The sequence below is a fragment of the Homalodisca vitripennis genome, chromosome 2, assembly GCF_021130785.1.
Source record: "Homalodisca vitripennis isolate AUS2020 chromosome 2, UT_GWSS_2.1, whole genome shotgun sequence".
NCBI classification, from domain to species: Eukaryota; Metazoa; Arthropoda; class Insecta; order Hemiptera; family Cicadellidae; genus Homalodisca; species Homalodisca vitripennis.
Window position 1 is genome coordinate 98,079,171 of NC_060208.1, and position 144,179 is coordinate 98,223,349.

Consider the following 144,179-nt stretch of genomic DNA (forward strand, 5'->3'; position numbering starts at 1 on the left):
TTTTGGTGTTTAATGATAAGCCAGAGATGCAGTGCCTGTCAAGAGCCTATTCATGTTTGTGGATGATACAAACTTCTTAACATGACACTCTAACGAAGAAAGACTAGAAATCCATACCTTTGTAGAAATTGGCACAATCTTTAACATACTATACTACCAGTTACTGTTAAACTCTGATAAGACAGGGTATCTATATATCAAAACCCAAAATAAGGCAAACTCTACTGCAGTTCTTAAAGCAATTATTGAGGAAGACAGACTGAAATTTCCGATACCACCGATTTTCTGGGAATGAAAATGAATTGTTGATTCACATGATCAGATTAAATTGAAAAAAATCTACCCTTTCGGCTTTTTGAAGAGGACTAGCAATTTTAACTATGTGAACCTATTAAAGTTGGTATACTTTAGTTAAAACCAAATCACATATTGCTTATTCATTAGCCCTTTGTGGTGGTGGTGGAGAGGGGGAGGGCTTAAGAACCACCTTGAAACCATTACAACATAAAAAAATGCCATTAGGGCAATTATTGTCTACCCTTGTGAAAGCATTGCTGAGATCTGTTTGTGAAACTAAGTATATTGACAATACCATGCCTTTATATGTATGAACTTTTCATGTATATCATAAACCAGAATTTGACACACACCACAGCCAAAGAACTCATGGATTTAACACTAGGCACAAATCTCAATATTCTAGGTACAATAGGATAGCTTTGTTTGAAAAACAACCTTTGTATGTAGGTCTTGTTTTTATGTTGTACTGCCAAAGTTTGTCAATTCGAACAAATCCTTAAAGACAAAAAAGTATTATTTGGTTTGAAATTTAGGGCTGAAACCAGGAATTATAATTAGTTGATAGGAAAAATCAGCAGGCCTACCTTAAAAACTATCTTCTAGGGTCCACTGATTGAAAAGGACACATAAAAGTACACATAACTTAAGGGGGGGTCGGGAGGTCAAATGGGTCAAAAATTACTTTTTTGTGTTTTTATTGAATATTATTCTGCTTTTCATAGCGGTTAATTCAAGACCAATTTCATGAAAATCGGTCAAGTAGTTCTTGAATAAAAAAATTTTTTTTCTAAAGGCTGTACTTCAAATTTTTGGCGAGAGTTTCAGCATTGAGGAGACAATATTTTATATTGTACTATAACTCTTTATGCAAAATAGAGCTGTATTACTATTACGTTTTTTGCTATTGGTACAGTTGTTTGTCACCTGTTTTTTCTTTCATTACCTTGTTTGTTATTGTTTTCTTCTGTTTATAACCAAAAATAACATTTCAAATGTCACAGCTTATTTTCTGAAGTTCCTGGTGTTTTCTGTGTGTTAGAAGTTTTATTTCAAAGGTATTGCAATGCCTAGATTTTGTAACAAAGTCTTTAAAAAACGTAAGCAAGTAGGGAAGAATAAAGTGGTGTTTGTAGATAGTGACTGTGTGAGAAGCCTAGAATTTAGGCCTAGTACACAAAGCCCAGAAACCTAGGACTAGAGCACCAAGCCCAATTCCTCCAGAGCCTCAAAAAAAGAGTTTGTCTAGTAAGAAAATTAGTTCTTGTCTTGCAGATTACAATAAGTACTAAGGTAACTGTGGCACTAATGACATTGTAAATTTGCAAATTCTTCAAAACCTGTTTGAACAGAACCAAAGTGAATCGCTCAATAAAATGATTTGGGCTCGTATTCCCAAGCGAACTTTTGTCATGCTATCAACTCTAGAATTAGGGGTATATGATGCTATTGCTGTCTTCAACAAAGGCAATATAGTCAGATGCGAAGTGTTTGCTAAATTAGGGATTGTACCTGGGGTAAACTGTGTGTATGTGCTTCAAGACATGGACATGCTACGCATCAAAAAAGCGAATAAAGCCGTCGATGAAATAGAAAAAAAAAGTGTCGAAGACAGACTACACTGGCAAAAAAGAGGCTAGAAGACGACTATGAAGCAGAGGAAGCAGACTATCCCTCATATGGTGCAGGAATGCATTTATAAAGCAAGTTTAGTTGCTAAGCTAATGGATGTTCCAAATAAATGGCTTTTTCCGAAAATGAATTTTTTCGGTAAATAAGGAACATTATCTCCAAAACTATAAATGATAGATCAATAATTTTTTTTATCTTGGAGAGGGCATTATTCTACACATTTTAACACATGGATTAAAAAAAATTTCAATCAGAAAATTTTTTATTGCGACTAATATATAAAAATTACTGGTAATTTTTAGAGTATTTTTTTAAAAATTGCCCAAAAAATATTTTTTTACAAAAATCTTGTGTTAAAATGTGTATATTGTTGTGCTTTATCAAGAAAAAAAGTTCTAAGTGCTATCATTTATAGTTTTTTGGTAAATGTTCCTTAAAGTTTGAGAATTTAACATGGGCTTAAATGGAGCTCCCGACCCCCCTTAACAGACAACTAGAATGTTTTATACTGGTTGAGATTGCAGTGCAATCGAAAATGTACAATTATGTCTTTTATGTGTTCTTTCAATCAGTGAACCCTAGAAGATTGTTTTAAAAGTAAGTCTGCTGATTTTTCTCAAAATCATATACAATTGATTTTTGTCTGAGACGGTGTGAAGGTAGTGCATGACCTGCTGTCCTGGTGGATGACAAACTCTTAGAGGAATCTGACTCCATTAAATTCCTAGGGATGTACCTAGATCGAGGTTTGACCTGGGACAATCATGTTGAGAGTGTTTGTTCCAGAGTAACTTCAGGTTTGTATGCTTTGCGAAATCTGGCAAAACACTGTTCTCACAACATCCTGAGAATGGCTTATTTTGGCCTTGTTTATCCGCACCTTGCATATGGAGTAAGACTTGGGCAGCTGTGCAAATGACAAACTGGAAAGAGTGTTTCGCCTTCAAAAGAAAGCTGTACGAATCATTCAAAACTAAATGAGTTGTGCAGGGATGCCTTCAGGGAGCTTGGTATACTGAATTTGCCCTGCCTCTACATCTTCGAGGTGCTGTTCTGTAAATCAAAGGGCACATTGGTTCAGGGAAGGAACATTCACCAGTATGAGACAAGAGACAGGGATAACTCAACCCCATCGAACAGTGGCGTCTCATAATTTACCATCACAGGCTGGTGTTAGGTTGATCAATAGACTCCCTGAGGACCTTAAAACATTGGCAGATACCAAACAATTTAAATCTTGCCTTAAATGCCTATTGGTGTCAGGTGCTTTTTACACGATGGGTGAGTTCATGGAAAGCCGCCTAAATCGAAGCACGTTTTAACAGGATCTGATATAAGCATTGCATGTTTGTCTGGTTGAGGAACTTTTTGTATGTATAAATGTGTGTGAATCATGTAGATAGGCTAATGATGGTTGCTATACAATATTGTGTATTGTTCAAAGGCAGTAAAGACTGATTTGATTCCTAAAGGATTATTTGCTGCAGCATGTTCCAAAACTCCCACTGGAAGATCACAAAATCCAAAACTGGCTACATCACTGATCTTCCTCAAAGATTACAAGAAAAATGGTAATATAGTTATCAATTGTAACTGGGGATGAATTTGTGTGAAGCATATCGATTGTGAAACATAAAGGTAGTTAATAAATGAAGGGACACAAATTCCCTAGCTTAACTGCATGCCAGTGTAAACCACTGATTGAAATTGCAGGTGGCAGATCTCTACAAAATCAATATTGAAAAACTTGTGTCAGTATAAAAACATTTAGCTCAATAAATTATTTACGATACTTAATTGACATAATAAATCCATTTTTTTATTTTAATACTTTTGTAAACACCTTTTACTTTCTGAATAATCCTCACAACTTTTGCCCACAGTTGGATTTTGCACAAATTTTCAAAATATTCCTCACATTACTCCAATTAAGGTAGACAGCCTATGCTTTCCACTCATTCATTAAGTAATTTTCCTCTATGGTTCTTAATACAAGCTTTAAAATAGACCTATTACACAACCATTAAGACTCATTATATCATAGTTTGTCACAAAGAAATTGTTAGAAGACACTTTTAACCCTTTGTACACTATATAAGCGGGTTGCCAGGAGTATACTGATCCTCTTATACGAGTAATACTATAATAGTTATTAAGCGTACTAAGGATTAATAGAATAGTTTATCATGATATTACGTACAATACAATTTTAGGACACATGGTATTATTTTTGTATTATTTCTTATATAATGACAAATTTAATCCCAAACAATAAACGTTTTATAATCCAATCTAAATTGTATACTTATTTATTTGTAACGTCCCCCCCCCCCACCCCCCCCCCCCCCCACCCCCCCCCCCCCCCACCCCCCCCCCCCCCCACCCCCCCCCCCCCCCACCCCCCCCCCCCCCCACCCCCCCATTAAAACTCCTACAATCATTAAAAAAAGTCACATGTACAGTTATATTCTCCACTGATTATACTTAATTTCAAAACAGTTTTGAACTTGCATGTGTCAGTTAAGGACTTTAAAGAAGGTGTGCAGGGCATTAAAGATGACCTTTGAGAAATTAATTTAATTGTGAAATTACCTTTTTTTGAAAAAAAAAAGAAGTTCCGTGTGGGGCATTATTATGTTTTTTTTTCTCAGTGTATAGAATTGGTTGGAATGGGAGAAAAGGTAAATGTTTTTATAAAAAGGGGATTTCCAGTACAGTATGTAAATTGAAAAGGAAAGTGATGGACAATGTCTTTGCAAAATTCTCTATTAGGAATGATACATACGTATAATGCGTAGGGCTCTCTTCTACAATTTAAAGATACAGGAATTCTTCAAATGAAGACAGAATTTCGCTAGTGTCCTTATACTTTTGACAGACACGTTATAATCCTATTTTACAAATCTGCAAAGTATAACCCTGTCTATCAAGACGTTTCTGGCAAAGCACAATATTCCTGTACTTGGCTATACGCCCCTCTTGTTTGCTTTAAAACCCTATTATGTATAGTTTCCTAAATATAGGAAACAAAGGCAGTCCTGTTAGGAAAAAGTTGAGTCTAAGTAGTGACAGAAACATATGGAAATTATATTCAACAACCACCTTCATCACTGTGTTCCACATTGGAAAATTCACATAGAGTGGTATAGGGTAATATTATTACGGTAGTAATAAAAGGTAGTATAGCTAATCAATTCAAATTTCTAAAGCATCAGTCTGTTTTTCATCCACACAGCATATTTTAACTTTTTACTTACACAAACGTTTACGATACAAAATTGATAATGAGTTACATTAATTAATTATTCTGTTTGTTTATTGTTTATATATGCCGTGACTAAAATAATAATAATTATTTGAATTATTAGTTTTTAACTACATAGTTTCAATTCTAAACTTAGACCAAGTTTTAGTTTATTTACCAGGTTTATTTCCTGATAAATGCCTTTGTGGTTGTAATGTGCATGGATTGAGAGTGCTTGGATGTACTAAAATACTATGGATTACACTTAGTACTTGACATTTCAAAATTCACTTGTCTTCTTAATGCTGAGTTCTGTCCTTATCTTTACTAACAACACATTTAATTTAATCAAATCATTGGTTTTTATAGTGACATATATTTAGATACAAATTCTCAATTTATGTCTCCAAGTAACAAAATTTAGATTATAATATTTCTTGTCACATGTTTTGGCGTCCTTTAGGTACCAGATTTGGAAAAATAAGTACAAACTAAACCTTTACAAGCATATTTATTATTCTATTACCATGTAACTAATGGTGATGTATTTTTAGTATTAAGAGAAGACACATTCAGTTTTGGTAACAATAATTTAAAAACTTGTTGATTAACACACTCTTAAACGTGTACGAATACTGTTGATGAATCAGGAGAAGAGACCAGGCTTGACTCAAGGACGGGTATTACTTGTGGCATTTAAGTATAGCAAGCACAAGCTGTGACTTGCCTCTATAATTTCAGATTTGAAAACTAATGTTACAAATTTAAAATAAAAGCAATAAATTGTATTGACAAATTCCAGGTCTCATATCAAGACTGAGTGGCAGTAGTAATTAATTCGCTTAAAGGTTTACTTTACAGCCGATAAACAGTTAAGTTACATACACCAAGGTAAGTAATAGCTTTGATTCTATTAGTTACAGAAGAGATAATTCATCGTATGCAAATAGGCAAGAAAATATGAGCGCTCAGACTGCACTCTGTGGAGTGAGAGGCTCAGGAAGCTCAAGCAGTAAATATTTGATCAGTAACAATCAAAGTTAGGCAGCGCAGCCCTAGCGTCGGATCTCACTACTAAGTGAAATAATCCCTCGGACCTCAGCACACCTCGCCCGTATATGAATGATTTATCTCCTGTGTAAACTAATAAAATCAATGGTAGTAGCTTCACAGTGTCTTAAGAAATCGAAATTATGTTGTTTGGATTTCAGCAATGTTCGGCAACCCCCAACGCTACAAGGCTGCTCCTGCAGCAACACGAGACAAGACATGCAAATGCAGGTTAGATTACAATTTTAATTCAGAAAGTTCAGAAGACAAAAATTTAGTAATTACATTTCTTGGTTGAAGTGAGTTTATTATTGATGACACTGTAAAAGTTGTAAGCCATGGAGAGTATTAATAAAAAACTCTTTATAAATATTATATATATTTATTACGATTGAAAACAGTTTTCATAGACGAGTGATTACTTATTTTAATAATTTATTTGTTGCTTTCTACTTTTTCTAAACCCTGTTTTCCATTACTCTTCATGGAACACATTTATAATATTATATTATTTTTATAAATATATTATATAAATATTTATAATAAAATAAAATGTGAACAAGATCTTATGAAGGGGTTAAAGATAGGAAACCCATAATGTTTCATGATTACAGTTTTAAATAGTCCCTCCGGCGCAGTTTGAGAAATAGATATATTTTGTGACTGAAATACAGATATGGAATATTTTAGAAATACAGAAATCCAACTACATTAAATTTATATAAAACATTTTTGTTTGTTTAAAGTTTGTTCTTGATGATGGATGGTTTGGAATGATAACAAGATTTTTGTCGTTTGCCTTTGTTAAATGCCGCAAAAAAATATATATCACTACGTCTCCAGGGTTGAAAACTACCCTTTTCCTAAGATGTCAAAACTCTTTAAGCGAATTTAAGCGATACAAGTATAAACCATCAGAAGTTATACGCCAAAAGAAACGAAACACGTACCAGTAAATTCAGATTGTAGTATTGAGTCCAAACAATGTCAATACACAGATCAATTACAGGACATTTGCATGTCGTACGCGCACAGACAATAAATATTGGCACTTTCTGTGGTATCGCAGTGCATAATCTGAATTAGAGTAAAAATTGGATTAAACTGTGAGTTAATTAAACACCCTTACCTCCGTAAAATCTAAACACAACTGGTAAGGTGCTGTGATTAGCAAAATGTGTCTTACTTGTGCAACTCACTAAATGAGACTTGCAATTATTTAATAATTTGTAATGTAATGTTTGGTCAAGACAGTAACTCAATGTTTGTAATAGGATGTCTGTTGGCACTACTGTTCCTGGTGCCATTCCTGGCTCGTAGCTACAGCATGGTGACTGTCAGCTGTTGCACTTTTGTCTATGTCGTGTTGGTAGTACCACTCGCCACTGGGTACATCACCACTGGCTACCTAATAGCCCTCGCAAAGAGGTCTGTCGTTGGCTAATAAGTAAGGGTACTTTAGTTAGTTGATGTTATCATTTTGTAGGAGTGTTTTAAAATGAATTAACAGTTTCTTTATGTGCTGCACATTTTGTACTTTGAATTTATGTACATAAATTACAAACTTGAATTTATGTACATTTTATTTGAGCACAAACTGTTTTAATGCTAATGTTGAAAAATATCATATTATTTATATACAACATTTTTCATTAAGTAGGGCACATCCATTTGTATTTGTATAAACATCAAAACTTGAGAATATCAGCAATCGTGCAACGCTAACACGATGGAATATTTTGTATACAGTAGACAAAAAAAGACATGTATTTTTGTTTATATGGTTTTTTAATAATATGATTTAGTTAGAATAAATATTGATTTTTATTATGTACTGAAAACAATTTTGAGAATTTCGTCATGGCAAGACATGTTAATGAACTAATTTTTGAAAGCAAATGTAATATTATTACGATTTAAAACCTGATACAGATAATGTTAGCAATTTACTAACTGTGTGTACCACAGCACGGCGGCGTAGTTAAATGGAACTACGATTTTGCACCATGTTAGGACACAATAATATTTAATGAATAGTACTGAAGAGTATCAATACCTACTTATATTAAGGTGAGATACCAAACTGTACTGCAAATTATTATTATACTAAAAGGATTAATATTATGAGGGGGAGAGACAATCTAACAAGATGTGCACACAAAGTGTCTTTACTGCAACTATACGAAAATAAGTAGGCGAGTATGCTCTCATATTGTTTCATACAATTGCAACCTCTTTAAGGATATAAACAATTAACTTGAATTATAGCGTGTCTATAAAATACCGATTTTTGAAGTTTGTATGGATCAGTTCTTGCTAAAAAAACCTTATATAAATCTTCCATTAACATTATAATAAATATTTAGCTTTTGGATTTCAAGGTTCTCTGCTGTTGTCAATTAGATTCTAACATTTCATCCGTATAGCGATAAACGTTTTCAGGACGGCCAACCTTCTTCTTGGAAAGCAAACACTGCAACTTGACGAGAAACCAAAAGAAGCGGTCTCACTCTTAAGAGATTCAATGTAATATGAATGAAACACAAGCATATAATCTTCAAGAGACGTAGCTTGAAACAAACAAAGCTAAGTGTTAGTTGATTCTAGTGTTAGATGGTTTAACGTAAAGAATTTTGTACATCAAATATTTTGTGAGGGGTTAACTGAAGTAATCTTAAATTTTAGCTACCATTAACTTTGTCATAGCTATAGGCTAGTGCTTTATATTCAGTCTGCATTCATTATTCATTTGTTCTTTATAATATTAGTTAACCCACAAATGAAAGTGAAAATCCTCAGAAATTACTACCCAAAAGGAATGACAACTCTTTAGAAAATTACTCGCATTTAACATAGTTCGTAAAAGTAAGAGTGTTTATTATAACAATGATTTTGATCCAAATAAAAAAAAATATTATGAGATGCATTCAAGAATGAGTGCAACTATCTAAGTGCTGTATGGAGTCCCTGTTTCAGAGTAGTGCTCTTGGTAGTTGTGGACGAGTGTAGTGTGATGCGTTCGCTAGCGAGACACTCGCGCGCTCTCTTCTCCTGGGTCCACTCAGTCTACCTGCATCTAGAGAACATTCACACCACTACTAACCAGGTAAGAAGTTCCGAACACTCAATGAAGCTTAACTTCGTAAATCTGCCATTGTATACGTGAGTTCTGTATTATTCCATAAAAAAATCTGAGTTGTTTGTAATAGCTTAATATCATTATTAAAAAAGCAATGTCTATTCAGTTTATAAATCTAACTTATGACTTACCAAAATGTGAATCTCTTAATTTTCAAAGAAATTATAAAAGTTATTTTTTTATTATTTTCGCCCTTTGTTAGCATTGATGTAACATTAGCATTGAAGAAATTGTCAGAAAGTAACAAAAGTCTAACCATCTAATCCAACAAAGTAACATCACATGTATACCGTATGCCACACAATAAAATATCAACTGATTATAGGCACTCAGTTTGTGTACGAATTTGTTTATTGTGCGATTTTATCGTTGTCATCATCATTACCCGTAAGACCAATATAATATTATATTAACTTTGGCCTTTGACGCCAAAATCAGTAGTGCTCCTTGGACTAACAGGAACATAATATGATCCAAGTTTCAGTGTCTAGGACCTTTCTATTAAGAGTTACCGTACGGACGGACAGGCATTTACACAATTATTACTTATTTTGTCAAATACATTTTGTTTATTTTGTAATCTTAAGAATGTTAAAATAAGAATTGATTTGACCTAATTTCAGTTGTTTATTACTGGCTTAGGGTAAGGTAAGGCAATTTCGCAGTAAAACCTAAAAAGTTGGCTTTTATTACAAAAAATTATTTATTTAAAAACTACAAAACGTGTGTAATACAAAAAAACACATATTAGTTTAAAATTTCCTTTAGTTTTAAATTTATTGCATTATATATGTATATATAAAAGCTGTTTTTCTTAAGTCTTTCAAGGTAAGGTAACTTTGCATTAGTACAGGTAATTCCGCAATAGTGGGTAGGTAATTTCGCAACTTTGTACAAATAGGCATACCTGATGTTAATCCGTGTCCTCACTTCCATAAAATGGCTCACAAGCGTCACACATATAAATGAGCTCCTTTGTAGGATTTTTCTGGCACTTTTCGTGATAGGGGAACTTACAAAATGAACACTGTAACCACTGAGCACCATTCTTCTTCTTCACGTCCTCCGAGAACAGTTTTAGAGCATAAACCACACTTCCAATCATCATCAGGCTTGGCAGGCCTATCTTTAGGAGTGCCAGGTTTTGGTTGATCCATTTTATCTCTTTCGGGTGGGTTTAGACACTTCGCAGAAGAGTCTCGTGGCTCTTTTTGGGGGGGTTTTTCTTTCTTTTTATGGCGCCCTTCGTAGCCATATCTCCAACTTCAGATGTTGTTTGTTTTTGGCGCGTGAGGAACTTCTACACCATGCAGTTGTTCTTCAGAGGGGTCCTTTGGAGAAAGGGTAGACAGTGTTTGTCCCAAGATCACAAGGTAGGGCCTGACTTCCTAACACGAGTAGCAGGTGAAGATGGACCATAGCGATCAGTGAGCCTGCTTGGTGCCAATGCTTCTGCAGGAAGAACGTAGGGGGGTTATAAGGACAAGCCCCAGCTTTCTTGAATGAGTGTATGATATTCAGAGGAGTGAAACTTTCCAGAAATGCAGGAGTAAAGAGCTCGTTGGAAATGGGAACGACTGGGCATGTTGTTTGGGTTCAGTAAATGTGATTGTTCAACAATTTAGCCCAGACACTTTTCAGAGACTTGTAAACTCCTACATCAAGGGGTTGAAATAAATGACTCGTGTGTGCAGGGAAAGTCATAAGGTAGATTCATTCTGCTTTGCAAGTTCTATGACTTCAGGCCCAACATGCGAGCCCCATGAGAGTCCATCAGTAAGACAACAGGCCTTGCTGGACAGATAGCACCAATGAAGAATTTGAACCATTCTAGGAAAAGTTCTGAAATTTTATCCAACCTTTGGGGATAGCCTAATAAATGAGTTAGGAAGACTGTTTTCTTTGAGTTGGGTCACTCCATCTTATCCCTTTAAAAATCACCATTGGTGGGATGAAACTTCCATCAGCGCAAACACAACACAATACTGTTTGAAGCTGTCCCCGCTCTGCGTATGTGTTCTTTTTATAAACATATTTTTTCCCAACTTGACACACCATTTTATTCGGTTTTTACAACATATGTGAGTCCTGTTTCATCTACATTCCAGATCCTATTTGGGCTGGTTTTTTATTCCCATTTGAGACAAAAGTTTGTCTAATTTTTGTAAATAATCTTGCGCCATCACTGGATTTGCCATGCTTGCTCTGTACCCTTGATAAGTTTTCGGGTGTCCGAAGACACAGATTATAGCGTTCTTTAAATTTTGACCACCACCATTTGCTGCCTCGTCTTTTTCTCTGTGTTAAAAAAGTGTGATCTGCCTATTTTTGTCTGAAAGGTCATAAGCCAGTTTTCTCATTTGAAGCCCTGTAAGGCCAAAACCCAATTCCTGCATTTCAACAATAAAGTTAAAAACACGCAACTCAAATATCTGAGGGCAAGGCGAATGGTTTGCCCATTTTGAGAACATGAGCATGATCTAAATCGTCATTTTTGACTAAAAAAGTCTTTTAATGTATTATAGGAACCCCAGAGTCCTTGCTTGCTTTGTACAGGGTTACTTCATCTGCCTTCACTTTCTTCGCCGCACTTACTAGATCATATTTTTATAATTTCTATAAGTCTTACGTTTGCTTAGCTCTTTGTCTTTTAGGTTTAACCATTTTTAATCAAGAGTAAAGTGAAATAATATGAATAATGATGTTCACGAAACACAGTATTAATCAGGTTAGGTAATTTCGCAGTGAAAAATAAAGAGTAAGAGAAAGGTGTAAGGTAATTTCGCAATAGCCTACATTTGATTTTTTAAATATGCATAATATATAACATTACTTATGCGTCTGTATATCGATTTTTATCAGGCAAAATAGCAAACAAACTTTCTTAGGAAAAAATAAAATTACCTATTACAGTAACAGGAACGTGTAAAATTATAAGTGATTTTGCTAACAAAAACATCCTAGATTCTAAGGTTATAGCTTATTTATTTTTAAAAGGTTAGAAATAATTATCAAACTACTATTAAATGAAACTGTGTTTTCATGAACAACATGTACCACACCAGAACTTCTACTCTACCACACACACGTATTATATAAACTAAATCCACCAAACAACTATATACTTCGTAAAAACAGCACACAACGCTCTAAAGGAATTGTCAGACATAACCTTTAACTTTGTTTACAACACGAACTAGAAAGCAGAACCGGCGAAACATGTGTTTCTTCAAAAGTAGACATCTTTCGCTACCTAGAGGCAAATGCATGAACTAATAACTTTACAGGCAAGTCTGTAATAAAGAGGAACAGAAATTAATGCGAAGTTACCTATACTGCGAATTAACCTTACCTTACCCTATCTTAGTTAGTTTTTAACTGCAAAAACAATATATTTGTGATGGATGTTTATGTTTAGCACAAAACCAATGTTTTAGGAGTAAAAATTAATTAAGTTAAATGTACATAATTTATCTTGCAAATAACTTTTTGTATTAGAAGAATAGGCTATAGGCATAAACATAATGTAAACTATTAGGATTAAAAATTGTATGTAACTGATATAACATGTTTAGGTGTATCAGTGATAATGTATAAACAGAAAATTGTGAATAACTGAGTTTGAATAGCACTAAAGTGTAAATTAAAATGTACATTGTAATTTTTAGTGTTTGTTTAATTGTCATTACGTTGTAAACAGCATATCGCAGTATCCACACAACACTATACAGCATCATCACATGTACTATTTAAGAGCAATAGATGGACTATGCCTATATAACTGTCATTACAGCAGCTGAAGCCAAGTCCGACATCTTGTCATAGGCAAGTAAAGCAAAAATACGCTCAGAATAGTGTAAAATGTCAATGCTGCTGTTAAAAATAACTCATGATCTAGTCTACTTAGAATAAAGATAACGTTTTGAAACTTTCCATACATAAAGCTGATAAGTCAAGGAAAATAATGGTACAGTCCGAAATATTAATATATCAGTTTCAATACTTTTATATAAGTTTTTAAAACGTGTCATGAAAAAGTTAGTCAGCTGCTATTTTTTTGCTTTTTTTGAATAGGTGAGTTTAAAAACAGTAGAATTTGTAGTCAGAAAGTACAAATAATTAAGGGTTCAACTGTCTGAACAGTATATTTTTGAAGTGAAAACTTCTTTAGGCGCGTTGAGCGTTTTTGGTAGAGGGTAAAATCCTCGGTTCGCGTCACCGACATGCTAATGATACTAACCTGCATGAAAAAGTCAGTCTCGCTGTGTTTTTTAACCGTAGACTTGGCCGCGGACTACTAACCTGCATGAAAAAGTCAGTCTCGCTGTGTTTAAAAACTGTCCCGGCGGAGTATGAAAACAGACTGCGAAAATCAGTGACCTTTACGGCTTCCTCTCGCGATTTAAAAGTGAAGTCAATGTCGTACAATTCTGTAAGATGCGTAAAATTAAAGCTCTTAATATTGGCAATCTATTGGTTACATTTTTAAATATTAAAAAAATTTCGAAATAATTTTGATTATTGTTTACATTTTACATAGCGTTTACAATGACAAGAAAAAAGTAGTAAGCGAGGATTTTTTTTATTTTTTTGGTCAGACAAAATTTGTCAGCGAGAAAGTTGTGTGAAAATAGATGAATATTTTTTTTTTGTAATTTATCATTTTTTTTATTGGAAGTTTAGTTTAGCCTGTAGTAGCGTATGAAGTGATGAGTGAACGTTTTCTGCCGGAACTGTAGTTGGCGCATTGGCTCACTGATACCGTATTAACTCAATAAATTAGTTTATTGTGCAATAAAAATACCTTTACGAAAGAACCAAGTTAATTTAACTAATTTATTAGTTTTAAAAATATTGTGGGTTTAATTGTTATTGCAATTATATACTTTATCCGTAGCAATAACTGTATTATTTACAACGGTGATAAACTCACTGTTGTTCACTCGGTGTTTACTCACTTGTATTCTATGTTTAACTAACTATTAATATTGAGCAATTACAACATATTTTTATACAGATAAATGAATAATGAAAACAACGAATATATTTTTAAACATTTTTAATACTTGTACGAATATTTGTATTTAAAATTTAGCATTATTCATTTTAATTATGTTTTTAATATTTAACCTCTTCATCACGAAATGAGTATTATTACGGTATAAGATTTATCTTACTAGCGTGGTAAAATAGATTTCTAGTTATTTGATAATATTTTTTCGTGGATTTTAAAATTGGAAAATTAAAAACGCGTCACATTTACAATTACAGATGTACTGCTACTATAACGTATTGTTAATTACTCTCAACTTATTAGTTCCGTTTTCACTTCTATCGGCAGTCCCACGACTGCTGCTGTTTTTTTTTTTATTTAGCTACCATAGTTTGGTCAGTATTTTAGATTACATGAAAGAGTTTTAACTCGCAAGTCGGGCGCTACTCGCTATACCGGTACGCTACATTCCTCTTGAGAGCCTCACATCGCGGGCTTTGAAGATATGATTATTATTATTTCCAATCAAAGTAACATATTAGATCATATTTATACTGTAATAAGCTAAATGATGTAAAGATCAACAATTTCTGGGATCTGTAAAAAAGCTAACAAGCTATATAAATAGGAAACTTTGACATATAAAACTTATTTAAATTCAATTTTACAAAACTTTTGTGTGGAATTAGTTTTTTTGGAGGTTACTATCAGCACACTTAACATATTCACAATACATTTCCAAGGTACTTTGAATGCATGATAAAGCCAAGGAATCTTAATTTTCTTTTTGATAAATGTTATGATGAACAATTTTTTCATTTAGAGTTGAAAAATATTTTGTCTTCTGGAGAAAATCGGAATTTTTTCATAATAACCTGGGTACAAAGCCGGTTTTATGTAGTTAGCTCGAATGCTCCTGGAATTCAAAATGTCAAATGATGTGTCAAATGTTCGAAGAAATTCAATTGTTCATGAATGATTTGGTTAATTATTTTAAGTACAAAATCTTCAGTGTGTCTAAATAAAATATTTTGGCCTGAAATAAGGGTTGTCGAACACTATTTTTTCAAAAATCATCCTAAGATGTACTAACTAAAAGCATGTTTTAGAATTGGTAATACTACACTTAAATTGTTTAAGTTCCAAAATATACGATTTCAGTTCAAATAATTATGAAATTTAATTTTTTTTATTGCTATGCATACTCTACATGTGGTCTAAAAGCACTCTGTAAGATTTACTCAATCAAATAACCTAGTTTTTTAATTTGTAAATTTTTATTGAACAGGTTTATTTTGTTCGCTTGATTAATATTAGCATGTAGGTAATATAGTAACGCTGTAATATTTATGATCTGTATGTAATTAAAATACAATTTTTAACTAATACATTTAAAACTTAACTTCGTGATAGTTAAAGTGGCATTGCTTTGATTAATAATGAGATGTAGGTATAGTTAAATAACCCTTGGCCATGGTAGTTAATTCCTTCTATTTTCCCTCTGTTCATACAACCGTACGCAACGGTGTAGGCATGATCCACAATGAGGAAATATAATAAACAGTATACATTTAAGTACACGACAGAGTGCGATCAATCAGCAGAGTATGCACGTAGACAGCACCTGCTGAGAGCGATGGAGGCTAGTCTCACGCTCGCCCCTAGAATGACTTATCTCTGGCCGCCGCCATCTTGTCGTAGGCGCACGATTTTCTTGGCTCACGTCGCGTTTACCTATACTCCGTCAATTGGTATTATGTAGTCTATGCAACATTCGCAAAGGAGGTTGATATTCTTCTCTTGGGGAGATGGAATAGAAGGTATTCCCACAATCTCTGAGTCCTAATCCTCTGACAATTCCTCATTTAGTGCTCTCCTTCTTGTGCTCCATTATACTTACAACTATATAAACAAAAAGTAAGCCATACATAAACTATTACTCAACTTGCAAAGCAAAAACAGAACACAATGCACTAAACTAGTTTAGTATCAAACATAATTTTATAATATAAAATTGTAATGTACACACTATCCCTTTGAATTATCGACACACTGTCTAAAAGATTAGATTGACTTTACTAAGATTAGACGGAACTCCACGGCTCTCAGGCCAGTATTAATGTCAAGAGCCACAGTTAGGAAGGGACTGAGAACAAGAAAGTGGTTTGGTCATGGTTCTCCAATTCTAGCATTTTTGCACATACTGCATTCATCAAATTTATGACATGTTAGTAATCCAGGGTTAAAAAAGCATGAATTTACATCTCCAACTGGCCTTATAGTAACCTCTATACTGGTAACTGTTATAAAAAGTATATGTTTTATGCAAAGGTATACATACTTGTTATATTTTTTTGCCAAAGTATGTAGTGTTGGAATATTTAACTGGAAAAATATTAGCACTAGATTGCGTAAAAACTATATCATATTATACTAACATACAAGACAGTGCTTAATGGACCAAAATGCAAAAGTTTTTTTCATAGATCAATATAGAATAGGTTTTTAATTGATTTGGAACATGTAGATGTTACATTATTTTATCAAGGTTAAACCCTCTTTATAATGATTATATACATCATAGAAACACAGCGAATGATGATTATGACACAGCGAATAAATATGAGTAACTTGCCATTACATAGTAAACCTAGAGGAGCTTGAAATGAGTCACTGGCCAGTAGTAAGGTTACCATATTTATTTGATAACTATAGAAAAATTATTATTTCCACAGGTGGTATTTAACATGGCAGCTGAAAAGGTTATCTGTCCGGAAGAAAGGTTTGCCAGTCTATACGTTCTGTTGTTTTACACAGTACTGGCCTACCTACAACAAAGTTTACAGGTAAGTACCTGCAGATTCAGTACCACAACTAAACATTGCAAGAAGAATCTGGTTTGATTAGTTAAAAAACATAATTTGTAAAAGATTTAAAATTGTAATACTATAATCTTATCAGTAGTGGCACATATAGACAATTATTTCAGAGGTCAAGCTCACTCATCAATGGGTTTTGTGAGTATTCAGTTATTATAAGAGGGGTTTAAGGTTTCTTCCCCATAAACTGTCTACTTTCACAACTCCATAAAACTATTCTAAAGAGCTATTTGAATGTGCCCGTGCATTTCAAAGAATGTCTGTATACATTTTTGAGCACTCTCATTGTGTCAGTAACTGTCAGTTGCTCAGGTGTATGATAAGCAACTACTCTGCACAATATGGTATGTAATTTAACACTTTAGTACTAACTTGTAATTTAGCAATATCTGAAAACATTTGTTAATGCAATGAGGGCTGGGTGCAATTAATTGTAATTGGCGTGCTTCTTACTCTAATCAATCAAGGTCAGAAACAAAAGCTTAAGTATATGATTTTTTAAGAAAAATACATTCTAAGAGCAGTAACCCTTCTACAATATGGTGATTTTTGAAATATGACATAAAACTTAAATTTAACATTTGTTGATATTCCTACTAGTACAAATTATTTCATTACATGGTTAGTAATTTTTAAGATGCACTGTATGGAATGTTATGAATAAAATTATATACAATAGTGTGTAATGTTTTCTAATATAGATTTTAATAACCTTTAAAAATAACCCTGCAAATCATACAAAATAAAACTGATTCATAAGCAGTTATATAGTAAACAATTGGAGGATAATATTATTTGTCTTTATAAATTGTAGGTGGACGGGGGGCTAGAGGCTCTCTTGTTTCTGGGGATCAAGTCTTTGACATAATGAAATCTGAACACTTGCTTTTATTATTCTAAGCCAAATACCTAGTTTCCACAATAATATCCAGAATAAAATAAATCTACAATAACAGCTACCAAATTAGGGGGATGGCACAAACTGTGCAGATTCCAGTTTGCACATTTGTGGTTAATATGAATAATCCTAGAATATTTATTTAATTGTTGTGTGTAAACATTCTATTGTATATTATTACAGAGATAAGAACAAGGGTCATAGAAATACATTGTTAAAATTCAGTAGCTCGGCATTGTCTGTAGATCTGTCTGAAGATCCAAATTTATCTCAACAAACAAGAAATCTGGAGCAAAAATAAATTAATTTTGCTCTCAGTCTCCAAAACTAAACCTCAGGATGGCTCTTGAGAGCGGGTGGAGTATTTCCCTATAAGGGCAATGTCTTACTGATATGTATGCAAACGCTCTTTAATTTCTCGTGTAAAGTTTATAGATATTAGTTTTAAACTATGATTTACAAAAAAGTGTAAGATTTTGTTCTGAATAGCCAGTAAAGCTACAGAAAAAAAAAAAAAAAGCTTCAGGATGGTTGTTTATTATACCTTTAAAATGAGACATTCTCCATAATCCTATAACTAAAAATAAGGCCATAAAAGCACATGAGGTTTAACATTGTTCTAATGTGGCTAAAATAAAAATAGCCACCACTACAGCTACTCTTAAACAGACATCCACATCAGAGAAAAACAAAACTGGACTATTCTGGGCCGCAAAATAAACCTGCAATGTCTCACATGTCCCTTCAAAGTCTATTAGTATAGATGCTTCTCACGAGATCTAAAAATTCTTGCACCACTTCTTACTTGCTAAAACATTAGAGTGCCTCATTCTATCAAATTAGATTGCAGTGTGGAGCTGATGCAACTTCAGTTTTGAACCCGATAAGTTATTATCAAAGATTGTGATGTTCTCAACAAAGCTGTCATTTAAACCAGAATATAGCAGAGAAGACAGTTGGGGTGCGACGAATAGTGGTGGAGAGTTACCTTATTAATTCATGTCTGGCAAAAAGTCTCATTATGGTGGCTTTAATTTTGTTAGAAAATGTATCTTAGGGTTTCTGATGTTCTTCTCTTTTTGTTTAATTCCCTTAAGCATAAGTAAGCATTACTAAAATCTATTATAGTTTCCATGACAGAATACGTTATGTCAATACCGGTACTTTGTTTTATATTATATAGTTTTTTTGCTTTTAACTTGTCACTGTTGCAAAATCTCAATATTTATTTTGAATCTGTTTTTAACATCTAATAGTAAGTAATTAGTATGCACATATTTTAAGAAGCATTTGTTGGAATTAGTTTATAAATTTAATTAAATCTAGCTGTTTTGATACTTTTTTGACATTTAGTAGTTTACCTAGTCGGCCTTATTAAAAATACAGCATTGATTTTATGATGAACAATAATATAGTAGTTATAATATTACAACTACCTAACTGTTATTTACTTTGCTTTCATTATTTTCCATAACTCTTTCACACACTCTAGGTTTTTTTTACATTAAATGTACAAATCCTATCATAAAGCATTCAAACGCAGCAGTGTTTACTTAAATTATGCATAGGGGTATATTGGGAGGGTGGTTTTTTTTTTTGGGGGGGGGGTTGATGCAACATTACATAACTATTAAACCTCAACAATGAATTGCTTAAATTCTTTCACAAAATTTGTCTGTTTCCTCCCACAGATTTTAAAATTAGTATTATATTCTCCCCAAAAGAAAGCAAACGGGACAAAGCCTAAATCCCCCATCTAAATACCTCCTTAAATGGTAATGCAGTTTGTTTTAATCTGTTTTTAAACAAGTAGGAATTTTGACATTTGAGCTAAACATGACAGTGCTTGATAAAAACTTTATTTGGAGAAACTGTTTCCCCCACTCACGTGTTGCAGTAAATATAAAACTTTAGGAAACATTGTGTGTAAATATTATTTCTATCACAAATCCAAATATGTAAGTTGGTAAAAGGGAATAACTCAGCTGTCCTACATGGTAGGAACAGGATGTGTTATGTTGTATGTCTGTTGACATAAATACAGTCAGGCGTGGAATGACTGGCACAACTAGCAACCAGACATCAACTCATCTGTCAGTTCTGCATGTGAATTACTACAGATGAGTGTAAAGTACTGAGTGGATTGTCTTGCTACATTGTGGATGCACTTAGATTTTAGTTGCAATGTCTAAACAGTAGACAGAGAAATACTGGTTTAATTATAAAAATGCACATTCCAAGAAGAAAAAATAAGCAGTTCAAAACAATGTTATACAGTTGTGGAATGCTAGTTTTGTGTCAATAAATCAGGATTCACTTATGAGTATAAAATTGTCTGTATTATATCATATTATATTACAATATTTATAATAATATAAATCGTGGGAAGGGGTTTGGTGTCAGCCGCTTCATAATTGTTGAGGGGGTTAGTGTTACCATTACGAGTTTGTTACAACAGGAGTAAGGGAGTCAGAAAAGCCCACATTTAACGTTATGTAATTAAGGGATGGCCTCTAAGACTCTTAATAGCCATATATAGTTTAATCTCTTTTAAACTTATAATTAAAAAAATAAAAGTATATAATTTTTTAAACTTAAATAAATGTATACTCTTTTGATGAGTTTAAACATGTAAAAATCCTGATCCAGTTGACATAAGAAACCTGGGTACAAACAAGCACAACTTCTATTTCTAATGTATGAGAACTGATAGCACAAACATGGAGTTTTACATCTGGAATACTCCTAAAAGTGTTTAGGTATTAGTTTTATCATTTCTTCAAAAATGTTTTATTACCATTTATGATTTGAGTAAGAAATTGGAAATTTTCCCAAGAAGAGAGATAATAGGTAGTATAAAAAGGTTTAATCTCACCTATGTACCAGATTTATTAGCAGTTTAAAAATATCAAGTTAAAAACTGAGTCTTTAAATCCACTATTCTAATAATATAAATTAGAATCCACTTTCTAAATAGTAAATTACTTTTCTTTCAGCAGTCATATTTAATGATTATTTCATTTTTTGAAAGAACTGAAATTGTGACATTCTTAACACTGTTGTCTGTAATCAGTGTACTATGCTTTGAGGAACTAAATGGAAATGTTTTAGAGAAGCTAATACAGATCGATCAACAGCTGAGGGTAAGGTATGTGTTTTGCATCTCTACGTCAGCTTCTTTACTCAAGTTACCCCATTTGGAGATTGCTGCACTAATGACCCTCAATCTTCAGCCTCCTCTACATTTTGATTCATGTCTGCATTATTCTCAGCCTTATTCCATCATGTATACAATATTTGAGTCTTTCTAATTACCTTCTACCTTTAAGGCTTATCAAGTACTATTTCCTATAAATCTCATTCTTTCTATTCTTAAATGTGCTGATAGCCAAAGGCTATCTGCGAAGTTAGGGGTAAGAAGCCCTCTATAACACTTAACTTGGGGACCAATGGTACTGATGGCCAGGTAGGCAGGCTACTTGCAAGGACAGGTTTGATCAGCGGCAGGGCCGGCCCTAGCTAATTTTATAGTGTAAGCAAACAGTAGTTTTGGCGCCCCCCCCCCCCCCCCCCGATAAACCGTCATACACTACACCGTAGAACGGTAAATGTCACATACCTTGTACCTAAATAGTAAACAAAGGGGAACAAATTAGGAGAAAAAAAAATAGCTGACAAACCAGAGTTTATGTTTATTTACCAGTGTTCATTTACAAATACAGTGACACATTGTAGACTACAATTACGATACATTACATTATTAAGTTTAAGTTATGTGATGTATGATGGAAAACACAAAATCTTCTACAATCAATATTGTGTGTACAAGTCATTGTTAAACGTCAGGTTGTATTACAGACAAATTCAAATTAAAAAATAATAGCCTAATAATTACAATTAAGATACTCAATGTTGCAATTTAAAAGGAATTCGTCTGGCTTTTAATTTTGAAAACTCTTGCAGTAGAATGTCCGTTTCCATTTCATTTAGGGCATCATTTTCAATCGCCAAGGTTGCTAGACCACTTAAGTGTTCTTGGGTCAAATTTGATCGTAGGTAAGTTTTTATCAGTTTTAATTTGGAAAAACTTCTTTCGCCACTGGCCACGGATACTGGCAGCGTTAACAAGATTCTCAATGCTACAAAAATATTTGGAAAAGTATCCACATAACCACGTTTGGTTATAAAAGACAACGCTCCAGCTGGGTGACTTGTAGGGGGCAGCATTGGTCCAAAGATTTGAAGCTCATCAAACAGCTCATCTCCGTTAATGTCATATTCTTTTGGTTTGTCATCTCCATCACCACCGCTCAAAACTGTTTCAAGGTGTTTGCAGGCTTTCTTTAAACTCTGATTCACTCCATGCTTTTCCTAAGCTAGCAATATCATAGAGAAATTTAAAACCTTCACTATGGTTTTCCATCAGTTCAAATCTCTCCTTTAACGAGGATATTGTTCTATCAAGCACAGCAAAGAAGAAATTTTACGGTTTAAACAAATCTTTACCAGAACTTGCAGCTTCATCTTCACTCTCCCGTAAGAAAAATTGTTTTTTAACTCTTCTTGGTCTAACTGTTTTTTCTTGTTCAAAGTCACCTGCAACATCAATTTTTTCTGCAAGTTCCTTTGCATCAGTAATGACGCTGTTTAGTCCTTCTTCAGATCTCATAGTTTCCAATAATGATTTTACACTCTTAAGAAGATCTATTGAACTTTGAAGATCATTTGTGACCTTTTGCAACAGTTTACTAACCATGTTTGTTTTATACAGGATCTCATGCCAAAGTTACAATACAAACACAGAAACTTGAAGCTTTGCAGTTTTTTTACTAGTCCTACGGCAGTATGTCTACCAAATGCATCAAGGTTCTTGTCTTGAGAAGCTTCATATAATGCATCATATACTTCTTCAATATGGTACCTCAAGGGTAATAATGCCTCAATTCTACTTTCCCACCTAGTGTTGCAGAGTGGTTTGACTGTTAGACTCGAAACGTTTTTCAGCAAAATACTCCATCTTTGAGTAGAACTAGAAAAAAAGTTATATATTTCTTGTATGGTGCTGAAACAGTCTACTGCACTATTGCAAGACAGAGCTGCATCGTTAATTACCAAGTTCAGGGAGTGGTTTCCACATGGAACATAAAATGCTCTAGGATTTAGATCAAGGATCCTTCTTCTGAACTCCAACATGCTTTCCCTTCATTGCCGAACCATTATCATAGCCCTGACCCCTCATGTTTTTTAAAGGAATTCCTCGTTCCTTTAGTTCTTTCAATAATGCTTCTGTGAGACCTTCTTCACCTGATGAATCTTTAATAGGAATGAAACCTAAAAATGTTTCTTTAATTACCACATCTTCATTTTCAGTAATCTTCACAAATCTTATCACAAACGTCATTTGCTCAGTATGGCTAACGTCAGGAGTGCAGTCTAATATTATCGAATAATATGTGGCTTGCTGTAGGTCTTGCAAGATTTTATCTTGGATCTTGGCTGACAAGAACAGAATGAACTCGCTCTGGATATTTTTGCTCAAATAATGAACGTGTGTTTCTTTTGATTTGATCCTTCTCACATGTTCAGCCATAAAAACATCAAACTTTGCTATGTGTGTTCTACAATTTTAAAGTTTTCCGTTGTTACGTTCAAAAAGAAACATCCTTTTTCCCTCGAAAGGCCAACCCCTGTGTCCCCAAAAACTGTACTATACACAGTAATCGTTTCTGGACTTGGTGCCAATGTTCAGTTTCAGCATGGATAAGTCTTTCATGTTCTTCATCAATAGTTTTGTTTAATCGTAAACGTACAGAGAGCTCACGCCCAAAACGTACAGTTTTTAACATGAGCAGAGGATTTCTCGTGACTGGTCAAAGTCTTGTGTAGGTTTTGCCAGTCAGAATAACCCTTGGTCACTAGCAAGAAGAGAATTCGTGTTTCCAAACAGTTTGCAAGGAAAACAGAATGCTGCATTTTTCGATATTGAGTATAGTACACAATTTCAGTGAACTTGTTCTCCGTTGCACAGCTTCCTTGTGAAATGATTTTGAAGAAAATCTCCTACCTTTACTGTCCGCAGGAAAACTCTTTGTCAGTGACTTGCTGAGGCCCTCGTTCAACAAGCACTTTCCGTACCTCGTCATTTATTTTGGGTGGCCACTTCCCACAATCATTTGAAATCACAGGTAATGTGTTTGTATCCTTGTTCGGTTCCTGGAAGACAAAACAAAACATTATAGTTGGCATCGTGGTGTAATCGCAAGAGATGTTATGATGTGTGATAACTCTGTTAAATTACCCTTTTCAGGATTTCAATATTTAATGCAATATTTATATCTATATTTTATTATAGTCTATAATAAATAGGCCTTCCTATTTAGGTTAACTAAAATATAGTAAAACATTTTTAAAACATCTTTTACACCTATCTATGTTATGGTGGTATAAAATAAAAATTGGTTTAAATAAAAGTCAAATAAGGGCTTAAACATTTGTGTGTTTTTTGTTTGCGGCCACCATATTGAAACGGTAGGCCTAATCATATCATATTCATGATTAATAAATCCAACTAAGTTGGGCCGAGGTTATTGCTGGACCTATTTATCCTAAAAATGCTAAGTAAGTTAAATAAGTCAACTTACAATTTCAATGACTTGTTGACTATGCGTAACAACAGACGTAGATAGATGAAGATGACGATGACATCACTGTATCAACTAATAAATCATCATCCACAACTTTGGTGGCGGCTACAGAATTGTCACAATCAATATTTGATGGTGGAAATGGTGTTTTCTGTAGCTAGATAACTATGGAATTGACTGGTTGACGGTCCAGGCAGAACCTCAGATTCAGTTATTGGTAAATTATTGTCAACATCTATGATCTAATTCAGTTGTCTCTACGCTTATTGATGCACTCGCACATAATGGTGGATTTGTTAAAAACCTTTGCAGTGCTTTACACTGCTTTTCATTCTTCTTTAGATTGCTGCAACTTTCTTTTGCGGTTAAATGCTCCAGATGTTTTTTTCTTGCTCGACATTTCGTGTTAATTAAAAACGGCATTAATTTTACAACTTACTACAGTACAACGCACATCAATGTAATTATATAAAATAGTAAGACAGACAGCTGTCACGGCGAGGGTGCTTGCGAAGCGGCGCTAACAGTGACCGTAATGTAACTGCGAGACTCAGACTGCGAACAGAAATAGACCATAATGAGTCATGCGGACGGTTTCCATGTCACTCGCGTAAGGGGTGGGGCGTGTGTATCGGGTAGCGGTGCATTAGTCAGTGCAGGGCGCACGTGCACAGCGCCCCCACGGCGCCCCTCTCCTCGCGGCGCCACCCGCGGCCGCGTAGTTCGCGTATATCACGGGCCGCCCCCTGATCAGCGGTCACCTATCCAAGAAGCAGCTACACTCGATGTTGTTTGATTCCCACTGTACCCGTTAAACTGTGCCATTGGCAACTGTTTTGGGCCTTTGTACAATAAAATTAATTAGTACAGTGATTTCTATGCTGATAGTGGAAACTATACAATACAGTCTCATATTTGTATATTAGTAACAGAAAAAGGCAACTATCGTAATACTAAGAGCTTGTGTTACAGAAACGCCAGTGGAGTCAAGTCCTACATGAAACGACAGCTGCTGACTTTCTCCGTTTAACGACAGCCTTCGTAGTGGCTAGGATGGGCAAGGCAATTGTCATGGGCTTGGTGTTGCTCACCTTCACTGTGCAATTCAACGACATAGAACCGCCTCTCAGCTACGTGTTGCTGACCCTCTCCTTCTTCCTGCTCTCACAGTTCCCGGGTGAGTGCTGTCAGAAGCAACTTTTATTGTCATAAACAGATTGGGAACAAAAATTTGGACTGTAATGAAAAATAAGTAAAGAGTTTAAACCCCTTTTAAACATAGTTTTCAAATTTTCCATGTTATAAAAACCATCAAATTTTTACTAAATTTGTAGTGATTTTTAAGAAAAATACAGACATTTAAATGATTTTTCAACATTATTATTTTCCATAAACCAAACAATGATTATATAATAAATACTATTCTCTGTGCAAAAAAAATATTTGAATGACTCACAATTAAACCATATTTTTCTCTCTCAAAACAATATTTTTTTGTTTTACATAAATTTGGAAAGTAAAACTAAGTTGAAGTCCAGTTGTATAAAAACATGTTTATTTACAAGTTAGTTTTTAGAAGTTTGCCACAGATATCCAAAATTGACTGAAAAATGAGAATAATAATAACAGCACTAACTGAATTTTTCTATCTCTGAACAGTTGCTTTTTTAATCATTTTGAAAAATCATTTTTTAAATGTAAACACATGAAACAATAATGTAAACATACTTTTGGATTGGTCAAAACAATATTGAGGACTACTGAATGTCAGTCATTACAAATTAACTGCATAATTTCTTATTTGCTCACATTGTAGATCTTTACTTGAATTCACTAAAAAGACAAACTATGGCATAAAAACACTTAAAATAACATCAGAGAGCTAGTAGCAATCAGATGCCAGTCATGACAGGATGCTATTGCTAAAAGCAAGTTGTAAAACTACACAATTTCTTACAATGTTGTAGATTAAATAATTATTGAGTTCAAAGACATTTAACAATGTAAAAACTGTTATTAGTTAGGTTCAGGGCCAAAAATTGGCTGAATAAAAATGAATTGTTTTAACTTGTTATAACCTTAAACTCAAACTACTGATATATTGTTAGTTGGTCTTTTATGTTCTCAATAATCTAAAAATCTCTTTGTTAAGATTATTTGAGAGGAAATGATGCTATTTTGTAGGTTTTAATGAGAATAAAACATTAATATGAGAAAAATTAAAGTTGGAGATTTCTAAAAATAGTTAATATTTTAAAACATTTTAACACAGGAAATTAAGCCATGAAGAGATTAAAAATACTGTTTAGAATCAGTTAATGGAATCATTTCTACATTGCCAACTAAACAGAAAAAGCCCCTAGAATTATCATTCAAAATAACTATTTATTTTTGGAACACCAAAATAACTGTCAAACTTGCAGAGATTATGGAAAATACAACTAATAATCCTAAATTCAGCTCTGAGACCTTGAAAACTTCAGATGACATATCCAAAATAAGCACCACCCACAGATTAAAAAAAAAATGAAATTCACGTCACGTTCTGCTTGTGGAACACAAAAAACTGATTGAATGTTTTATTTTTCCCAACTTACAGCTCAAACTTGGGACCAAATCATCATATGTTCCTGCACGTTAAAATCTTGACTTTTAAATGCTTTAACTTAAGTAACTTCATAATACCATCTTGGTTAGCTGTGATCTCAGTAGGAATCTTTTGCTGAGGTATTGTCCAAGCCAGTTATGTGATAAACGTTGAATAAGTCTTGATGAATATGATGAAAAATTGTATAGAAGTAAAAAAGTAGTGTATTGTTTTTAAAAGTAAAAATAGAGTTTCTGTAATTCATTCTGTCTTTTTCATAGCATGACTTAATTGAAGATTGTGCCACATCTTGCCATAGCCAAGATTTTGTTATTGATTATAAGGATGGAAAAATGTGTGTTATGCATGAGATGCATTTTTGACTGAGGAACACATGTTTTTGTTGTTATTTCTTCTGTTTACTGTATAATATTGACATCACATAATATTTGTGATGTCAAATATTATATTTGACATCAAAAATATTATATTTCTAGTTGTTGTATATTGAGAATGTAATTTTGTGACAGTAATGGGATTAACCTTTTTAATGTCTAGGCATTCCTTGTATATCAGTTCAGTCTCACATTTTTAAAAGAACAAATCTGAATTTATAAATTACAGTAGCCATAAATAAAAAATCGTGTGTATGAAATAGGTTTTACTGATAAAATATTCTGACTTTGTTTTAAAGTTTATTTCTTTTTCAAGAACTGTCTTCTATAATTTTTCAATTTTGGAATATATAAAATAAAGTATCCATTGTCTTTCTTAGTGCTATCATTCAATTATCTTGAATTTTCAATTACTATTTATATAATAACAAGTTTTAAAAATCAGCACAAAATTTAATCATTCTTCTTTCATTTATTACAGGAGAATGATATGAAAAATGTTATTTTGAAAGGTGTACATTTATAAACAATAAATGTTTGGTGAATTTGTATATGTTTAATGCAATTGATGAGGATGGCAGGATTGTATTCATATACAAAAGACGAAAAAGTCAGTAGAACCATAAAAATGAATCAATGTCTAATCACTGCTCTAGCCTTATGACACTATTTTTGACATATTGCTCCTTTTAGTCAGCAGCAAGTAAGGTTCTCAGTTTATCTCATAGCAAAACATTTAAAACTTAAGAATTGGAATCACATTCTGAAATTATGATCCCATTAGTAACATCAACCGTTGGTCTGTATGATAGGAACACCAGGGGTGGACTCTGCTCTGGTGGGAGTAGTCAGGGGTCTGGATTTGTACGAATTGGAGGGGTTGGAGGAGTGGTGGGTCCCCACAGTGACGAGGGGTGCAGCAGTCACCATGTCCACAGCACTAGTAGCCCTGCTGATATTCCGATCACATTTCATTTTGGCCGCTCTGTTGGGGTAATTTGACTGCTTTGTATAACTGATAATTGAACAATACTCAGCATGTAGCTGAAGTCTGTTCATAGTATAATTTTTGTTGTATAAAAATTTATCTTATTCTTATACTGATGTCTGATGGAACTGATGTGGTGATGTAGTGACTGGTTGTTTAATTTGGTTAAAACTTTATTATTCTGTAATATTAATATGGCTTTTTTTGTTTAAACTCAAGATTGGAAGATTGGTAAACTTCTTAACAATCAATTTTTACTACTGAGCATGAGTTCATTTTATTTAAAAGGTTTAAATTATTAGCCTACAAACTAACCTCTACTAGCTATTTTGCAACACAAGTATTTTGTGAAAATAATAAACTTTTCAATTAAAACTGAAAGAAAGTTAAAAGTGTTTGTGAAATAAAATTACAACAGTTAACAGCTGAGTTTGACATTTGAATTTTGGTGATTTGGGTCTAGGCTGAACTGAGGTCATTTGTTGACAACAGTTTTCTACCTGCAAAGCAACTGTTTTGATTGTGGCCAAGTAGAGCTTATCAGCAATGGCCTGTATGACTTGATAGCTCAGTTGGTTAGAGAGATAGCCATTACTTCTGAGGTTCCTGGTTCAATCCTCACCATTGGCAATATATTTTTGCTTGTGAAGAAAATAACTTTTAATTTAATAAAACACATTTATGTGTATTGAATTATTGTTATCTGTACTTCGAGAAAGAAAACTTGTTTGTAAATACTTTTCTTGATAATATACTGTAGATTTAACTCCAATAGCCTACACTCTCTTAATGATATACTGTTTTTATCTCATAACAGAACTGTCAGTTTCACTTTAGTTTTTATAATATGTTTGGTCTCAATGACAGGGTCTTTGCCAAAGTAAGAGGGTATCAGCCATGGCCAGCCTATTAAAAAAATTGAAAAAAATAAATTTGAGGTGGTTTTTTTTGGCACTAATGAAGTTGGAATATGTAAAGAAAATGATTTATTTGATTACAAGAGTTATAAGGATGAGATTCTACCCAAAAAAGAAACCTACAAATTCATTTCTGCAGGCAATACAGGAGGCAGAAAGTTACTCAAACTTGACTATAGACATGACTGTAGACAATGATGAAGAAATATTTTTATTTAATCCTGAAAATGATGAAAATAGTATTTTTTCTGGAATTACATCCCAACTGGAATTTGAAAAAAAGAAAGCTGAAACTTCATTGCGCTTGGCTGAGGAGGAGTCGGAAGAAATGTGCCGGAAATATAATGAAGATATACAGAATCTTAAAGATGAAAATTTGCAGCTAAAAAATGAAATAAAAAAAAGAGATAATGAACTGAAGAGACTTAGATTGACACAACACAAGGAGTATAAAGAAAATGAAATTTGCTATTTGTCACCTCGAGTGCTCGTCTCAACAGGGGTTTCAAACTGACAGCAGTGATGAGATTTTTACAATTGATACTGACGCTCATAAAGAACTTTTACACAAAATGACACTATATGAAAATATCTTGTGAAAAGGAAGCTGCAATCATGAAGTTAAAAGACACCATTGATGAACTAAATGACACACCTAGACAGAGAACTGTGTTTACCCCAGTTACTCACAAAAGACACCCTAGTAGAAATAAAGCTCATTCTGAAGAGCACTTTTCCATCCAAACAGAAAACATATTTTCACTTTTAAAAGAAGATGAAATGTCTGGGGATGGTTTCAATATTCATTCTCCTGAGGACTTTCCTAATCTGGGAAATACAGTAGAAAAACATAGAGTAACCAGAAGTAATTCTTATCAAATTTCACCTGTAACTGTTGATTACGGAAACAAAACTAAAAGATCAGCTAACCAACTTAATGGAAAAGTACATTATGAGGATAATGTTAAACCAATACATGGGTCTTCTAAATTGTTACAACCTCAACTGATAATCTTGGCAGACAGTCATGGGAAAAATCTCAGTAACCTAGTGCAACAAAGAACTCACGTAAATGTTTGTTCATATGTAAGACCTGGGGCAAGATTCAATAGTGTTATAGAGGAGGTCAAAGAGATTTCTAAAAATTTGACCAGCAGAGATCATCTCTTAGTGATCGCAGGAACGAATAACATTGAGACCACTGGTGTTGCACGATTTTTGGATGATGTAAATAACTTGATTAAAAACACGGAAAACATCAATCTGCTCCTGGCTACAATACCCATGCGACATGATGTTCCTCATTTGGATTTGAAAATTTCTAGAATAAACTCTGAGCTAGAGAACCTGGCAGAAAAATATAAAAATTCCCTTAAATTGCTCCCATTGCATTAAATTTTATTACCACGCCATTTATTTACATTACATGGCTTACATATGAATAAAAAAGGCAAAAACAAGGTTGCAAAAATGATAGTTGAAATGTTGACAAGAAAGACCAAAGAGGTCAACCCAGCACTCCAAACTGTGTCCATGGTAGCTGAGACAACACTCGACACACCCGACAAGACAAAGGGCCATTCAACTGTAATGAAAACAGGTGAAATTAATGTTATTAATGCAGACATGGGAGATATTATTGAACACTTTAAAAAACAACTCATCCACAGCTTTTGCCCATTCAATTTCTGCTGCTGATTTTGAGGATCCTAGGCACATGACAGCTGGTGTGGTGGTGGTATTTAGAAAAAAGTTCGGTAGGCCCAAAACCACAGATTATGTAAATAACAGTTTGACCTGTTAGAAGTGGATAAACGGTGCGACGATCTATAGTTTGGTAACCAAACCAAGGTATTTTGGAAAACCTACCACGGACAGTTATGACGAATCTTTTGAGCAACTGAAGGAAGACTTCAAAAATAAAGGTTTAAAGACACTAATATGTTCTCCAATAGGCTGTGTGCGTGACCTAATAGATCTGGAACATTTTGCCAAAAATATTGTTGAATTTCATCTGTGCACAGGAGCTACAATCGGTATAATTTCAACAGACCAGAAATCTAACAGAGAACTTAGAAAAGGCCTCTCACATGTGGTATTCCTCGATAAACTTCAAGAGGAAATCCTGGTAGCACAAAATGTGCAAAGGCAGTGTCAGAGTCAGCATTTGTCCAAGGACTTAACCGAGGGAAACCACCAACATTCACAAAATGGCACTAAGGATGAGACTGAGAAACAAACTGTGGTGAAATCATCTGACGGGACACCATTTGAAATGCTACCAACTCTTTCAACAGGAACAAACAACAGTGAGACGCAAGTTCAACCCATCAGCCAGTGTAGTGATATTACGAGATGGTCAGTCGTGTGTCATGTGATACAGGGGAATCACAGCTGAAGCCAACCTCTGTAAACAACTCTTTTTTAGTCATAAGTACAGAAAAAATAATGCTAGCTTAGTTTTCAACTAAAAATTTTAAAATACTGCATCAAAATATTAGACATCTTCCTTCTGCTCTTGAATCATTGGAAATCACACTAGAAAATCTTAATCCAGACTTAGTAGTTCTCACCGAACATAAAGTGAGCTCAAGTCTAATAGGCCACATAAATATTCAAAATTATGATATAAAATCTTATTACACTAGAGGAAACTTCCAAGGAGGAGGTGTAATGATTCTTACAAAGAAAAATCTTTTAAAATTTAAGTCAGTAAATCTTAAAATAGTTTCAGAGCAAATGGAAGACAAAATTTTTGAAGTTTGTATGGTGGAATATGTAGAAAAGAATAGAAAAATGCTGTTGTTGGGATTTTATAGATCACCAATTACTTCAAATGAGTGTATTTTTGTTAACAAACTAAATTTAATCTTGGAAGCTCTATGTTCTAAATATAAAGATATAATGATTATTGGAGATTTTAATATAGATATGACTAAGAATACATGTACTAGTAGGGAAGTAAGTAATATACTAACTACCTACGGGCTTTTATTATCTTGTTGACTTTCCAACCCGTGTAACAGAACAATCAGCAACTGTTATTGATAATGCTTTTACTAACATTGATATTTCATTGATAAAGATAGTTGGTATTAATACACAACTATCCGATCATGATGCTCAATTAATCGAAATCAATATAGGTGCCCATGAGAACAAAAAAGAAAACAGATTTATTTTTCAATATTCTAGACATTTTTCAGAAGAAAATATTTCAAATTTTCTGATAGCTCTGAGTAATGAATCATGGCTTAATGTATATACATCTGATGTGTGTAATAAATTTGGAATGTTTAACAACATTTTCCTATATCACTTTAATATTTGTTTCCCCAAATTACTAGTTAGGAAAAATGTCAACCAAAAATCTTGGATTACAGATGACCTGAAATTGTATAATGCTGAGTTGATCACTCAAAGTAATTTGGCACGACTATAAAAAAATAAAAATATACAGAATAGCATCAAACAGAAAAACATTGAATTTAAAAGAAAACTATTATAAAACAAAAAAGCATTGTACGACCACAAAATTCTAAATTCAAAAAATGTGATAGGTGATACCTGGAAAATTATTAATAGAGAGGTTGGAAATAAAAACAAAACAAATGAAAACATTACAGTAAGTAATGAAGGAGAGCTTTACACTAATCCTGATAAAATAAGTGAACTTTTTCTTAATCATTTTACAAAAAATGAAAATTTACAAAAGAGCTTGTGCTCTCAAAACACCTCTGAGGAAGACCATAGTAATAGTAAGCTGTTCCGGTGCAAGGAAATTTATTACAAGACCCTAAATATAATCATTTCAAGTCTGAAAAACAAATACAGCTGTGGATATGACGATGTACCAATAGCCATTATTAAAAAAGCTAAGACATTTCTGTTAAAACCACTATTGCACCTATTAAACTCCTCATTAATTACAGGGACATTTCCAGAACAATTAAAAATAGCTAAAATTATACAAATTCACAAAAAAAACTGTAAAAATGAGATGGATAATTATCGTCCAATTGCCTTACTGCCAGCATTTTCAAAAATTTATGAACGCGCCATGTCAGACCAATTACTTGATTACCTTGAAAAAAATCAGTTGCTGGATTCTTTTCAACATGGCTTCAGAAAAGGCAAGTCAGTCAAAACAGCAGCATTGGAATTCATAGAATCAGTAACAGATTCCATTCCGAAAAAGCTCTTGGGATATTTTTGGATCTTAGCAAGGCATTTGACAGCATTTCACATGAAATACTGCTAAAACGTCTTCATAATTTGGGAGTAAAAAATTTTGCGTATAATTGGTTTGAATCCTATCTGCTAAATAGGAAACAATTTGTTCAAATTACACATTTAAATAAAAAGAACTTCAAAAGTATACATAATTCAACAGTCAGGACTACTAAAATTTGGTGTGCCCCAGGGCTCAATCTTGGGTCCAATTCTTTTCATCTGTTACCTTAAAGGTGTACCACAACTAGAGGGAAACAGTCAAGTGGTTCAATGCAGATGATGCTAATTTAAAAATATCGGCCAGCTCCAAAGAAGAAATTGAAATTTTATCTAGTTTAAATATTTTCACCATGAATAGTTACTTTAAAAAGAACAATCTTCATATTAACCCAAATAAAACTAATTTTATCACTCTCTCTACTCAACAAGGAAAATCATATAACCCAATAATAAAATTAGATGACCAAACCATATCACAGGTCAGTAGCTCAAAATTTTTAGGTTTGGTAATAGACCAACACCTAAGTTGGACAAATCATGTAACAATGTTATTGCCAAGAATATCATCTGGTTTGTATGCCCTTCGAAAAATGTCCTTGATATGCAGCTCAAAAACATTGAAAATAATTTATTTTGCATACATACATTCAATAATTTCATTTGGCATAAGCCTTTATGGTAGGACTACAAATAAAAATATGGACTCTATTTTAAAGACTCAAAAACAGGCCGTAAGAATCATTTTAAGATTGGGTCATAGTAATTCAGTTAAACAGCATTTTTCTACATTAGGAATACTAACTGTGTATAGTATTTACGTTTTTGAAACTGTCTTAAGCATAAAAGAAACCTTTCATAACCATTTAAAACTAGGACACCATCATCAATATTCAACAAGAAACAAAAACAAGTTGTGCTTAGAAAAAACATAATTTGCAATTTTATTGCAAAAAACCCTCATACATGGGTGCAAAGTTTTATAATAATCTGCCTTCTAGTATTCAATCAGAGCCACATTTAAATAAATTTAAAGTCCTTCTGAAGCAGTATTTAATAAAAAGAGCCCTATATAGCCTGGAAGAGTTTTTTGAGCCGTGTATAATACTTGCTTAACTTTCTTTAACTTAATTAGTCACATTTAATATAGTTACATTAGCATTAAAAAAAAAACAACTTTGCTATTTTGATACACTTAACATATAAATAAATAAGACAATATTCACTAAATAAAAAGCTAACTAACAATTTAAAAATTAATTATCTACAGTTAATACATTACTACCATAGATTAAGACTACTTTTATATTAGATAACTAGCACTATATTTTGTATTATTCTATAAATCTGTACAATATGTGACACAATAATTTTGACACTATTCTATGTACAATACCTGTACTGTCTTATGAATAAAGAAGTTTTGAATTGAATTGAATACAGAAAAACATCAACTTACTGCAAATCTAAGTTTTAGAAAATATAACAATAAAACAGTTTTTAACTAGACAAAATGACTTAATTGGTTGTAATTGACTTAAGAATTATGTAAATCCCACAGGGGCAAAATATTTAAGTTACATGGAATATCTTTCTTCTTTTTCTTGAATTAAATAACTATTTCATTAAATTGAGGGTTTAAAACTGCAGTAAGAATGCAGATGGTATGTAATTTTAATAATATAAAAATTAATTAATTGAACTGCCACTGATTCCAGATACACAAATGTGCTAGTGCCGTGGTGGCTGCTGCAAGAGAGGTGTTGGGAGCCACTACAGACGCAGCGGATGGCTACTGCACACTTTCCACTCCCCACTCTACGTCAGCTACGTGACCGTATTTGTGCAGTATGCTTGGATGATATGCGCCTGCTCTCTGCGCGTGTCACACCATGTCATCACGTGCTGCATGCATATTGCCTTCGCAAGTGTGTCCAATCTTTCCATCAGTGTCCTTTGTGTAAACACCCATTATGACAAAATATAATTTTTTGTAAATATTTTTACTTTATTATTCCACAGACTAATTTTGGGATATTTACATGGATACTTTATCATATAATGTGAGAAATGAAATCTATAAAAAATCTACAAGGCATGGTAATTGTCTTGATATACCTTTTACAAGATTGGAAAAAAGGTTGTCATAGTATTAGACTATATAATGAGTTACCACTCTCTACCATAGATTTATCCTTTAATCTCTTTAAATGTAAATTACATAGCTGGCTGGCTGCTTATTTATCCCTTCTATATTTTCGATCAATGAATTTTTAACATGCCAATTTCAGAAATAAATGTTTTGTAAGTCTTAAATATGTAACCATTGTAATTTCCTTATTGCACATAAATGTCTTCAGTATTAAATTTTCTACAAGTTTCTCTGTAAACATTTATGTTTTTATTACCTATTTAACAAATTAATTGTACGTTAAACATAAAAAAATTGTTTTTCGAATGCTCTTTTTGGTTTTACATAGTACATCTTAAACAATAAGAGAGATACAGTTATGGAACAAACTTTATTCAATTTATCATATCAAAAACCATTAGAACAAATTGCATTTGTCTTTAGATCCCTCTTCCAAAACTCCCAGCAAATGATCATTTAACCTCGGGTACTAAATTGTGAGTGAAATCTTTTGTTGGCCGTTACTCAGTAACAAAGCATTTCCGGACCTATGTTTATATGAAATTTTTCATTATTTTTTATAGTACAATAAGCTCAGAGTGCCGGAGACACTACCCGAATCATCTTGTACGAGATATATCTTGTATTTGTACAAGGTGTAAATTAAGTCCTGATCATATTCCAAACAGATTGAGATATCGATTGAGATATCGATGTACAACCTTCACCATACTTATTAGAATAATTTTTTTAGATATTTTTTGGGGTAAAAAATATTTTACCCCCCTTTTCAAAGAGGTAACTTTTAATTTTCAAAATGCAACTCCTAATCTTGTGACAAGTTATTGTAAAGGTCTATTCGATCCTAGCAAAAGTTATGGGCAAATAACACCTTACATTGTAATGCCACCTAGTAAAAGACATCAAAACCAAACCATGCAAGAAACTAAGAACAAAACTATGCACACCAGAAACATTAGTAATATTTTTTCTGTTATTTGCCCCTACATCTTACTAATAATGGCGTAGAGGTGTTTTCTTAGTGTCATTGTGTTTCTATTAAATAGATCTTTAAAATTATGTCACAAGATAGGGATTGCAGTTTGAAAATTTAAAGTTATCCCCATGTGTCCCCCTTTGAAAAGGGGGGGAATTTTCATTCAAAAATCCAAAAAAGTATATATATATATATATACCGGGTGAGTTTTTTAAAGTGATCCACTAGCTAACTTTTTAATACACGACTTAGCACCACACTTTAAATTTGGAACTTGCTCAATTTTAAGTTTCACTCAGGAATACACTTTCACATTTTTTGAAGATAGCCGCCATTTTCCAATATGGTACATTTTAATCAGGGTACAAAGAGTGCATGTGCAACGACTAATAGTGACACTTCTAATAGCTTAGTAACTTGTACAGTTACTAAGCTATTAGAACTGGTCCTTTGTTTTGGTATTGCTATTACAATAATATTTTTTTATATAATTTTTAAATGTGTACAATAAAATATGTATTCTTTAAATGTGTTTGTTTAGCTGCGATCTATCTACATCGCTGCTTCTGAAATCTTTTTTTATCTCAAATCTTTTTTTTATCTCAAATCTTTTTTTACTAAACATTTAGTCGAAAAGTTAAATGAATATCAAAGCAAAACGATTAATGCTCAGCGTAAAATATGTCTAATATCAAAACACATACAAACTACACACATAACAAAACACTAACAACACATAAAACTAACATTGATTAAACGTGCTTTAAGAGTTCATGCCACTGATGATGAAAACTTTCAGTCCACGTAGCTCCTGAACCATTTAGAGATATTGAGAAACTATCAAGAGCAAAAATGTCTTATTTTTTAGAGTATAATCTAAAAACAACATAAAATACTGGTGTTCCTTAACAGATTTTAAAGTTTGCCACCATATTGGAAAATGGCGGCCATCTTCAAAAAATTTGAAAGTGTATTCCTGAGTGCAACTTAAAATTGAGCAAGTTCCAAATTTAAAGTGTGGTGCTAAGTCATGTAATCGTGTAATTAAAAAGTTAGCTATTGGATCACTTTAAAAAACTCACCCGGTATATATTATATAAGTGCCGTGGCACTTAAAAGTTTAAATTATTTGAAAAGCATTATTATCCATTTGTTCTAATTTATTTAATGTAGATTTATAAATGCTAAGAATTCTTTTCAAGTACAGTAAGCCCTCTTAACCGACTACCTATGGACTGAAGCTTCTCCAGCTAAGGGAAGAGTCGGTTAAAACAAAAATCACCATTACACAAATTGCTAAAGTATAACATATATTGCAATGACTCTAAAGTTACTTATAGCTTATTAATGTTTGTTTCATAGTACCTACAACTCATTTATATTTCACTTTGATCATTGCTTGAATTAATTGTACAAAATGCAATGCACTAGTAACATTGAAACAAAAATGGATTGTAACAAACTATAATTATTCTGCAAGTAATACTGTACAAAGTTTTACTGCAAAAGAGATAAATTAGACCTGAGACAGTAAGAATATTAATATTTTTTGTCCCGGAGAGGCGACTGTTAAGCTGACAGGCAGTTATGAAAGTGGCTATGTAAGAGCAGTACATTAAAAAATTTGTTTATTCTATACTTTTATTTTTTTTAAACATAGTAGTTTCCTTGTAAAATAAGCACTTGTATAATAGGCACTTGGAAAACTGTTTGAAATTCCACTTGCCTTCTGCTCTCACATCCAGGAATTTATGGTAATTTTCACTGAATTTGTTCTCACTAAGACAATGTTTCAGATGCGGAAAAGGGTAAAAATAGCTAAAAGCAGGTGATACATAACATCCTAGTTGAATGAGACAAGGAAGTAGTGTGAGGCCTTGCATTGTTGTGGAAGAACAAGATTCCCTTTGTATATTTGTAACCACATCCAGCTGATCAATATTTCACAGTAGACTTCATTTTTTATAGTCGTAAAGTTTTGAACTTAAGTGAATAAGACTAAAATTCTTATGGTTGTTTATGGACATGCATAAAGCCCACCATAAAACATTACATCTGTCCCAGACAGCAGCCATTATTTTTGGCTTCATAGGAAAGGTTGTGTGCCTTCATTCCATAGAATCTGACTTGAATTTAGGGGTATTATTGGATACCATTTTTTTATCTATTATAATAATGTGACGACACATGTCATTTCTCTTCTTTGTCGTAAAAATTAAAAAGATCAACTAACTGTCCAATCTCTTTCAGTTGTTGTTTGGGTACCTGTTGAAAGATTTTCTAATTCTAACACTTGAGAGAATTCCTTGGTAAGAGTGAGTATTGTGAATTCCCTGACCTCATAGTTTTGTTTCATTGTACTTATAAAATTTTCAAGTGTCACAGATGGTTGACCTTATGTTCTTCGTCATTAATATTTCCACAGCCACGTTGCATTCTCTGAACCATTTTGGCACTGAATGAGATCTTGAGGCCAAGACATGAACTTCTTTTAGTTGAAGTAAAAGCAATTTCGGAACAAACTTTGCAGACACATTTCAAAACCAAACCATCAGTCAAAATCTGTGAACTAAGCCAACACTGGTAGCTAAATAATCATTGTCTTCAGTCACTAATTCTAGCACTTTTTCTATGTTTTCATCACATTGACTTGTAGTGGGCCTTCCTCACAGCTAATCCCTTTAGACAATTTCAACCCACTCATAAACTTACATATTACTCATACAGTCATCCTTAAAAGCACGTGATAACTTTTGATAAGTCTTTTTACAAGTGTTTGATAAAACTGGATTCAAATACTCAGATTGATTATTTCTGACAAATCAAAATGCAATGAAACAATATGTGTGGAAAAAAAAAACTGATACCATCATGCAGCTAAACAATGCAGGTTCACTGACATTATTAATAAATCAGGTAGAGTACAAAGTTGTACTCTGTCCTTTTTCATTGTCCTGTAATACTTATCAGGATACTTTGTCAATGGACCCTGTAAACATCTTTTGTGTGTCATATTTGAGTAAAAAATTATTCTTTGGTTATTTTGTTTAGTAACATTTATAATGTACATTAAAAATGTCTGTGGCTCTTTTTGATTTTAAAAATTGTTGTTTTGTAAAAGGTTTCTTTACTTTGCACCATCAAATTCTATTTGTCACAGACTTCCTCATATTAATTATATAAAATGCATATTGTTATTTTATTCTACAGAACTTACTGTTTTCAAATTTGTTCATCTGAGATAAATTCTTGTTTAAAGTTTGTTACTGAAGATGGAAGATTTGAAAGGATAAGAGGATTTTTAACACTTACTTATGTTATATATTACAAAATGTATAACACTATGTTTTGAGGATTTAAATCTACCCTCTTTGTCAAGTATAAGAAATTTAATGCATAATAAAGTACTTAAAACCTTTAACATGCAGCAATGGACTGTGACAATAAGAATAAAAAAAAACAACTAAAAACCTAAAAAGATTTTAACAATTAAAAAAACCCTAACCAACAAAATATGTACACATGCCGTGACACTGAGGTCTGGGACTAAAATATAGGGCCGTGGATGGCTGCTTTAACCTTCCCCCTTCTGGTCTCATTGTTTCAGATGATACGCCGCCGCCGAAATACCACAGGACATGACAACATTGATTTTTTTGTTAGTGATCCACTATCGTTTGTGCAGGTGTGACATATTTGTGCTTTTGACTTATGTGTGTTGACAACGCCTGGGTTCATTACCTTGCCAAGTATAACTTTTTATTTCTTAGTGGCAGTCCATTGCCGCACATTGGAGGTTTTAAGTACTTTTTAGATTTCTTATGCCTGACAAAGAGGGTACATTTAAATCCTTGAAACATTTAAACATATAGTGATATACATTTTGTAACATATAGCGATAGATTACGAGGGCTGTTCAGAAATAACAAGTTTTAACATGGCGTGGCAATGGATGTTCCTATACTCAGTACACAACCAGCCGTCGTAGATTGTGCATTGTGCCTATCATACTTCGTATACAGTGGAGTGTTGAAATGAGCGCTGCAATTGAAAATCCTGCTAGTTGTGAATTGCAATTTGTAATAAGGTTATTGTTAGCAAAAAATCACAAACCAATTGACATTTATCACCAGATTTGTAATGTGTACGGTCAAGGAATAATAAGTGAAAGCCGAGTGGTGCATTGATTTTAAACATGGCGAACTGGTCTTCGTAATGAGCACTGCAGTAGTAGGTCTAGTGTTGTGAGGGATGAATTGGTGGCAAAAATCAGCAATATGTGATTATTGTAATTGCACAATTACGGAACTCACATTTATGCCAAATTTCACGGAGTTTAATCCATTGAAATTGTGATTGGTAAACTTAGTTACCAATAATGTTCTGTCAGGTGGCATCTGAAGATCCTAATGGAAGACCATAAAAACAGAAGACTTGCTGCAGCACTGACATCTTTGGTAGACTACGACAAAAGTGGAAACCAAGTCATCGATTGTATCATAACCGGCGACAAGACTTGGGTAAAGCAAGTCAACTGTAAAACAAAATGGCAGTTGATGGAATGGGGACACACGCATTCGCTCATGAAACCAAAGAAGTGTCTGCAAATGCTGTCAGCAAGAAAAACCATGGCCACTGAGTTTTAGGGCAATCAGAAAAGGGATGCACCACACAAAAACAAAATTCGGATTAAACTCAGCAAGAAAATGTTGTTTCTCAAAACATGGCCAATCGTACCAAAGAGTTCTTAAATGGTTTTGGCCCTGAGCGCCTACCACCAGTTACTAGCGATGAACACATTGCTCGCTACACGATTTGACACTTACGCCAAACTGCATGTGGAAAGCCGTGGTTGAACTCACAGGTGGCAGATTTCCACAGAGAGAGTGTTGAAAAGCTTGCACCATGTTATGATAAATGTCTTAATTTAAATGGTGATTATGTTGAAAAATACCCTAAGAATTTACCTTCATAATGTAAATAGTAAAAATTATTATTTTCACTTTGTTAATGTTTTATTTCAAAATATTTGTTACTCTCTAGACACACTCGAAGTAAGTTTGGTTATACTCTGTTATCTGAAACCAAAGTTAAATTTTTCTTTGTTTGAAGGTTATTTTTGACAATGGAAGGATTGTGAAGGAAACAGGATTTTTTCAGACATTTGCCATCGTTCAGTGAAACAAGAAATCAGTAACACTACGTTTCGAGATCTGCAATCTGATCTCTTCTTCAGGTATAACTAACCTAATAAATAATTACAAACTAGGTTAAAATAAACAAATCATACCAAAGCGTTGTGGCACGCCTAAGTCAGGAATCACAACCACCATGTTGTTTGTCAACTTCACTAACTCTAAAAACATGCACTTAATAAAAAACTGTACACAACACTAATCATTAAAACTGAACTACAGAATACAGGTCACAATACGTCTGAATTCGTCTACAAACCACTATGACTGACCAGAGGGCACTAGCCAATGGCAATCATCATGAGAGGCAAAAACAAGATGGCGGAAATAAGAAGGAAGGAGGACAGGAATGGACCCTTTTTTATTATTGGTTTATGCTAGATGAACTTCTTAAAACCATATTGTGACTCCGCATTCGTTTATTACAAATATCTGACCCGTTTGATACTTTTGGTTTTCTTTTTAGTTCATTTTTTAGAATTGGCAACCAAAGCGGCCTAATCTCGACTGATTGGTTGGTCTGCCAATTTAATGTATATCGCCTCAATTAATTTTCTTTTGAAGAAATGTGGTTCCCGATGTATTATGTTGGCTTCACCCCAATTCATATGATGGTCTTCGGACCAACAATGGTGTGCAATTTTTGACTTTTCTGTGAGACCCTTTCTTGTGTTTTCTTTGTGCTCTTTGATCCTTACGTTTAGTAGTCTTTTTGTCTCGCCTATGTATTCCCTATTGCAACTACATTTTATACTGTAAACACAGTTTTTGGAATCCTGTGTGCCATTTTTTAGTTTTGTTTTTACGAGACATTGTCTAAGAGTATTGTGTGTTTTAAACGCGGTTCTAATGTTGTACTTTCTACCTACTCTTCTAATTTTCTCAGATAATCTCGGCACATAAGGGATTGACATAAACGCAAACTTATCACAATTCTGTTTTTCTGACTCAGGAATGATTCTTCTGGTTCATTTGTACTTATTTATTACTAATTGAGGGTACTATATGAAGGTTAAATTTTTGCTATGCACTTAAAGTACTGAAACAGGAAATTATGCAAACTACGAAAAACTGTCTTTATGATGGTATGAACAAGATTAGAAATCATTTCTTGTTTCTGAATGATCTCTGCTTCTGATGAACATAAAACCTCGCTTGAGATTGTACTCATGTTACAGATCTCAAGTCTAGAGGGTTTGATTACAAATAACTACAAGTGTTAATAGATATAAACTAATCTAACTTCCAAAGCAAAAATTAAGTTTTAGTGACAAATAACAGATCTAACCAAACATTTGGTTGCTTTGTTATATTTTTCAAGGTCACACTACAAAAGAGAATGATAGAGAATGTAGTAATAAAAGACACTCTTGTAATTTAAAACATTTTATTTTTATCTAAATGAATAGACAATATGTACAAAACAAGGGTGGATACTGGAGAGCTATTTACATGGCAGTAGGAGTTAGTGTAACTGTGCGCCATACGACCTCACGTCACGACATCCATACTAAGCGTTTCTCAACACCTGGCCAACTGTATGCCAGTCTTTGTAGAATTGACTTTAAAAGTAAACAATTAATACTAATTAATGAGTTAAAACACTAATTAACTGTTAGTAAATTATTCCGTTAGGCCTACGTGTAACAAATAGGATGAGCTCTTTTGTGGTAAAACATTTGTTTAAGAAAAAATCATAGGAAATAATCAAATCCCAGGATTTACTGGATGAATATAAAAATTAGGTACTAAATAATAAGCTCTGCTAACATTTGGACCATTTGTTTTTATCATACTGCAGACAAATTTTTTCAATAGACTGGCTTGGTCTTTATAATAACTGTTTTCAGTTCCCTATTAAGAGGTCACTCACTATATAAAGTGATCTCTGGGATAATTCAAGTTTTTCAGTGTACTAATTCAAAATTGTTTTTAGTTGTTTCAGTAAACAACAATACAAGAAGTCATACGGAAGTTTTCCATTTACAAACACCGAAAAACTATGCAGTATAATAAAAAAAATCAGCCCATGACTCAAAGCAAGTCTTCACTGGTGTTTTATTGGATATTTAGTTTTGCTTTGCCTTGCTTGTTAAACACGATTTTGAACTGAAGACACCCTATTTGCTTCTAGTGATGAAAACTACTATTATATCTACAAAGAGTGGCAAAATGATGCGCCTACAAATACTAAGCGATCAAGAAAAGATTTGATACAACACAATTTGACAAGTACTTAAGTTATAAAACTACTGCTCTGTAAAACAGAAAAGAAATCAAAGTTTGGACCCTTAACAATTAATTATACATTCAATGACAATGGACTGGTAAATTTAAAAAATTTCAATTTTATAAATAAAAATATAAGGCAAAGCTGCCGACTCCCACCACTAACTTTGAACACTATTACTACACGGCTAAAAAAATAAAATGTTTTTATACAATAAAATTTTTATTCTCTGTAAAATTAACTTTACATACTCAAATCCATCTTCATAATTTACAGTGTGCAGGGGAATCATTCTTCTAGATGTGTACTTGGGATTAACTGAAAATATGTGTTGACTTCAATGCAATATGAATCTTCACATTGAGTATATATACTTCTTGTCTTATCAGACATTATTACAGAGATTGTTACAAATGTTATTAATTTTTAAACAATAATGAGATTACAATTTAGAACAGATTCAGGACTTGCAGATTTAACCATTGGTTAGTTACAGTACATGAGTAATGTACATAAGAGTGGTTGCAAGAAATTTGCAAAAGAACTTAACAGTTTTTAACAGATTTTTGCAAAATAATACACTGTACTGTAAAAAAAAAAAAAACTGGCAATATAGGGATGTAAGAAAATATTATCAATAAATATTCTATCTGTCTTGTGTAACACAATAAAACATGTTACTTATTATCCCTCACATCAAGATTCAAACCCCACTGCAATACTATTACTGGTACAAATAAAGTTATTTTCAATAATTACATTGACAGACACTCATTACGATAACGGATACAGTTAACATACTGCAGATGAATCCTTAGAATGATATAATGGATAACTCGCTAGGAGTGTATCTACATAGATAACGATAATTGGTACCGTACATTTTTGTAATTAAACAATTATACGTCATCTATAACATTTTTAAGAAAAGAATGTCTCTTGTAAAATGGCATATTAATTTAAAAACCACAACAATATAAGAATGGTAGAAAGTAATGTGAAAAAAGGGTGACTCTAATTGAATATATTTTAATTTTCTTTATCTTATATACCCATATTATTACCTAACAAATGATAAATTTGTAAATAGTTCATTTACATTTTATTACATAACAAATGTGTTATTTTATTAAAATTTAAAATAAAATTATTATTAAAAAGTATATCTTGAGATTGAATAAAAAGAAACTTAATTTTGTACAGAATAAGTTTATGTAAAACATTACAGTTTCAGTTTTTAAAATACAATATATTAAACTACAATCTGAAATATTTCTCACAGTTTCCTCTTAAAATTTATAATCATCTTGGTAGTAAATAAATATGAAATATTATAAGACAATGAATCCTCGTTTTGTATTGTTTAACACTTAATATGGTGAAGTTAAAAAGTTATGGTGAATAATTTAAAATACATGTATACTATCACACTTCACCAGATTAAGAGACAACTTTATAATTACTCCTTTTCAATGTTCTACACTATAAGTAATTTCTATAATTATTATAATTAAAATGTCTCAGGAAACAAAACTAGTGAAAAATGTTACGTTACAGAATGTAAATAAAAAAATGTATATAAATGTTTAAAAAGCAAAATAATTGACTAAAAAAGATATTCATTGAATACTTCACTAGTTATCATTCTGAGAATACAAGAAAAACGTTCAAAGGGTAACTTTTTACACTCGACGGTTATACATCTCATACGATTATAAGACCATGAAAGACATTGAAAATTTCCAAATGAATTCTTTCTAACTTCCGTAAGCAACACTAACACTCCTGCTATATTTACACTCCACAAAAGCATAATTATTAAAAAATATAAATCTTTGCATCTTATTAGTAAATACAATAACCAACTGCTACTCAACTTCAATAGATACCCTATCAATAAAATTAATCTTTTTATATAAGTTTCATTATATTTATATGATAAACAATACTATAATTAACTTAACCTAAACTAAGAGAAGCAACATCGTAACAGACAACATATCATATGTTAATGTACAATGTAATGTAGGCAAATGTACACGGATGCGTTACAACATAAATGCATGAGTATTAGCACTAGCAACATTGTGTCGGTTTAACGGAAACGCCATTGCGCGCATTCTAGATTAGAAAGTTTAGACAAAGCACAGTAAATGAAAATTACACAACTAAAAACTGAGAAGAGAATAATTTGTTTTTACTGAAAGTAAAAAGTACCTAATATAAGATTTCTGTCATCATGAAATTGAAAATATAAAATTTAACAAAAAGTATTGTATTAGTTACTAAAACATGTAGATAAATTAAAAATATTTTAAAATGCTTAACAATAATTTAGACACAAATTCACAGCACTATTCAAACCAACAGAGTGATAACTGATAACAGGTAAAACAGATCAAAATAAGTGTTAAAATATTCAATGATCATATGAAGATGGAATTATGACAACTTCCACGAAAACAAAACTATTAAATTGAAATGTTTAGAAAATGTATTAAAATTCACAAATGAAAATAAACATTTTATTAATAAAAAGTTAAAATGTAGAAATTGGAGACTCATTCCTTGTACATTATGTAATTGAAGATTAAAACATTCAAAAACACAATGTTACAGATTTGGAATTTTATTGAGGTATGAAACATCAATTTCTTGTATAGTTCAGAAAAGAATTATAATATTATAGGAACAATATTTATTGGTTAAAATTAGCTTAAATTACTAAATAAAATTACTACACACATTTTAGAATATAAGATATGTGCGCCGTAATAAAAACCAGTCAAAGAGTCCCCAAAATCTACTGTTGTGCATTCCAAGTTCAAACAATTATTACAGCAAGACGTATAGTAGGCAAATAAAAATTCTGAAATAGCAACCAAAAGAAATCTAATTGATGTAAATCAGTTTCAAAATGGATTTCTAAATACAGGTAAGCAATAACCTGAGTTTTTGTATCACCCAAAATAATCTCATCACTTAGGCGACAATTTTATTTTCTCTACAAATTTTTAGTTAAAGAAGTTTCATACTTCTTTTATTGTGGTCATAGGATCAGTCTTAATATTTTTTATTAATATGAATAAAACCAAAAAGTAACATTTTCCAATAACGCATTTATACTTCATTGGTTTAACTACAAAATATAATTTTGCCTTGCCGTTACTTAACTATCAACAAAATTATGTGTCAAGGAAAATAACTCAAGGACATATTCTGTTATACTTAGAGAACTTAAAAAAAAGTAAAATGAGTACTTAAAGATATCTGATTGGTTCTAGACTGCTCTAGCTATAAACTATCCAATATTGCTAGGTTTAAATAATTTTGTTGGTACTACAATGAGCTGTGCAGCACACAAAGCAACAGGAACATCTTGAAATATGGTCGCAGACCGTGGTCACAAAATTCAGGTGATACAAAAACTCGGATCAGACAAATGGAGACAAAATGGTTGTTGCTGCTGTTTACAGGAGCAGGCACTTCCGCCGCTGTTTGATTGGCAGCACAGGACAAAGAACGGCACGAATTGCCTCGTCAAAAACTGTCTTGAGACCCTTCTGTGTGAGAGCGCTGCATTCCAGATACTTTACAGCTCCTATCTCCTTCGCCATGGCCAGCCCCTGTAGCACACACTTGCATCAATTCTGTGTATAATTTCAGTGACATGTATTTCACTTAAAATAATCATGAATATGCTAGTAATTGTAACCTGTACATTTCAACCAATGTAAGACAAGAGTACTAGTGTGGATTCTGGCATTCCTCCACACACACTCCCAAGCTCACATTGAAATGTGTGTACTTGTCTTACTGGTTTACAATTCATAGCTAACAAAATTGTTGTAATATAACAATAAAATATACCAGCAACAATAAAATATTGTTAATACTGACTAAATCTTACGACTTATAACAAAATAATGTACTACGGAACTGTACATTTCAAAATGGCCTACAAGAAAGTCCACAGTGGCATATATCTATAACCCAAAATAACCATTTTTCCCTTTTGAAGTTTACATTTTTATTACCATTTCCGAAGCTATTTAGTCAATAATGTATCCATATCGATGTATTAAGATACATACAGATTAGATCAATTTACTCTATAAGCAAATAATTTGGATCAATATTTTTGTAAATAGGTATTATGTTTAAAATACAGCAGGTTTTGGTTGGATGTGCTCTGCTTGGTCGAGCGGGCACCATACTACACTTCATTGCGAAATGTAATAATGAAATCCAAGGTTAACACATCTTTAGCTAAAATAACGTAAAACTGATTAGTAGAGTTACTACCTTAGTATACTATTAGATCCTCAAATTTAGCAATTGTTTGGGATGAAGCTACCATGTTAAACAAAACATCAGTAGAACAATGCACAAACTGTGAAACATAAATTTACCTATGGGTGGATGTACAGTTTTGTTCCCTTTGACTTTTGTCAAATCTTGCCAGTGCAAGATTTAATCTGGTACGGGAGGAACGCGTGCTAATGAGATCATACATATAGCCATCATATATGAATAAATAAATATGAATAAACTTTGAGAGTTTCTTTGTGTACTCATGAAACGGGCATTTTGCAGAATTTTTGCTCGAAATTGGTAATGGAAATTACCACAAGTCAATGGTAGGATAAATTTTGACAATGAAAACCTCTGTGTTCTGGTAAAATACATGTTCTGGCTAGACAAAATATATCCAGAAATCAATAACATAAGCTGTAAGACTATAGCTTGGTTCAGGGAGAGATCAATTCTGTCACCTAGAAACAAGCAAGTAGACGAAGTAAAACAGTACTTTGATTCTTTTACAGATTTATTCATAGATGCAACACCTACTACTTTGTAGACACTGTGCTAGATCATGCTGAGGCAGTTCATTTTCCTACAGAATTCCTGACTGCCTTGCAGCCCTTTGGAATACCTCCGTGTAAATTAGTGTTGAAAGTAGGGTGTTCCATCATTTTACTATGAAACCTAAATTGTGTTATGGTAAATGATTGCTGATAAAATCTTTAAAAACTACATAATAGAATGCACAATACTAACTGGATGTGGAACTGGAGAAGTTGTTTGATTCCTCGGATTATTTTAATTCCTACAGACTTACCTTTCCAATTTAAGCGGCTATAATTTCATGTGAAATTGTCTTTTTCAATGACCATTAATAAGTCACATGGTCAAAAATTCAATGTTGCAAGATTCGATTTAAACATTGTGTTTTTCACATGGACATATTATGTTACCCTTTCACGGGCAACTTTCAAGAATAACATATTTGTGTTGTCCAACAAAAAAACTGCTGTAAATATTTTGTAGTATTACTGCAGTATGGGTAACAACTACTGCAATTATTTTACCAAATTAACATTATTGCCTTTAATATGGCAAAGGGATGTTTTCATTCTAATGATCTGGTGCTAAACGAGAGCAAAATTCAACAGCTTATTTTCAATTCATGACAATACCTTTTTAGTTGACATTCAGAATCAGACAGATAAAGTAAAAAAAGTACTTATGCCTTACTCTAGACAACACACTATCCTAAAAGACTCATCTAGACACTCTGCCAAAAACTTAGCTCTTTTTAACGTAGCAAGAAGAATTAAATAAATTGACAATGCAGATGTTACTAGAGCAGCCTTTTAGAGCCCCACCTTAGGTATGGACTAATAGTCTAGGGAGTGACAATCCTCAGAAGATTCCTGATGATAGAAAAGATAACTGTTAGCGCTCTTGAAGAACTAAGGCCTCAAGACAGCTGCAGCAGAGCCTTCAGGGAACTAAGAATACTAACAGTGATAGGTCTCTATATACTCCAAACAATTAAACATTCTGTTACAACAGGACAGACTTGAACTGGAGACCACCACTGTTACAACACAAGAAATTTACACCACATTAATCTCAAAGCATAATAACATCATCTCAAACTATCATAAAAGCGAGGAGCCTACTTCAATGTCTTTCCAAACTCCCTGAAGAAAACTCTAGCAGAACATTTGAAGAAAACCCCTTACATTTTGACTTCTTTAGCGGCCCTCCTATACCACTCAGGAACTCCTGGACTTGAGAGCACAATTTCCATAAATTAATAAATAAGAACCAAGTATTATTATACAGTGACTACACCGTTCCTGTATATAAAAATTAAAAAAATGATGTTTACGAATTAAGTCTATTGTCTATGTAAACCAATTTTTTGGAATTAAACATAAACAAATACAACGTATGTTCAAATTCTAATGAAGGAACATTTTTTTTAAATATTGTTCTTAACTTTGTACATGTTGTTTCAAAAATTATAAAAAGAGGATATTTTACAATTTTTCTGCAATATGTAGTTTTAATTTACAAATCTCGTGAAATGATTAGATTTAGTTGGCATAAAACTAGAAACTGATTGAAAGCATCACTAACTTTGTGATGTTTAAGGGTGTATCAATTTTAAAAATAACTTCTCCAATGCTCAAGATAAGGATCACAGTGGTTGGGTTAGCCTGGTTATTGAACACTTGTTGACAAAAATCAATAACAAAACTGCCATTTTACAATCACTGAGAATTCTTCATTTTTCAAAATGTTTCTACCAAATTTCACAAAGTTTGAGTTCATTAAATTTGTTGCGGAAATGCTTTGCTACCACAAACTTTGAGCCAAGTAAGTTCTGAAAATCTCTACAAAAGGACACAAAAACAGGCTGTATTGTTGAATTTCCTTGAATACTATGATAAACATGTGAAATTCTAGATCATATTGTAAATGATGATGAAACATGGGTGAAGTTTGGTAACTGTAAGACAAAAGGGAGTCTGTGGCATGGGGACACACGCTTTCTTACAAAAATAAACCAAGAAAATGTCTCCAAAAAAGATCATGGCAACTGGTTTTTGAGACAGGAATTCAATTAGAATCATACATTCTAATTGAATTCCTTGTATGAGACACAAAAATAAATGCAGAAAAGTATTGTGAATCACTGCAGAAACTGAATTGGCGATAAAAAACAAATGTCACATAATAATGAGCTCAAAACTTTTGTTTCTTTACAACAATGCAACTCCACACACAGCCAATTGTACTTGACAGCTCTAGGGATGAGTTAAGTCATCATTCTCGATACAACCCAAATATTGTGACAAGTGACTACCATCTCCCTCCAGCGATGAAGACCTGGCTTGCAATTTCGATAGTGACGCAAAACTTCATGCCGCCGTTAACCAGCATTTAAGATCTCAACATTGTGGATTTTTCAAAGTACTTCTGTAATGTTATACTAAGTGCTTCAATTTGAATGGGAATTATAGTGAGAAATAGTCAAAGAGTGTAGCTTTCAAATGTACTGTATATAATTTATTTCTTTCGCTTTAATTTTTAATATCTAATGATCTTGTTACTTTCTGGACAGCGCCTACATAAGTTCTATTACAACATAGTTCACATAAATATAATAGTTAGTAAGCTGAGAATCTCTTGCCAACACGACGTTAAATGTTTTAATCAATCAATTATAAATTTGATCTTCTCATTTTGTTTTGCAAACTAGTAACTCAGCGTGCACATGGTTAATCTTTTTAATGTAAAAATTATCATTTATTTAATATTAATAAAATTCCACAGGTTAATTAGTTGAGAAGTTGGATTTAGGAGGACTCATTCTTCATCTTGCTTTTGTAATTAAAACTACTAGGTTTGTTTTCACTATTATTGGCCATCATTAAACCAAGCTTAGGGATGGAAAAAATTATGAACTAGGGCAGTAATTATTATTAAAAGTAGTGGTGATATTATTTAATATTTTGGAAGCGTGTGATACATGACTGTAAGATTAGAAGGTTACATTGGTAAGTTAGAAATATTCATCAGAACACAGTGTCAATCAATAAATATGTTATTGTGGTACTATAAATATTTTGTGTAAGTCTTAATATTAATTTACTACTCTTAAAACACTTTATAAATTCTAAATGCTTTGAATGCCAACAATCTGTAAACACAAACTGTAGGATTGCACCGTAACAGTAAACGATAGATGCCGTTACCTGAGGATATGTGATCGGTGACAACTTCTTTTCCTTCAGTTTCTCTATGGTCTCCTTGTCCTCTCTGAGATCGAGCTTGGTGCCCACCAGGATGATGGGGGTGCTGGGGCAGTGGTGTCTCACTTCGGGGTACCACTACAACAGAGTTTTGTCATCAACAATCATGCACTTACAGAAGATACAACAAATAGAATGTATTATTCCTATACTGAGAAAACAGATACATGAGAGTGTAGTGTCTCTCTCACAATACGAGATGTGGCTAGGTATATGGAATTTTACTACTGTAGTGGATGACAACACAGAGCTGAAAGTGGAGGCTTCGTTATTCTCCTAAGTCTGCCATTACAGCCAGTTGAAAATTGTTCATGTCAAGAACAGAAGAAAAGAGAAAATATGTCAATAAGAAACTGTCAGGGAATTTACAACAGGATAATTTTTTAATATTGCAACATTTTTACAGATAAGATTTATCATCACATTCACAGAATGTTGAGTGCCTAGGTCAACATAGTAAATCCACAATTCATACTATGGGACAACAATGCAGACTTCAATGTATCTGTGACATGTCCATAAAAACACATAATAACATTGGATGACGTGGTAAAATTATTTTGAAATGTTACTTTATTATAGAGCTGAGTATTGAGTGAGTACAGAATGAGAGAATGAGTAAAAAGTTTTTTTTAAACATTTAGAGGATTCTTTACCAGGACAATACCTCAAAGTTTCATGCTGAGCTGTTATTGTCCTAACACAACATTATTATTATGTAAAGAAATGCCCCCAATCTGTTCTCATTTGCTTCACTACCTTGTAACATCGTGGTTTTTTTTCAAATAATAGCAGTTCTGACATGAACATTTTGTCTGTTTAAAGAATAAAGGTTTCCCAGGAGGGTTTATTTCTGACTGGTTTATACTTTCCAGTTGAACCTACACTGGGTACAGCAAAATCAATGTGTCACTTAAGGGACATGTTAAACTTCACATGCGGCAGTGTACATATTGAAGAGAATGGATAGTGTAAAACTAAATACACTAATATATATATAACTTATTAATATATAAATATAACTTTTTTAGACTCAATCAATTTTCTATAGCCATTTTTTCATCTGCTAACCTGCTACTAGTTGTCATATTACATACCCTCAAGATTTACATCATATTACGCACAATACTATACTATTATTTCATAGAGCCATGCTGATTTGATCTCCCCTGGGCCAAGCAGCACAATGATGTGCCTTTGCATTATTATAAATAAACTAACACTAAATTAATTTTTTAATAAACATAACAAGCCAGTTCTCATATATATTAAATCACGATTTTCTTTCTTTTATTTTAAATTATAAATTTTATGTTAAAAATTCTAGCACATTCTATTTAATGCTGTTAAAGATATCAAGTTCTTCATTCTAAGTTATTATGGCAGACGACCAAATGAAGCCTGCACACAGCAGGCTTTATTCCTTATTAATTATATAAGTTATATCTTAGCTAGATAACTAGTCCAACTAATGTTTTCAAAATAATTCTGTTTAGTGCATTACTATTGTAATTTTTAAGCGTATTTCATTTATTTGAAACAAACAAACTTAATCATAGCTCAATGAGCACAATTTTTTCTAGTAATTATGAAAATATAGCTAGGTCTTTCAAAGATAATAACAATATTTAATTTTTAAAGAAATCCTTTCATATGAAACACAACAATGAAGTCTACAGTATGAATTTAATTAATTGTACTATAACAGTGTATAATAGAGTAAAACGTTTAGTGACAATTGGACCATGACTTGACCCCTTTGCTGAAATCAGGCAAAAAATTGTGTCTAGTATTTGTTATTGGACCCCATTAGCTGGGTCAAAAAAGTAGAAGATTCCGGTTAAGAGGACCGGTTCGATTCAATTGTAAGTCACTGTCTGATTCCATATTTTTTTATATTTTAATACTTGCATCGTAAATTTTAATTATTTTCCTGGTAATTTGAGAGTCTGGAAAATTTTAGATATTAAAGTAGGAAGTTTATAAACAGGATAAGGATTAAATGATGTTGATCGATGTTCAAATGTGACTGTTACGTTTCAGGAAACTTTCGGAGAATTTTTAATATTTGGAGTTTTAACTTTTAAATTGACCTCTCTGAATTTTGACCATTTGAGTAATGTTATAGTTTTGATATATTTTTATATTTGTCGCAATTTTTACAAGTATTTAAATTTCAAGCAATTTTAATTATATATTCAATCTTTTTAAAATTAAATAGTAATAACAGCTCTTGATTACTAGTTTATTTGTAAAGAAGATTGAGAAGTATATTGTGAAGAATTTTTAGTTAAAATTCTATTGCAAGAGGAAAATTTTATTTTGAAAGATGGCCTGACTCTTTATTTACCTTTTTTATTTTTATTTCTTTCTTTCTTTCTTTTTTTTCATGTGAATGAATTTAATTATTAATTTCAAAGCAAGAAGATTTGAAAAACTACAAATAAAATTGTGAAAAACTTTAGAACATTCAATAAAGCCATGTGTTTGAAAAGAGTTTATAATTTTATTTCAATTCCATCCATTGGAACTAAATTAAATACTCTTGAATTCAATTTAAATACTGTGTATCATAATTAATTAAAAATACAGTGCGACAGCCCTGTAAAATGGAATTTTACTCTACTTTATCAATTAACATTATAACGTTTGTGGTACAGCATGACTGTGAGTAAGCATGTCATATAATTGTTATAGTGGGATATAGTTTTGATTCAAAGCAGTTTAGAATAATATTTAGCACCCAATTCATTATTATTTAGTGCGGTTTTTATCAGTTTGTGTCCATATAAAAAACACTACTTTTTTCTAAAACATCTTTATAGCTCAGTAAACATTTACATCCTTCTCAAATTTGTTTCACCATTAATTGTTTGTTATTTTATGATTTTCTTAGTTGATTATTGAGGTAATTTATTATTATTTTCTAATTTTAGATTTTTTAAAAATTTTTTTGTTTTGAAATTGTTGTTGACAAATGCATTTTTGGGCCAAATCGTCTACGCACTTACCAAAGCTTTAACGCTAAAAACTGAATAATTTAACATGCTTATATTTATTTTAACTACTAGTTAATCATTCTATAGAATTGCCCCACAAGTATATGTAACACAATTTCTCTTTACCAGCTTAACAAATATAACCTAATAAGACAATAGTTCTTTCTATTGTTAAACAAATTAAAAATTCAGGAACATACAACAAAAGTAAAGAAAAATTCATACATGATGGATGTCTGAGTAGAAAATTTCCATCACAGAAAGAAGTAGAACGTAGGAGAGCTGTCTGTGTCCAAAAGTGATTTATCGTTCTGTAAACTGTCGATTTTGTCAAATGAGGCAAGAAACACGGGCACTCTCTGAGAGCAGAGATACTTTCTCCACACTTTTCTCTATTTGTGTTCTAATTGTACAGAACTAAATTTAACCCTTAATCTGGTGGTCATTAGTTTTGTATTAAAAATACTTAGGTGTTTCCTAAACGAGTTATATACACTTCTACAGATTTCAACCAATATAAGACTTGTTTAACATCTTGTTTGTAGACTTCTAAGGAATATAAGTTATTTAGAATTTTAAAACAATTACTGAAAATTTTCAAAATGCTTGATATCATTATATGAACAATTGTCGTATTATGTGTGCAATATTTTTTGTCATGATTCCAGCATAATTACATGTATAAGAAAAACTTTGGACAGTGATAAAAAATGTTTATAAGAATGCAATATCTTTGATTGAAGTTTATTTGAAGAATTAATTTGTTTCATAAAAATCAAATATTTACTTGAGTAAATAGTATTTTAATACAATTTGACATAATATGCATGTCTGGCCTGCAAAACATTTAAATACATTAAATGTTTCAAAGTTTTGCTTTATGTTGTATGTGTGAGATTTCACAGATCAATAAACCACCATTTACACCAAATTGTCAACTACTAAAGCAAATAAAGCTCTATTATCAAACAATTAATAAAAATAAATGTAATTGAAAGGAAATAATCTTAATTTATAAAATAATGTAAGTTATACTTTAATGTTTCACACCAACCTTTGCTCTGACGTTTTCAAATGAAGCTGGATTTACAAGCGAAAAGCAAATTAAAAACACGTCCTGGAAAAAACACACATAAAATTAGATGAATTAACATTTTAAAAAGGCAAGAGAGTAAAGAATATTATTTCAAAGGAAAGGCACAAAACATTTTTAAATAAATTTAAATGCCCTTTACAATAAAATTAGTAGAAAACATTTTCGGCAAGTTCCAAAAAGGAAAACCTTATCTCCCCAAAAAATGGTACGTACAGGAAATAAAAACTGGAAAAGGCTAACTTTCCACGTGAAAAACTGTTTAAGTGCCAACGTTTGGTTTTCAGGACGTTGAGTACACTATCTCTTAAGTGTCAACATCCTGTTTTCTGGACGTTATGCAAACTACGCTTTAACCCTAGAAGTGGCGATGCTAAACTTCCACAGTGGCAAGCTCTTTTTGGCCACTTTGAAGAGTATTTTTTAAAAATTCACCAAAAATATATTTTTTACTCTAGCCTAGTCATGTTGCATACTGAATTCTTCGGAAAGAGTTGAATTTTCATATTATGACAAAATAAAATGATTTCTTGAAACCTGAATTGGACTTATCATGTGAAAAAACCAAAAAATTTTGATTGACCAAACTAAAATTGTAACTTTGACAATTTGTAAAAAATAACAAACACATAGTTACAGAAAATCCATTATATACAAAGGGTAGAAACAATAATTACCTACAAATAACAAAGGAAAAAGTTTGAAAATTATAAAAAAATAAATTTAAAAAAATTAAAAGATTTTGCAAAATAGCAAAAAAGTTATTTTGTTGAAACTGGTAAAAAAACAACCTAAATGCTGTAGAATTTGTGCATACTATACTTTACTTTGAAGAGAAAGAGTTTTTTTTACAGATCTACCAGATCAGTTTTATTACAGTAAATTATTATTTTTAGTTTTTTGTTTGTGATCAAACTTGAAAATGAAATTTGGTACCAGGAAACAGTGAATAAACAAACTAACACAAGATCGTAAAAACAATGCCAAATTTATTAAAAACCAAAAAGATAGACAATGTTATAATAATAAAGAAAATATATAGCTATATGTACAAGCCAAGAGAAACGAAACAGTCACGTAGGCCTACTCAGCTAGTTTTGCCACAGACCGCGGGAGAAAACTTAGGATTATTTCAGTTAGTACCATTGATTATTTCATTGTGATGTTGATGATACTATATGAAATGTATTTGAAATTTAGTGGTGAACGCAACTGTGCAAACTAGGCGTAAAAATAATTATCGGTTGCCTAGCAATAAGCGGCAATGTGAAGCGACTTCTAAGACGTCGCTTGCCACGTCACGGCGGCGTAAATAGAACGTCTCAGACGTCGCTTGCCACTTAGAGGGTTAAGTGCAAACTGCTGGTTCTCTGGACGTGTGAAAAATAAATTACAGAAAATCAACTGTTACGATATTTGTATTCAGTTTTCGTTAGCTGAGAGTCTAATACACTATAATTTCAATGGTGTATTCGATATATGACACCACTGCCATCAGTACAACGAAGAAGTAAAAAAAAATGCTTTCGTGGTCTATGACAATTCTATATAAAATGTTTAGGAGCGAAAATGAAAGGCAGGCAAAAAAAGAGGTAACAGAATTTTTATCACAAATAAGCCTAACATTATTAGGGAGTATAATGATTTTATGGGAGGGGTGGGATGGGAGCAACCAATCACTTTATCAATATTTTAATGACAGAAGAACTAGTAAGTTACATACTACAGTATATAAACTTAACATGGATAAACCTTTGACTAGACTTGAATTCTCAATTCAATTAGTAGAACAACTGTCATTGAATTGATTAAATCTGCAAAAAGCTTCTAGGCCTAATCTGCCAGATTTGCTAGTTGGGACCCGCAACGCACTTTAGGAAACGATAGAAATTCTGATAATAGTAAATATTTTGAAAAAATACTGATGGCAGAGAAACTGTTGCATGCGCAGTGCATAGAGCACCAAAAGTGGAGGGAAAAGATAGAAATCTACTTACTTGTGTGTTACCTGTAAAAAAAGTTTACACACTAAGTGAAATCTCTTCACATTTGTTAAGTGCGGCTAAAACAAATAAAAAAAAACATTTTTCTATGGGTCTTATGTACTTTTAATATTATATAAACTATTAGCATAGTGTTTTGTTACATTTTAATTTTATAAATCAGCTGTGATGTGTGTAAATGAACATTTGAGCTTACATCTGATGTTACCTGGTGATAGTGAAAATTGGAAGAATGTTCAAAAGTTGCTGTAACTTATGCAAATACTATAACATTTATCCTGGTTGTAGATAATTATTATGTGATTTTTTTAAACACATATTTTATTAAACAGTCATGATTTATGTTTTATACTAAGAATAGTTTACTATGAACAAATTGAAAAAGAAATTATAGTTATTGCTCCATAAATAATAAAAATATAATTTTTTAAGTAAAACCTTGCAAAAACGGTAAAATTAGCATAACACTTTTGGGCAGCACATCCTTGGCAAACTGTCTTTTATAGCATAGTATTTCTGAAAAAATGGTGGCATTCAGGGAGTTTAATTTTTTTTTAATTCTGGCAATAAAAGGGTTAAATGAACAGTTTCAACAAAACCAGTCACCCTTTAAAACTAATGACTAATATCCTACCACCCTGTTCTGAATAGTTTTTGATTCTCAAAGAAGAATTAATGACCTAGAAACAACAAAACATTTTTTAATTGGATGTCATAACCACTTGATAAGGCACATAGAAGACCTTAATGAAACTAAATTAATTGTTACAAGAAACTTATTTATCTGAACCACCACATTATTCTCTGTAATTAGCTATTGTTTTCTGTACATGTATGATAGAGTAGCCAGAAATAGATTTTATTGGTGCTGACTTTTTTCACCATCACCTTTCAATTGGACTACACACAATAGTTTATATTAGGGAATATATTTAAATACTCAACAGCAACTAGGAGTTGTCAATTTTATAAAGGCATTATATATAACTTCTGCACCTATTACAAAGTTAAGTAGGAAAATAGGGAATATTTCACACTTCAGATTGGTATTACAGATGTGTATTTTACAGGTTAATTGTTATTACATACACAGTAATTTTTTCATGAAATGGATTTCAGCCAAATTTAGATACTTAAATTTCATAAACATATTGAGCAGAATAGCTGTTGTATTTCATGTTTTATAAATATTATTGCACATTTATTTAGTTGTAAATTAACATGACTATTCATGAATTTATGCTGTGGGCAAACACACTTAAATTTTTGTTGACTACTATAGTACAATGAAATTGCTTATTTAAGATGTAAAACGAATTTTCTCTGAATAGAAAACAAACTGAAAAGATTAAAACATTAATGAAAAAATAAATTACAAACTTATATGGCTATCAGTGGAAACAACTGTGAAACTACAGCTTCATAAGTATAAATTATTGTAACTATATTGCGATAGTTGCTTTGTTTTCAATGTTGTTGTAAACTTCATCAAATTCTATTTTAATTTATAGAATTTTTATATGTATTTATCATCTATGACACCTAAAGAAATAAATGTTATACCTTGCATTATGAGCCTTAGACATATCAAACAAATAAATTATAAAATACTAATTTATGACATAACTGATCATCTTAACAGTGAAAACTAACACGAAACTTTTATTTACTCTTTGTGTACAGTAATGACTGTCATCCTGGGCAGTCTGGTATTTGCACATTCAAACATGCAGTCGTTAGCCAAGGTAAATGAACAAAATTTTGCTCAATTACATTAGTGTTTGGAATTATACTTTACAGAGCGGTTTACAAAATTACACAACAAAAATATGACTAAGAACTTCATAACGAGACCAATACTGAGTTTTTTTGGACTATTTGTCAAGAAAAGCTTCACAAATGTATATATTGTAATTCAATAAAAATGTTTGTTTTCCATATTATTCCAAAATGTTATACTCCAAAACAGTACATTCGTAGCTATCTTGTATACCAATTTGGTTTTAATCGGATCGTAAGTTTCTGATTTATGAATTTTCAAAGTTGCTGTTTGATTGAAAAGCACCTAAACCAGTGCCTTTTTCGTTGTTATCGGACATAAAAATGGGACGTTATTGATTATAAATAATTTCCTATATACGTGTAAAAGCAGAAATAAACAAGTAAAATTTTAATTAACTCCCATTACTGTAGCTTTACTGGTTGGTTTGTGGTTAACTTTCAAACTAGGGTATAACTTTTTGATCTGATAATAGTTAGTGACTGTGTATACAATTTTAGCTACCTTAGACACTAAGCTTGCAGTTCATCTATATTTACTCTGTGGCAATACCATGTGAACACCGAACATGTAGAGTTAGGACTTATATACACTAAATTTAAATGAATTTAATGTTTTATTCAGTACCGTATTTACAAGTTTTTTTAACAGCATGATATGTGAAAAATCAAATACAAAAGAATGGTACACATTGCAAAACTTTGTAAGATTTACTTTTTACACAAAACAATGAATTTACAAGTTGTGGGAATAGTTCTACATCCTAGGAAAGTGTATGCTTCCTTTGGGTATGAGGAGTCATAATTTGATAAAATATTATTTTCTTTTATTTAGTGTGCACACACACACACACACACACGCGCGCGCGCGCACACACACATATGTATACGCTTTCAGGATAACATTACCAGAAAAAACTAAAGGCTCATAAAAACTCATTCTATTCTTCAGAAATTTTTACTAATAAATTAGCCATTCACATAGAAATAGGCAGATGCACAGAAGTGTACTCACTGTCTGTGGGTATGAGAGAGGACGTAGCCTGTCGTAGTCCTCCTGCCCCGCTGTATCCCAGAGCCCTAAGTTGATCGGTTTCCCATCCACCATCACGTTGGCAGAGTAGTTGTCGAACCTACAACAAAGGTATTTCAATACAGGCTGTTTTATATAACCTAAGTGTTTAGATTTTGAGAGAAATCTTTTAGTAATCTACTTTATTTTATATTGTGGTTTGTGAATAAATAATGAAAAGCTTTCATTTTTATCATTTTACATACAAAATTATCCAGATATCTACAACTATTATTACAAGACAGAAAACCTACTCAGAATGGTATAAATGAGGATCAGTAAAAAAACCAGACTTTTCTTTTTAAGATTCCATAAAAGGTGAGTGGCACAACATCTTTAATTATATTGGGTGGAGATGTCAATGTAAAAGGAAAGGGATGGTCTGGCACACCAGACAAGACAGGCTGTTTGTTGCATTATGTCTAAGCAAAATGTGCATGCGTCTTTGAGCAATGCATTATTATAACATTTTAGTTGTGAAAAAACTGCTAAAATTTGGTGCAGAATAACTGAACCATTTACTGAAATGTTTTCAAGGACCCAAGTCTAAAACTGGCAAAACATATTTTTTGAAGACTGATAATCAGTGGTAAACGAGAGCCATGCATGTCAACCAAGGAAGGCCAAGACTTGTCTTTCTGCAGAGAAAGGTCTTACTACAGTCTTCTGAGACTGCAGAGGCGTGCTACTCACTGATTTCCTGCATGCTCCATACTACTACCAACTGCTTGATGACATGAAATGGCCTATCAGCAAAAGGGGTAAGATAGTCTATTCAAAACTTCTATTCCATGACAATGCTCAGTTATATAAAACTACATTGACTGAAAAAATTGGACCAAATTCATTGAGAGACACTTGAATGTGCACCCTACATTCCCGATCTGACATCATGTGACTTTCACAGCCATAGAAGATTTTTGAGGTCTGCACTGCAACGATGATGAAGAAATGTTTGTACCCAATTGGTTACTAATGCAACCACCTTCATTCATTGATGATGGCATCTCAGGTATATAATTTATCTTTTAACAGTTAAGTTTTCTTAACTCAGCAAAAAAATCCATTTAATCTTAATTCTTAGGTTTATGCGGCCGGTATAATGACTAATATTAAGGTTTTCTAATCTTGAAATATTTTGATCTCACTGTGGAAAGCCAAGTACAGTTAACAAATGTTGGACCAAAACTATTGTTATGTTGTTTCGGTCCAACATTTATAGTTAACTGAGGATGGCTTACCACAGAAAGACTGAAATATCTTAATATTTGCTTTGTGTTAACAATTTGGTTTGAAAAGGAAAACCTTAATGATAATAAAAATATGAATATTTATCATTTTAACATTGAAAAATGTTACTTTTCGGTCCCTGGGGGACTAAAAATTTATAACTATAAAACACACATGAAAGCAGTCGACTTCCATTAATTATTTTTTGATTTAACTAGGCAAATTAAAAAAGCATATTAAACATAGATAATTGTATTCAGATAGTGTGAATTTTAAAGGTATCCTTTTAGAAGTACATTTTTGATGATGACATATTCCACTGAAGCACTTTAATTTCAAATTTAATGGTTATTTTTAAATTTGTATTTCTTCCAAAATAAGTTTAAAGTAATATTTAGGAGATTTTATATAATTTCCCCAAAATATGAATGTCTCATAAAATATCTGTACACTCCTAATCTCATGTCATTTCGAATTGTACATCAGTCCTTATAGCAATTTGTATATTTACTCAAAGAGCATCAGTGAATGACCATACCTAGCTTTATAAATAAAGTGCGGAAAACTATATTGCCTGCTTTCCAGTCCAATCCTCACATTTCAAAAGAATTAATGGTATTCATAAACAATTATTGTATGTATATGAAAAAGGATCTTGATTCTGAATGTAGAGACATGTTACAGAATGTGGGGACAATTTTTACAGGACAGGAAAATCATTAATTTTATCAAGAGAAGAATAAAAAAAATCATATACATAGAATTTCCTGTCCTGGGACCTTATCTCTAACTCACAGTTGTGAAGGAATCAAGATCTTATAAAATTTAAACTTACAAAGTTGAAAAAATAGCACAAATTTGGTTTCATACAAATAAACTGTTATCAAACACTAACAAAATGAATCAAATTATTTAAATCTTACTGTCTTATAATAATGACTTATTTTCAGTCAAACTTTTACGAATTCAGTTTACAAAATTAATCTGAACCTTCCATGTAAATGAAGTACACCTCAAACTATTAAGGGTTTTAGTATTTACGGAATGCTATATAAAATTAAAACCTCTGATTCAAACTGAATGATTAAAAAATGTTTTATTTTAGTTTTTTCCAGTGTTATTCAACATCAAGTATAAATTATGTGGGCATCCCACTTATGGTGTCTCAGGAATTCTTGGAAAACAGAAAAAGGCAGACTCAGGTTTTATTTTGAAAGTCAACATTGATGTACATTTGTTACATTTTAACCTAGTATTGAGGTTGTTGATATGGTTCCTAAATTTAAAAAAATCTAAAATTATGGTTGTTTCATTTAAAAGTTTGTAAGTTATAAATAAACTTAGTATTTTGTTTTGTTTGAACAGAGTTTTACAGTGTTCCATAGTGGCTACTCTTGCTATAATTTGTACCAAAATTAATAAATGAATAAAATAAATGAATGAATATTGCTTGTGTTTGCTCTGTTGTACAGTATAACGTACAAAAGGTACAAACACTTGATACACCACAGCACAAACACTTCAAAGGGGTTGGCACTTCTATGCAGTGAACTGCAAAAAGAGATACGCTAAAAGGATTAAGTGTGCTTAAATGAATAGGGTAGGACCATTTAAGCAATGCTAAAATGTCCTGGAAAAATTTGCACAATTTTCTGAAAAACTATAAAAAATATCTTATCAATCTTTTTCTTGGGTAGTTTTATATATACGTTTGCATAATTTTAATATTTTAATTTTTAGAATTATGTTTTTCTTATTTTACCTATATTTTCTACAAATACTAAATTTGCTCGTTCTTTCATACATTATACCTTTCCCCCCAGGTGAAATATTGTAAACACCTTATGTATAATTTAAAAAAGACTTAGTTAAACACGTAGTAAAAATTTTAAGCCTCTATCTCATTGTAGTTTTTTGAATACGCTGTTTTATAAATAATTGGTCTTTGGTACTTAGACAATATACTTTATTTGTACAATTAAATTCATAGAGTATTACAAAAGCGTCAATAAAAACAAAGTGTCATAATATAGTAATTACATGATCTTGTTAGGTAAGTTACAGTTAATCATAATGCTGGTTTAAATAATATCAATAATATGAATAAGACAGGACCGAGAACAGACCCTTAAGGAACTGCTCTTGAGGTCATTAGCGGGCTAGAACTTACTAAGCGAGTTACACCCTTGTCTCTGTATTTTAAATCAACCATCTGCTGTCTGTTTTGTCATATAAATGCTGAACCATCCCAAAGAAGTACCTGATATACCTAAAGCCTCAAATTTTATTAGAAGTTGTTCATGGTTAAGACATTTAAAGCCTTACTGAAGTCGAGTAAAATGGATGTGGTTGTATTCCCTTCTTCAAAATGGTCTAAAATATACTGTACTAGGTTCACTATAGCAGTTATTGGGAACTTACTTTTTATCGTGTATATACCTTACCACTTAGGATGCTTATAACATGCAACATATTTTAAAATAAAATTAATACAACACATTTTAAATATTATAGTGAGACTGGTATTCCAAATAAATAATGGTTATAGCATATTACTAATTTAAATAAGGTTTAAAAGTGAAAAGGTGTCAAAATATTGCATGAGATAACAGTGAAAAGATACAGAGAGGCAACACACACAAACACTACACACACACAACTGCAAATTCTGGGTCATTAATCCATCCCATGATTGTGACCGTCCCACATCAATGTATTTTGTGCTATAAGTGAATTTCAACTATATAAATTGTTTTGTTCATGGAGAAACTGTTAATTGGTTGTTTGCAGAATATGTTAGGAAGATTTCTGATCACTTAGTTAGATGCAGGAGAACAAGATGTGTCTTTCTACTTTTAGCAAGATGGCATATAAACTCATATTTCACAAAAATGTGGAAAACAAGACTAGTCACATGGTCCCAACTTGACATCTCCAATTCTCTTCTCTCTGTGGTTTCCCTAATCAAAATAATATTCTAGACTTCAAAAATGGAATCTATTTTGCTTTTCAGGAGATTTTCTCAAACAATTGTTGAGAGAAATTGATTTCCGACTGAGTGCTTGCCAAATCACCAATAACAGTTACATCACACCAAAATGACACCTCTGTTAGTTCTGTAAGTTATCTCAATTTATTTCTTTATGTTTTATAGTATATTAAATTCTTGTTTTGACTCACTCTGTATAATAAATAGTAATAAAACACTAGTACTCACACTGTGGGTATATATTCTCCAGGAAAAGCGTTCGTCGTGTAACTGATGAGGAGACATGTTTTACCCACGGCACTGTAACAAAAAGAATAAACTTTAGATCCAGGACAAAACACTTTTTACATGTACCTTGTGTTATAGTATCACAGATTTTATCTTGTTTTAGCTTCAAAGTATGGAAGATTACACATTGCAGTTTTTAAGTTTACATGGCCTATGAGGTTTTTTAATTCTTCAGTTCACTCCTAGTCAAAACACTGCTATTGTTTTCTTGGCCTTAGAGCTTCTTCAGTCAAGAGCTTTAAGATTGTAGTATGTTTTATTAAGAATAGTTACTAAATACTCCTCATAATTTATTTTCTGTGTACTACAATATTCTGAAACACTCCTTTATAACTAATGCACATTCTTTTTAGAAACATTATTTTGTAAGGAAAAAATATTGTTTTTATATAAATAAAAATCCATTGTTTCCATTTTAATCTCATTAGAGCGTAAAGTCGTTAATAGACAATTTTTGTACTACTTGTCAACTTATTACAACTAAATAAGAATGGACAGTGACACAATGCACCACAAATCTTCTCAGAGTTACAATACATTTAATCTTTCCCTCATCACACATAATGTTATGTTTAATTGTCTATAAATTATAAAAATGGTATATATGTGAGAGCTATTAAATAATAAAACTTTGTTTTCAAGGAAAACAGCTTTTAAGTAAAAATAATGATTTTATTACAGTACATTAAAAAAATATCCAAATATGAAAAATGTTTAATAAATAGTTATAAATTAGATTTACGTAGTGAATTCATTTGGATGGTTTGAGTAGTGGTTTCAATTGAATTTTCACACAAAATTTATTAAAAATGTAATAATACTTTGATTTAATTCAAATTAATCAGTAAATCAGTTTATAGTTATTAATTCAAATGAAGTCTTCTTTATGACTTTTGAATTGACATTACAGATAGATTTGCAATTTTTTGCTTTTTGTTGCATATACAGGGAATATTGTATACAGAAATATTAGAATTGCTATTAGTTAGATAAAAAAAATTCAAGAATAAGCAAAATATGGTGAAAATCTAATTGTTTAATGAACTATTGAGAAAGGCTCTGTTATTATGTTTAAACAATTTTAAAGTAAGTGGGAAAACTGTAATATATTTTGTACATATATTTTTAGATGCTAGGAATTAAACTTTTGGTAGTACCTAATTTTAACACAAATTTATCATCTAATTTATACTTAATATTTACTCAAATATTTTATTATTTTACTTTACACCTATTTTTATAAGGTAACCAAAGCTGTTAAGTGTTGTTAATTGCTGGTATTTAGTGCAACTACGTAGTATTAAATAAACTTGAATCAACCCTTTACTTTTCATTAATAATATTACAAGTTAGTACAATTCTCTATCTAAATTAACCCAATTTTGAGGACATGCACAAAAACACACACACAGGTGTGTTGTGTGTATGTACAGAGGTTTAAACAAAACAATATTTGTTTAATGAATTGGCAAAGTGTACTGTATTGTTAACACTTATTGCTATAGACAACATTGTGGATATGGTATTAAAATACACCAACATAGTCAGAAGAAATATAGATTTGATGTACATATTTTTAAATGAAAATCATATTTGGTATTACAAGATTAACAACTTACAGGACAACATTACAGGACATTTATTGTAATTAAGCATTCATTTCATTTCATTTTCATAAAACTGAAGTTTCATGCAATGCAGCAATATTGCATTTCCAATCCTTCACTGTCCCCTTTCTCAGACACTAACACACCTTACAAGTACAATTGTAGGTCAAATAAATAGTGTGAAATTCCCCATTATTTCATTTTTCCTAAACTTTAGAAGAGTTTTGGAAATGCTATAGTGGACATTATTAGGGCACTGTGGTTTTAATTGTATTTCTACCAAACATTTAAATTAAATCTTTTAAAATTTAATATAATTTTACTAAGATGTGATTTATATAATTCTCAACCATTTTATTTAAAACAATTGAACTGGTCTTCAATTGAAATATTTAATCAAAACTGTAAGACCTTTAAATATACAGCGTTATAAACCCCTGAAACCTGAGCGATGGTTTTACTAAAGCCTACTTGACATTTAGTAGAGATTAAAAAATCTAAAATATTGTTAAAAAACAAATGGTCTTTAAAAAATATTCATAAATTAGTAGTCTTGCATAACATTTTTGACTGAAATCACACTATTTCGTCTATTTGAAATTTAACCAAAATCTAGAATTTTATAACTATTAAACCAGATTTCTTTGAGTAACTGAGATGTGCCATTTTTATTTTAAACATACACATGTTTTTTAATTAGAAAACATTTCATCAACAATTATTTTGGACATTTTTAGTATATCTGCCTGCATACTTGGAAGGCTTAAATTCTAGTAGTAGGCTAAAAATACACATAACTATAAGGAAATATTACTGATGTTCTATCCAAAAACAAAATTACTACTCTCTACCTTCCATTCTGAAATTTTGCAAAAAAACTAGGCCACAGCACAACCATCGATATAAACTCATGAAGAAAGATAATTGTATCTGGATGTGGTTTAACAGTGAGTCAATACATAGCAAACTGGAACTACAATACCCACTACATTGTAACACAGGGAGGGATGCTGGATGGTAGAATCTTCAGTATATGTATTGTGCTACAAATCCATCTGCAAATATTATTATGGATTTCCCCTAACTGGATGGCGGCATTGTGATTAACAATTCAACTACATGACTAATCAGGATAAATATATATTTTTCAGTCCATTCCAATTGGTCCCAATTAATGTTGTGTTTAACAATTTTAAACTATCGATTATTAAAAATGTATAAATTAATTGAAATTGTGATTATTACAAAATGTGTAATACAAAATAATATTTAAAGAGGAGGCTACTAGGTTCCAGAAAAAATTGTAATTAACTCAGAACAAAATATATTATACTACATCATATTATTATTTCCTACACTTTAAGTTATAACAATACAGAATTTCCCTGAACTACCTGGCAGGTTGCAGTATTTTCCCTTAGGTTGAGGCAAACATATTTATTTACTTATGATCATGGGTCTTCAGTGCCTATTTTAACATTATTTGTGTTTTTTACTTAAATATTCAAAGTTCATAAACGCTTCAAATTACAGAAGTGTTTACCTCAAGGAAGTAAATTGGTGCAAAAATGCAAAAAATACAAACAAATATGTTTTAAAAATAGCAATTGATTAAACTGTTCCAAATATAACTATCTCTAAAACGGTTAATTAAAACAAAATTAATACATACACAAAATAAAACAACATAGTTTAATACAAATCTTTGATATATACATTGTTAAATAAAATGTTAACCCTATAAATAACACCACAATGCCTGTGCAGGGAGTTCAGGGACGCCCTGCATAGGTATTCCCAAACCTTGACCGAATTTACTTGATTTAATAAATAAAGTACGAGCCTTTGCTAAACTGGGCGCTAACAAAGTGGGTGACTACTACACGAATAATAAATTGAGGCTTCTTGAGTTCTGGTACACGATTTATTAAAAGAAAAATGAATAATGCTCCCAAATTGGCGTTTACACTAACATTATCAAAGTCGAAGGTAGCTGGGAGATTTTCACGTCGCGTCGCGTCGGAGGAAAGAAGGAATCGACCGCTAAATAGATCACACGCCTTCAGGTCCTAATCCACTTTACACAGCACACTGGAGCGAGCACCTTGCGTTTATGCGTTTTGCAAGAGTTTCCATAAATCAAATATTTTGTAAATCGATTTTGCAAAATAGGCATATAAAACATATTTTCTTAGGATGTATAAACATGATTTATAACGTTAAAACTCATATATAGGTTTACTTAATAAGATATAAGTAGAAACATTAAGTGCTATTACTTAAAACTAGAACTGTTAAAGATTTCCAAGTTTTCGACTCTAGCTAATTATGTCAAGAAAGAATGAGAATAATTACGCGATCACAATGTGGAATAACAACAACCGATGCTGGCGGCAACAATACGAGCCTCCATTTTATACTCAGGCTAATTATGTCTGTTGAAGAATGAATGAACACAAGTACGCGATCACAATGTGGAATAACAGCTACCACTACTGGCGGGAACAATACAAACCTCCATTTTATACTCTGACTGATTATAACTGTCAATTTTTCTCAATATTTTAAAATAAAGGCCAAAGGTCGTATGTTACAACAATCTAGATAAAGTTCCGTTCCGTCATCTTCTTTCTTATAGTTTTCATATTAACATAAGATCATATTGTCATGCAGAACGTCACTGTTCCTTATTGGTCTGTTTATCTTATCTCCAGCGAGTGTGATAATTCGGAAGGACCGTTAGCCCTTTATGGCAAGTGACAAAATCCCTTTTCAAGCGAAAAGTAGTTAATCAATTATTCACATAAACAGTAGTAATTTACACACTATTGAGTAACGCGTATCTCACTCACAGACACGCTAAAGTTTCCGGGACATTTCGGGAAAGACCGAGTTTTTTAATATGGTATTATAAATAACTTCCCTTTCATAATTAACTATGTAATAATGTATAATCGTAATAAATAATCACCTAGTTCAACAATCGTGAATTATCATTAGTGATAATATAATCAAAGGCTGTACATTACGGATTTAAATAGCATCAGTTTATGTATTTCGAACCAGAAAACCTGTTCCCCTTCAATCGAGGTTGATGGTGTAGACGCCAGTCTCGGCGGTTTGCCGGGCCGTGAAGAACGCGCGAGGGCGTGTGCGTGCGTGCGTCAGTAGGCACTCACCAGATAAGGCAAGTAGATAACCTACGTGGGTACAGACAGACACCCAGGCGTTAGAGATTGCCCACCTAGTAAGCTAGGTTTAGTTACGATACGCCACCGACCATTTTACTGCCTTGTGTATTTCTTTTTGAACATAAAATAAACTTACAAGCACAATCATTACTACTACATTACCTCCAGAAACTATTTAGGAGTTTCGTATTATTATTATTTGTCATATTTGTTGATGTATTCATTGTAATGTTATATACAAAGTAAAATAATTCTATAATTCATATATTCCCACTAACAAAAACACGTCTACAATATTGTTAATAAATCTTCAGGATCTGTCCCGTTGATTTGTAGGTTACGGCTCGAGATAGGGGTATTACATTTATTTTCATATATTGCTAATGTAACGCCGCATAAATTTAAACCAGACTTAAATAATTCCAAATTACAAAAACCCAAATACATGGAAACCTTTTTTAATTGGTAGTTTGTTAAATTCACATTAAATACTAATTTTGTAACATTATTATGATTCTGCAATAGTCTCGCTCTGCCTTTCTCTCCCCACAAAAATCTGAATATAATTTGTTTTAGTATCACTTAAAATTGAATTAAAAAAAAATTATTAAGTGGCTTTCAAAACGATTCAACAGATCTCCAATTCAAATTTATATATTATATAAAAATCTTTAGTGCCTCTCTGTGTGTTAGTGTTACTAATCACGTAAAAGCTACTGGACCGATTGTACTCATATTTGACATGAACATTCTTAGGGTCCCTGTTAACATATACAGGTAGGCCTATTCCTATTTAAAATGTTTCTCCGGGCTACGCTCCACTGGTCTTGAAAACTCCTCTTAACATTATCCATTACATTTTAGGACTTGACTTAATCAGCAGATAGTAAACCTGTTTTAAATACCTGTAAAAATCAAGAATAATAAGTATAATAATTCTTACACATTTAAACATTGTTGTCATCTGTTTATGTTAGTTACACTTTACAAATGTCATGTTACGTCCAGAAGCTTTTCATTGACAGGGTTCGTTTTTATTGGGATTTTTAATCAACTGCAGTAAAATGCCATATTTATACTGTTAAAACATAAGGATGTTAGCTGAAACGCTAAGCACTTCGACTTTAGCCTTTAGGTAGACAGCATTTCTCCACACTGCCCTAAATTATACTATTGCCACTTACTGAAAATTAATTGAGCTATTCAAGAAAATATAAACGAATATTTGAGAGAAATTCGAGAGATCTCAGAGGTACTCATAAAAAACAGTTTCACTCTCCAATTTCAGGGGCACATCTTCAAACTTAAATCTAAAGTGGAACAAGAAATGGGAATATCTTTCAATGATACTACTTATCTCAGAATAGTTTGGTGCCATTTCCAAAGAATTTGTTCATGGTGTCCTTGTTTATAAAAATGGAATTATGTGCGAAGCCGCGAATATACTTCCAATATCCTAGGCATAATGAAGTTTATATAATTTGCATCTTTAAAAACATTCGCTCAAGGAAAACGTATTTAACACATTTCCTTTGTAATACATTTTAAATGGAAAAATCGGTGTGAGCTGTTCACTTCAAACATTCACAGCAATTTATAGGCACTATATATCATTGATACACTTGGCATTTATTAAAAAATCATTAATATACTTTTACCAGGAACAGTTTTATTCACAATCAATTGTTTAAATAAATCGTGGTTTAACTGTATACTTCAAGTATTGTGTTTTCTCTGCAAATCACGTCGGTTCTTTTTGAAAAGAAATACAACAAGACTAAGATACATTTTGTTTGCTTTTATAATATATTTATTTCTGAGTAGGTACTTGCACAGTTCAAAGCCTCTATGTAATTATATATTTATTATTCTGATTCAGAGTTTGAAATGTGAAATATTTAAAAATGTAGTTTTAATCATAAAACTAACTTTCCTGTCTGTTAATAATTTTGTTGTCTTTTAGTATTCATTTATGAGTAGAATAATCTACGATAATACTCTAGTTCATTAAGTAAAATAATAACCTAAAACGATTAATGATACAACATTTTTGAATCAATAATCGATTATTATATAGTAATCGCTGTAAAAACGAAAAGAATACGATGGTGTTTTAGAATGTTTTAATTCTTTACTACAAAGCATGTAGAACCTTCCAAATGACTTACGCACTTAAAAATCATACGCATGTAATGAATAAACGGGTCTAATGATTAAAGCCTCCAACTGTGCAGGCCTAATAATAGGCGTAATAAATCTCTATTACGCGTGACACAACTAAAATGTACAGTCCTAACAAAAACGGCAGTGATGTAAAAGGAGTTGTCCACGCTGAAAACACAGTATAAAGTTTCATCTCCTAGTTCAACAAATCACTGATAACATTTATCGGACAGCTGACCGCTACGTGACGTCACCACTACTGGGAACTGTGACGGTACAGCGGCAATGGACTGTATCGTGACCTCGGAACTGGGGCATTCACTCACCAGAGGCGTATTTAGGGGGACCCTTCCCCACTTTGCCAGAGACAAAATAAAATAGTTTGGCAAGGATATACAGTTACTAAAACGTTAATAACCATCCATTCACGTTTCAAACAGAATGAAAACAAATTCACAGAATTATGAATAAAACTAGATTTACATAGCTTCCTGATACTTTATTCAACTACAAGATACGGATGAAACCTTTATCGGTTTTCGAATTAAGATTTGTATTAACAAAGCAGTCATAATTTATGACCAAACTGGTTGAACCTCTTTCCTTGTTATTGTAAATGCAGTAATCAAGTATCGCATAAACCTACAAGAATAATGCCACTGTTAACTTGAATCTCACAAAAAAGAAGACTACGTTTCGAGGATGGAAATCTATCCTCTTCTTCGGGTGTCGAAATCTCCTACGACATAAGGTCTTTAGGTCTTAAATCTTAACCTCATATATAATACTCCAAGGCGACTTTTGTAAACAAAAATCCTCTGTTATTTATGAACCGAATTTAACTATTAAGTGTAAAAAAGTTTTCCTTGGTCCGTAGTTTTGCATAGTGATTTTAAATTTTCTTGATTTTAGTTCTAAAGGGTACACGCCTTTTGATATATGTATCAAATCTTGTTCTTTATATTAAAATTATTTTTTTTTGTTATGTTTTGTTAGAATTTTCTTGTACGTTGTTCAATTGTTCAAAGAAAGGGAATTGTTTCATCCAAAGTTAATTACATAATTCTCCACTATATTAGAGCATATTAATCTATATGTCCTAGTTAAGAGCTGTAGGACTGGTTGCCGGTTGGTAGTATACGAAACCTAAATATCGTTACAACGCCTGCATGATTTTTATTGCGACAGAAGCAAATACATCAAACGTTACAATTTGTCAACAGCTAACGAAATTCTTGTTGTATTTAAATCTGATGAATGTTTGTCCAAGATCAAATTATTGTCGACCAGGGAACTACTTTTAGTATTCTATTTTTGTTATCATATAACGATGGCACGTGTACGAAATTCTGTTACCCTTTCGAATCATCTATCAACGATAACACACTTTATATCCAAGTGATTTAATACATTTAAATCCAGTATATGTTCATGGTTAATACATCTAGCGTTCGTATATGAGCTCAAAAAACCTCCAGAACCTGAATTTGTGTTTTTTCTCGGAGAGAACCCTCACTCATAAAAATTTTAGTATACGAATAAGGACGGTTACAAAGTGGCGGTAATGCTCATGATAAAGTTACTGCCTTACAAATTTAAATGGGAAAATTTGTTTATTCAAATCTACTTTTCCACGTTTTGGTCTACTTTCACCTAACCCCAAGAGAAAAGATCGAATTCCCAAGCCTGATAAGTCGATGCCTTCTCCCCCCTCCCCAATGAAATCCTCGCTACGCCACTGTCGCCCGTTGTCAGATCAGTCTGGCCTTCAAAAGAACAGATGGTTTTGACGACTCAAATACCATCCACTATTTATCTCGTTGTGGGCTTAGCTAAAACTGTGTTTGATTAATTCACGGGCCACCTGTGCATCTGCCGAGAACAGTGGCGTATCCGTTATTTAAATATTGCAGACGGACCGGCCGAACTTTTAATAAAGTTTATTTAATAAAACAAAACAGAAAAATAGCAGTGTCCGGATCATGTACATCTTATAAACATTTTAGAATTTAAACTCATATCCATATTAATGAATTAAACAGTGGATTTATACAGATTATCGTTAACACATTCAGCGCCAGGGCATATGAAACAATCCATTTAGCACGGGCCATTAGGTTTTTCCATATATTAACAGTCAGGGCCATGTGTATCAAAAATGATACACGCCCCATGTTACCAAGTGGGCCGCGTGTATCATTTCTGATACATACGTCAGTTTTCTAGTTTGAGCCATATGTATAAAAACTGAGTTCTTCTACAATGCTTTTAACACTATAGACTGAATCTCATGGCCCCAGGCCTACCACAGAACCCGGCCAGTTTTCGGCCCAGGACGTCAGATTACTGTTTAGATCACAGGTTTCTAATGAAGTACATACACTCTAATTTCTAAACATGTTTTATTATACAAATGTCTATATACGACTGGTAAAATATAAAATGGGTACCTATAAAATAAAATATCATTAATTGAGTTGCTAAAATAAAAACTGTAAGTTTTCGTGAATTAGAACACTAGTGTTTGTTGTTGAAACACGTACGGCACATGTAGGGATTTCCTTCGCAAGTGTCACATACCGTGTAAAGATAAAGATTCGTTTGGTCAACCATCAAATTGATTATTTCATCGTCAAGAAAATACAAAAAATAATCAACTGGATTTTTATTTATTAATTGTGCACTAAATTCTGGATTTATTCCTGCCTGCCCCAGTAAAAGCGAATGTTTTTGCCTTCCTTGCCAATCTTCCAATTTGATGTCCCTTTCTGTTTCCAAAAACTGTCAATTTATATTCATGCTCCCTTGCAGTCCTCTTCCTTTTTCTTCTCCTTTATTTTTTCCCTTTCCTTCTGTTTGAGACTCTTGATAATTTTTTCTTCTTCGTCATCGTCCATCTTAATCAAAATCATCATCACCATTATTATCTTCATCTTTTTCACAATAATTCTCTTCTTTATTTTTTTCTTCCTCGCTAGTGTCACCCCGTTTTGTCTATTTCATCTTTGTCTTGTTCAGTTTCGTTCTCAGTAACTTTCCTGTTATTATTTTTTTTATGTCATGTAAATTTTCTTTTTTATTGTTGTGGTCAACTTTGTTTCTTCTTATTTCTTGCTTGATTTTTTCTTTTTTTTCAGTTGCCCCTTTTAACAACTTTATTTTTCGGTAGTTTTTATTTTTTAGTAGTTTTTCATATTCAATATCTTCACTACTCACATGCTCTCTGGCTGTAATTGAAGGTCCTGCTACATTGTCTTGATCACCTTGTCTTTCAAATCGTTTTTTTCAAATAGTCGACTGAATCGTGGTTTTTGAGTGTTTTTTTTTTTTTTTTTTTTTTTTTTTTTTTTTTTTTTTTTTTTTTTTTTTATATATAAGGGGCGAAAAACGCAGCGGTTATCATCGCCCTCAAGAGAAAATTGGCACCTACTCGTATTTTGGTGGTGTCAATTAGGCGAACATAGATTACATTCTGTAAGAAAAAATATAAATAGGAATCAAGGCAAGTAGGTGAGTAAATAATTTAAAATAACCTTAGAACTAGATAACAATACATGTAACAAGGGAAAGACTGTAGAGAGGTCTTAACCCATATAGGAGCTAAAAATATAAATAGAACATAAATAAGGACAAGGTACATAATATTAATTAAATAAACTGTAAAAACTTAACAAATTTTACTGCCACCAAGGTAGCTGTAAAGGGGCTAATTTGGCAGCTGTCATAAATAGAAATTAAATAATAAAATTAATAAATATTAACAACAGTTAATAATCGAAATAGATAAACTTAACACGATACTATATTTTGTTTATCAGCGTTTATCCATTGAATAAGCATGTTTTTATTTTATTATTATAATGCATCCAATATTTTACTTCTTTACTACATAGTGATTTTTTTTTCTTTGTTTTGTTACAGGTCGGAAAGTTCCACCTAACGTTTGGAACTCCGTCCGGAGCTCCAAAGGATCCTGAGCTGTGCCATCATCATTGATGGACAGTTGAGATGACTTGGATGAATGACGTGTTAAGGTTCTTAACAGGCGCTTTTGACCTGTTATCGACTTTACTTTGAATATTCTTCTTAAGCTTTTCTGACAATTTCTTTCTCTCTTCTAAACTTAAGGCAGGTTTCAAATTTTGCTGAACTTTATCTCTGCATGTAAGACCCTCCTGGTAAAGGTTAACATAAGACTGTACATTAGGTTTAGATGAGGTCTGAAATTCTCGGGGAGATTCACTGGGCAGGACCACAGACTGTTCCCCAGCACCTGCGGCGAGGTGCTGAACCAGAGCAGCCACCTGCCCAGCCAATGCACGCACCATACCCACCAAGACTGTACATGAGGAACACTGTGCGGTCTGAACAGGGACAGATACAGCTTCAGAGTAGGAAACTCCTTTTTTTGGAGTTGGGGCGACCCTCCTCCTGTACTCTTTACGCGCCTCGTTAAACGAAAGCTTTTCTATAGTCATGATTTTTAATATTTCTTTTTCTTCTTTAAAAATATTACAATCTCTTGAATATGCCGGATGTTTTCCCTTGCAATTTATGCATCGCGTCTCATTTTTGCACCCCTCCTCTTGGTGTCCTTCATCACCACAGCGGGAACACGTCTCCGGGTTCGAAACACACTTTACTTGAGTGCCCGAACCTCTGGCAGCGGGAAAACACCGCTGGGGGTTTTTAAAATACGGCCGCACAGACAGAGACAAATATCCGGCTTTGATGGTTTCTGGTGGATGGGGTTTTTGCAAATGTTATAATGAGACCCGGGGTAGGAACCTTTACCCCGTTTTCGGTCCGAACAATCCTGACCACATCTGTCACCATCTCACACTGCAGCTCAACCTGTATTTCCTCTTCACTGCAGTCCATAAGGTCTCGACAGAAAACGACTCCCTTGGAAGAGTTCAGAGAGGCATGAGGCTGGACAGTAATCGCTACCTGGTTTAAAAAAACTCGTCATTTTAAGGAACTTCTTGGATTGGATGCAATTTGCAGCCTCCACCAGGATAGTTTCCATTCCTCAGCTTCCTTGTAGATTTAGGTTGCCCTCCACAGGCTACTAAAGATTTGTGGATAAGGAACGGGCTCACCTTAGTCAAGGTTTTTCCATCTTCCTTATGACTTAGCAAAAGAAATAAAGGGAAGTAGGAATGTTTTTCTCATCGTCGGTTTGTTTATGTTCCATTTTTCTTTGCTTGTTTTGATCAAGCTCACAGTCTGAGTCAGACAACTGCCGTTTTTCTTCTCCAGATCACTTTGATCTCTTGCTACTACACTTTGCCCTAGTTTTGGGGTGGTTTCGGTTTCCATAGGTATTTTAACCAGCGCATCGTGTGTAAGGGTGCAGGCCGAGATACACCGGGAACGGGCACGCCCTCGATAAAACTGGGTCCCGTGGGAGCCCAGGTTAATCTACCCCAGATCCCCCGGGGCCCGGTGTTGACTCGTTTAAACCAGGCTGGGTATGCTCGCACGGCCTGTGGCTCGCACGTTGCAGCAGGAGCTCCGACACTCCTGCTCAATACACACTTCCTGACCAAGGACATCGAAGTGGCTGGCTTCTGAACCAATACATGACTTACGCCCTCGGCAGAGACAAGCTCACATCAGCTCTCACCGACACCAGATAGGGCACCTAGTGCCGGCTTAAGCACTCCCAGCGAGCCATGTACTGGAACGGTTCGAACAGAGCGGGTACTAATAAGACCCTGGAGAGGGATTGGGTAGGAATGAAGGAAATGGTTAGGTGGGTGTGGGCAGTTTAACGTCATACCCAGGACGGGGTTTTTTTGAGTGTCACTATAATCACTGTCCACACTTAGATGATATTCCGGATCAAATTCAAGTATAATAATACAAAAATTATCAAGAGTGCAAAAATGATACACATGGCCCTACCAACAAAATTTAGTTGATTGTCACACAGTCTGGGCCACGTGTATCATTTTTGCACAGACATGAAAAATTAACGTACTGCCAATACTGTTCGTCTGATTTCAAAAAGAATTATAGTACTGTGTTTCTAAAAGCACTATTGATCTTAAATCGCACTTGCCCCTTGACGGTAAAAATGAAAATTTTAACTCGGCCCCTGCCTAAACAGCTTTGTGTATCATAAATGATACACATGGCCCACAACGTTAGTGCTGGTGTGTATCATTTATGATACACATGGCGCTGAATGTGTTAACAATTATTTCATTTCTTGAGATTTATATCATAACCTAATAACCACATATGTGGTTCTGACCGAATTGTTATGACTGGTAGGGAGTAAACTATAAGCAAGAATTGTTATGACTGGTAGGGAGTAAACTATAAGCATTTATTTTCCTTTTCTAAAACAGTATTTGATGACTGTGAGTTGTTAAAACTGAAAATGCACGATAATAAAATGTACAAAGCTATTCTATATTAATACAATAATTTATTGTTTTTTACGGTGATCCAAAAGAAAGCTCTATCATTGTAGAAGTGTCTTCTGTAGATTTGAAATATATCCAAGTATCGTGGTCTACTCCACGGGATTCCAATATTCCAATGCTAATCTTACGGTTATTCCAGTTCTTACGGCTCAGGGGCACCTAACTAGAGGGAGGCAAGGCTCGCCTACGATCAAAATCCCACATTTTTAGTCACCTTGGCTTTGACTCTTCTCCCTCTACATGTCGAAAATACATGTTATGGGACTTAATTGCTCAGGTCCATTCTATATCTCGTTTTAGGAAAATATTGCTGTAGTGTAACTGCACAATCCACTATAGTGTAGTTTTTGAATTTGAAAATAAATAAAAATACCAAAAAGAATTTTAAAGCACTTAATTTAGGATAAATAAAAACTATTATTTTAGATCGAATATCAGTAAACTAGATATATGTTGCCAATAGATATATGCAAATAAGTTACTCGTAATTTTCACCATATGAGGAATTATAAGAAACTGTGCAGACAAATCATGAATAAGCAGTCTAGCAACAAGACTCGCAGCAGATAACTGATCCATTCATGAAAGAGAGAAGAGCGCGAGGGGGGTGTAAGCTAAGCTAAACTCAGCACTTCCGTGAGTCATTGACGTAGAGTAATGAATCAGCTGATTCTAGTACCGGTAGCGGTTTCCATATCCGGCCCGCGTGACGTCACTGCTTCCCACCTGATAACCAACTAGTTTTTTTATTATTAAAAAAAATTTATATCGATTTGATTGAGGTGTACCAATCACAAATTTGAGATTTTCTAAAATAGTGAAAATTAAACAAACTTCTTACGAGAATGCCCAAACGGTTGTTTAATTTTATTGTGAATGTTGTGTATGTATTTGTATTTAACCTCTTTTTCGAATATGTGGCGAGGCAGGAAACAAAGAATAATTTTTGAAACAGCAATTAAAAAACTGAATTCATCGGTATTCAACAAATAGATTTATCCTGTCCTTAGAAAACTGGAGGTTGTTTGAATTTTGCATTTCATATTTTATTTCTATATGTATTATATACAGCTTAACTGTTATACTACAGCAGTACATCAGGTTAAGTAACAATTAAATTTCAATGACTAAACAAATTTTTAAAAGGGATTTGGCAATTTTTAACCCAAAAATTAAGAACATATTAATAAGTACACAACCACTAATTTGTGAAGCATACTATCACAGATTTAAAACAATTTTGGATTTATTTTTAAATGCTCTTTCATTAACGAGTCACGTCGATTTAATCGACCGCTATTGTGAATAAAAACAACAAAATAGTCGTAAATGGCAACAGATTTTGTGTTTGGAATTCTTTATTCCCAGGCCTCTTAAACGTTTGAATAGACTTTTACAATTTTGAAAAAAGGAAAATTAAAAAATGAAGAACTAATCAATATTCTACTAATCATCCCATTATGTTTTTTTACTTTGTTTCCATCATACACTATAGACTAGTGTGTATCCTCTTTTAAGCAATAGGCTACATAGTCTGAACATGTAAAGTTGTTGCTTGAATGGGCCAACTTTCGTTTATGCAGGCAGGCCGTTAACGACATACCGGGACTGGTCCTTTACATACTGTAGGTAATAACTCAAAAACTGAAATTACTTTATAAAATATAATATTCATGTATAAGGATGGATTAATAATACGCAAACAATCATAATCACACAAACCCACGAACATACACCACACACATTTTGCGTGTGGGACACAATTACAAGAATAAGATTTATGACACGAGCACAAAAATCATTAAGGATACAGGGACCTAACATATTGTGTCACGAGTGGAGGTTTCGTAATTTGTGATTTATGTTAAGATAATTTTAAGCAGTTTTGTAATATTGAATTGTACAACAAGACACGTTTTAGCCTATAATTGGTGTTATCCTTAGAGCTCTCCCATTAAAAAAGCGTTTTGAATAACTTGTGGTGCCCTGTTTTGAAAGATGATTTATTTTATCCTTATTGCTCATACGTTATTGGGGTAAAATAAACATGTTACATATATAACAGTGAGACCTATTTACCACCTCATATTAAAAAACTTAATGTGATCGACATGTCCCCATGTTAAAATCTCATTTTATCTTTAAATTATTGCTCCGATAACGTCAGCATCTTGGTGATATGAGCGTAATCTAAGTTAATATTTAAAATTTGTTTGTTCAGGTCCGTCAATTTTTAGAACCGTTCATTTCAGAACATGAAGGACCACCAATGTCGCAAAATGATTCTTTTGATTCAAAATTGATGCAGAGAACTTTAATAAGTCGAACCTTTATAAAACGTTAAAGTTGTACAGACAAGTGTTAGTGGTGCTGGCAAAGGTACAAGAAAATGCCAACATAGCAAACAATCGACCTTGAAATGCCCCATTCACACAGCGAGACAGACCTTGGCACCACTTAGTGCTTCCTGGTGCGGCCGCGGCGCGGCGTTTGTGACGTGTACTTGCATAAGTAGTCGCAGTCCACGTTCCAAGTCCCTAAAGTTAAACCCCTGATCTGTCGGGATTTAATTCGTAATCTGATTAATACAATGGCAATTTTTTTTTATAATTTAATTCTGAATACACATTTCATAAATGCGTATTCAGAATTTGAGTGCAAGAGGATGCTTTTGTTCTCGTAATTGTACCAATCTGTAGCAGTCTCCAGCAGTATCCTTGCTGGTTTATACTGAAACTTTTTATGCAGAGAAAATACTGACTTCAAGTAAAAGAGTTGAAAGGTTTTATTTGATCAAGCAAAGGTAAGGCTAAGACGGCCTCTGTAATACTTAACCTGGGGACCTTGACTGGTATCGCCACCACTGGTCGGGCAGGCGGACTACATGCAAGGAAAGGATCGCTCAGCGATCTTTTTACCCATGACAGGAGCGGCCACACTCGACGTTGCTTAGCTAGGTCATCTGAGGTCGTCAATAAGATAGCGCAATTGGGTTTTAACTGAACATTTTCTTTAATTTCATAGTTACAAAATTATCTTAGCTAGTTACAAAATAGCTTAAAATTATCTTAACATAAATCACAAATTACGAAACCTCCACTCGTGACACAATATGTTAGGTCCCTGTATCCTTAATGATTTTTGTGCTCGTGTCATAAATCTTATTCTTGTAATTGTGTCCCACACGCAAAACTTAATGTGTGTGGTGTATGTTCGTGGGTTTGTGTGATTATCATTGTTTGCGTATTATTAATCCATCCTTATACATGAATATTATATTTTATAAAGTAATTTCAGTTTTTGAGTTATTACCTACAGTATGTAAAGGACCAGTCCCGGTATGTCGTTAACGGCCAGTTTAAAAAAATACCTTCTCTTTAAAGAAGCTTTTTTTTGGGCCATCTTGTAACCAATCTCAAGGAAAAAAACTGTTATATTCGATACAACAAAAGAAAAGCGCCACAAATGAAATAAGAAACCGGTCAGACCCCATATTGCAGTACTGCATTCTTGTGTGCTTGATGAGTATTGTTTACCTCTAGGGGAAACATTCAATAGAACTTCTGATCCCTTCTGTACCAGACCAACTCCGAGGTCCTCAAAGATAAAAATGCTGGCCTATATAAACGCATAACATTAGTTGGTCTGTATTGTTGTGTGCTTGGCGAGAATTGTTTACCTCTAGGAGAAACATTCAATAGAACTTCTGATCCCTTCTGTATCAGACCAACTCCGAGGTCCTCAAAGATAAAAATGCTGGCCTATACAAACGCATAACATTAGTTGGTCTGTATTGTTGTGTGCTTGGCGAGTATTGTTTACCTCTAGGGGAAACATTCAATAGAACTTCTGATCCCTTCTGTATCAGACCAACTCCGAGGTCCTCAAAGATAAAAATGCTGGCCTCTACTGCGCATATCATTAATTGCACATAATTAAAATTGTCAACGTACTGTTAGCGAATTCTGATTGAAATAGAGAATTCCTACTAGATTTTAAAGGTCTTTACTATTTTCCTCTTAGAAACACCTAATCCCAGGGGGCGAAATGAGGACCAATCATAACCAGACACGTTTCTTGCAAACTACGCTGCGTTCGTTCTTAATACTGGGGGATTTATATATTTAAAAATTCGGTAAAAAGTTCAAATATGGGCGAAAAGTACTTAGTTTTATAAAATGATTAAGTTGCAAAATACACGACAAACCAATGAATAAAATATTTTAACCCCCCGCAAAAAAATATAATTGTTAAGTTATGAGGTCTTAGGGATTAAAAAATTCTAAGTGGGATTTGATATATCCTTTATTTTAATTTAAAATAATTGGTGAAGATGAACATTTTTGTACATAAAATGTTTGCTTCCGATATTTTAGACACAAACAACTTTTTAAACAATTCATTATCAATATTTGGAACATTAATTACTATAAAAACTGTAAATGTAACCAATGTAGCCTACCATCTATATAAAATTACACACAAGTAAGAATATTTCACACAATAATGAAATTCCTTTACTCTTCTATCAGTGTTCCAAATTATGAAATTTTACTTGAATAGCAAACATAAAGGCAGGAATGTAAATTAAAAATTCTCTGCGGCTCGGTAGTGCTGGGAAAACCGAAACAAAAGCTCATCTTGTGACTCAGCTGATTATGGCTTAGACTTACACAGCGTTATCTGTGTGTTTACATTATTACTATGAGAGAACAATGTCAAATTTGTCAAATTCTGTTGATACGTTTCTGCGAATAGCATTGAAATAGTGAACAATGAGTTATCTGAGCAACCAATTCCTGATAAAATCATAACAAATACTTAGGTAGTTTCAAACCTAATTAACGTATAGATCACTTTATTTCGCTGATCCTTTTTAAGCAGACACTTACATTATATTACGCATTTTTCACATTGCTCCTCTTATACACATTATTAAAATAAAAATATTGAAAAACGCAAGAGATACCACTGGAAATAGTTATAAAATTGAGAGAATGAAACAGGTTTTATACTAATTTAATACAAATGTGAAGCTCTAAGCTACTCGTATATCCTATAACTTTGAGAAGTTGCACTGGAAAATTTTCATAAAATGCAACTGAAATTACGCATTTAAAAATTATCTAGCACTAAAGGAGTTGTTAATTTTAATGTTATTTAATTTGTGAAAATGAGTATTTTCAATGAACTAGAATTTTTAATTTATTTTTCATTGTTTTTTTTTTTTTTAGATAACAATTCATGTGAATCTTTTCAGTAATATTTTATTATAGTGTAAATATTTGATATCCATAAGTTCGGCCGGTTTGACATTCCCCAATCATATAAATGCTTTCATTTACTCGTGAAAAACAGTTTTATATCTTTTAACAAAAGGACACATCTTTCAGGAAATATGTTATAAAAATGTTTAAATTATTAAACATCTCAAAAACTTCCCAAATTTGGCTAAAATGGGTTGAAAACTGTTATTATTACTACAAAGTCCACTGAATAATTCTGAATAATTATTCAGTGGTTGACAAATGATGTACTTCTCAGTTAGGCCTACTTATGAGGTTGGTTTAATGTGTATCTCAGTACAACACACACACACACACACACACACACACACACACACACACACACACACACGCACGCACGCACGCACGCACGCACGCACGCACGCACGCACGCACACACACACACACACACACACACACACACACACACACACACAAAATTATAATGTTTTGATAATTATTTGTTTGTTGAATCTATTTATATATTTATGCTTGTTAATATTTTTGAAATTTATAATACTCTACTGCTGTTTTGATAATTATTTATTTTTAAATCTATTTATATATTTATGCTTGTTGATGTTTTTTGAAATTTATAATACTCTGTTGCTGTTTTGATAATTATTTGTTTGTTGAATCTATTTATATATTTATGCTTGTTAATATTTTTGAAATTTATAATACTCTACTGCTGTTTTGATAATTATTTATTTTTAAATCTATTTATATATTTATGCTTGTTGATATTTTGAATATTGTTTGTTGATCTTACTGTTTTGGGTTGTTCATGGGGATAGAAAGTGTTCTGGCCAAAAATGTGATATTTGATATTTAATATTTTATTATTTATATATTTATTTGTTAAAACTTAATATATTTATGCTTGTTAATTTTTTTTACCTCGTTTTTGTGAGATGGTTCTTGTTAAAATCTGGATTGTATAAGTAGTAAATTAAGTATATATTATGGACTGATAGTAAGAGTATAGTATTTGTGCACCATGGTGGAAGAAAGCATAAAAATAAGAAAAAAAACCTTGAATTGCCAACTGCATGTATATTTAGCCTAAGTTATTGCATAATATTGTAAATAAGTCACACGTGCTTCCAAGCACCTGACTCTGTAAATGTATGTACATTTTTGAAATAAAGGTTTTTGTAAACTCTGTAAACTCTGTAAACACACACACACACACACACACACACACACACACACACACACACACACACACACACACACACACACACACACACACACACACACACACACACACACACACACACACACACACACACACACACACACACACACACACACACACACACACACACACACACACACACACACACACACACACACACACACACACACACACACACACACACACACACACACACACACACACACGCACGCACGCACACACACACACGTACGCACACGCACGCGCACACACACACACACACATATACACACACACATATATATATATATATATATATATATATATATATATATATATATATATATACATATATACATTTGAACAAGCAATGAAAATGCACGAAGTCCATGCTCAGGTTTTAGCCGACAAACGAGTGAAAGTGCGCGAGTTAGCTGACGTCACAAACATTTCAAATGAACGAGTTCACTTCATTTTGCATGATGAGTTGCACATTACTAAGTTTTGTAAACGATTGGTGTCACGTTTGCTTACTGCAAAGCAGATACGGATGCGAACTATCTGAGGACAAATTTTAAGTTTAAGAAGAATATGTTAAAATGTATACATTTGTCATTTTGTGACAATGGAAGAGACATAGATTCAGCAATATGCCGCAGGAATAAAGCAACAGTCTAGGCGATGGATGACATGCGGAGAACCTGATCATACAAGGTAAACGCGTTCCATCCGCCGGCAGGGTGATGGCATCTGTGTTGTAGGGTGCAAAAAAGCATTCTCGTGATTGACTATCATGATAAGGGAAATGAATCACAAAATAAAAACAAAAAAAGACCAAAACGGGGGTAGCATGAAAAGATTACGAACGTGACACATACATACAATGCATATGCAATGAGCACAATGTGGGTAAAGATGAATGGACCAGATAGAAGAATAAGTAAAGGAGAAATAACATTCTAATAGGAAAAGAAGTAGACATATGTATAGATAGGGAGAAATACTATAATTAGAGCAGAGAAAAAGACATACGAAAATAATGGAAATGAAGATAAGTAAATGAATTTGAAAATAATCGTATGAAAAGGGAAGTGGGGCAAAGTTTGAGAAAATACAACGAGAAATAAGATAAAGGAAGCATAAGCATAATAACAAAGAGAAGAAGCAAAGGATAACTATAACTCAAGTACTGTAAAAAGCACTGCCGACAATGCAGATAGCAATACTGAATGAGCTGGGGTAAGAGCTGAGAAGAGACCAAACCAAGGAAAGGGTGTAGAGCGGTAGAAGGTGAATGTAGTTAGTTACCCGTTTCCAACAACTTGACACACTACTTGCCGCACGTCCTGGGTTGTCAGCTGCCGCCTGACCCGTGGTGGGGGGGAAACACAATCCATGGTAGCGGCAAGGCTCTCGGCACACGAGATAAACACACTGACTGAGATATCTCTTCCCTTCCTCTCTACTTGGAGATAGGACTCTTCAATTTTATCAGCTCAGCTCTTAACGGCCGTTATAATATAACAGCCAAACCGAGATAGCATTTCCCTAATTGAACACCGGCACTTCACACGCGGCATTCACTAGTTTGTTTGAATCACAGCGGCCGTTGTAGGCACTAAACTCGTGGGTGGTAATGTGCGAACACGGGAAATTACTTCTCGGAAATGATGACTCGACTTGAGGACAAAACGTACACAATGTTATCAGAACTGACGATATAACGCGTTGGCGGCAATGATACGGACATGTCTCTACTCCTTTCAGATTTAATGTTTCGATTAATTACAATGAAAAACGATCAATCCATAATCTATCACTCACTCGACAAACACTACAATACTGATCGGTCTCTATTACACGCACAGGCACTAACAACAATAATGTTTTATGACTAATATACTTTCAATATAAATATCGCAAATGTTTAGAACTAACTGACCTTTCTTTCACTATAATCTGTTTAAAAGTGAAAAATAATTGGTTTAAAAATTGTAAAAAATAGTGCACGTAACGGAGGAAACACAACTGTAGAAGAAAATAGTGATGACAATTTTTAATTTTAAGCAACCTTTGGAAGCAATTGTGTACCTACCAACTAACAGTTCTTCAAGATGAATTCATTCACTAGGAAACAAACAATGGTAGTTGTAAACCTAAAAGAAAACAGCAACAATGGACTCACCCGTCCCCGATGAACACGCACTTGATATTGTTGATCGCCGCTATTCTGTAGGGCATCGTGTCGTATGCGGGCCGCGCGACACAGTTCATAGTGTCAGTGGACGGCAGTGATAACGCGAGAGACACAGATAAGGCGCGTGAGGAGCAAGGGACGGAGATGAACGTTCAACGTCCACCACACCTCGCCGGCGACACGACGTACCTGACGCTCCCAATCGAGACCGAGGTTAGGTGCAACTCGTTATCAATATAACACTGTTATCTGGCGTTTAAATGATATGATAACGATTACTAAATCATCTTGAGAACAAGCCGTTGTTCTAGAATGTTATTATGTAATTTTCATTATTCAATCTTTGAATCTATAAAAGGATAACTCTCGTAGGAGATCTCGCTAAATCTTAACCGTGCTATATGGTCGTCGTATATGGTACAGCGAGAGTAGACAATTGACCCAAGATCGAGGGGGGTGTTACGATATAACACTTTTATACGACTTACCTTGATTGGGGGTAATATGTTGTCATAGTTTTTATTAAAAATGATTATATTGGAAAATGTTGAGGGCCGAATTCCGGCTTTCTGTTAGATGTAAAATGATTTTTTTCTTTAATACTACAGCTTTAGTACAGTCGAAAATTAAGTTTCTGATGTTAAGTAACGATATTACAAACATTCACATAGCAATCTTTATAGATATCAGAGAGACTGTACGCTTTTCAAACCATTTTAAACAACAGTTTACTTAATGCTGACTATAAGAAGTACATTTTCTTTAAATTTCCTAAAACAAAACAATTTGAGAGATACAACGAATTTTGATAGCACTCATCCATTTACCAAAGAACGATTCGCGTCGCTATAACAACAGGAGACTCGTCTATGACTCACCCGTCTCCAACGAACACACACTTGACGTTGACCGGCGATATCCTGTAAGGCATTATGTCGTGGTCCATATAATTCGGTGATGATATACGTGATAAGGGTGGCGAAGACAACAGACCGTCCTACACCACACCACACCGCCACCGGCTGCGATACCAATCAAGACTGAGGTTAGGTCGAAGCCGATTCCTTATGAATCAATTACACTGTTACATCGAGTATGATAAGATAATTGCGATGTAGATTTGGTACAAAGAGTTGATACAAATTATTTATTGCACTGTTCATGAGTTTAGTGTGTGTGTGTGTGTAAAATAAATAGTTTGAGTTCGTCATTGCCACCATCTGCGAGACAAATACTGTATACAGGATGTCAATTAAGTCTGGAACCTCTTTTTTAATTTTTGAACCATAATAGAAAGAAATACCAAAGTTCACACGTGCTTACTGGTGATAGTAATGCACACATCTGCCCAATTACCGACCGGATAATCCCTTGTAGTGCAGGAATTATCTCATTTTGGAGCATTGCTAGATACAAGTCACCATTTAAATTACCATTGATAAATAATGGGCCCATAATTTGATTTCCTATAATACCTGCCCAAAGGTTAAGTTTCTGTGGATGCTGTGTATGACTCAATCTGCCACTTTCACATTCTAACAGTAGTTGTGTTATTGGTAATAATTATTGATTCCTGGCTTCGATTACTACATTGTCAGATGATGGGAGGGGAACATTTTGAACACTTACTTTGATCACAAGTACTTAAAAATTGGTGTTTACTTGTAATACTTAATAATTTACATTGTTCAATTGTTTTAAAATTCAAATAGCTATAACTACTGAATGAATCCACCTTTTGAAATCCGGTTTGCGGCATTGTACTCTGCTAAGTAAGAACTTTAATTTGATACCAAACTTGACCTATGCTGCTATTTAAGAATTTTGTCTGACTCCTTGTGGACCGTCCCCCAAAGGGATTATCTGGTCGGTAATTGGGCAGATATGTGCGTTACTATCACCAGTAAGCACGTGTGAACTTTGGTATTTTTTTTATATTGTGGTTTAAAAATTAAAAAAGAGGTTCCAGACTTAATTGACACCCTGTATAATACTACTTGTCATTAATGCGACAGCTGATATTTACTCATTCGAATACAAATACTGGGAAAGTGCATGTCATGTTGCGTCCCAACTCCATGAGCTGTAAAAAATACCACCTACCTTTACAGTAAACGATTTTCTTGCAATTATAGAGCATTCGTGGTGGTATTAAAAAAATTAAATATGCCCACGCATTTATGTACCAGAACATACCAAATTTCGTCCAAAACTGTCCACTAGATTTTGTACGATTTAATATTAAAAATTCAAACCCTCTCAAAAGCTTTCGTACGAATAGGGTTAACAGGATTTGATTTCCAGGAAGGGTTTGGTTGCATTTAGGACCTAAAATGTAAATTTTATATTTTAGAAGCGTTGGATCAATGTCTACCAAGTTGGGTTTTTTGTAGGTGCATCATAAAAATAATATTTATAATGTATTACAAGAATTATATAGAAAATAACTAAAAGTAAGAATAATACTTACAACTAATTATTCAAATAAACAGAATACTTGTTATTGTCGCTCATAATTTCCTCTAAAAGGCTGGATGTGGCTCAGTGTCGTAGGCCTCAATATCTACGAATGATGCAACACGAAGGGTTACAAACTGTTTAATCTAATCACAACTCTTACTGAGATAATGTAAGATTCAGTTGTAAAACCTTACTAATATTAGGAATAAGCCGTTAATTTTGATTAATTGAGCCAACCAATATCGAACAAAGCAGATTACTGTTTATGAGCATTTAATAAAATGGCTGAGGTCCTTTCATTGTATGTTTGTCCTACGATTACGGTCAGAGTTAGAACCAAATTGTTCATGTTGATACATGCACGTATCTTATAAAGTATGCAGACTGATTGATGCCTATTGTGAAGTTTTTAAGCTTTAAAGAATCCCTATCTTCAAAATATAAGAGTTTATGTTATAACGACCGAAGAGGACCTTTTTCAAAAATGTACGTACACTAGTATACAGTCTCAAATGTCTTGTAGTCTAACAAATTGGTAGTGATACGGCTAATAGTATCTCTGCAGTGATAGTCATGGCGAAATTTAAATATGATGTTGAGTCCTTAGTTAAAATACTTGTGGATCAATATCTGGTTTGTGGGCCAGACACAGTAAATCATACTGTAAATAACTACAGTATATATTGCTATCACTTCTTAATTTGTCAAAAAGGGTTTATAAACTATACTTTGTATTTGGTACCTCTCCTCAAATAAAGAAGCAAGGCGAGATACCGCAGGTTAACTCTAGGACCATCCTTACTTCATACAAGTAGCCTGCTTACTGGCCTACTCAGAGCGTAGGATCGACCGATTTTGTTGGTGTGTGAAAACGCCCTATGGGGTTTGTCTACTTCCAAACATTGCACAATTGTGTATAACAGGCCTACATTATGTTTGTGGATTTGTTAATAAACAGTTTTTAATTCTCTTTTACAAATAAATATTTAATTAAAGATAACTATAACGAAATAAAATATACAATACTGTGTGAACTACTGCACCATTTAACTTATTTTGTAAAACTTGGCTGATCATGTACACGTTACTTATTAAAAGCACAAATTTCAAAATAATGTAAAGTAAAAGAATAATGGATTCTAATCAGCTGCTAGAATAGATTATTGTTTGCCATTTAGTATTGTCTACAACTCAATGATAATTGTTTTATCTGGTCAAGGTTCATTCACTGGGCGACTTCAGCTTCATACAAGTTTTTGTTCTTGTCATATAACATGCACTGGCAGAAGCTGGTGTTGTAATGTGTCTTTGTATTGACACTTACGATCTCTCGGAAATGATAGAAGACATTGTATATACCTAGAAAAAACCTGCCAGTTTGAAAAACTTTCCCCAACAATAATCGACTTTTCGTGCAACATGAAAACCTAAAAATGTTCAGATTTAAATGATCTTAGTACCGTGGTCTGCTTAAGTTAGCGTTACTCACCCGTCGCCAACAAAGACGCACTTTATGTTCTCAATTGCCGCAATTCGGTAATGCATCCGTTCGTCTATGACCTGTGAACCGCACTCCTGGCAACACACTCCTGCCACTCGGTCCATGGTTGTCACAATATGTCCCACCACATGTGTCGACTCCGACGATTACATTTATGTAACCAGTCCTTGTCTGACCTGAGTGCGCCTGGTGATAAGGTCCACTTATCAGTCAGAGAATTGCAGGCGATAAGGAGATAAACCCATTTACTTGCGATTCAATCATAGTATAAAGAGGCAGCTGTTTTGCAAGGTGGAGTAGGGAAATGTTGAATTGCAACGACAAATTCAAAGGTTTCCTTATCTATTTCGATGGAAGTATTTGGAAAATTTATTTATTTAGTAAAACGTTGTATTCTAACAAAATGCCATCTCCTGCATTTAATATTTACACGTGTGCACGCATTTGCCTAATTATGTTATAAGAATTTATTTCGGTAGATGGAAAAAATGTGTTATATTTCTCATTAAACCTCAGATTTTTTTGTTAAATAATAGAAGATTAATGCAGACAGTAGGGATTGTTCGATGGACAAATACGAGCTTGATACCCCTTCATGTCTTAAGTTTTACTTTCATTCTTAAATGATAAAGTTTAATTCACTGATAATATTTTAACAAATTACAGCTACAGTAAGTAGATAAACTCTGCAAATCCTAGTAAGTAAGAAATTCCACATGTCATTAATGTTTAAATAGACCAAAATAATGTACATTTATTGCAAACCAATCTCGAGGCAAAAATGAGCCATTGTGTATGTACTATAAATTATGTATAAAACATCAACGAAGCACGTTAAGCGATATACGTACTTATACAGTTCATATATTTATAAGTACAGATCTAAAGGAACATTGTCCCTGAAATGATTGCGACTGGAGCGGATTCTGTTCATTTGTTATAATTCGAGACAGAATACCTGTACGTTGCTGTTAACATACCTTTTGCTTGATGTTGATAATGAAGTTTTAGAAACGTTATTAACTGCACCATGAGGGCTACTTTGAGTTATTAATAAGTAACCAATTAGTCACTACACACTGTTCGCTAAGTTGTTTAAACTTTCGGAAGACCACATTCGGTTTGTGGTACAGTAGGACCTTATAAAAACCGTGTACACATAGGATATTATCACAGGATATTATAAGCGCACTCTAACATTAAGGGATTACTCATATTACTACCATATATTAAGCAGTTCTAAGTAGTCCATTCTAAATGAAAGAACAAGCACCCTGCCATACGACCAAACCTACAGCGGAGCTATTCTTGAACGGCGCCATTGCTGTACCTTCGTATGTGGCCGTCCCCTATCCTGACACTTCTTTCCTCTCTCTAACAACCCACCCTACCCTCCTTCCACGAATCACGTTGATAATCTTATCGCCCAAGCTAGGTTGTTTGTCTGTAGCTTCAATGGCGCACATGTCTTTGTTTTCCAATCCTTGTAGGAAGGCTATTACTGATTCGCAAAACGTATGACATGTTCATTGTTCACTGGTATAATGGTATATTTATAATTAAACATTTCCACATTGTAATTACAAATTGCTTTGTAAATAACATCATATTCTATGTTTTTGAGTTTTCCTCGTTAATAACCTGCTGATAGAATTAGTCTGATTACTATTGCACTATTAACATTGCAATAATTAAAATCCCGAAACACATACTTTTTTAACTAGACTATACATTGTGAAGTGCAAATTTTGTTGGCCTTTCCTTCTAAAAACTAAGTATCTGGTAAATTAGTAGAGTGTATAATGGCATAATTTTATTTTAATTCAAAAAGGAACTAGTCAAGTCGTGTATTTGGTACTACACAATTAAGTAACATAAGTTTCGTTATGTTAATAAAAGAAAATAGCAGTTTTAGTAATATTTTAAAATTATGAGAAACACATGGATACTCAGTCCAAATCGTTATTGAACTTGCCCCCGGACTTGACTCGCTACAATCGCCAACTACGGCTGCTGGCCGCTCCAGTAGCAGTAGCGTCAAACAGCTATAAACTGTTCTCAGCTCAGCTACTATCGCTGACCGACTATCGAGAGTCGCTTCTATAAACATGTTCCTTAGGGCTTGTTCACATGAGCGCGACGTGTCGCGCGACACGCCGCGCGACAGAAAAATGGCTCCGTACACATTCGGCGGCCGAATGAGCGGCAGAACGGGCGGCCGACAACTAGTGCACTGCCGGTATGGAAGTGAAGAGGCAACATGTCTCTATATTTTGTACTGCTGTGTTGCTCTAAATATAAAACTAGCACTTACCCAACTGCTTTTTCTCTTCAACTGTGCTTTCAGTTTTAGAAAATATATCTATAACTTCCTCCCACGCAGATCTCTTTAAAACCCTGTTCTTGTAATCTGGACTTTCAAGATCCCACAATGCTCTTCTCTTTTCAATTTCATCAATAAAACGTTCGGTGTCAAATGGGTCTTGCTCCATCTCCATATTCACTCACCAATATCACTACTGGACTCGGCGTGTGTACGCTACAATACAAAACAAGCAGCTGAAGCCGCGCTAAAGTCGCGCGGTTGACGCGTATACTACGAGTCGCGCGACACAACTAGCGGCAGGTTCAGCGGCGCGGCGCCATGTGTATGCTGCCATAGTTATATGTTGTGTTTTAGTCGCGCGACGTGTCGCGCGGCACAAGTCGCGCGACACGTCGCGCTCATGTGAACAAGCCCTTAACCATTTAGTTTTAAGTGCGGTCAGCGCATTCACACGAGCCACCCTTCCTTTTCCCGTCCACACGAGATATGTGGTACAGTCCAAACCAAAAGCTGTAACGAGCGTTGACGATTTGGAATGTCAGTGTTGTGTAGATTTCGGAGCGGGCAATAATCCGTAGAGCATCGAGAGTGGTGGGGGTGGGTCATCTTCCCCTTGCCACGCTTCCTTCTAAATGGTTCGGTTTAAAGTCAATTATTACTTCCGGAGATACACTTTGTTCAAAAAGTTATTAAAAAAAGTGAAATTACAATTGGTGTATATGTTTGATCTTTCTGTTTGTTAACAAGGAAAGCCACTCCTGAAAGAAAGCAATTATCGCTTTGAATACCATCAAGAAACAAAGAAATAATATACAGTAATTTTTTTATTTGACAATTATAATAATAATAATTGGTAACCTGACAACTAAAACTCACTCGCTTTGAATCACTGGAATTTAAGTGAAATTGATCTGTTTTCCACAACCTCAAAGAACAATGTGAACATTTGTGTTTATTCTCAGAAAGGAAGAACCCGTTTGTGAATTGGCTTGGACCACTTATCGTAGGCAATCTTTTCTGAAACGAGTCTTCTGTATAATAAAGTTTAGATCACATACAAACTTTTAACTCTATTTTCTACATTATTTTTGATTGGCACTGAGGTAAAATAGTCTATTAGTATGTCTACTTGAGATGTAATAATAATCTTAACAGGAACTGCTTCTAGCATTGCCAATGCACTTGTACCTGAATTTAGGAGTGGATTCCCAAAACATGCATCTGTTACAAACAGTTTATACCTTACTACACGAGAAGAATTCCTGAGAGCTGTGATGGTCCATATGAGATATCGTTACCTCAGAAACACAGTAATCTAAATTTCAAAATTTCAAGACCAGTATGTTAGAGTTATTAAGTATGGGAACGAAACAGTTACTTGAAGAGGCCATAAATGTCATACAAAATTCCACCACATCTCGTTGAGAATTTCCAAGAATTTCAGCAAACACAAATAAATTAAGAGGCAAGGATTGGTCCTAATTTTCCCCTTAGTCCAGTCAATGACCATTTTCCGGTGTATTTATCATCCCATACAGCACAGATTTTCATAAAAATTTGGATTTAGGTTCTACTTGTCCTATATTTCAAAGTCTACCCTGTGCTGGAGGTTGCTTTTAGGTTGCCCCAAGGGTGGATGCTACCCCTTCTCGGGGATGAGCAATTTTTCATTGAAAATAAGTGCGGAAATCAATAAATTGACTAATTTTAAGAAACTTTTATTCTATGAAGTTTTTCCTGAAAGTCAATACTTTTGTACTTGTTCACGAGTTAAATTGACAGTTTTCAGACAAAATACTTTAGACAGTTGTTTGTCAATAACTGGAAAATATTAATTTAACTGAAAAACCAGTTATTAAAATAATAATAATGTTAAGGGGTGGCTTTTAAGGGCCAAAACTAATTAATGAAACATAAATTATATTAAAAATGATCAATTGACGTTCATTTCACTGATATAAATATAATTTCAATTAATTACATGCATTCATTACAATAGGAGTGGTTTTTACTCCTAAAAAAAGCAACCCTCAGCACAGGGTAGTCTTTTGAATAGAGGGTAAGTAGAACCTAAATCCAAATTTTGATATAAATCGGTGCTTTAAGGGATAAATAATCAGTTTACACTTTTTTACTGTCATTGACTGGACTACCTCCTGGAATTGGATGTTTATACAAGGGCATTCACAACAGATAACTGTTCAAATTCATTATTAATGGTGAAATTTAGCATAAAAACTATTTAAATAAGGATATTAAATTTTACAATAGATGAGTTTAACTGAACCTTCATGAGGTGCTTTATTGGACACATAATAACAAGATTAAATAATTATTTTCAGATTTTAGTTAACTTAATACATGAAATGAAGACAATGAGGTTTGTAATATGAGAACCAAATTATTTAACATGTTCTAAACCTTAATCACAATTAATAAATATACTGATTGATTGGGTAGATTGTCATAATAGGGAGTATTGGGATTGTGTATTCTAAATCATCTCTCATGATAGGAGCCTTTTAAAGGTGTCAAAGTGTGTTTATGTGTATAGTATTTTGGAATAGTAAAGAGATAAAATGTTGCATTATAATTAATTGACCTTCACGTAGTACTGCAGGACTCTCTTGGTTCCTGAAGTATTAATTTAATGGCTCCGAATAAAGAATAGCTAATCTTAGCTCAATTACGCCTTCCTAGTTGAAAAGTGTATAATATTGTACTAACCCTTGTGAATATTTTGTTAGTTTTGGATTACACTTTTTTTTGACATTTTTATGTAAAGATATATAAATATCCTTAATGTCAGTAGGCGTATGATTGTAATGTAAACTCAAGTATGGAATGTTATGGTGATATGAATTTTAATTTCTTAAATTGGATCTTGCATTGGACTATCAAAATAATCCAATTTTAATCCAAAATAATTCCAAGAGTAGCCTCTTAAGAAAGATGTCCATGATTCTAAAAATGTAACTCTATTTACACTTAGTATGTATATTGTTAATTATTCTATGTAAATTATTCTTTTTTTGGCTGACTAAGCACTTTCGCATAACAGTGAATCATCGTCCAATTGCAAAGTCCACAGTCAGTTTAACTAATACCAGTTTGAAGGGCAGAGAACTTTATCAATTCCTACAAGTTGTCTCTCACCGAGGAATTGTCTGTTCACCAGCCGTTTAAACTTTGGTCTCACAATGCCAACAAAGGCTCTCATACCCCAGCCTTCCTTACCTCAATTAATAATGGCTTTCCGTTCATTTGTTAACAAAATGGAAAAATTATCAGTGAAAATTAACATAATTGGACAATGTAATAGTCATATAATACCTGCTGACTATCAAAATGAAAAAATAATTTCATGCCTTAACCAATCTATAATCAAATACAATTTTCTACTGGATATAGACAAACTATTTCTTTGAAGTATAAAGTTGGATTTTTAACTTCTGTGACTAATCCTAAAATAATTGGACAAGCTAACTAAGCACACTTGAATGAAAAAGACTACCCCTTCTAGTACTGTAATCCATCAGAAAAATTGACTCTGAACTCCTAAATTATAATTAAATAATTACTACGATATTTTAATGTACATTTTGTTGTAAAAAACATCTGAATCATGCAACAAGACAAGAATCAAGCATGTAAACAAGACTTGAACAATTGAGAATACATTTTATTACTATAGTTTACTTAATGGTTAAAAATGGCATATTCCTAATGATCATTTAGAAAATTTAAAAAGCACAACGTTTTAACAATGTAGCCAAAATCATGATAGATTGATTATACAGATGGTCAAATGTTGACTAATTGTACTTTTTATTTATACTTGCAGAGAATTTTAAATGATTTTCAGGACACAATAAACATTCTTTCCTTAGTTCAAACACTATGAAGCACAGCTTTTTACAATGAAGTAGCAATATTGAGTAAAATGTAGTTAAATTGTTATATAAAAATAATAAAAATGGTATGATTTTGAATTAATTCCACATATATTTATAATTTATCAATTTAATCTCTCCAAAAATTTTTGATTAGGAAATATGCAAAATCATCATTGGAAAAACAACTATGCTCAGAGTAAATTACAATGAACATAAATATACACTTTTTAACAAATTTTCATAATCGTGGGAAGAAGGTAAACTAACATTGGCACCAGAAATATAATTCACTCAATACAGGTAGAAAACCTATGAAATTGCTAGCAAAGCTGCGGGTAACGGCTAGTAATATTATAAAATTAGTTTTAGTTATTATTTATTTTAAAATTTTAAGCTAACAATCAATGTCTTTCATCAGCTGTGTTTATATTTTGTTGAATTTTCAACACTTTATGTAATATTCTTATATTTTTCGACAAAGTATCACTTGATATATTAAAGAGTATTAAGAAGTCATTTTAAAACATATATTAAACTGGGAACTTAAGGATCAAAGAATTAAATAAAATTTTTTTAATGTACTGATCTTGACTTTTATGTTTGTTGATTAAAAGAAAAGATTTATTTTGAGTACATTATCAATTTATTTCAAGACCTAAAATTTAATGAAAATACTCGTTTTATATATAATGAAGTCATTATTGTAACTCTACTACTCACCCACTGCCGAGGACCATGCAGCGAACAATTCTCACACGTACGAAAAACATCAAATAATCTTTTAATGCAATGTTGTTATTATACTCAATAAAACAATATTTACCAAAGAGGAATCCCAGACAGATAACAGGATAATCTTATCAGAAAAGGAAGACCAACAGGAAGTATAATGATCTGATTGTTTGATTTCTTGTCTATAAAACCAAACATGCAAAGAAGAACAACCATAGTTTGAAAAGAGCAGAATAGAGGGCCTCTTAGGAGCCCACTTGAGATTTACGGTTTAAGCAAGAGAACAGGAATTTAACCTTGCTGCCTGTGTTTCCAAGAATTTAATGTACCTTTATATTATTAGATCCAAATAAAAGAACGTTTTTAACAAATTTGCGTAATATAAAGGTATATCTTCAAATAAAATCAATATAATTAGTTATAAATATTTTGTCTAAATTAAACATTTTTAAGAGAAGAAAATGTGCATAAATACTAATAAAAAATAATGTATTTCTTGATACAATTAATTGTAACAATAGGAAGTACATCGTTATTATCATCACAAACAATTTCAGAACGGATTAGAAAAATGAAATGCTGGGAATGTTTCTAGATTATTAAAAACTAATGGCAACGTTCACTGGTTTATGAGCTTATTCAGGGATCAAAGCTAAATTTAATAATTCATAAATTCCATATAAACACTTTAGCAAAAGTAAACTATAGGTACAAAACATACGATGTTAAAAGCACTGTTAAAGGAAAAATACAACAGTTTAAAAACAATCCCCAAGTGAACCATCCTTTGCTGAACAATGTAAAAATCTATGTATTCTAAAATGAAATGGATCACGAGGAATTTTTTTATGATGATTGGATGATGGTAAAAAAAATTTAGAATTAAGACATTGAAGTGGCACTATACTTTTAATCCTCAAACTGGCATTAATTTTTTCTTCAGATGGTAAGCCATTTTTGAGCGTTTTGTATCTGTACTTTAAACATTTGATAAAAAAACATTTTTACTATAAACCTATACATGTAATACATTATTTTTTTCTGGAAAATGGTAAAAACTACAATTAGTCCACAAAAGGCTAAATTTGTTACTATGGGGAAAAAATTATTTTTTTTTAATTTACGAAATACATAATTCTTACACTAAATGTTTCTTAAATAAACAAAAAAATTACAGAATTGTATTTACTACAAAACAATAAATACAGTAATAACAAATTTCTAAATATTTCTTATTTTTAAACATGTTTGTACACTGTAACTGATAGAGATGTTATTAAATATTAACCCTTGAACTTACAGTCATTTTTTCCTCAGATGGTAAGCCATTTTTTAGTGTTTTGTACCCGTACATGAAACAATTTGCAAAAAATACATTTTTACTATAAAATATGTAATATATTATTTTTTTCATGGAAATATGCAGATTAATTATGGTAAAAAAGTTATCTTTAAACCATTTAAAATAAAAATTACTATACTAATTTTCTTTTTAAGTAGTGGGACTACCCCTGGTAAAGTGTGATATTAAATAAATATTAAAATCTGAGATATCAAATTTATTCTTCATTTTATCTAGTTTCTGAAAATATATAATGGTATCCAGATTCTTTTGAAGAAAACTTATATATATGGTAAAAACTATAAATAGTACATGAAAGGCTAAATTTGTTATTATTGGTAGTTTATTTTCAAAAAAAAAAAAAAAAAAAAAAAAAAAAAAAAAAAAAAAAAAAAAAAAAAAAAAACTCTTACACTTAATATTTCCAAAATTTTGAGAATTATATGTACTAAAAACAATAAATAAATTGACAGTAAGTATGGAAGTTTTTTAATTTTTGAAAGTTGTGGGACATACCTAGGTTTGTTACTATGAAATGATTATTTTTGCTGATTATTTTTTAAATTAGCAAAAAAATTGTATATTAAATTTTTCCACAATTTACCATAGCATAGCCTAAAAAGCTATAAACAAACATTATAAACTACACCTATAATATACCACTAATTTTCAAAATGGCTTTCTAGAAGTTTTAAGACATCACTGTTGCCAAAACAGCAAAACAAATTTCACTGTTGAAATCAGCAATTCTTTCTCTTTGAAATGGTATATAAATAGTGGCGGTAGTGTTGATTTATGTACTATATGAACTGTCAAAAGACATGCTTGTCAGATCGACATTATAATGTTCATTACCAGTTGAGGGTTTAAATAACTATGTGACAAAAATTAACCATAAAAGTTTTAACAACAGTATCGATTTAATAAATGTTCTAGCATGGCCTCTTTCATATAGACAGTTCACACTAGACGTGACCTATTAAACGCTCTGTAGGTATTTAAAGAGTTGAATGGAGAGTTTTTGTGCAACAGAGAGAGGTGGCACAGTGTGGGGTGGGACAAAAACAGCTGTTCACCAGATGATAGGTTTTATGTGGCCAGGTCGTCCATTTAACTCTTTCCCTGCACGTCGCTAATAGAATCTCTTTGTGCTTTCCTTTGATGCATGCACTTTTCTCTTACATTGGACCAATAACGTTATATTCAAAAGCTATATTCCAAATACATATTTAACAAAATTAAGCTCAGAGATTAAATAAAAACCACATTTGTCTGCCTTTACGAAATTTTTATAACTGTTCAAGCTAGAATATTGAAATTTATTTTTGAAGTTCTTCTTCACCATAATAAATCCTTTACTGAATTAAAGTATTCTGGTACTGGACAGGAGGATGATCAAATTAGGAGTCAGTAAAATAAAAACAGATGTTTATGCTTAGGGAGGATTGAATATCAATTTAAATTCTTCACTGCACAAGCACATTGACATCAAACAAACTAATTTTTGTATAATCTATTAAATATTGTGTTAGTAATTTTGTCTATCAACTTTATAAACTTAAAGAAAATAGCTTTCAAAATTGAATGTTTTGAAAACTAGAAGAGTCAAGTCAAAATTAAACTACTTACAGATCACATTGTATCTATTTTTTTTTTTTATTTTCAATTACAATTGAAAAATCCAGTGAGATGAGAAATATTCAATTTTGTCAAAGACAAAGTCAGATCCCAAAAGGGTCAAAGACAAAGTTGGATTTACATAATGCGGTACTTTGGCAAGGTAATGTTATGGTTTACTTTTTACCTTGACAGTTAAATTTTGATTGTTCTAATGATAATAGCATTCATTTAATAGTTTTGTAAACTGTAGAGACCAGGAAAAATTCTAACATAAACCTAAACCCAAACCCAAGCAACCTCAGTGGTTTCATGGGGTCACGAACTCATGAGTCATAATGTTTGTGTTAGTTGGGATCGACAAGAAATATGACCTTGAATGGCAACTACCTTCCAATATTAGTATTATTTGCGTAATAGCTGTATATCTTGGGGCTGCTCTAACCACACATGCGTAACAGTTTATTTTTCATATTTAAAATTCCCTATTAAATGACGTTGCATCCTCATATTACACTCTGATAGACTTAAAAAATATAACTGAACTTCATTTTACATGGTTTGACCTACAAAAGATACCTGCAGTGGAAACCAATTGGAAACGATACAGATAATTCATGTTCGTCTAACTAGTGTTCTCTATTGCTTATAATGAATGAACGGATTTTTAATTTAAATGCATACTAGGATTGAGGATTTTTTCCCATAAATCTTACTTAGAAATTGAGCATGGTTTCTAGATGTAACGGAGCTTATTATAAAAATTTCTTATTGGAAAAGGTTTCACTGGAAGTTTCTGAAAATTACTATTTTCGGTTTCACACTATCATATGAAAGCCTGTCTTTCCAGCATCTACTAAAATCTTTTTATAATGGTAATTTTCTTACTATTTGGAAATCCACAAAAAAATCAGGAAAGTTGCATGTCTGCAATATACTGCTAATGAGATATAATGGATTGCTTTTCCTTGCAGGAGTTTTGAGTGAGCTATTGTACATATTACATTTATAACTTTGTATGTTCCATGTACCAAAGGAATTATATATATATCCTAGCAGTTACCCGCGGCTTCACACGCAATTTCCTGTTGAAAACTGGACAATATATTCATGTATTCTTTTTCTAGGAAATAATAAACAGTCTAGAGATAATCGATAGTCACTCAAAGCTATTCCGATCTCCTGATCCATTTTAGATTTAAGTTAAAAGAAGAACTGTTTTGGGATTCTTAAGTCCTAAAATGAAACAGTTTTTATAAGATTCGTATTTCCCTCCAGCATTGTCATGATAATTTATTGAAGTTCTCCGATGATTTCAGTTATAATCCCAAATTAGTCTTTTTATCCCAATGACAAAAGTGTATCGTACAACTAAAAAGTTGCTGCGGTCAACATGAGTCTGTTCTTGTTGTTTAAATTCACTTGGGTCTAATATATTTACGGTTCCACAATTGATTTATGCTGTTGCACTGACTAAAAAAATTGTCTCATATGTTGGTTTCGGAATCCAACTTAGATTAAATTTTGCTGATTAAGTGATTTTGATATTTTTACCGATCAATAAATATGTATAAGGGGTATATGCTTCTAGTATAAGGGCAGGAATGTGTTATCCTCATTTGCTTTTCTATCACTACAGTAAAAATGTCATATACAATGTTAAAGGAGTTAACCAAATTCGATTACTTTATGGGCAAACATTCACAGCTTTAAACAAGAAGGTAGTTTTTATAATAGCATTTCCATTGCATTAGATGGATTATTGATCATTGGTGTGATCTAAATTTAAAATTAAATAACTTCGTTTTTTCAATCTGCATTATACTACTGATCAAGCACTTCACAATAATTTAATATTTACTAAAATTTAAAAGTAAAAAAATGTTTCTGCCTCTTTGATGAACTTCAGCTGAAAGTGTTAACAGCTGTTAAGTATCAGTTCAACTTGTATTACGTGTCATAGAGCAATCTGGTGCATCTATTGAAAACACTCCAACATCAACAATTTATAAATAAAAAATTAATTAAACAAACTATTTAAATTGGATCAAATTGTAAATCTAAACCATTCTCAAATCCACCTGAAGACACACAACAAATTTCATTTAAACCGATACAGCCATTTAGGAGTTCAGTGACATACAGTACAAATGCGTACAAGAAATGAAAACTACAATAATTATTATTGACTGTAAAATATTTCATTGTAATTGCAACTTTCTCAAGTACACTGTTTATAAACATAAACTGAATAAAATAAACAAACAAAAGAAGAAACACCTGATAACAAACTTTCTAAATGTAAATAACAATTATTACATTCACACAAGTTTTTATTAGTTGTTGATTTAAAAAAATAATAACAACATAATATAATGTAATTTTGAATTTAGGTAAATTTGTAGATCAGAATATAAGGATTCAAGTGGAAAACAATAATTTAGCAAATGTTAAGTCCATATGGTTGTTTTGATTTTAACCCGAGATCACTCGCACCGTTAGATAAAATCTAACATTCTTGTGTTTTTTGTAATAAAAACTATGTTTTTATATCTATAATTCTGAGACTTCGTCATTGCCTCGCCGAGACATCTCTAAGAATGAGGGTAGGAGTAGAAAGGTAGTGGGGGGTGTAGGGGCGGAACTGTGGTGGTCAAAAGTGGGGCGCGTCCCTCCCGTTAGGGTGAAACTAACACGCGAGTGGTCACGTCCTTCTACTTGATAGACATAATTGAACGCGCGAGTTGTTAAGTGATAACAATTTTATTATTTTCAGTTAGGTTTTTTAATTTATTTTAATTGTGCGGGGACATAAATGTAACATAAAGTGATGTTTTGGTTGTTTTAGTGAAATGATGGAACGGGTGGATGATTTTCGTATATTAGGTTGGTTGGAAGATGAGGAAGACGTAAGTGGATCGTCTGACAACGAGCCCGAGCTAGTTCCTGAAGTATTTTCTGACACGGATGCTGAGCCCGAACGCCACGAAGAGGACACACATTCAGAACAATCAGATGATACAGTTGAGCTACCACAACAACTGGTTCCAGAACGTGCGCATCAAGGAGAAGGCAGTGGCGTCGGCACTAGCAGCGGACCGACACTCGTGGGAAAGGATGGTGTTACTAACTGGTATGTACATAACCCTTCATCGGCACGACCCACCCGAACTCCAAGGGAAAATGTGGTAACAAGATTAACAGGTGTAAAAAATGTGGCAAGAGGCAAAAATACAATTATAGATTGTTGGGGTTTTTATTTTCCGGACAATACTATTGAGCATATTGTGCGCTGCTGTACTAACGAAAAATTGATGTTGATGAGCCAATCATATTCACGTGGTATAAGGGAATAACAGATGTGCTAGAAATGAAAGCTTTTATTGGCACACTGTATATGGCTGGTATAAAAAAGGCACATCATTTGAATATTGACGAGTTATGGAGCAACGATGGCACATGTCCAGAATTCTTTTCAGCTGTCATGGCAAAAAAACGTTTTCAAACTCTGGTTCAAGGTATAAGGTTTGATGATAAAAATACAAGAGCTGCTAGAAAAAGTATTGACAATTTAGCTCCAATCAGAGAGCTTTTTGAAAAGTTTGTCACAAAATGTGACGAAGCATATTCTATAAGTGAATACGCTACAGTTGATGAAATGCTGGAAGCATTTCGTGGTCGCTGTAAGTTTCAAGTATACATTCCCAACAAGCCGGCCAAATATGGTCTCAAAGTTTATGCCCTCGTAGATGCTAGAACATTTTACACGAGTAAAATGGAAGTGTATCCTGCACAACAGCCCCTAGGACCATATTTGCTACCAAATGATGCTAGTAGAGTTGTGAAACGCCTTATTCAACCCATTGAGAATACAGGACGTAATGTAACAATTGATAACTACTTCACCAGTGTCCTTGCAAATGAATTATATGCAAACCATAGACTAACTATTGTAGGGACTATCCGCAAGAACAAGCCCCAAATCCCACCTGAACTTTGCAACATAAAAGATCGTCCAGTGAGAAACAGTATGTTTGTATTTGGAAAACCTCCAAACAAATGCACATTGACCTCGTACGTTCCAAAAAGAGGAAAAAATGTTTTACTTTTGTCAACTATGCGTAAGGATGACAGAATTGATGAAGATTCGGGAGACCTGCTCAAACCTGAAATCATAACATTTTACAACCTAACGAAGGGGGGTGTGGATGTTGTTGACCGTCTGAAAAGTGAGTATGATGTTTCCAGAATAAGCAACCGATGGCCCCTAACATTGTTCTTCTGTATGCTAAACGTAGGAGCAATAAATTCTCAGATTGTGTTCCGAGCAAATACTCAAGAAACCATGTCTAGCCGGAGCTATCTAATGCAGCTGGCAAAAGCCCTGACCCAGCCACACCTTGAAAGAAGAGCAGCGATCCCTCACCTGCCGGGCGAACTGAAACAAAAAATAAGGAGGGTGGCTAAACTCCCTCCACCACCACCGCCGCAACCACGTCGAGTCGACGGGAAGCCTCGCTGCGCCTATTGTCCCATGCGCAAAAACAGATTCACACAGCAAACCTGTAGCAACTGTTCATCTCCTATCTGTAAAGAGCACACTGCACAGACTGTTCTAACGTGTTCACAGTGTCATGACAATGATGAAAATCAATAAAATAAATCAAGAAAACTTGGATAATCATTTTTACACAACTATTTTTTTTTTATTTACTAACTACCAATAATGTACTTTGGGATAGTAAATATTATTATAAAATTCATTGTAAAGTCATGTCAGTTAATCACTTTTAAAGAGGAATTTTGGTTTTTAACATAAATAAATATTGTTTGGACATACGATGGTCTTTTATTTGGTTAGACACAAATGTTAGAAGAAACCTAACACGCGAGTAACCGCGTGACTATCTTACTCGCGAGTGCTCCTGGGTTAATATAAGTTGGTGTGCCAATTCATTATCCCTTAGATTCAAATCATTTCAAGAGCTAATTTCACAAGTTTTAATTTTGCTTATAGCTTAGAGTTTATAGCAATCCTCAAAGCTTTTGTTATAGTGGATAGCGTGTAAGGCTACTGATTTTTTTGTCTGTGATTAATAAAAAAAACGGTGACTGGTCATTCTTACCCGCAAAGAAATTGAGGTTTGCCCAATGTAGTCCTTGGGACAAAACCTACAGGTTAGCTGGTAAATTGAATTGTTGGAGGTACAGTCCAATTTACCAGCTATTGGATAAGTTTTCTTAGTGACGCTACTTTGGAATTGATCGGTCTTATCCATAATTTTGCAAATACCACAACGTGGTTTATTACATGGTTCACAGCCATAAAGATCTTATGTCTTATCAGCCTGATGTTGCAATAATGCTAGTAGTCCACAGTCCAACCCACTCCTCTTACCCGTATCAACCCACATTTCCCTCAAACCCTTCACCCCTCCAGGCACGAACCATTTCAAGTCTCTGTAAGTTTATTTATCAGTACAGAACAGTCAGTATACATCATTAGACTAAATGAGTAAGAAATTTGACTACAAATAAACTAAGTAGTTTAGAGAAATAAATATGGGATGTATTTTGTTTATATTGCACCACGCTAAACAATTGCAGATGTATAAATGTTCATGACAATAATTTCTGGTGTTATTATTCACAAATACAGCAAAATGGTATTCACCAATGAATAAATAGACAGTAGAGATAAGATATTAGAAGTTATTACATCCAATATTATGACCCACAAGCTTCAACTTATTATTTCATTTGAGAATGTCTTGAGACGAAATTCACTATTCTGTTATTATACACGAAAATCCTCAAACACTTATTTTTGAGGATTTTTTTATAATTACCTTTCCTTTCGACACTACCTGCTAGATTCGTAGAAATCAATGTGATTTTTTATTTGCAAGTGTTTGCTTAGCAGTACGTTACAGCTTTAAAAATAAAACTATTCAACTGGTAATTATTGTGTTGAAAGGATTATTATTTTGTGGGTTAAATGCTTTTAAAAAATTCTGTAAGTACAACTTTTAACAAAGTATACAGTAACTTTGGTTGATTTATTTAACAAAAAAATATATAAAAAATTGAGAAAGCAATTTTACTGAGAAAATGCATTATCTTTAATCTGGTTCATGATTTAACATTTTTACTGAACAGATAATGCCTCTATATGCTTTTGCACAAAACATGTTTTAGCCCATTTTCAGTAGGGATGCCATCTTCTCTTACCTTATCAAATCTTAGCTGGTCAGTCTTTTAAAGATTATTTCAACACTTTCCTGTAATACAACAAATATCACCGTAGATAATATTTTGGCAACTTTTGTTGTTGTATGTTCCAAGCAATGCAGGATCAAAAGAATGGCAATATTGCAAGCTATCTTGAGACTATTACTGCACTGAGTAACAGTTATTTCTGCTCTCAGCTAACTGACCGTGTGGCTGTCACTCAATCTGACAGCCGACTACATTGCTCGCTTATAGATTCTTTCTTTCTTTCCAAAAACTATAGTTAGAATAGATCACCAACAAAAGCATTATTATCTGCCCTCTCACTGATCAGACTGGTTGACTTACTGAAGATACCAGATGGGATTTTAAGTCTTTGGGGGGGAGAGAGGAGAGGAAGATCTTACAAAGTTAAACATAATCTCCCAAAAATTACTGTAGGGAACTGCAGAGCACATGTAAAAAAAGATGCCGTTATGATTAAATGAACATATTTTTAGAAATGCATTCCTTTCCAATAAGCTACAGTCCCCCAAAGTATTTTAAACTTATAGTTAAACATAGATTAATAAATATCAGGAAACCAAGCTTTGTTCAATACTTTTTCTTGTAAATCATGTTTTGGAATTCATTTTATGATATACACTTGTCCGCAAATGATAACACTACAAGGATGATACAGCAAAAGATTTATGTTTCTTATTTTTGTTATGAAACTCTTACGAATATGGGTGACAGTTTAAAAAAAGTTTCATTTGAAAATTTTGATTGCTCCATTAAAATTCGTCCATGCAAATAACAGTCACAACAAGAATTTCTATTTATGCAATTAGAAACCCATTCATCAGGGAAATTCAATGCACCGCAATGGATACATAAAATTTCAAATGGTCCTAAAGCGTGATATTGCACAGCTGCAGTAATGGCATATTTATATGTCGGTATTTATGTTCTTAAGCCCTACGACGGCTTCCATTTGATGTCTTTGTTCTTCTAATCAATATTCTCGTTGCTTGTCATTTTCAGTAGCTACACATTGTGCCGCATATCTTGCAGACATCGCTCTCATTGTTCATTATTTTCAGTAGCTACACGCTGTGGCGCACGCTACCGTAAATCTTGTAGAATTCGAAATATCTAAATCATAAGATCTTTCTGCTCGTATAATGTTAGTTAAGGTTTGCAGGCATTTGACTTTATGAGTACGTGTGGGACAAAGTATATGAAATAGATAAATATATTTAATTTTATGAGGAATGAAATTATTCACCAACTTATATAACAATCAAAATTTCTTTTCGGTTTGAACCTTCGTTAATATATATTAAGTTTTTATTTTTACTTTTGGGCATTTCTGATGAAACATCAGTTACAATTATAGCGATGTTTATGCAAGTTATCGGCAAAAAGACCTATAGACCATAGAACAATATGCAATTGTAAACAACTACTCAGGTCTGAAAACCAAAATATAGATTTTTGTTATTGAAGCAAGAGGAAACACATGGTAAAGAACCAAGAGGAAATATTACTGTGCTACTTATCTAATCCAACTAAAGTTTATTACAAAAACGTGTTGATGTTTATTTGAAATAATCATACTTTTATAGGCCTACTGTTATGTAACAAAACTTTATTGTTTATTTTTCAACCCTTTTTTTAGATCTTAAAAGAAATTTTTAGAAAGAAAAACAATATATGTTTATTATTTAAACACAAAAAATGTTACAACTTGTATTAAGCTACAGGTTTCTAGCGTGGAGTACCTAATGATGTAACAGTTCATCAAAGTACAGTGACATTACCATCCATTATGTTATGTATAAAATTATTTAAAACATCCAGCAAACAGATTGAATTTCCTTCAATTGTGCAAGTAATAAACAAGGCCAGCCTTTTAAGCAAACCTGATTTCAATTCCCTAGTTATATGTTAGTTAAGGGTTCATGAGAAACCTTAGATTGTTCTCATGTAGAAAAAAAATCCTTCCATGTTCGAAGAAAAATAGGGAGAAAAGGTAATCTTTAACCCTTTTGGGGCCAGGCGGAATATAATATATTGCCGCTATAGATCGCGTCTGAAAAGCGCCAGGCGGCAATATATAGTCGCCTTGATATTTGTCGTTTTCTTAAATAAATACGGACGTCAAATGATTAAAGTTTTATGTTTTTTTAATCCCTGGTATACTTGTAGATAATTAATATGAATATCATTTTTATTTTGGAGGTCTATGCATTTTTATTTTGTAATTGTCATGTGACATTATCAGCTGACTCGATCTATTGTTGTTAATTCTTTAGGCTATGCTTAAATGTAATCTTACTATTTTATGCTGGATTCTTCTTCATTATTTTATTTTGTGGTTTTATTAGTAGTGTTAGTAGTTACGTGCTTAGATATTGTGTGTAGTAGTTACCATGAGTGTAACTTTTGAATAAGTTAGAAAAATTTATTTATGAGAGAAATAACACAAAATTTCTAAATGTACAATATAATAGCTTCCCAGGATAAAATTATTTTTCCTTTTTTAGTTATTTACAAAAAAAAATGGTATCAATTTACAAAATCGTGACCATGGAAAGGTATGTTAATTTTTTTTTCCTGAAAACTACAATTTTTCCTGAAAACAATAGTGAAGAAAAAATTCGTCGGCAACGAAAATCAAAGGAGTTACGATTTTTTGAAATCCTCTGAAAACTCTGTTTTTGACAGTACCTCTGGCAATTTTACTGAAATGATGACGTTAATCCTGTCAACGATGCCTGCCCGCTGCGCAGTGCTGCGCACTGCTTGCTCTTTTAGAAAAAAAATTAACTCGAGCTTGCAAAAGTCGAATCCCAGATCACGTGATGCCCCTGATCCTTAACCCTCCAAGTGTTGTTCGACAAAATTTTGTCGGTTATTTTCCATCCTTAATGCAATAATGGCCGAAAGGCATCAATATAATACAATGATATACTTTCCCCCCAGTTTATATGCACCTGTGATAATAATACTTGGCTATAAATGCCCAACCCATGAAAAAAAGTCCATTTTTCATGGTCACGGTATTGTAAATAAATACCAAAAAAATAATTTTTTTTATGTAATCTATAAATACATTATTTTTTTAAATTTAAAATTACTTAAAACTACATCTATATATTTTTTTGTTGATAGTATATATCAAATACGAGTAATTTAGTGCAACATTTAGGTCATTCTCTAATTTTTATGAAAAGTTATAAATTTTAATCTAAGAGACTGCAAAATCGCCAATTTTAGCCTGGCACTTTTGACTAGTCACAAGCGGATATGATATGTGAAAAAATGTTGCAACATCTCATATTTGGTCCTGGCCCTGAAAGGGTTAAGCATAGGCCTATATAATTAACTGGTGACGCAGCTAAAAGTACAAGTCACACAGCAGAGATAAAGATCTCCCATGAGTGTAAGGAAACAAGCATTCGTAAACAACTACTCAGGTTTGGAAAAAATACATTGATTTTTTGACATCAGAGTTTTCGTCTAAGTTCCTCATGTCTCATTGCAAAAAATGTCTCTTACAAGTTGTACTGTTCCACTGACCCCTTGTTGCGACACTCCAATTTTTCATACAATTCTTAGCCAAGACAGAATTTTTACTCCTATTGAAAATATAACATTTAGATGACAATTCACTTGAAAACGAAGGTGATAAACTCTATAAAATCCTTACTGTCATTGAAACTCTCAGTAGAAAGTTTTCTTTCAGTTATGCTCCAGATCAATGGCTAGCGATAGATGAGAGCCTAATACTGTGGAAGGGATGACTTGGCTTCAAACAGTACATTCAGACAGAGCGTAAACGCTTTAGAATCAAAATATTTGTCTTATATGTGCTTGTGATACCAGCATTGTGTTGGATATACAGGAAAGGGAACCACCTACAATTCAAGAGTATGAAGAATCATAAACCTCAGTAAAAATGATTTGACTCTTATGTAGCCCCATCTGGATAATAATCATATACTGTTTGTTGACAATTAGTATTCAAGCCCTGCGCTGTTTGAATGGTTTCATGAACATGACACCGGTGCCTGTGGTACGGTTAGAGCTAACAGTAAAAGTCTACCATACATGCCTCAAAAAATGGACAAAGCCCAATATGTAGTCTGGAGTAATGAAAAGCTGCTTGTGCTGACGTAGTATGATCGAAGAAATGTAACCATGATTTCTTCAGGTACATAAACCTAAAATGATAGAAATAAGAAAAAGAGGAGAGACAAAGCTAAAATATACAAAAGTGTAGTACTTGATGACTGCATAAACATGGGTGCAGTAGATTTTACTGATATGATATCATTCAATGATACCACACGAAAAATCACCAAACAGAATGCATTCTTCATGTTTGGCTTGAGGAATTCAACAAAGAAGATTCCTTATTTAAAGTTCAGAATAAAGCTCTCACCAGACAGATTTTTGAGACCCACACAATCCCAAAAGAGAAAAGGATCATACTAACTGTAGTAGCACCAATCGGTGACAAGCACCCTCTGCCGCCACTTTCCAAATCGTGAGAGACAAAACCGGAAAGTCCAGAAATGATCTTATGTGTGTTCAAACACAACTTTGGTGTGGCCAGTGCTGATGGCCTTGTGAGCACAAACGGTTAATACTATTTCACCTGACACCATGAAAACCCATATTATAAATAAGATATATTTTAAGAGACACCATATCAAGAGTGAAAGAGTGGAGGTGACGATTAAGGCAACGGCAAAAGACAAGAGTACTGCAACACTTCTTGTACATGGTGATAAACTGACAGGCAATAAATAAATTATCCACCATGCTATACCAAAACAATTTAGCGAGGCAAACAGCATCAAGTTAGTGAGACCAACAGTAACTCGCGACCACCCAAGTGAGGTGGACTAAACCAATGTATGTTTAAGGTTAGGCCTAAATTAGTAATGATTTAGGCAATAGGACAGCGAGCACTAGAATAAGTAAATAATATAAATTGTCTATGATAGTTCTTACCAATGTTATAGAGAATTATAGTTTAAATTGCATAACATCATTAATACAAGAGTTATTGAACTCCTTTGAATTTATATTGTCATTAATGTAGCTGAGGCAGTGTACGTATATAGTATATATTGCCTATGACCATTGTACTTTCAAGTGTTAATAATCAAAATTAAAACTATAACTTACTATTACATGGTAAGTTCAGAATATCTATATATCTAGGTTACCCTGACATTAAGCCTAGGCCTTACAATAGGCTAGGGCTGTATTTACAGTCTATATTAACTTAAATTTAAACATCAGTTACCATTTCAATCTGTTCATAAAATTATAGAACAATTAAAAAACCATAAGGGATTTGCTCCAATATACAGAAATATTATTTGCATGTATACTTGTCACTTTCAGTGGAGTTAACCAACACCCAAGGTTGTGGCCTAACCTAGCTCCTATCTTACTAGTGTGAAGTTAGGAGTTTTAAGGAGAAGCAGTAACATATCTATACATCAGAAACAATGCAAAAGTAGATTACATACCCATCTCCAACGACCACACATTTAATCGCCTGCATTTTTGATTAAAACACGTTAAATTACACTGGCACAGAACAATGGGTGGGGAGTTTCGACGATGACGTAAATATTTTTCACAGTCTCGGAATTCGTTATCAGGACATAAAGCGAACTATCTTCGTTACCTATAGTCACAATATTAATCACAGAACTCGTAAATTTTATCAACTTTTAAACACGAACAAATTAAACTTCCACTCGAGTTATGGATGTAATCTACATACCACAACCAATTGCATACAATTCAGTCACCATCAATGATACAGGTGTGGCAACATCCACTTCTGCTCAATTGATAATACCCCTTCCTTATATGAAATAAAATGGAACGGGTACGTCGTAATAAAAATGTTCCATCTAAACAAATGTTACTAAAGCTTATTTGTTTGGAAACTAAAAAATAATAACGGAATCTCCTAAATCCTAAACTTAAAAATTAATATAAATAATAGAAAGAATATTTTAAAAGTAATATAAGAAATAAATTGAAATTTCACGTTATTGGCTTTTCTTAGTTATACTGTATATGATTACATTGTTATGTTCTTCTCACTCTATATTGTCTAACAGAGGTTTCTGGTAAAACACCGCTCCACTTTCCTGCCGTTTCTTTTGGCTTACATGATTGATTTCTGGTATATTATGGACCTTATTATATAACTCATCAATTTATGAAGCTAATCTAGTCACTTTGACAGTAGATAAAAACCAGTATACGTATTGTGTGTAAATATTAGTTTTATTTACAGCAGAGTACAAAAAACACGTTGATAACAGATCCTAAAGAGAACCTAATTTACTTTAACTTTCTTTGAAATGGCCTATAAAGTCCCATATTTCCCAATCAATGCTCAAAACATTGATTGTGGCACTAGTTGAAAATACTATGTGGTATTTCTTAGTCTCTGTTTAGAATATATTTTCATCAATAGTTGTTCAAATCAACCAAACATTTGGTTAGGGGACATATAATTATGTTCCCTGGTTGGGAAGTAATAGTAGGAGTTTAGAAAATTACCGTCATTATATGTTACAATAAGGATAACACTACGTTTTGAGGATTTAAATCAGTTTCTTCTTCAGGTGTACAGAAATGGATTACCACTCTTTCGACTAGGGGTCCTTATTAAGATTTCATGAAGTTCTTATTACTTTTCTTAAAATATTTTAAGGCTGCAAGTACGTATATTTAGTTTTTTCTGAAATACTCATTTATCAGTAAAAACCAACTACATAGAGAGTAAGGTAACTACGTTATGAAATACAACAATCCCACTAATATTATAAATGCGAAAGTTTGAATGTTTGGATATTGGGATATTTGGATGTTTGGGTGTTTGTAGGTTTGTCCTTGAATCACGCTGAAACTGCTATACGGATTGTGCTGAAATTTTGAACAGGTATAGCTTTTGGTCTGAATGAACATTTAGAGTGCTTTTTACCACCCATAACACATTCATTTCACCAAATAAAGTCGAATTCAAATTGAAAAATTAGTTTGTTTACATTCGAATGTTATGATAAGAACGAAACATATTTTGACAGCTGTTGACAGCTATAGTTCGACAAACTTCCTGAAACATCTGTTTACATTTGAATTTTATCAATAATAAGTAAACAGTGCTTGATCAGTAGTGTAATGCAGATAGTAAATAAAACATTAATACATAAATTTTACTCCAGATTGCACCAGTGACGAATTAAAATCATCTAATACATTAAATACTGTTATAAAACTAACCTTAATGAACAAAGTTATGAATGTTTTCACATAAGTTACTTTAAACTGGCGGGCTTCCTTGACATTACGATATTACATTTTAACAATGGCTAGTAGAAAAACAGAGAAATGAATACTAACATGCCTCAACGATTCATTCTTTCCCTGGCTACAGTCTAAAAAACAAGTGTAACGCAAAACTTTAATAATGATTGTTTTTGAAAATTGCAAAACCTTAATAAGAATTTCCCTCTTATTCCGAAAGTACATAGTAAGTAGGTAGGACTCTCCCCTAGGTCGTAATAGGCTTTTTAGTCCTACTTATGTGTGTATTTTCTTCATCAGGACAAGGTAAACTCAACTATGTCAACACGATTTTGACCAAAGTAGATTTCCGAGAACTAGATAATCGAACTTATATAAAATTTTATCGAGACAATATGGCAAGCTAAACTGTGACATAGTAGGTAAGTGAATTTAAATGGTCTTAAGTAGGCACTATTTAACCGAAGTAGATATATCGGTCCTACGTAAGTATATACATCTTCTCAGAACAACAAGGCAAACTCTACTATAGTACCTACTGGAAATATATTAGACCTGAAATACATGACAAAGACTCGAAATATACGCTTTTTGACCGAAGTAAGTTTCCGAGACCTGTGTGATGTGAGATTTGTGTTTTCTTGATCGGGATGACAAGGCAGATTCAGCTGTGACGTTATGCATATAATTAATTAGAACCAGAAATGCTCCTACACGTGCCAAACATGGTATAATAATTAAGTTAAACTCTGATACTATTTACCACGAACTTGAATAATATCTATCTGATGTATGCCTTCTTACGTTTAAAATGTTTTATAGGACTCCCATCATAGTACATCATAATTGCTTTTACTAAGTAATATAAGGACTTTAGTTCTAAGATTGCGTGCGAAGCCGCGGGTAACAGCTAGTTATTTCATAATTGGAAATAAAAGAAAACTTATTTTACATACAATTTTATTTCTAGTTTATAGGGGCTGTGCAGAAATAAAAGTAGTGACATTGTGTGTATGTGTGTTTTAGTGAAAAGTTTAACTATAGCTTTTTTCTTATTGTTATATTGTTGACGTTGAAGGTATGCATTTGTTGCGTTCCTGGAGTATTGCGTCGATATTAAGAGACTGTGAAGTAACGGCTAATCTTAAAAAGTTCCAATATTGCCATTAATTTTGTGAGTCTGATTCTGTGCTTGTTTTTTATAAACTTTAATTTACTAAAGGTAGATTCACAAACATAAGTGGATGCGAATGTGCAAATAATCATGCGCTGTCTTATTGAAGATTGTTTTTCAAGTTGAGATACATTACTGGTTGTTAACGGATTTTCAACCAAACGAAATGAATCCTGATATTTTCTGAAATCAACAAACCTTAAAGACATCTCTTCTTTGATGCCTGACAAAAGCTTTACCATCTCATAAAAGTCTTTTATTTCAGCTGGATTATCGTAAAACATTGCTTTAACGCTAGGACAACACTGGAGAAACCATTCTGTAAGAGTTCTTCAATGTACATGGAAAGCTTTTTCTCCAGGGAAAACAATACTCATCATTTTAGTGATTATCTTGTTGTTTCCTTACATGTTCGTCAACAAAACCCATGATATCTGTAATAAATGCTACTTTAAGCCACTAACCAAAATCATGAATCTTAGAATATTCTTTTTTCTTTTAGACAAAAACATATCTATCTCGTGAGGAAGGGAATTCGTTCTAAAACTCTGCCTTTGCTTAACCATCTCACCTCTGTGGGGTAAAGCAACCATGAAGTGATATAAGTTCGCTTAAAACTATGAAAAGTCCTATGGTTTAATTATTTTTACCTGATATAATTTATAATGTCTAAAACTGTTCATAACTGATTTAAAGTTTTTGCCGAACTTTGCGGCAAGACTTTCTTTTTTTCTTTTTTTTTCTTTTCTTTGTCTAAAATACGGTCTGGTTTAAATAACCATGAGACCTCGATGTACACTATTGTCCATTTGTTCATCATAGTTTTGATTGTTATAATACATACACCTAATCATCATCCATTCACATATATACACAAATCACAGATATTATTTACAAAAAAATTTAACAGCACAAAGGTAAAAAATGGATTTTGTCTTCTCTGCCAGGGACCAATCAAGCAGTATCCTCCTAACCCGAAAGGGTGGGCCACGGATAGAAGAAGCCTGGGATTGGTTTCACATTTATGTTTTACACAACAAGTGTTAGTATTGTTTATATTTTTTATAGTCTTTTATTGATGGAAAATAAAAATTTATTTATTTCTATATAAATTTGGTGATCCTCCATGCTCATAATCTCTCTTAAGGCTGTAGAAAAAGTTTGACTGAGTATTTTGGTCTTTTTTAACCATTTCTCTCTTTCACAATAATATTTCGGACATTTCATTAAAATGTGTTCTAGCGTTTCATCTGAACCTAATGTACAATTTAGGCATAGTGGAGTAAAATAACATTTAATTCTATGTAAGCAGGTGTTTACATTCGCATGGCCTAACCTAATTCTAACTATATTTACAATTTCATTTCTAGTATAGTTTGTTGCCTTAAACCATGATTCCCTTGAAAAGGCTTTTATGACACTTATGTACCATTGTGCTTTGTTACTTGTATTAAGACTATTTGTCATTGTCCTTACATTCCTTGTATTCTGATACGATTTGAAATCTGCCATGGTTGTGTAAAATTCTCTAACATTATTTACATTGTGGGTTGAGGACTTGGCTAATTTATCAACAATTTCATTACCTCTTATTCCCATATGTCCTGGGACCCATTGTATAATGTACGTATTCCTGTTATTGTCCAATATTTCTTTAATTATGTTTAATATTATGTCATTATCTTTTACCATGCCAAACTTTGTATTTTCAATAGCTTTGATAACGGATTGGCAGTCAGAGCATATAACTACCTCAGTGTTCTTCAATGATTGGGTGTGCTGTACAGCTTTATAGATAGCGTATACTTCAACTGTGTAGCTTGAAGTAATATTGTTAAGTTTAAAATTTAGTCTGGTATCAGTACATGGAATATAAATTGCAGCTCCTGTGCCATTATCTGTTTTAGACCCATCTGTATAAATAATAAATTTTTCTTTGTAGGTTATGTTTACCATTTCTTGCCATTCATTTTGTAATAACACATTATTAACGTTTTTATCTACTTTTCTAGTATTTACTAGAATATTGCAGTTTACATTAAAGTTAATTAGCTCTAAGGGTAGTATTAATTCATGTGCAGCTGTAAATGTGACATAATGGTTTTCAATTGGGTTGATGTGCTGTGCTGTGTTAATTGTTGAAATGTACAATGGTTTTTTTTTTCTCCAGTAAGGGTGATTATCTATTATCATATGGAGATAACTTAAGTTTTCATATCCTGGATGGTTGGGGTGAGTCATAATTTTATAAACAATTCACTCTGCAAGTGTTATTCTTCTTATGTTTAAGGAAATTACCGCACATTCCGCTTGGAGTCCTATAACTGGAGAGGTCCTAAAAGCTCCTGTGGCTATTCTTAGAGCTTGGTTTTGTACTACTTCTAGTTTATTGAGTATGTTCCTTGGGGCATGGCCATAGAAAAAAGAACAATAGTCAAGCTTAGCTCTAATTAGGCCTTTGTATATCGCAAGTATGAAGTGGGGATTTGCTCCATTTCTGTTACATGCTAACATCTTTAAAATATTAATATCTTTCAGACATTGTGTATGCAATTGTTCAATGTGCGGTTTAAATGATAGTTTATTATCTAAGGTAACACCTAGAATTTTTACCTTATCGGCTACTGTGATCATTTGTCTGTTTACGTAAAAATTGATTCCGAAGTTTAAAGATCTTTTCCGTGTAAATATTGTAACTATACTTTTACTGGGATTAACTTCCAGATTTAAATTTTGAAGTTCCTTACTTAAATTATCCAGTAAATCTTGCATGGTACTGTAGGTTGTATTTCGACACAGTCCTTGCTGGATATATAAAGTGCAACATCGTCCGCATATTGCAATGATTGTACTTGTCTGGGCAGACATTGATTAATATCAGCTATATATATATATGGCAAAAAATAAAGGACTCATTACACTGCCTTGCGGTATTCCTTTACATGAGCTTCTAATTATTTGGTGGTGAGGAAATACTATAGTAAGTTGCCTATCAATGAGCCATTTGTGACAATGCATAATAAACTTAGCTGGTATGCCTTTGATATACATTTTAGTCCATAATGTAGGCAGATAAACATTATCATATGCACTAGTAATGTCTAAAGATGTTAAAATAATAGTTTCATTGTATGTCAAAGCAGTTTGTAAATTAGATATTAGTTTAATCATGTAATCGGCACAACCCAATTTATTCCTAAATGCATATTGGGTTTCAGGGATGATTTTAAGACTATCAACAAGCCATGTCAGTCTATTTTTAACCATTATGTTCATTATCTTAATAAAACATGATATCAAAGATATAGGTCTGTATGAGTCCTCTTTTTCCTTATCGTTCCCCGGTTTTAAAATTGCTACTACTCTAATTTGTTTCCAGCTTTCCGGCATTCTAATCTCATTGTTCCAAATGCCATTGTAAATATTTAGTAAAAAATTTAGTGCTTTAGGTGGCAATTTTTTAATCATTGAATATGTTATGCCATCTAGGCCTGGGGATTTATCTGATTTTCTTGATTTTATGGCTTTATAAAGTTCTGTCATGTTAAAATTAGTTTCTAAAGCATGCTTACCATAATTCAATATTGTTTGTGCTTTCAATTCCGTGTAATGGGGTACATAATCAGGAATTATATGCTGCATGAATTTATTTGTAAGGTCATAGTTATCGGACATATTAGATTTATTTTCAGTGTTATAAGGGTTTTTTAGCTTTTTAATAATGTTCCATGCATAAGATGTTGAGGCCTTGCCCCCTATTTTTTGACATAAGTTCTCCCAACCTTCTTTTTTTGCAGAATTAATAACTTCTTTGGCTCTATATGCCGCTTGTTGATATATGTGATAGTTAGTAGGGGTCATATTTAATTTCAAAGCTTTAAAAGCTAAACGTCTATGAGCTATTGCTTTAGAACATTGTTCCGTCCACCAGGGTTTTGGCTGGAACCCAGCCCTGCCTGACTGAAGTTTGGTTTTTGGGATGGCTGTTTCTGTTGATTGACGTATTATTTTTACCAAGAAATCATATTGCATTTCTATAGGTATGTTATCTAATTTTTCTAAATTATGTTCAACAGTTTTGGTGTAAATCTCCCAATTTGCTTTTTTCATATTAAGACCTGGATTAATATTTATCATGTGAGTTGTATCAAGGAATTCGAACTGCATAAGAATTGGGTAGTGGTCACTGCCCATTGGATCATTTGAAATATTCCAGTTTAAAAGGTGCGCATAAAGGTTTGGTGTGGAAAATGTTAAATCAATTACAGATTGTCTGCCATATATATTTGGAGTAGTTGTATATGAATTATTATTCAACAAAATATATTTGGAGTGTGAATACGCTTTAAAAATATTATTTCCGCGAGAGTTTGCCTCTTGGCAAAACCAGTATGGGTGGTGTGCATTCATATCACCACATATTAATGCATATCCATCATCATTACAAAATAGTTTGCTGTTCCAGAAATTGGAGTTAACTTTACCATCTGTGCAGTAAATGTTATGTATAGAAATTGATTTATTGCAACTTTTAATTTTAATAGCCATGTATTGCATATAATTATTGTTAAAATCTGCTATATATTCAAAGGATAATGTTTTGTGTATTATGATGGCCACTCAACCATAGCCATCATATCTATCCACCTTAATAATATCATAGTTATTATCTGTTAGTTTGATATTATCATGTAGCCATGTTTCTTGGATTATACCTATACTTATATTATTTTTACTAAAATAATGTGTTATCTCTGACCATTTGGGCCTTAAAGATCTACAATTCCACTGGAAAATATTTAGCTTAGGTGACATTTTGTTTTTCATTAGGTATTATATTATTACTGTTTGTATCGGAAGTCATATTACCCTTATTTTGGCGCATATGAATGTTACAAGAAAGTCATCCATTCGTTTTTTGGATGTGACATTGATATTTTTAAGTTTGTTTCTTCTTTCATTTACTTTAGCATTTAAGAGTGTTTTATAATGTTCCCCGTCAGCTTGTGTTACTACTGGTGGGTTATTTTTAGGCTCTGGGTTAATTGTCCTAGTTTCTGACTGGTGTATAGTCGAGCGATTAGGCCTTGTACCAGTTTGGGTAGGTTGAACTGTTTTAATATGTTTGGTGTAACTATGTGAACTGGGTTTCCTGAAAGTTGAGGAAGTTTGTGGGCTAGTTATGGAAGACGGTTCAGTGACTGAGCTAAGTGGAGAAAATCTATTAGATATGGAAGGCAGGTGTGTACTACGTAGTGTGGTTTCAGGTAAATCTGGGTACTCTGTGAGATTGGTCGAGTCGAAAGATCTAGCTGCTTCAGCAAATGTTTGGGGTCTTCTTAGTGTGCCCTTAATTCTCTTATATGTTATAGGGTAAAAGAGGCTAGCTGTAAAGTAGTCCTCTTTCATTAGGCTCATTCTTTTCTTGATATGTTTTTGTCTTGTGTATTCAGGGCATACCTTTGAATTACTACTGTGTGTGCCAAAACAATGGACACACTTGCGCGGAAGTTCACAGCTTGTGGAGTGGTATTGTTCACCACAGTCTCTACAGAGTCTGTTATTGCGACAAGGGGAATTAGCTACATGACCATAGGCAAAACACCGGTAGCATTGCTTGACAGGAATTATGTAAGGTTCTACTTTTACTCTAACGTAGTTAAGTGTAATATACTCTGGCAGGATATCAGAATCAAAGGTGATCTGTACAAATTGAGTAGTCTGAAGCTCTTGATTGACGCGTCGTTTTATGCGCATAACTTCAAGAATTGTAGTAATACATTAAGATTCAGTAAGGATCTCAGTTTTACTGATATCCGGTTCAATGTTAACTACACCATAGGTGCATACCCTAATGGAAGGGACAAATACATTAAATTGAGTGAGCTGTTGTAATTGTATCAAGTTATTAGCGGATTGAAATGTTTTGCAAAAAACTGAAATATTACGCCCAGATTTTTTTATGTAGTCAATGTCTTTGTGGTGGGTTTTTATTATCTTCCCTACTTGGAAAGGATTTAATTTACTTTTGTTCTTGTCCTGGACAATTACTTCAAAAGGCCCTTTATTTTCCTGTTTATATAGTCTTAGTTGATTCGGGTTTTTAGGATTAGGTGGGAGGGATTCTGTGTTTTGTGAAGTTAGGTCACTACTGTTTGATATTTCTATTTCAGAATGTAATTGTTCAAATTTATGTTTACCATTTGTTTGGGTTTCCATTTCCATGTCATTAGTTAGGGGCAAGATTGATTCCACTGCTTTTTGTATTTCATCATTCGTGCTCATTGCGAGCACGTTGTCGGCCAGACCCGACGAAATGTCAGACCAGCCAAAGCAAGTTAGTGTTAGTAGTTAAATTATCAGAGTACAAAAGGTTATTTAACAGTTTAGGACACAAACAAAATTAACTACGATATCATATATAGTAACCAAGGATTAGCAATAACAATTACATATTATAGCCACCCAAACAAGTTAGTCAGGACGAAATTTTAACTATGATGATCTTAAGACACTATAGAACACTTCAACTGCTTATCACTGCCGAAGTAAGAATGTCAAATAGTTTTACACTACACAAATGAAAGTTATCGTTCTGAAAAACTCAATGTTGCAAAATGTCCTGCTGTATATCAGTTCGTAAGTTTCGTTGACATCTTGACGGTTGTAATATCCAATAATATGATATCAAATCCTATTACAAATAAAAGTTTTGAAAGCCAAAAGCATAACCTCAAACTCACATTTCTAGGTTACAACGACGATACGAATGTGAGGATTTTCTTGGTGGATTATGCAGTGAAAACTTAGTAAGTTATCATTTCCTGAATATTTTTTAACGGCTGAACAAAACCTACATGTTACCTTAGACAACCATCTGTGCAAACAGAAAATGTGTTCTTCATGTCAGTGCTGTGACCATTCAAAAATTCTTCTATGTTAGGAGTTTCATAAAGTAAGCTCATAATAACGTAGGTTTACATATACTTTTACTATCGCGTCAAAACGTTCAACACCACGTGTTTGTCCACTCATTGATACCATTCCTAAAAGATCTTCTTTTACGCTACCATTTTTAGACAAATACTTGGCAAACAAATTAATTGAGAAGTAGATGTAATGTATGTGGATGTGTCAATGGCAAGACTAAAAATTTGCTTTGCTGTAGTTTTCCAATTATATTTGACATTATATTGCTGCCAGGTCTGTTGACCTTCTCATGCAACTTGAATCGGACAGCTATAGTTTTGCAGCATCAACCAATATTTTGTTTATTGCTCGGGAAATGTGTAAACAATGTTTTACAAACAGTCATAACATATTCTTTTAGTATTTCGGCATCTGAGAAAGGCTTCAACCTTTTTATGAATTTCAGTCAGAACATAAGATTTATGATTTTTCTTCTCTGAGCTTGAATTGTTTTTTGATATTTCTCTTCGAAATTTGAATCAATATTGGAATAATGATCAATTGTACCGCTTGTTTCCATTAACAGTTTCATGAATTAAGGCTGACATGTCTTTCTTACCTGTAACAATGAAACTCCCATTTTTCGTTTCCTGCTCTTTGTACAAAAAAATACGATATTTTGCAATCTAACAGTTCTTATTATATCTTTAAAACTAACAAAGAATATCTTTTGCAAATATGAACGACGAACTCATTGATGAAAAATAAAATCACATAAACCTCTCCACCGCTCACAGTTGTTGCCCCTACCCTTGTGCACGAACTGCGTCTTCTAGTAACCATATAGTACAGTACGTTGCATCGTATGTTTTGTAGCATCGGGGTTCGTTATGACTGCTAGTAACGGGCCCTCGGATTGATGTGGTGAGTTCGTCTATCCTACTGCTAGTAAATTAGTGCATTAAAACAAAGACAAAAATCCTGAGTATTTTAGTGACTTCTACAGCTGTTACTATGATCCAAAATCGTTGGTACTCTATAAATTAAAGCATTTCTTAAAACATTGTAAGGGCCGCAAAAAAAACGATTTTGAGGGCCGCTTGCGGCTCGCGGGCGCGGGCCACGTAAGTACTGATGCTCTAGACTCCATTGCTACAACGCCTGGTTCATGGGACTAATCTGTGGAAGTTGTAAACTCTGTTGTTGCAGACTATGTAGCTGTGTTAATTAGTGTTCTTTAAACGGTGAGTGACTCGCGATACGTAGCATGCTGATTATTTCCGTTCAACTATGCCGATGAAACAAGAATACTTAACTTACTTTAGGTCTTGCCTGTTTATTACCCACTGGGACGGGTTTTTAGCTAATAAGGACCCTAAAATACTATGTTATAACGCCTATTTTTAAAATGTAGTAACTATTATATTTCGTGGTGGTTTTCATTTGAAAGTGCTTAAAACTGGTCATACAGTACATGCACCAGGGTTAGTAGCAAACCGCATACTACTGACAAATCTTAGTTTATTCCTAGGATGACCCGGGTTAGAATTTTGGTTATTGCACTTCATGATAGGTGGAAATCATTAACTATCGTTGAGGATAAGAGAATATTTTACTCATTTTTCCTCAGGCAAAGCAGATTTACGGGTAGAATGTTCATGATGCCAAGAAGACTGATGTTATGACTAAAATAGCTGTCTCAAATTACAAGTGCAGAGCATTTTGGCAGATTGTTAATGAAGTTTACAAGAACATTCTAGTCTAGCCCTGATGATTTTAATCAGTTTATTTTGGTTGAAGTAAACGAGATTGGATATTTTGGTATTATACTTCTCTGTCCCTATCTACTTTGTTATTAGTCTCTATAAGGAGATTAATACATACGTACGAATTATAAATACAATTTGAAGTTAACATTTACCTGATATGACGTCGGAAAAGTTGGACGATTTGGGACGTGATCTGAGGTCGGAAAAGCCTCTAGCCATCCCTCAGTGCATGATTCTGCGCCATACCGCACTTCTGGTGAAAAAAATAAAAACATCTCGAGATAGTACCTAAATTCAAGCTCAGATACGTGACCGCTCGTAAAGTTAACTTTAGTGAGGTATTAGTAGTGAAATATTTATGATAACCTAATCTAATCCTACTTTTATTGCATAATAACAAATAGTAGATAGGGTCAAAATGGCATCTGGATAGTACCAAAATAACCAAAATTGTCAATGAGGCATCTGAACGTCAAGATCCATTACTCATATATTTATTACTTCGCTGGATATCACTGTCAGTACGATACGCTAGAGGCCTATCATTCACTCTAAGGTTCTAAGGACAATAGGGGATTTTAAAACTTAAAACTCTCGTAATGCTTATGATGTGCCCGTCAGTGTCCTCAAATGTATGGTAGGTGCCATAGACTGTCCTATTGCCAAATTAATGAATGCTTGTCTGAGAGAATTTCTATTTTTAGGTTTATTGAAGGCCTCAATAACGGTAACAGGTTTTAAAAAGGGGAATCCTGGACCCACGGAAGTTATAGGGCAGGCGATATTTATCATCTCTGCGTTTGAAAACATTTCATTTGAGTGGAATAACCTAGAGCTTCTAGGTAATGTATTGCTCTTTGCTGACGATACAACCATGTATTGGAGAGCTACACTAAACTCTGCAAGGATATCTGCATAGGCCTCCTTTTAAAACATAAAGGGCTGGCTCCTATTGTAAAAACTGAAAATCAATGAAAAGAGAACCAAATAAAACATGTTTACTTCTGTACCCCCGAAAATCAAGCCCGGGATAAATTTAAGCTTTTGAGGCTTAGGTTGGACAGGAAAATTACCTTGGATAGCCGTATTAATAACATCTGCACAAGATGAGGCCGTGTAACGTTCCTGCTGCGTAGGTTTATGTATATGCTGTATATACAGTATTTAATTACAGTTGATATTTTCTACAACTATATCTTATATGGCCTGCATTTTTGGGGTCACGAACCAGGAAGTGAAAACGTGCTGATTCTCCAGAAAAAAGCATTATTACGTCAGCGGGACCACGAGACCATTGTAGACCTATATTTGTGGAAGTGGGAATCCTGACAATCTATGGGTAGTAAATCCGTATCAGGTTGCATTATGTTATAGAGAACCTGGACCTTTTTACCGTGAGAAATGAGTTACACTCCCATAACAATCACGGGAGTATGAAACTCGATATACAGTACCGTCGGCTAAGCAAAAAGAAAAATTACTTCCTTGTTCTAGCTGCTAGGCTATACGATGCCCTGCCAAATAAAGTGAAGTGGAAGGTTAGGTCAACGAATGTTTAGACAGTTTTCTCAGGTGAAGTTTAATCTATTCCACTCCGCAGGAAGTTTTTATGTCGACTGGGACGCATAAACACCAACCCGCCACCATCTAAAATTAGTTATTTTTGTAAATATTAATTTTATTCATTGTTGACACAGGCTATCCAGCTTCGCTGGATAGAGGTTGGGAGGAATGTATTTTAGATATTACATATAAGGAATATGACTTGTAGACGTATGGCATGAGGCATGAGGTTCAGACTGGAGAGAATGAACACAAGCGATGTCACAAACTACTCGTATTCAAGGGCAAAAACAACACGTCATATTCGAACTAACGTGAGATAGAAAACTGACGAGGAAATTAATATCTGTATTTCCTGTGGTATCGCGGTGCGTTATCTGAAGATAACAGGAATGCGATAGCCAGAATGGGTAGGGATAAAAGGCAACCGTCTCCGACCTTATATTTTGGACCTTGACCTTAATTTCATGGTGTGTGTATGAATGTTATGGGTTGAGGTTTGTTTGATTGTTAAAATAGTTTTAGGTTTCCAGGTTAATTCTTTTTTTTTAATATTGATAACAGAAGTGGTCAAATGTCAAGAGAAGGTTCTCTTAGCTGTTGGTCAGCTAATTTTATGTACGAAGCCTCAATAAGTTTGCATTTGAAAAAATCCCCTCTCGGTGTGTTAGGTAGCTTCATTCCATATCATGTGATGGTATTTAGACCGGCAGTGTTGAGCAATATCAGACTTTTCAATTAGATATTTTGTTCGTATTTTACTTATGTTGTTTAATTCTCACATTTAGTGGTCCTTTTATATAACCTATGTGTCAGGCCCGGTGAACTCACTTTGGGGTGACCGGTGCGCGCCATAATTCATATCTACTTCGTTGTTTATGGGCGCTAGCTTGTGACCCACACCGAAAGGAAAACTAATCTTGGTACCATCTTATTGGCTAACGTGAGCTGTTAATCCATTATCAAGAATATTCCTTATTTACGATTTTACAGTTGTTTATGTTTACAAATACATTATTTGAATGTCTAATTTTAATTTTTAAATTTTCATCTACTTTTGTAAAATGCATTGGTAATAACATTTTCTACAGTAAGTTTAAACAAATGTCCATGAAAAGCATAGAAATTAACAAAATGTTGACTGAAACACATACAATATGACATCTTACTAAAATATTTTAACGTGCTATTAAAAGTAAAGAAATACGATGCGTGTTTTACCTAATAAACCAGCAAACAAGTTATTATTTAATTTTTTAAGAAACTCGAAAGTTAGAGGATTTTCATTATTAATTATTTGTTATGTGTGGTAGTTTAAATAAACTAATTTTTGCTAATAGGCTACGGTAATCTGATTTTTTGGCTTAGCTATAAGGTTGTAGTCTACAAGGAATGCTTAAAAAAATTAAATTAAAATTAAAAACAAGTTTAATAACTACTTTTATTGTTATTTTGCTTTACGCCAATTTAATTTTGTGGTTTTTACTTAACTTTTACTAACTTAGAAAAATTACATTAAGTGGATGTTGGCTATTGACCATTTCATTTCGTCCCTGCATTGTTGATTTCAATCACGTTGTTCTTTAATAAAACGATATTTCTGATTAATAGCAGTCATTACTATTAATTGAGAGTGTATAGGCCTATTTCTATAAAATTATAAATAATTTTATTTCTATCTCGATTTTAGAAAAACTTTTGTAGTAGTTAAAATAGATTGTCACGTGAGAAGTTTTATCGTACATGTTGGTACAATGTTTTTTTAAATTAATACAAGTAAGTTTATTTTAATCATACAATAATTTTTATTAATACAAAAACAGCCACCAACCACCCACTTGAGAATCGGGCATTAAAATTTCAAAGCATTTTATTATTTTTGAAAATACATAACATCAGGAGGATGATGTCCTTATGCATTACTTGTGTGATGTGGTATATTACTCCTGTTACAACACATTTCTGCCGTGTCAATCCCTAAAACTTCAAGTTGTGGCTGCAAAAATATTTGAAGCTTTACTACATAAAGGTGATAATGAACTGTGACAGTTGCGCCACCCTCTTCTAAAAATAAAGTCCAGCGATACTAATATTTGAAATTGCAATCCATATCGTAATTTTAGGACTGTGCAATGGATTTGCCTTTCTTATGGGTTGTTAGATGCCAAGTAGCGACAATTCTGCTTGCTTATAGAACCATTCAAATTGAAGTGAGTTTCCATCACTTATCATTAAATCAGCTTTGCCATTTGCATCGAAATTAAGCATTCTCTTCTAAAAATTCTTCCTTGATGAACATAATATACGTGGAGCTTCTGAACTATCATGATCTTGTAAGGATGGAATTTCAACCCAGATGTCAGTATGCGCTGTAGCGATGGACGTGATATATCCTCAAGAGTGTAGTACAACCACCTAGTCTAGCGGTGAGGACTTTGAAGAGCTGAGACTGTGGCACTGTCAACAGTTCTGGCCGTACAAGGACGACCTGTCGATTTATTATTATTTGTAACTGATCCTGTTGCACATAACGAGTTTGGCCAACGAAGTATCGTGTTGCAATAAGGTATCGAACTATTACGTTAGACGTTAAACTCTGCACGAAAGCTTCGATGAACAATGATGACAGATTCATTCGATTTGAAATACTGTTATAACAGCAAACACGTGATGTTGCAAGGTTACAAACTAGAACTGGATGCTCTAACCTACAAAATGGCGTCGCTCAGCGGTCACTGACAGGTCTCCTCCATTAATACTACGCTATTCAAAAACCCATGAGTCCTTTTTACGCAACCCTGTAGTTAAACCTAGCCACACATTCTAATGTCGTATTGTGTTTTGAATAAATGTAAACTTTTCCTTTTAAGCAAGTTCAAATTTGTTTGCCACTTATTAAATGATTGTGTTGATTATGCCAACTTTATTCTAATATATCCTTATAAAACTTTAAATACCTCTCTGTTACATATTTTTTCTTTTACGAGGCCGTAGATATAGAATATTTAGTTTTAAGTAATCGCCCCTTTTCTTTGTTCAACAGATATAACCAAATTTTTCATTTACTACTAAGACCTTCTCATTTAACCTAAATTAGTATTGAAAGAAACATTCTACCTATACATTTTAACCCTGCTTTATTCAAGGGTAATCTTAATAAATCAATAAAATTACAGAAAGTCCAACAATTTGCTATACATTATACAATCTCTTACATAAAATTAAAATGTTCTCACATTACTTTTAAAAGATTGTGAAGTGGGTTATTTTATTATATTATTAGATCATACTTTTTTAAATATGTAATCAAATTTAGTATCAATAATCGTATGTCAATCTAGCAATGTGATATGACATACGTATACTACAGCAATATTGTATACTATATCAATAATGCATCACTGCCTATTCAATGCTATTTTATAAAGAATTTCAATTAACTGTTTTTAAAATGAAAAGTGGAAGATTTTCTGCGAAAATTAAGCATTAAACGGAATAAAAATGGAATAAACGAATTTAAAACTGAAATACCTGTATTTAATGAGGACAACCTTTACGGAAGTCAAATTTGAAATAATTTCTATTAAACATTAAACAGTTGAAATTCAATTACGATCAACACCACTCACAGATAAACACGAGCCATTCCCATAGTATTTATATAATAAATTTTACAGAACTGAACTGGTCAGTTAAAATAACATTCCGTCAGCTAAGTGTCCACATTTATCAGGAAGTAGAGGTTGCTTATTGCATACCTATCCAATGCAAAATCGAAACCCAGAATAAGCAATAAAAATATAATAGTTCTAATAGAAACAATCCGTATACGCCGTATAATCCTGCTTAGACATGCACGTTGACTCAGCTGCCAAATAATAAATTCTTTTGCGCGCTCAACTTCGAGCTCTTAGCTTTAAAACTTCAATTTGGTAAAGGAATTTGTTATATTTTAATGCAAGTCAAATTGGTATATTTTAGTCTTGTTAGAGAATATGTATGATTAGTACGATGAACACGTAGGAGGTAATTTTGCTTCTGTAAACATTATTCAGATCTAACAAGATGTCCAATTAGGCTAAAGGCACGTTTTATTTTTCCTGAAATGAACCAATAAAGATGTGCCATCTGGTTGATTGGTAAAAATGGGACGTGATAAAGACGGAAAACCCACGTTCTGGTTATTGTTCTGTCGCTATGATAAATCACCTTTAAATCAGATGAACGCTCATATAATTTGGTTAGTAAATGAGGTGTTTTTATCCACGTAATGAGGAAGACTGGTATATAACGGCGTGGTTGAAATCTTTGCAGCATTCAGTGAGAGGATTTGGCAGAAACATGAAGACATTTCAAGCACTGGCCATATTAATGCTCTTATCTTTCAGGACATCGTGGGGACAAAATAACGGTACTGTAATATTCAGATGCATTATATATTTTAAAATTTTTACCGTCTTGGATATGTTTAAGATTTATTTAAAATTATGTGATATATTACTATTAAGCTGATAAACGATTGTCTTAGGATTAGTATTTTCAGAAAACATAATAATTCATAATTACCTAAAGAATTTTGGAAAAATAGTAAACAAAATAACAAGCGTACGATACTTTCAACAGCTAAATTACATTTAAATTATTTAGGGTTATACGAAAATAAAGTAACATTTCTTCTTTTTTTATTAGTAACAGCGTCATATCAAAATACTAATTACTCAATTCTTCGACATTCGGAAGTAGAATGCTATTTATTAACACAATATCCCGGGGTAGAATTACTTTGTGTAGAAAGTAGTTATTTATTAAAGGAGATAAAAAATGTTTCTAATGTGCAACAACTATAGAAATTGTTTGTTGATCTACAAACATTTAGTCTTGCGTTATATTAGCAGACGGATTCCGCGAGTTATTGATTGGAAACAAATACAAAAATATAAAATCTAGTAGTTTTAATTATTATTTATTACAATTATAATTAATTATTATAATCATATAGTTATTAGATTGATATTTCAGTAATCGTACGAAGCATAAATATATTGCCAAATATTATTTTATGATTTAAAAGTGCTATCAAATGTTTTAGGACCTAGATATGTTGGATCTGGAAGGAGAGGAGATGTTCTGTGAGTAAAACTCTGCAGTTGATATATTTATTAAAAGTTGTTTTTCCTTACTCTAAAAATTAATGTTAAGTTAAATATTGTGTAAACGTCTAATACTGACAAATTAAAGTAAACTCTTATGGCACGCAACTGTTAGTTTATCTATAATCTTGAAATAGTCAACAAATTTAAAACCCAGAGACATACCCTGTTTGTTCAAGATTGCAAGTTTTTAATATATCCTCCTTTCGAACAATTCTTCTAATAGAGGTTGTGTGCATATTGAATAGTTAAATATGATACAAGTTCTAGAGTCTGAGATGTTATTTGTTTAAAACGTTGTGATCCTAGCCGAAGTTTTATTTTTAATAACAAAAATGTCAAGAGTAGACACTTTTAGCGCTCTGTGTTGTTCAGAATCGTGATTCCATTTAGATTTATAATGGATTGTTATAAATTATTTCTGGAGATTTAAGGAAAATATGGTGCAGGTATTTATTTAAGTTGTAATACTATCACAATTCCTGATTTATCCTCTGTCAGAAGGTGCAGCAGCAAGCAAGACTGAGTAAGTAGCTTGATAAAAAGGTGGTTTCTTCCACTGACCATGTCTTTTGTGTAAGATGCTAAGTAAAATTTCACTGTTCGTGTTTGGGGCTACACCCTTATCGGAGTTAGTTTACATATGCTGGAACATTGGACAGGATTAAGTATGCAAGGATTGGAATTTATCCAAATAATCGTGCCCTTATGTACGAGGAGTATGCTAGGGGTCATTTGGCTGTTCGTGTGAAGAGTTTCGGACTATGCTGTTCCAAGGTCATATGAAATATTCGTATGTTCTGAACCATCGAGGTAGAATACAACATAGAAATTGAAATTTTCTAGAATTACTATAACAGACTTCTGTGATGATAAGAACATTTTTTATTGTTCATATCGATTAACTACCAATAAAAAGAATCTTACAATTTAGAAGAAAGAATTTATAATATTATAAGGTTTTTAAATTTTTTATAAATAACATAAAATTTTATACAATTTGAAACGAACATGCTATTTTAGTAGTCAGTTACAGTAATGTCAGTAAGAGTAATTTTTAGAATGGTCTTGGCTGAAAATTTGTTCCACAAAGCAGCTAATATTACACTGTGTACAGTGAAATATCAGTCAGGTTAACCAACCATCTGAAAAGTAGAATACAATTTCCCTTCGTTTGAAACAAAAAAGGGAAATTGGTTCTTTTGGTTTTTTTGTATGGTTGTTTAACCATACAAAAACGGGGTTTTATTAATTATTTGACGAAAGTAACGAGGAAAGTATAACATATATGGTCTCTTGGAGTTACTAAAAATCTATTTTCTTCTGATTAAGTAACAATTGGGTAGTTGCATTAAAAACGATTGATTCCAACTCTACACCTCCTGATTGCTTGACTTTTTTCATTATAATATTAAAACACTAGAAAAAATTTCATTCGGATTTCATGTAAAACACGTTTCGATATAGGTACTAATAAAAAAGCTGTGACAGTTTAAAATTTTTTCCAATTTTTTTGCACATGTTTAGTGCAGCGAGTGAACGACGCAACCAGTAATTAACTTAATCACAATGACTTGTTGGTATTATTAAGTACAACTTTATCCATTTAATCTTTGCTGTATTTTTTGGAAGTTCCCAAGATCCCTTCAGTGTACATACAATTTTGAACACTATCTAGTTGTTTTTTAAGGGCCCTGTAGGACTCTCTTGAAATGTTATCCATCTGTGCGATAGCTCTCAATAGAAATAATTTTTAACTTGCAACGCAGGTTCCTCTTGAACCACGGAAGAGCAATATCGATATTACGGTGAAAAATTAAAAGGGTCCGTCTGTTTGTCTTTCCATCTTTGCACAACATCTTTCGTTATGTTCCGGGACCTTTGATATTCTGTGTTATTAGAAAAGTAGTTGTGCAAAACTTCACATTTCCTGCTTCAGTATAGGAACTTTCTAATCGAAATCAAATATAATATTGATACTTGTTTGCCATCTTATTATCTGAAACGATAACAGAATTAAGGACAATTGCTAACGTAATGAGTCACAACAATAAAATCACTATGTTTCAAGAACTCGTATTTTATTTTAGTCTTGTCTTAAACCCATCAGTGGTGCGTACATCGTGTGTTACAGCTGTGTGCTTAAGTTGTGTCATGATTTTAGTTTGCACAGCTTCTGACCTTGGAGCTTGGTCTCAGATATACTCTCAGATATAAATCTTTTTTCAACTTTAATTTTGATTCCTTTATTTTCGTTTTTTATTACTTCCCTGTATCTGTGAACTGGTATTTGAAGATTAGATATTTAGAGGGATGCCATTTCTCGAAATGTCGTGTTTCTACTGTTGTAAACAATAACGATGGGAAATGCCTGTGTTATTGATATCCTTTCAAATCACATATATTCGTTATAAATTTAATGATTTATTCGCTGTTGTGCAGCAATGGCTTGTTTTAGATTGTTGTGTTACAATTAATCTTTTAGTTCAGATTTGGAAAATGTCGTTAAACTAGAATGTTACGGAATAAATTTGGTATGTCCAGCACAATTTTTCTTGGACTTGTTAAAATTTTTGTTTACTTAATGTAACTTTTGAGTATTCTACCATCTGAACATGAAAGCGGACATCAGGTTTCGTACCGTCACATTTCAGTTTATCTTTTCTCCGAATAAATGTGGCATAAGCTCGTTATTGTTTTTTTGTTATTCTTCCACATTAAATGAAGCTACTAAATCGTAAAAATGTAACTTTGAACTAAAAATTTAAAATTTAGCAAGATTCCCGTAAATGTTGAAATAAAAAATGGTTTATTAGCTGTTTTACAGACATGAATCTTCGTAAAAAATAGATAATCAATATACTTTTTTTCAGAAACATGGGTGATGTCGATGATCAAATAGCATTTAACATTGACAACACTGGTGGCGGAGGTAACAGTGGTGGAGGTGGCAGCGTCGCTGGAGGTGGAAGTGGTGGAGGTGGCAACATCGGTGGAGGTGGAGGTGGAAGTGGTGGAGGTGACGCTGGTGGTGATGGAGGAGGCTTAAAAGCACCGCAAGATTGCGATACAATCATGAAAGTATGTCAGTGTGATGGAGGAGGTACTAAAGGAGGAGGCACCAAGGGAGGCAGTAAAGGTGGACAAAGATCTTTTAGTAGCCAGTATGGTGATGGATACAATCCTCCAGATTACGCCATAAACAACTATTAGACATATCCGCCTTTATACTGACCTTAATATACTTTGGTTTTATAATTCTTTATATTTTAGAATAAATAGAAGTTTATTTATCTATTTTTGTGATTTGAGTTCGTTTATGTGAATAAATACAAATTTGGATCTGTCATGAGTTGTTTTTCTAGATTTCTAGAAGTACTGTCCAAACATCAGATCCTTTATTTGCCAAATATTATTATTGTATCTATATATACAATTATATAAAATTATATATATATATATACACAATTATATATATATATATATATATATATATATATATATATATATATATAAAACTATGTGAATACATGTGTAACTATAAAGGTGATAAACTGCAGTAGATGGCAGAACTAGTTGAAGCCGGTTATAGTTAGGTCAATACTAGAACAATGAAGTACATGTTCACTAGGTACATGAAGAATCTCTATGTGATGTTAAGATTGGATGGTGGAGGCCGTCTACTCACTAGCTTCTCCCTTGAGTCTGTTGGATCTGGCTGAGTGAGGCTAGCTGGTATTCCTTCAGTGATATTAAGGAGTCTGAATTATTCTCAATTATTTTATATTTACAGTAATACAGTAAGCAGTTTAATACTTACAACTCTTTTCAATTTCCGTATAAATACTATTTAAGTATTTCATTTTAAATTTCTTAAAATCTTAAATCATTGTAATTTTCAAATTTCATAGTTTAATACAAAAAGCCTTGTTGAAGTGTGAAAATATTACGTTAGAAGGATTATTGAAATTTGAAGAAAGATTATCAATTAAATTCATTACACTTTCAAGTGAGATTTATTATTTCGGGATTAAAAATACAATTTTATTAAAATTTTATTTTTATTTTTGATACAAGAAGATATTTTAATTGACTTTTGCCTATTTTCCTATTATTAGTTTGTTTGTTCTTCTAATGCATATTTTGATTTTTTATGTTAACAATTAAATATTTTTATTTGTTAATTTAACTTTTCTAACTTTTATAGGAATTTATTTTGCAGTAAAATATCTTTGATTTAATTTGGGGGCTAAGCCAACTCGAAATTAAAAAATACTTGTTTTTAAAAGTTATATACGGTCATGGTATACCTCAAAATTCGTGTTAGCTATTTGGTTTTGGTAGATTTTATATACAAAACAGCCTATTGCAATCATTACCTCTAGAGCCCAAAACCTCCTCCTGTTGAAACAGTTTTATATAAAACGTAACTTGTGGAAGCGATAACTTTATAAAAAAATCTATCACATGTTTTAAATTTCAAATTTAATATTTGTGTATTTCAATGCGTATTCTACGCACAATGTATGCTAACTTTCGAACATTTATGACATAAACATATGCAATTGCATTATTTTAGTAAAGTTATTTTATCTAATAAATATCCTATTGAAAAGTTGAAAATTAGTTTTGATAAAGGTTCTGCAGTGTAAAGTAATTGCATGTTACTATTTAGAACTGAAGTCTTTATGTCATTTCATTTAACATTTTACAATACCAATAATGAAATTTAAGAAATACAAAATAAAAAAAAAAACAGTAATTAACGGTTTGATGTAGATTTATAATCTACCTATTGCTAAGTGTAAAACAGTTCTCTATTTATTTATATAGTCTATGTATGTATGTGTCACCACAACTGTGACCTCAATGTTTAACGCATATTTACAAAACTTGGCAGGGATGTTCTACAGGTGAATGGTATAGTCAAGTTTGTTGTTGAGGACAATCGGAACGAAGAGGGCTGAATACCCGGGTGAAAACCATATTGTACAACTACAATCAACTATGCCTAAATTCAAAATTAATCTCAAATTTGCTCTCTCCCAACTTATATATAGTGTTGTTGACTTAGTATTTTGCTAACTGGCTAGCAAGTTCCACCTGATGTGTAACACCAACAATACTGAAATAGCCAACAATAACAAAAGCTTCCATGGATGAGCTGAAGAGGATTGTGTTAAACTAAGCATTGTCTCAATTAAATTTCCCGTATAATAAACGTTTTGAACAATATATTTCTAACTTTTACTGACCAATAATTATTGACCTCTAATATATCCCTTATAACCTCAAAATAAAAAAACATAGTGATTGAAGAAATAATATATTGGTAAAATCATCCTGTTTCCTCAATAGACTATTCCATTTTTAATTATTTCCTCAACATCAAGATTTTATACAATATTAACATTATCTTGAATTTAAAAGACAGATCTACATCTAATATGATTTTGATCAGTAATCAAATGTCATTAATTTTGCCTCGAAACAAAGTAATTCTGAAGAATATGTTGTACTCTTAAAGAACATTATTTTTAGTATTGTTTTCTGTTTAATCAGTACTCATAATTAGTACTGATATCAACTGAAGGAGTTTTATATTTATTCACAAGTTCTTTATTTGAAAAGAGGACTTTTATACACTCAGATCCATGTTTATTGATTTTGTATTTTTTTAATAAATGGTTATCATTTCTTAACAAAAATTATTACCTATATAATATGTATTAATATTTGGATTTTTTAAATTGTATCAGTAAACAAATTATTTTGTTCCCGATTGAATTCATTGCTAATCATTAGTTTGAGAATACTAGTGAAATAACTGTAACCATCTCCGAAATATGAGGCCACAAATTATTTGGAATTGTTTGTAATATTTGGTTCGAATAAATTATCCCTCTAATTATTGTAATCCCCATATGTGTCAAATAACGTTTCATTACCTCACATCCTATTAAATATCCATAAAATATATTTTGTTTGATTTTATATTATATTTTGTTATTTCTGAAAAACGTGTCTATCTTTCATTTATCACAATATAATTTAATTTATTATTGAAAGTAATAAAAATAGTACAATTTCACAGGTTCAAAATTCCTCATTCATGACACATTTATAAATGCACAATTTAATAATTACGACAAGGAAGTGGATTCATAATTAGCAGGAGAACTTGGTAAGAACGCCTTGACCGTATTACATTGACGTAATCCGTTTTGACGTGACAACGTCTTAAATTAGGTTGCGGCTCGGAGTCACTCATGAAAAAGTGTAACGCCCGGTAACGTTACGATGCCCGTCCAGTGGGTCCGCCGCACGGGATAAAGCAGATAACTGTGGGTCCGCCGCACGGGATAAAGCAGATAACTATGTTTATTCGTGAAAATGTGGAGTGCTTAGATTCGTCATTTACAACAACTACAACAATAAAGGTAAATAATTGTACACTGATATTTCATTATCGTAAACTATGATTGATTGATTAATTGTTAGATTGACACAAAAGTTGAGAAACTGAGTTTATAGGTTATGTCATACTATTGACAAATGTTGATAGTGTTAAGTAAATTATTAGTTTAAATCACTCTGCAATCAATCGTAATTCAGTCGATTGAGAAGAAACAGCGCGTATTGCTAGTCAAACATTTAAAATAACAAATTATAACCTCTAACCTGTCATAACAGTGCGACCAAACAAACGAACTAAACCGACCAATCACCACGCGCGGAGTTAGAATTTAACTGTGTTTAGCAAGAATTTCAAATTCCAATTTTAGTAAATGTTTTATTCAACTTTACCATTTACAATAACAAATTTTAATTAATTTCAAATTATGTACAATGTTTTAGTAAACAAAATATATTTCTATAGTTAAAATTTGTGCAATTCTTATTTTCATTCAATTCCTTGTTCCTATTGTGCAATTTAATAATATTCATATCAATAAATATTCTACCGAGAAAAAGACGTTGTCACGTAAAATCTTCGCCCGTAAAACCGACTTTACAGCCAACCATAATTTTTTTTTAAGTTCAATGTTTTAGGCTGATAAGTACAGTGGATTAAAATATCTTTCCTGAAAATATAAAATAAGACAGATTTTTATTATACAAGAAAGTTTAGGTATTTAATTTTATTTAATAAATTCGGCCATCATTAAATCAGGCTCATGGGTCTCATCATTAAAAGTAATGATAATATAGGTATATAAATATATACCTTTTAACAGTACTGTATGTGTATGAGTATGGCTGAAGGGAAAGACGTACTTTTCACAAAAAGTTTGAAATGTCTTTATTATTTTTAATTAAATACCGTTTTACTGTCATAAATCAAATTCCCCTTCAAAATGACTTTTCTCAAGTCACGTTTCTTCTCCATAAGTCGTAATTCATATAGCCTAAACCTTGTAGCTTCCTTGAAAAAATATCCCCATAAAACTACTCTAAATACTTATTATTTCTCGTATAGTAGTCAAAACATTTTTTCAATATCTTTCTTGTTCCAAAAAAACAGTACCTTTATCGGCTTTATCAGATAGTGAGTTTCTGGTCAAATAATTATAATGCAGATCAGTATAGACTTAGTGTACTGTCCAGTAATTCCAAAAATAACAACTAAAATTGAAAAAGTGTATTTTGAATATCGAAGAACATTCAGTATTTTGGAGATTCAATCAATAAAGTTGGGTGCAATAAATTTTGGATTTGCAAAACTTTTTTATGTTAAATTCGTAGCTCTTATAATAAACAATTTTTTATCAATCCACGTGAAATTACAGACATTTAAAGTAGGGAACTAAAACTGCTGAAGATAAAAATGGAAATTTCCATATGTATTTACATGAGTTATAACTTTAGGAATGATTTTATTTATGACTTGGAACGAAATTTATAATTTACGAAAATGTATGTTCTGTAAAATATAAACAAAATTAGATGTTGTTTTATTTTTAAAAATTTCTGTGTTTGGGTAAGCTATCTAAAAGTTCTATGAATTTAACATGACAAATATTTTCTAAATACAACCTAGATTTCAATACCTCAATATTCTGGTGAATTAGGAAATACAGCAAAAAGCTAAACTATTGGATTATGAATAGTAGCATAAGATAAAATCATACTTCTATTAAGAAGCATAATGACAGGAGTATACTTTTATCTATTCTATAATCCTATGTTTTATTAATCAAGCTACTTCATTTTAACGAGTAGTAAGTACGTTGAATTTATTTTTAACAACCACTGGTAAATATAATTATTAGACTTTCTTGAGTACTTATAAAGTCACTTGAGTTTTAATCCGGAAATTCAGCATAATGAATTAAAATCCCCATAATATTTAAACTTAGTAGCCTATATACAAAAATCATTTTCTAGTATTATTAAACTATACTGAAACATTTAATTTGTTATTTATTGTAATATTGGATTAAACATGGTTGTTTAGCCTGCCAATATTAATTGTAGGTTTCATTAGAATCCACATATTATAGTGTCTACAAATTATTTATTATAACAAATATTATACTGATTACATTTTAACAACATAAGGTCTTGAAGTTGGATTAATTTTATCTTAGTAGTTCTACTTCTTTTTTCCATATTTTTCGTCCTCCATATCATCAAATGGGTCTGTCAGAGTGATTATGAACCGATTTCCATATTCATCTTCGATGACATCTTCAATGTTGACAACGAGCTGTTTACGTACAAGTCCGGTGTTGCTGCAAAATATTGGAAACAATTTATTAACTTCTGGAACAAAAAAATGTTTCGTGGTTTTTACTCCTGTATTTATTATTAAACATCTTTAAATTTTTTGTAAACAGTACTGTTACAATTTTTTATATAATCTTTTGAACAAAAACCACAAAATGATATATATATATATATATATATATATATATATATATATATATATATATAAAATTTGTAATTATACACATTTGTCATATTGATTGAAACTAAAAGGTAATTAAAACAGATAATTTTCAATCAATGAAAACTAATTAATATCAAATAAATTTATGCAATAGCAATATACATGGTAGGACTCACATTACGTTACTGCTGGTGTTATCCCATGCTATGGCTGAAACAGACATTTTTAGATTAATTATAATAATCGTTATAATCTGTAATTGACCATATAATAAATGGACCAATTAGTATAACAAAGCTTGTAAAAGAAAGTAACATACAAAAATATCGCCAATACAACATACATGAGGGTCACATATAACTATTTTGTTATGTTCCACCAGGTCGGCATGGTAAAACATGTCACTGTACAATTAATAGTACTAAACTCATCCATCCTGAAAATAGGATCTGTAAAGTAAAAAAATTTCATGTTCTTTTTCTCTTTCTCCCTATTATTGCAAATATTCCGTATTGTTGTTTATATATGGGTCTATATTCTATTAATGTAGGTAACTTTCGTGTGGATTAAACTGTAACTCAATTTTGTCTAAATTTCATGCTAAGTAAAAACCCTAGGTCGTTCGCTCTTGACTCAATGTTCTAACCTGCTACTTATATTTAAAAATCGAACTTTTCTCCTTAGAATATCCTGTATTTTTATATATGTTATGACACTTTTAAAATTAAAATACATGTAAACACCAGAACTTAACGTGAAGTGCTCATTTCGTGTACGTGTTGAGAACCATAGTGTATGAACATGACAAAATACGCACATGTTTAATTTTAATTGGATGTGTTCTTACTATTCTATATATATATATATATATATATATATATATATATATATATATATATATATATATATACAAACACACATTTGGATCCCCTGATGGGTATTACATATTTTAATTCTTAAATTATAAATGGGAAGAAATTAATGCTTTTTACTGAGACGTTATGAAAGGGCTTTAAGCATGTTTAAGCACTTCTGGTTGGAATGAATTATATATTTTAACGCTAAGGTTGAGTTTACCTTGTTGCCATAGTCAAAAACATATGTCAAAAAGTATGTACTCTCGGTCACTGTTGGCTACTTCTAGCCTAAGACATTCCTGGGGCCCACGGTTTGCTTTGTTACCCGAATCAAGAAGATATATACATACAAAGGTCTGAGAAGCCTACTTCAGTAAAAAACAAAAGTGGGTTTTGAAACACTCTTTAAATATTTGTAGTTAAAGCTAGATAGTAATTTTTTCTTTGATATCTGCATAACATTACTGACCAAGGACTGCAACTTGTATTTATTAAAACGCAATATTAAAGTTTTTTTTATCTAAAACTTCTAATTATATTATCTGGATATTTTCTTACTCTGTGTTCAACAACAGTTGAATCGGTTTTTGTTAAAAGGGCGTAAATCACATTTTTTTCAAAATGAATTTTATGAAAGAATATTGGTTCTAATAGGTAGACACATCAAACTGAGTTAAAAGGGCGTTCTAAATCCAATAGTATATGGGAATAATAAGCATAAAAACTTTTCAAACTTTTTTAGAAGGGCGTATGTCCATCTAGTGACTTTTTTAAATGGGCGTAACTCCAAAATAATGAATACAACAGATTGTCAGCTGTGGAGATACGCCTGTTTAAAAAAAAAACCTCTCCAACCACCTGTGTTTCTTCTTGTATTATTTTCCATCAGTTTCATATCTAACCTCAATGTTACTGAACGTGTTGTGAAAAGAAACTGTTTAGTACTTGATTTTCATTGTTTTATAGTAGCATCTACAATCTACAATATGAGTAATCACCCAAGCCCTCGTAAAAGGAAAGTATCTAATCCTGACTCATATATACGGACCAAAAATAAAAATGCTCGGCTGAAAGGGCAAGAATATGTAAGTCCTAGTGGGAAAACAGTTGCATCAAAACAGCCAGAATTTGATTGCAGGTTAGTACTTATGATTATTTCTGTATATTTTACAAAATAAGCCAAGCATAACTTTTTGTTATGAAATAGGCCTATATAGGTATGTTTGTCTCTAGGTCCATTTTAGTGATTTTAACGTAAAATAAGATTTATGCAGGCCTACAATAACCAAAATTAATATATTAAATTACTATTTATTAATATTTTGATTGAGCAACAACAATCCAATTTTTATAGACGCTGCAATATAATAAGCGGCCACTAGTTATGCTGGTATTCGACCGGCTCGTAATATTACTAATGGTTTTGTTTGTATCTTTGCATTAAACTAATATTGTTTAGTTTAATGATGTTGTTTGTTTGCAGATGTGCTAACCAATGCCTGAAAAAAATTGGGGAAGATGGGTGTACACAAATTTTTTCAAAGTTTTATAACCTATCATCAAAAAATGAACAAGATTTGTTTCTTCAAGGTCAAGTTGATGCCATAGAAGTTCAACGGCGACGTCCATCTACAGATACTCCTCAAAGGGCACAGAAAACTGCTTCTTTCAAGTACCATGTTGTAAACGGTAGTAAAAGAACTGAGGTATGTTTCAAAGGCTTTTTATCTCTGTATAATATTAGTGAAAAACGAGTCAGAAGAATCCGAAACTTAAAACTAGTAGGTGAAGTACCATTAGACAAAAGAGGGAAAGGAATAACCAATACTCTTCCTACAGAAGTTAAAGAACTGGTTGGAAATCACATAAAGTCATTTCCCTTAAAAGAGTCACATTATTGTGGAAAAAAATTATATTACATGAGTGCTAATTTGTCATTTAAACAAATGTGGCGAATGTTTTGCTAACAGAATCCAAACAATAAAGTCAGCTACTTCTTTTATTGAACATGTTATCGTGAGAATTTTAATTATCGATTTGGTAGACCACAAGTAGACACTTGTGCAGTATGCGAGGCACTTAACGTAAAAATCAAGTCACCTCACCTTAATGACACTGCTAAAAAGGTTGCCATAGCAGAGCAGGTAGTTCATCTTAGGAAAAGTAAGAAATTTTATCATAAACTTGATGCTGAAAAAAATAGCACAGATGACCACGTCTTAGCGCTTACGTTTGACTATATGAAGACAATCAGTCTTCCTAAAATACCTGTACAGGAGCTTTATTATATGAGGCAGTTGTCTCTTAATCTATTTTGCATTCATGACTTAAAAAAAAATACAAGCTCTATTTAC

General features: G+C 32.7%; 4 protein-coding genes across 8 annotated transcripts in view; 2 read left to right on the forward strand and 2 right to left on the reverse strand.

The window, feature by feature from the left end:
* The first annotated feature begins 6,310 nt into the window (after positions 1 to 6,310).
* Positions 6,311 to 35,893, forward strand: LOC124354400 (protein TRC8 homolog). Of its 2 annotated transcripts, XM_046804823.1 has the most exons (7): positions 6,311 to 6,454; positions 7,498 to 7,651; positions 9,200 to 9,329; positions 17,091 to 17,201; positions 25,749 to 25,953; positions 28,571 to 28,751; positions 35,612 to 35,893. In XM_046804823.1, exons 1-7 carry the CDS (start codon positions 6,367 to 6,369, stop codon positions 35,868 to 35,870), a joined length of 1,128 nt encoding a protein of 375 aa, XP_046660779.1. In that variant the 5' UTR covers positions 6,311 to 6,366; the 3' UTR covers positions 35,871 to 35,893. The 2 variants fall into 2 exon arrangements, with proteins under 2 accessions (XP_046660779.1, XP_046660780.1); XM_046804824.1 differs by lacking the exon at positions 28,571 to 28,751 and having other exon boundaries at positions 35,612 to 35,764.
* Positions 35,894 to 43,586: 7,693 nt separating this feature from the next.
* On the reverse strand, positions 43,587 to 114,016 carry LOC124354401 (ras-related protein Rac1). Of its 4 annotated transcripts, none has more exons than XM_046804829.1 (6): positions 113,710 to 114,016; positions 65,951 to 66,022; positions 61,447 to 61,564; positions 56,611 to 56,673; positions 52,501 to 52,635; positions 43,587 to 48,072 (listed from the first exon to the last, which is right to left on the reverse strand). In XM_046804829.1, the coding sequence occupies exons 1-6, from the start codon at positions 113,742 to 113,744 to the stop codon at positions 47,917 to 47,919; spliced, it is 579 nt and encodes a 192-aa protein (XP_046660785.1). In that variant the 5' UTR covers positions 113,745 to 114,016; the 3' UTR covers positions 43,587 to 47,916. The 4 variants fall into 4 exon arrangements, with proteins under 4 accessions (XP_046660785.1, XP_046660781.1, XP_046660784.1 ...); XM_046804825.1 differs by lacking the exon at positions 113,710 to 114,016 and adding an exon at positions 92,020 to 92,186; XM_046804828.1 differs by lacking the exon at positions 113,710 to 114,016 and adding an exon at positions 88,949 to 89,111.
* Positions 114,017 to 131,186: 17,170 nt separating this feature from the next.
* On the forward strand, positions 131,187 to 135,424 carry LOC124356307 (loricrin-like). The gene is made up of 3 exons (XM_046807495.1): positions 131,187 to 131,336; positions 132,015 to 132,054; positions 134,949 to 135,424. The coding sequence occupies exons 1-3, from the start codon at positions 131,267 to 131,269 to the stop codon at positions 135,286 to 135,288; spliced, it is 450 nt and encodes a 149-aa protein (XP_046663451.1). The 5' UTR covers positions 131,187 to 131,266; the 3' UTR covers positions 135,289 to 135,424.
* Positions 135,425 to 140,573: 5,149 nt separating this feature from the next.
* The window catches only part of LOC124354402, a 10,108-nt gene continuing 6,502 nt past the window's right edge, over positions 140,574 to 144,179 (reverse strand). The window contains exons 2-3 of the mRNA XM_046804830.1: positions 141,145 to 141,178; positions 140,574 to 140,810 (exon numbers count right to left, since the gene is read on the reverse strand). Coding sequence (XP_046660786.1) covers positions 140,672 to 140,810; positions 141,145 to 141,178 — 173 coding nt within the window. The 3' untranslated portion in view covers positions 140,574 to 140,671. The remainder of the gene's footprint in view (positions 140,811 to 141,144; positions 141,179 to 144,179) is intronic.

What these genes read in the sequence shown, in the direction of transcription:
- LOC124354400 (XM_046804823.1), top strand. Translation starts at nt 6,367, where the DNA reads ATGTTGTTTGGATTTCAGCAATGTTCGGCAACCCCCAACGCTACAAGG. An exon ending in ACCTACAACAAAGTTTACAG is followed by an intron (nt 17,202 to 25,748) that starts GTAAGTACCTGC and finishes CTTGTGTTACAG; the next exon opens with AAACGCCAGTGGAGTCAAGT. An exon ending in ATTTTGGCCGCTCTGTTGGG is followed by an intron (nt 28,752 to 35,611) that starts GTAATTTGACTG and finishes CACTGATTCCAG; the next exon opens with ATACACAAATGTGCTAGTGC.
- LOC124354401 (XM_046804825.1), bottom strand. Translation starts at nt 92,135, where the DNA reads ATGGACCGAGTGGCAGGAGTGTGTTGCCAGGAGTGCGGTTCACAGGTC. An exon ending in GGAGAATATATACCCACAGT is followed by an intron (nt 61,565 to 65,950) that starts GTGAGTACTAGT and finishes CCTTTGTTGTAG; the next exon opens with GTTCGACAACTACTCTGCCA. An exon ending in CACCGATCACATATCCTCAG is followed by an intron (nt 48,073 to 52,500) that starts GTAACGGCATCT and finishes TGTGTGCTACAG; the next exon opens with GGGCTGGCCATGGCGAAGGA.
- LOC124356307 (XM_046807495.1), top strand. Translation starts at nt 131,267, where the DNA reads ATGAAGACATTTCAAGCACTGGCCATATTAATGCTCTTATCTTTCAGG. An exon ending in ATCGTGGGGACAAAATAACG is followed by an intron (nt 131,337 to 132,014) that starts GTACTGTAATAT and finishes CAAATGTTTTAG; the next exon opens with GACCTAGATATGTTGGATCT. An exon ending in GGAAGGAGAGGAGATGTTCT is followed by an intron (nt 132,055 to 134,948) that starts GTGAGTAAAACT and finishes ACTTTTTTTCAG; the next exon opens with AAACATGGGTGATGTCGATG.